The following is a 119594-nucleotide window of genomic DNA, read 5'->3' as shown; positions in this document are numbered from 1 at the left end:
TCATGATCATGAATATGAAATACACATAGATATGAATATAAAGAGAATGGGCCAAAGGTTGTTAGAACATAAGCGTAATGGGCTAAAAGACGTTTGAATGAAAAGGGATCATGATCGAATGAAAAGGGATCATGATCATGAACATGAAATACGCATAGATATGAATATGAAGAGAATGGGCCAAAGGTTGTTAGAACATGAGCGTAATGGGCCAAAGGCAGTTTGAATGAAAAGGGATCATGATCATGAACATGAAATACGCGTAGATATGAATATAAAGAGAATGGGCCCGAGGCCGTTTGATACGCCTGATATGTTTGAATTGGGCCCAAGGCCGTATGATATGTTTGAATTGTACCAAAGGTCATTTTGAATAATGAGTTGAATTGGACCAAAGGTCGTTTTGTATAGACGAACCCAAGGTCGTTTTGTTTTATATAAGAATTGGACCTGAGGTCGTTTTGCTTTGTTAAGATTTGTAAATCTGATGTGAATGAGAATAGTGGTTCAAATGTTTACATTATAAGTATGACTCATTTATGAATGAATCTCATTCATTAACCTCTTTATTTTGATATTATACACTGGGCATTAGCTCACTCTTATTTATATGTATGTAGGTGAGCAAAGGGATGTTCAACCCCAGCCTTAGTGGAATTTAAGAAAGGAACCCGAGTTTTGTGAAGTCAGCCCAGGTGCCTCACGCAAGAGGCTTTGTTTATAATCTTTTGCTATTTCTATTGGTCATGGTTGACCATTTATGTGTATAGGCTTTTGGTTTAGCTGACTATGTATTTGAATGATCCTGGGTATACAAGATGTTAACTACCGATATGTGGTGTGGGTTATTATTAGGTATATGTGAAATGTTTTGGTATGCCATGTAAGCATAGCTCATTAGACAAAATTTTTAAGTTTGCTTCCGCATTTGGCCCTATATTATTAATTTTTAATTGATATCAGGTTTGAGGCCGTAGGTAATCTCATAATTACTAGCCGGTTATGACCTTAATCTATAGGGGCAGGTTCGGGTCATGACACAAATAGTTTCTAAAAATTTGTCTAATGATTATGCTACTAATAAACTTATGTATTATTTTTATTTATGCTCAAAACTAATCAATACAAAATTTTTCAGAAGCCAAGCAGAACTCAAAGGCCAAAAAGCTGCTATTATCATCTTCAGAGACATTTCCTCATGAGACCTACAAAAGGTTCTATCAAATTAATAACCAAAATCAAGCATTGAAATCATCCCCTAATAATCAATTTAACAATCTATTTCACAAGAAAGCATTGAAATCATCCCCTGATAAGCAATACTGTGTATGAAAATATAACTGCTTTATTGAAGCTATTACACTATTTCAAAAGCAACAATGTAAGCAAAAGGTCAAAATTGCTAAGATGGTATACAATAGTGTATTTTTTTTTGTCACAAACAGTTACCAATAAACTTGACTATAAAAGTGTTTACAAATCAATCATGTCTTCCTAAAAATTAAGGTGCTATCTCGTTTCTACATGGTTTTGCTCCCCAAAAATTGGAAGGCCACATGACCCCATTATAACCCCTTGTACGCCCAACCCATATGACAAATCAATTGAGTGCAAGAAGGAAAGGGCAAATGAGCTTCCCCTGTACCAAACTGGCTATAAAAGAAGTCACATCTGGATTCTTAGGTAGGTAGCAGGGAGGGAAGCACAAAAAGAAGGTTGGTTTTTAAAAGGGAACAACCAGCTCCAAGCTCTGTTTAGATTTGGAGTGAACAACATCATATTCCAACCTTCTACTCAAGAAAATGATGTTTAATGAAACAATCAAATCACTCATTGCTCTATCAGTATAACAAGAGCACGTCTAGCACCATGTCACAAATAAAATTCATTTAAGCATATGCTAGCACCCTGAATCAATTGGACCAACCATGTAATGGTCTTATAGTTAATACATTCAAAACACATTCAAATGTTTTTATTTTGCACCTTTTCTGGGTAACAAAACAGAGCAGAAAGAGAAAGAAAAAGAGATTATTTCGGTGAGAATCATGTCAAGTAGTTCAGTTGCTGCTTTAGAGTCGGAAATTTCTACTTGTTTTCCCATTTTTTTCTTTAAATTCTCAGTAACCAAACAATGCACCAAAAGTAAATGATGTCCAGAATTAAACCAAAGGCATTAAAAGAACCATTTCATAAAAACCCAAATAAAGATAAACCATAGAAAATAAACCTATAGAAAACACCCATTCATAGAAACCAAAATAAGAGAGAGATGATACCATTAATTGGATTTGTGAAGGATCTGAGGTGTAGCTTGTAAACTTTATTATGGAAACACCCATTCTAGAATGATATCTATTTTATTCAACCGCATCATATACAAATTCAGACAAAAATATAAACTTTGTTATGAAAAAATCACCATAACACAGCAAATATAAAGATGCAAAGAAACACGAAAAGCCACACCTGGTAGATGATGATAGGACCACCTTGAGACTCAAACAACTTCTCATCCTTCATCATTTGGAAAAAATTTTGGGTGAACCTTTGCATCTCTGTAATAGCTTAATTTACAAAATCTTGAGAGAGAGAGAGAGAGAGAGAGAGAGAGAGAGACCTTGAAAGGTTCATTATCTGTTCTGAAGCTGATGCCCGGAACATACTTCGACCAAACAAGAAAACCCCTAAAAAAACAGAGTACATTACCAGAAGAAGGTATGGGCCTGTTGCAAAACAAAGCCCTAAAATGGTATGGGTTTGTTGCAAAACAAAGCCCTAAAGTAATGAAGGGAGATGACAGAGCAGGAGATGAAGGGATTGAGGTTGTGGCTGAGAGAAAGGGAAGAGGATAGGAATAGAGGGTTCGGGTTTGGGTCTCCGGCGAGGGAAAAGAGAGGTGGCCGGTGGTCGTCAGTGTTGCAATGGTGGTGGTCATCGCAAGAGAAGAGAGAGTAGCGTGTGAAAGAGATAGGAGGAAGAGAGAAAAGTTTTAAAAGAGAGAGAGAGAGAGATGTATCAGTGAAAGAGAGATGAGAACAGGGGTGTAAATCTGGCCCGGCCCAGCCCGGCTCATATCGGGCCTCGTGGGCTCCCACTAAAATTTGGGTTGGGCTGGGCCGGCCCAAGGGCCAAAAAATTAGGCCCAGGCCCAAGCCCAGACCCGGGGGTATTCGGGCCTTAGGTGGGCCCAACCATTTTTTTTTTTTTTTTTAATTTTTTCTATCAAAATTTTATTATTTTCCACTAAAAAAGACACTGGGCCTCGGGCGGGCAGGGCCTCGGGTGGGCCTTAAGCGGGCCAATGGGCTAGGCCATGGGCCGGGACAGGCGGGCTAAGCTTTTAAATGATGGCCCAGGGTCTCGAGCTGGGCTCGGGACCAGGCCCACCCACGCTGCAAGCCATTTTTACATTTCTAAATGAAAAGTACTCAAGAAGAACAAAGAATGAAAGAGAGATAGAGAAGGAAGGTTGGGGGGGGAGGCGGGGGAACGTAGGCAGACGTGGTTAGGGAGAGAAATGTTTGGGCGAGAACTAAATATATCTGAACCATTAATATATATATACTTAGGATTGATTTAGATTATTAAAATTAAATGTGTCTCTAATATATTTTGAAAAACAGTCCTGCTTCACTATATAAGTTTATTTATTATATATATAAATAAAATATAATTTTATTTTTGTAATTTGTTAATAAATAAAAAATTAAAATCCAAATAGCAATTACTAACAATTATTATTTTGCGAATTAAATTTCATGTTGGTTATGGGATAATGAGTAAATTTTTAAGAAATGGTGATTGGTATAGTAGAGCATCTCCAACCCTTCACTATTTTTTTATTTTTTTTATATCTAATTTAATTATAAATTTAAGTAAAAAAATTAATTTGATATGAATTACTATAATTCTTTCATTAAATTTTTATCAAAATCTTCTTAAAAATTCTCCTCTTATCTCAAATTTTACTTTTCATCAAATTTGATAGAAAACAATAATCATCTTCAATATTTCATTTCTAAGCTCTCAATTTGAGTTCACAATGATTATGATTGCACCCAATGGAATGGGTTGCCTACATATCCAAATTAAAGAACAAATTTGAAACAGAATCAAGTCGGTTGGAGTTCAGACATGAATATGACTTTGATTTTTGAGAGTTTGGAATTTTAGTGAACGTTTGAGTTCATAGAGTTTTGTGACTGCACCCAATGGAATAGGCTATTTAAGTATCCAAAGAATAAGTCGTTGTTAGGGAAAATATATGATTTCCCACAAGTAAATCAAGTAATGAGAATAAAAACTAATGCAGAAAAATTAAATCAACAACGACACAAGAATTTTTACGTGGTTCCTTCAATGTGAGGTACGTCCACGGGATTGAAATTCGATTTTACTATCAACCAAAAAGTTTCCAAACGATTACAAATGAGACACAAATGGTCTCACAAAATCACCCTTAGGTGAATTCCAAATAATCAAGAGGAAAGACCTCACCAAATAGATGAACAAAAATCTTTAAAACAGAGTTGTAGAAGATCCAAAATAACAATCCAAATCAGCCGAAATTGTCAACAAAAAACTAAAGCTAACCCAAACTTTTCTTCCACCGAATTAATGTATCAATATGTAGCAGCCACACTCTCTGGAAGAATAAACAATATATATACACATATACATATACGGGGTTAAGTCTTGGGCTTTGATATATAAAAACCCTAACTGCTACCAAACTGAATATTAAATACCTATTGGGCTTCCAAAAAATTAGATATAATATATAAAATATATTATACCCAAACCAAACCAAATTAAAATTCTTTTAACAAACCAATTTTGTCTCATACTCCACTAAGGAGATATACCCCAACAATTCTCCCCCTATTGACTTAGGTGGAGACATCAACCATACCCGCCAAAGTTCGACACTTCAAATGTTTGTCCCTCGACAAAGTCTTAGTCGACATATCCGAAATATTATCATTTGTGCGAACCTTTTCGAGTTGCAACAATTTTGAATCTAACACATCACAAATCCAATGGTATCTCATATCAATGTATTTTGATCTCGAATGAAAAGTAAAATTTTTACTCAAATGAATAGCACTTTGACTATCACAATAAAGCACATGTCTTTCTTGCTTTAAACCCAACTCTTGCAAACATTTCTTCAACTATAACTCTTCTTTGCAAGCTACCGTAATGGCAATAAATTCAGCTTCAGTAACACATTTTTATAATTTAGATTGCCATGCCACAACTCCCCCTGCAAATGTCATCAAATACCCTGAAGTAGATTTCCTAGAATCAACATCATCGGCCATGTCAGAATTCGTGCACCCATCAAGCATCGGCTTACCATCCACAAAACACAAACACACCTTCGAAGTCCCTCGAAGATACCTTAGAATCCATTTTACCGCTGCCCAATGTTCTTTACTCGGATTAGAGAGAAAACAACTCACCACACCAACGGCGTGAGCAATATCCGGCCTTGTACAAACCATGGCGTACATCAAAGAACCAATCGCTAATGCATAAGGAATTTTCTGCATCTCTTCCTTGTCTTTCTCACTTGTAGGATATTGATTTGAACTAAGCTTGAAGTGACCTGCAAGTGGACAACCAACCGGCTTCGCTTTATCTATGTTGAACCTCTCAAGAACTTTCTCAATGTAGCTTTCTAGAGCAACCAAATTAGCCCCTCTTTGTGATCACGAACAATTTTCATACCAAATATTTGATTTGCCGACCCCAAATCTTTCATAGCAAACGACTTGCTCAACTCCAATTTCAACCTGTTAATCAGAGTGTAATCTTGACTCACAATTAACATGTCATCAACATAAAGCAAAAAAATAATAAATTTGTCATCTGAAATTTTTTCACAAACACACAATGGTCTGAAGTGGTTTTAGAAAAACCATTATTCATCATGAAAGAGTCAAATTTTTTGTACCATTGCCGTGGGGCTTGCTTGAGGCCATACAAATGATTCTTCAATTTGCAAACAAATTTGTCTTTCTCTTTCTCCACAAAACCCTCCAGTTGCTCCATATAAATTTCTTCTCTAAGATCACTATGAAGAAATGCAGTCTTCACATCAAGTTACTCAACTTCAAGGTTCATACTTGCGGCCATGCCAAGTACAACCCGAATAGAAAACATTTTTACAACTGGCGAAAAAATCTCATCAAAGTCAATACCTTTCTTTTGCCTAAAGCCTTTCAAAACAAGACGTATCTTGTACCTCAGATTTCTGCCATCATTCTTCAATTTGAAGACTTACTTATTTTTCATAATTTTCCTCCCCTTAGGCAACTTCACTAAATCATAAGTGTGATTTTCAAGTAAGGAATTCATCTCATCTTCCATGGCCTTTTTCTAATCACCTTTCTTTGCATACTCAATTGCTTCTTGGTAACTCTCAGGCTCCCCTTGATCGAAAATCAATACAAATTCATTGAGAGGATACATTCTTGAAGGTTGTTGATCCCTTGTAGATTTCCTCAACTCAAGTTGTGGTGGCGGTTCTTGAGTTAGATGCTCTTCCTCAATTTCTGGCTCAACTTCATTAGGATTAGCATCATCTTGCACATCTTCAATAGATGGCTGTACATCTCCTCCATTTTCATCATCTGTGATGACTGGGTGTCCTATTCGTTTCATTTTCCCTTGTTTAACCTTGGAATTATCTTGTTGGGGTGTCGGTTTAACTTAGGACTTGTTAATCGTTGGGTTTATTGTGTTTGGGAGTTTTTCGCAAGGTTTTGCTCGTGTTTATTCCGGTACAGAATTTCTCTTGTTTTGGAGGGTGCACGATCCAGTCCGGAGTGTCGGGAGTCGAACTGGAAAAATTCTGGACTGGAGGACCAGGGCCGCACGTATAAGATAGGGCCACATGTGCGGAGAAGTGTGAGCTTTGGAAGATTGCACACTGCATTATATACAGGTGCAGAGCAGGAGGTGCGGAAGGTGCCGCACGTGCAAGGATCAGAGCCACATGTGAGGAAGGCACGCTCTGCACGGGCGGGGGCAAGTGTCGCACGTGCGGACGGGCTTGAGTCCGTGAAGCTTTGTTTTTCTTCTCTTTTTAGGCTGTGTGTATCACTTTTCTTATATCACTCTCTCACTAAAAATACACTACTCTCCCTTCTCTCTACATTTCATACACTAAAACCCTTCAAACTCTTGATCTTCTTGGATTCATTGCATCTTCAACCCAAGTTCCTTCATCAAGGTTGAAGAGCTCCTCTAGAGCTACATTGGGTATGGTGGAGATTGGGTTTTGGCACCGTCAATTTTGAGGGTTTCATCTCCTTTTCTCCTTCAAAGCTTGAGGTAGGGAATTACTTAGAGTTATATATATGTTTTTGCAAGTTTTTGGTTGATTTTGAGAGTTCTCCTTTGTTTATTCTGAAAATTGGTTTTTGGCTCAAGAAATTGATGGCCATGTAAGAAGAAATCCATCTTTAGTTCTTTTTAAAGATTTTCTTGAAGTGTTGAACCACATGGGATGAGATTGATGTATTTAGTGAGGTTTTGTAAAGAGATGAGGAAATGTTGGGGTTTTTATGAAAAACCTAGAAAATTGCGGGTTTTGAAAAAATGTGGGGATTGATGGATTTTTCTTGAATTAAATGAAAGAATGAGTGAGAATTTTATATTGTTGTTGCAAATATGATAACTTCTTGATGTATAGGGGGTTTTGGAGACCATACTTGAAATTGTTGTTAAATGCATATACATGTAGTAATTAATTGGCACATTGTTGAGTTCCATGAATTATGAGAATTGTGATTTGGAAAGGTTGCTACGCATTGTTAGACTTAATTAAACGTGTGGCATTTTGTGAATTAATGTTGAAAGGAGGAAAAGTGGGAATTTTGGTTAACTTTGTGTTGTTGTTGAGATACTTAAAGATGAGAATTGTTATGAAGCATTGTTAATTATTGCATTGCATCCTCTTTCAATTAAAAATTATACATTTTGAATTGAGTTTGGAACGTTTACATTGAGAAAATAATATTTTGAAATGGGAATTATCAAAATGTTTTGAGGTAAATACGTTGGTAAGTCTGGATAAGAGGTGTAGATGAAATGGATTAAGTTGGCCTGAATGTCCAGGGTGAAAGACCAAAAACACGCATGGAGGAAGTCCCACTTTCCTTCCGGCTAGCAACAGGTAAAGTGGGGTTTTTGGTAGTGCTAGTTAAGCCTACTTGCAGACACCAACTTAGGGATTACCTGAGTTGTATTTACCGCCCCGTTAAATAAAATTAAAAATTTCGGAAATTGTTGAGATTTAAAACTATTGTAGAACATGGTGATTTTTTTTAAGGCATGTAAATGAAATCCTCTTTTAATTGGCATTGCATGGCATTTTCATTTAATATCGGAAATCTTGCATAAATGTATATACTTTGTTAAGGATTCTCTACTGGGCTTTATGCTCACCCCTATGGGATTTTGGTACAGAAAAAGATGTGTTGATCCCGTCAAGTTAAGGGTGTGGACACATTTTGTGAAGAGTAAATGACTTTCTTTTTGTTGTGATTTATTTTGCTAGCCAATGGCTATAAATATATGGGTTCATGAAACCATTTTTGTATAACCGGGCTTAAGCCTCGGAAATTGTAAGCCCATGAGGGCATTTTATTATTTTTTGGGATTTGATGTTCTACATGCTATAAATTCATTTATTTTTATACCATTGAATGTATAATTTGCATGTGGGACTTTTTTACAAACCTTATTGATTGATGGTGTAAAGGTTGGAGTTTTACTATTATTCCTTAGTGGATGTTGGTTAATGTACCTAATTTATGTTGGGTTATTTCGGGGCATTTCATCATCAACTGAAGATGAAGGAGATGGATCCATGTCAATGAGATTACTGGTTTTTTACTCCGGTTGATCACCTTTGCCAAAGTCTTCAATTGTTTGGTCTTCAAGAAACACAACATCACGGCTTTGAATGACTTTCTTGTCGACCGGATCTCATAATTTATAACCAAATTCATCACGCCCATAACCAAGAAAAATACATTGTCTTGACTTGCTATCAAGCTTGGACTTCTCATGTTTTGGAATGTGAACAAAGGCTCGGCAACCAAACACTCTCAAATGCTCATAAGACACATCTTTACCGGTCCAAACTCTTTCTGGAACATCACTATTCAAAGGATAGGAAAGAGACAAATTAATCACGTCAACTGCTACCCCCATTACCTCACCCCAAAAGGATCTTGGCAATTTAGCATGTGAAAGCAGACACCTAGTCCTTCCCACAATGGTGCGGTTCATCCTCTCGGGAAATGTCATTTTGTTGATGAGTCTTCTTAACTGTCTTTTGGTGCTAAATACCTTAGCTGTGACAATACTCATCAAATGGCACAATGTATTCACCACTATTGTCGGTTCAGATGTTCTTTAATTTCTGCCATGTTTCTCTTTCAACCATGGCCTGAAAATGCTTAAATACATCTAGAACTTGATCTTTAATTTTTAGTATAAAAGCCCAAACTTTTCTTGAATAATCATCGATGAAAGTAACAAAATAAAGTGCACCACTATGTGTTTTAACTTTCAAATGACCACAAACATCCAAATGAATCAACTCCAAAACATTTTCTTTTCTAGAAGCAACATTTTTATGAAAAGAAACTCTACGTTGTTTACCCGCCAAACAATGAACACAAGTTTTAAAATGTGTACCTTTCAAACCGGGTGGAAGCTTTTTCTTAAACAAAACTTGTAGCCCCTTTTCACTCATATGGCCAAGCTGCTTGTGCCACAATTCAGTAGAAGTATCATCTTCAAGTGCATTGACAACACCTTTACAAATTTTTCCTTGCATCGAATAAAGTGTATGAGTCTTCTTGCACTTAGCCACCACTAAAGAACCCTTTGTGAGCTTCCATATTCTATCACAAAATTTGTTATTAAAGCCTTCATCATCTAGCTTCCCGGTAGAGATCAAATTGAGGCGAATGTAAGAACATGCCTCACATCTTTAAGCAACAACTTGCAGTCCAAATTTGTTTCTAAGCAAAGATCACTCATGCCAATAATCTTGGACAAACATGCATTACCCATTAGAACAGAACCATAATCTCCTTTGATGTAGTTAGTGAAGAAATCAACTCGAGAAGTCACATGAAAAGAAACACTTGAATCAATTACCCAATTGCTCTCTTGGCCTACAAAATTGATACAATCATCTTCACAAACGACCATGAGATCACCATTGGTAGTAACCATCGTTGTATCTTTTTACTTCTTATCCACACTTTTGACACGCCTTTTCTCCTTGTTCTTGAGTTTTCAACATTCCCGAGTCATGTGCCCTTTCTCATGACAATAATAGCACTCAATGTCTTTCTTTGAAAAAGAACCATTTCTTAATTTGTCATGGTTTTGATTACGACCATGAGGAGTCTTCCTCCTTCCCCTTGTTTTGCTTCGACCTCTCATAACAAATGCTTCTGAATGAGAGGAACCCGCTGATTTTCTTCTAGTTTCTTCATTCAATAAGTTACTAATGACTTGGCTCATTGTGACAACTCCATCGAGCGCCGAATTACTAACCGTCACAACCAAAGTCTCCCAACTTTCAGATAAAGAACTAAGTAACATCAAAGCCTGCAACTCATGATCAAAAATAATTTTTACGGAAGCAAGCTGGTTAACAATACTCTTTATTTCATTCAAATGTTCCGGAATAGGGCTGCCCTTTTTATATTTTAAATTAACCAACTTACGAAACAAAAAAAAACTTTATTTGTAGCCGATTTTCTGTCATAAAGGTCTTCTAATTTTTTCCATAAATCATGTGCTGAAATTTTTGTAGCAACATGATGAAACACACTGCCATCAATCCATTGACGGATAACACTAACGGCTTTTCGATCAAGCCTCTTCCATTCATCATCTTTCATATCATCAGATTTGCCACTATCACCCTCAATAGGCCCATATAAATCTTTACAAAATAATAGGTCTTCTATTTTAGTTTTCCAAGTTACCCAATTGCTTCCATTGAAGTTAGACATACGACCTGCATTCTCCTCCATTGATTTACACAAATAAATAAACATAAATAAACCGTAAGCTCTGATACCAGTTGTTAGGAAAAATATATGATTTTCCACAAGTAAATCAAGCAATGAGAATAAAAACTAATGCAGAAAAATTAAACCAACGACATAAGAATTTTTACGTGATTCCCTCAATGTGAGATATGTCCACAGGATTGAAATCCGATTCCACTATCAATTAAAAAGTTTCTAAACGATTACGAACAAGACACGAATGGTCTCATAAAACCACTCTTAGGTGAATTCTAAAAAATTACAAATAATCAAGAGGAAAGACCTCATCAAATAGATGAACAAAAGTTTTCGAAACAGAGTTGTAGAAGATCCAAAATAACAGCCCAAATCAGCCAAAATTGTCAACAAAAAAAACTGAAGCTAACCCAAACTTTTCTTCCACCGAATTGATGTATCAATATGTAGCAGCCACACTCTTTGGAAGAATATATATATATATATATATATATATGAGTGTCTTGAGAAGTTGGTAAAAAGTTAATTTTTTTGACTTTTTTAGTCTATTTTGTTTTTTTTTTTTTTTTGAGTAAAAAATGCCGAGAGGTAATATGACCTAAAATAGGTAAAAAACTAAAAGATGGGTAAAAAGCTACTTCCCAAAAGACCCCATATATATATATATATATATATGAGGTTAAGTCTTGGGCTTTGATATATAAAAACCCTAACTGCTACCAAAATGAATATTAAATACATATTGGGCTTCCAAAAAATTAGATATAATATATAAAATATATTATACTCAAATCAAACCAAACCAAGCCAAACCAAATTAAAATTCTTTTAACAAATCAATTGGGTCTCATACTTCACTAAAGAGATATACCCCAACACAAGTTTCATTCAAAATCAAGTCAACAAAGTTCATCAGAACTTGGAATTTAATTTGGATTTTGGAAATTTGATTTTGTGACTAGAATGGATTCCGAATCAGGAAACAAGTTTGAATCGAAATCAAATTTCATTCAAAATCAAGTCAACATAGTTCATCGGAACTTGGAATTTAGTTTGGATTTTGGAAATTTGATTTTGTGACTGCACCTAATAGAATGAATTCCGAATCAGGAAACAAGTTTGAATCGAAATCAAATTTCATTCAAAATCAAGTCAACATAGTTCATCGGAACTTGGAATTTAGTTTGGATTTTGGAAATTTAATTTTGTGACTGCACCTAATAGAATGAATTCCGAATCAGGAAACAAGTTTGAATCGAAATCAAATCTGCCTTAGTTTTAAAAGAGCTTGGGTTTAAATTTGAAAAGATGAATGATTCAAAATTTAATTTTATTTTGACAAAGCATAAATTGTCAAAGTTGATTTTAATCAATTTAATCCACATTGGATTTCTTTTACGACTACTATGGTGGCAATTAAACTTGCTGACCTTAAAAGGGCTAAATTTATAATGCCAAGATTAACTTGGTAATTAATTTTTTAGGCCTTAGTTGATTATTTATTTTTTACGGCCTTGAAAGGCTTTAACTTGAGCTTGAAACACTTTAATTTTAGACATGCAATTTTGAGTCGCTAAAAAAATAACTCACTATGTTTGATTAAAATTTTAAAATTTTAGTTCCTATTATATCATAATGTAAATTTACAAATAAAGAAAAATACATACTAAACCTTATAATAAAAAATATATATATATTTTATCATAATACACCCTAATCATGTATATGTATTTTTCATATTCAAGCATTTTCATATTTTTCCTAAGTTTCAATTATTTTTTCTTATTTTTTCTCTTCAGTTCAAAACTCCAATCCACCCCATCAAAACTCACTATTATCATCAATATCATTGTTTTCTTATTTTGTTATTACTTGTAAATAAAAGAAAATTTAAATAAAATCAAACAATGGATGAGAATACTAATTAAAACTATTTTTTGAAGCAATCCATCAAAGAAGAGATAAATATTCACATAAATATTAAAGTACGATTATTAATTTATGTGTTATTTTTTTTTAACATAAAAATAAATATTCAACTTGTTTTTATGTCAGTACTGTTTAGATTTAAAATTTCGAACAAAATAATCTTATTTGGTACTGAACGGCCGAACATGAAGATTTTACCTATTTAAGGATGATTCGGTGCACCTATTCCAAAACAAACCACCGACCTTCGTTTCATTTTTCTCTTTCTTCAATTTGGACCTAATGTGGTTTTTTAGCCAAGTTTATCTAATCTAAAAAAGTATATTTATTTTATCTTTTTATCTTTTTTAGATCACATTAATCAACATTTTCTCTCTATTTTTTCTACATATAATACAAAAAAAGTCAAAAAATATACTTATTTAGTCTTCCCAAACTTGACCTAAGTAATTGGCAATAAAAAGACTAAGAAAAAGATGACGTGGCTGAGACGTGAGAATTTAATTGTACAAAAAAAATGTTCAAAATTGTGTTTTTCCTGCACAAAAATTGTGCTTTTAAGGGAAAACTTGAAGGGAAATTTTACTTGGGCAACAATTTCAACTATTTACACCTCCTATTTGTTTTATTTTTATTACAATTTTCTCCTCTGATAAAATTACTTTTTAGACCCCAATTTTAGAAAATTGAAACCCTAATTTCTTTACACACCTAACCCTCTCTACCTCATGCCACCATAGCAGTTGGCACTACCCAACTCGCCGGCGACACGACCCTACCCAACTCAATGCCGGTACTCACCTCTCTTTCTTCCACTGTTGCCACCCTCCCTCTCCGTCACCTCCTTTTTTGATTTGGGTGGAATGGTGATCCATGTGTTTCCCAACAACATTCATGGAGTGGACCAATAAATGGGTCATTGATAACCATCTGCGAAGGAGAATAATAACAAGAGGGTCGGTACCCACCCCTGAAAGCATCTTCTTCGCCACCTCCCTCAATCACCGTCAACACCTCCCATAGTGCCTCTGCTATTTCCATCTCCCTCATCCTTTTCCTTTTTCTCCCAAAACCATCCCTTCCGGTACTTTCTCGCTCTTCCTCATATTTGTGGTTATATTATACCTAATATATATGTATCTCTAAACTTGTGGTTTGTGATTTGTTGATTAAGAACCTCTCCATCCCGTTCTTCCGGTTACAATTCCCCCACCACCGTAAAACCCAAATCCACCACCTCTGAAACCCTTAATTCTCTCTGTCTCTTTGTCTATCTCTCTCTCTCTCTCGCATACGCGCGATGGTTGGGTTGCGGTGCAGAATTCACATGGTGGATAGATCGGGGCAAAGAGTTCGCACAATGGTTGGGTCGGGAAGAGTGTTCGCGCGGTGGAGATCGCGGGGCTGGGGTCCGGACGGTGGTGGTCATGATAGGGCTGTGAAGGTGGTGGCAGTGGTGGTCGGCGGTGGTGACAGTGGCGACCGGCGGCGACCAAGGAAAAAAGAAGAAAAGGAAAGTGGAGGGGAGAGAGGAGATGAAAGTGGGTACGAGGAGAGGTAAGGTTGAAAATGGGGTAAAATTGATATATTGAAAAGTGTAAGTGAGAGAGTAAAAATTTAATTGATTATAATGAAAAAACAAGTGTAAGTAAGAAGATAGAATAGTGGTGTGTGAGTTGAATAATTCAAAATTGAATTGGCTTCTAGAAGCCCTTGAAGGCAAAATGACATCTTTGCCATCACTTTTGTAGCATTCTCTATTCTAGTCAATTCTTATTCTTTTTGTAGTCTTTACTTTCTTTTTTTGCTCAGTCCCCACATTCAAGTAAGGGGTGATTTTTGTATGTGAATAGTGTATATGTCATGTGGTATCTTTTATTATTAGGATTGATTTTGACAGTAAGATTTAATATATTTATGCTTTGTAGGCTTATTTTTTAAACTCAATGATACGTAAATGATGTGATTGATTAATAATTAAAAATATATGAAAGAGAATATTACTTTTAATATCTTAATTAATTACTACATCATTAAATTTAAAATTAAGTTTAACTTTTTATCTTGAGCAGCAATTCTCATATAATAATTCTATACAATTTTGTTGACTACCCATTCAACTATAAATATAGAAGAGTTGCTCCTTTGGTTTTGTGGCAAATAAGAGGAAGTATAGAACGATGGAAGCAATCAGCATTCCAACCTATCGTTGTCTCACTTGTGGGTGCACTGGTAATGGATGCCGCGATAATCCATACTTGCATGGTAAGATTTTAGTTTTAGTTTTAGTTTTAGTTTTAGTTTTTTTTAATCTTTTTTTAATATATTTTTAATCTTTAGAATTTTTATTATAATATATTTGCCTGACCAAGTTAATTTTAAATTTTTTGTTATCACCAATGGATGAATTTCAAAAAAAAAAAAAGAAAAAAAAATTGCTAATAGCACCCTATCTAAGAAGAAGATAAAAGGTAATGTTCTTTGTCAAAAGTAATTTCTTTTAGGGTAAATTACGCTTTGCCTCCTTTATATTTAATTATTTTCTCACTTTGGCATTTAATTATGTTTCGAGTTTTTTTCAGTTCACCAATAAAGCTAATTTTTGTTCAATATCAAACAAAAAATGCCACATTGATAACCACACATAAAAATATTTTATTATATATAACTCACACATTTGACATAAACTCAAATCTCAATATAATAGTATATTTTTTATGTTATGTGATAGTTAAAGTAACATTTTTTGTTCAATTTTGAACATAAATTAGCTTGAGGAATAAATTTGAAAAAACTTAAACATAAAGGATCAAAATGGAAAGAAAAAAAAAATTAAGTTTCAAAATGAAAAAATAATCAAACATAAAAGGGACAAAATGTAATTTACCTTTATTTTATTAGTGAACAAGCTACAATTTGAATACAAAAACTCGTACAAAAGCTACTTGACTAATGAAATTATGTTTACTTCCAATATATATATGCATGTAGTCAATGATGGATCTAGAGGGAGACAAAAAGGGCTATCGAATTTCACAAATTCTCTTCGTATATTAATATTAGTTGTTGATTATTTTTAAATTATACATATTTACACCTTTTAAGTTGTAAAAGAATTAAGTGGCTGGACAGTCCCAACACCTATATTTATGAAAGCATGGGGGTTGAACTACAAAATTTGACAATTTAGACAAAATATAACCTCAAAATAAAATGATTTTTCACAACTAAGGTTCATGATTGTCTTACAATTTCTATTTTTTTTGTAACTCAACATGAAACTATTTTATTTATACATGCTTCTTATAATAATTTTTTAAATTTATATCGTTAAAAATTAATATTGTAATTTATACTTTTATTTTAATTTTTTTGTTAATATATATGTCGTCTTTCTTATATTAGAATTCTTGGTCTGCCCTTATAGTGTGGTGTAACATATTAAAAACTAACCTGTATGTTTGAATGTGAAATGAAGGGCTCAAACTGGAATGGCCTGAATTGGTTGGTGTCAGTGAAAGTAAAGCTATAGCTGTAATTAAGAGAGAAAATCACAAGGTGATTGTTATCTCAGTTTATGATGGATCAAATCCAGTTGGTGACGTCTGCTGCAACCGTGTTTACTTATATGTTACCAAGCCAGGTGGGGTTGTCGATGAAGTGCCTAAGGTCGGATGAGAAAGAAAAATACTTGGTGATCTGAATTTGTGTGATTCAAATAGTTTGAATATGTTAAAACGACGTCGTTTTATACTCAAAACGACGTCGTTTTAGGTGTTTCGAGCCATTTGAGTCATAAATTTTCGGGTTACCTAGCATTGTTGGATGAGAAAAATTATACTAGCATCCAACAATTATGTCCAACAATTATGTAAGGTGGTATCCAAATAAATTATTAAACAAGAAGATTATGCTTTTTATGGTCTCCCTTTTGCTTGTGAGAGTGTGTTCCAGAGAGCACGTGAATAGATTCGAGAATTTTACATTATACATTTGATATCATATATATTTTTAATTATAATATTATTTTGAAATATTTGGTTATGCTTCATATAGTTTTTTTTTTTTTTTAAAGTTATAATTCAGAAAGTATGAAATTATATCATTTTCTTCTTTAGTTATAAGGTATATATGGTGCACACCCTTTTACAAGTATATACCATAGTCTTTTCCAAATAGATTTATATAATCTTCCTTTGAATTGTTTGGCTTGTGGGATTATCTTCTTTGTCCCTTTGTCTCCAAATTAATTTTATCGATAATAATATTGAGTTTAAGCCTTGATTTGTCCAATATATGCATATTCAATCCGAATTATGCTTATTACTCGTTAACTTGTACATGATTTGTTTAAGGGTATTTGGGACTATTTGACTTCTTTGTTGTTTTCAAATCGTTGTATATATGTGTTATTTGGGTTCAATGGTATGATGGTATTTGAGAACTTCTACAAATGATGTTTCTATTGAGAGAATCAATAATCTCTACATTTACAATAGGATTGAGTAAGGAATTTGTAAAACTCACAAATCGAATTGGTCCAGTTCAATCTAATAGGTTTGGTTTGATTTTTTTTAATCCTTGATCCTAAATTGAAAATTTGAGGAACTGTTCCCTACGGATCAGTTCCGAATTTCACTTCATGATTTTGAATTAAAACTGATTTGGACTATATATAACTTAGACAACATACAAACCAAACATCCCTAATGCATACTATCCTATTCTCTTATATATAAAACCAAAATCCTAATTCATAACATTTCATTCTCTTCTCTTCTTTGTGCTACAGTTGCTAGAATAGAAGAAGAAAGAGAACAATGTTTGTTGCCACAGATAATGTTTGTTTGTGGGAGTTCAAAATTAAACATACTTATATTAAGGAAAACCTCTTTTTTTGTTTTGTTATCTACCATACTAAATTATTTCTAAAAGTTTCATGAAACTTTTTCTGATATTTCTTTCATAAAATCTAATATTTTTGTTAAAATCTGAATTGGTCATAATTAGCATCATCGGTCTAGTTTTACTAAACTACACTAATGGAAGAAAGAGAAATGTTACATCTCCAAATCCCTCCCCCTCCAATAATGTGGCAAATAATACCAACTAATCAATTATCTTCTCTCTCTCCTTTCAAATTTGTTTACCACATCATTAAGAGAGATTGGAGGGGGAAAATTAGAGAGATGTAGCATTACTTCCCTTCCCCTATCCTAGCAGCCCTCCCCATACATCCCTAGCTTAGTAAATCCCCATCTCTTGCCTCAGCTAGTAGCCGCTCAAAGAATTTGGAGGAATTAAATATCAAAATGAGGCTTCATCAAGTCTACAAAAAGTTGAGGTCTTTGATATTAAGATTATTATTTTTAATTTTTTTTTTTAAAAAAAAAATTAGTGAGCTTTAGACCACAACCTAAATGGCCTAATGGTTGAGCCACCTTTGACGTCAACAGCCCTCCAACCTAGTCCCAACCTACCCTCCTACCACAACAATCCTCCATCCTAGCCCCAACCCTACGCACACCCGCATCGCCTTTCAATGCCCCCTTTATTCACACTCGTCATCGTTCCCTTCCCTTCCCTTCCCTTCCCTTCCCTTCGGCCATAACCCTCTCTCTAGTGCCCCCTTTTCCTACATTCCCCCCTCTCTAGCGTGGTCACACCCCAATTTTTTAAAGATTAATTAAGTAAAGATTAATTAACCTAAACATGTATGCTATACATTATAGCAAATTAACTTTTCATGAGGAGCCTTGTAGAAATTCCAAAACTCTTAACTACTTTTTTGAATTTTTGAATTAAAATATAATTTTAAAAAACACTATTGGTTAATCCATTAAATCAATAATTAGAAAAATATTAATTTTCCCATGATATAAAACAATCTTCTTTCTGATCTGTCAAAATCTATTCTCTCTCATAAAAGTTCAAAAGGAAAAATTAAGATAGCTCCAAAAACTAATATAAAATTGTCAATTTTACGATTTTGAAAATCAACAAATACACATAATAAAACTATTAATTCATCCATCCCATATAATTTAAAAATTTTGAAAATATTTATATGAAAATTCCAAAATAAAATTGTAATCATATCTACATCATATGAAATTTAAAAAAAATTAAAACATCAGTTTAGCATGAAATTTTATTCATATTTAATTTATTATATCTATATAATAATAACACATTTCAAAATTTATTAATTTAAATTTATCCATATGTTGGGTAATCTATATCATATCTAATTTAGAATGTTAAAATATTTAGATGAATGTTCAAAATATTTAAGCCAAATCTAATTTGAAAATTTTTAAATAAAATTTTAATAATGTTATGAAATTTTTTTGCACACTCCTACACTTGAGATTAAACTATTTGAATTTTAATTTTTATAACATATAACATAATTTCATTAAAAGAACTATTTGATTATGTGTAAATTTTGAAATAAAAATATTTATATCAAAAGGTTATACCATACAAATTGAGAATGCATCATGTCAACTTTTTAAATTTATTTATAAGTTACTATCAAAGATTTATAAATCTATTAACAAATAAAAAACAAATTTATATTCACATAGTATACAGATAATTTTTATTTAAAGTATAGATTATGCTTATTATAGGTTATGCAGTCATTTTGGCTCAAATTATCAAGAACTATAAATATTGGGACTTAAGTCTTGGCCATTAGAATGGTCTAACACATTTTTGATAAATCACAAGGTAAAAAAATTTAGGCTTGTGACCTATCCCAATTAAATTGTTTTATATATTATTTATTTAATGTAGTAGCGTATTAGTATTTAAGTTTTTAATATTTGGAACATTAAAAATATTAAATTCTAAAAATTAAAAATAATCTATAGTATCATGGTCAAATTAAGAGAATGACTTTGATATGGAACATTTTAAGAAAATTATACGGCCATAAAAAAACATCTCCAGCTGTAGTCGGGGGTCCTCCGACGCCCAAGTCATTCTTCTAATATTATCAAAATATTTAATGGACTAATTCATAAAGAGAAATTGTGTACCTCACCCCATGAGAGTGTTATTTATAATACCCAGTGACTTACTTAACAAGTAGTTTAAATGTTCTAGAAATCATATCATAAACAATCTCTAATTGTTTAGGACTTCTATATCAATAAGATTTTATATCCTGATGAGTTTTGCATAACATAAAATATTAATGCAGCGTTTGATAAGAATTTGGTAATTGTCATAATCCATTACCAAGCCACGTGACAATGCCTAGACTCACATAATTCTTATATTATTTTTCATTTCTTCTCAAATATTAAAAATTAAAAATTGAAAATAATATAGTGTCAAGATCAAATTAAAAAAAAAAAATTTACTTTAATGTTAGCCAGGGGCGGAGGGATATGGGGGCTAGCGTCACGTGCCCCCTTACTTTTGAAATTTTTTTTTTTTTTTTCCTCTTTGACCGAAAACAGCCCACTTTGACCGAAACACTTTTTTTGTGCGTAACACTAATACACACCCAAACACACCGACACAAATCCAACCTAATTACTTTTCTTTACTTATTTTTTTGTTTTTGTTTTATTTTGTTTTTTTTTTTTTTTTTTGGGTGATTCATGAGAACGGCAGCAAGGTTTTTTTTTTTTAATTTATTTTTTATTTATCCCTCTTTGTTACTTTATAATTTATCAACTCATGATTGATCAGATTAAAATCACACAAGATAGATTGGGGATCACACTACAACTTTGGTACTTTCTCTTCATTATTTACAAGTAACTTTATTTATGATTTTTTATTTTTAAATAAAAATTATGAGTATCAATTTATAGTTTGTTAAGTTTTGATTCGCAAAATTTTTTTATTTGTTATTATTTATGTTAAAATAAGAGATTTTGATATGTTAAAATTATGATTTATATTAAAAGTAGAGATTTTGATTTGTTATTGTTTGTGCTGAAATTAGGGATTTGATTTGTGTTACAATTAAAAATATTAATTTGTAGTATTTGTTATTTAAATTAGGGACTTTCATTTGTTATAATATTGGCATATTAGAAATTTTATTTGTTGTGATTTGTGCTAAATTAAAATTTTTTGATTTGTATTAAAATTTGAGATTTTGATTTGTGGGAGTTTGTGATTTTGATTATGATTTTTTATTTTGATTCTTTTTTTTTTAAACAGTCATGGAGAAATATTACAAAAGAAAATCAAAGTTGGAATCATCTCTTCCTCAAGAAAAAGATTATAATTATTCTTCTGCAAAACAAAGTCGCATAGAAATCAACGTAGTAGACTTTCCTGCAGATCCAGGACTACGGCCCCAGATTATGGATTATAATGCTAATGATCGAGACCAAATTCGTAGGGCATATCTACAAAAAGGTCCTTGTCAACCTCGTGATCATAATTTTTCACAAAAATCATTTGGACAAAAATTTTGGCGATTTAATCAGGCTTGATTTAGTGAATTTCCTAATTGGTTGAAGTATAGCGTAACAAAAGATGCAGCATTTTGTTTATGTTGTTATCTTTTCAAACCCGATATTGGAGATCAAGCTGGTAGTGATTCTTTTGTTGGTGAGGGTTTCTCAAATTGGAAGAAAAAAGAAAAAAGAAAAAATTCAAACTCATGTTGGAGGTCTCAATAGTACTCATAATTAAGCTTCGAGTAAATGTCAAGACTTGTTAAACCAAAATCAACATATTCAAACGATTTTTTTCAAACAATCTGACCAAGTTCGAATTAAGTATCGATCCCGTTTGAATGCATCAGTTGATTGTGTCAAATTTCTTCTAAGACAAGGACTTACGTTTCGGGGGCATGATGAATCTGAAAATTCAAGTAACCAAGGAAATTTTTTTGAACTTCTCAATTTTCTTGCTGATCATAATAAAGATGTCAAAGTGGTTGCATTGAGCAATGCTCTACAAAATCTCAAGTTGACATCTCCTGATATTCAAAAAGATTTTGTAAATGTGGCCGCATTTGAAACTATCAATGTGATTATTAGAGATCTTGGTTATGCACTTTTTTCTATTTTGATTGATGAAGCCCCGTGACATATCAATCAAGGAGCAAATGGCAGTTGTAATACGATATGTGGATAAAAAAGGCCAAGTGATTGAGCGCTTTTTGGATATTGAGTATGTTGCTAATACGAATGCTCTCTCACTCAAACAAGCTATTGAAAATTTATTCTCCAGACTTGGATTGAGTATTTCTAGATTGCGGGGTCAAGGATATGATGGGGCTAGTAATATGCAAGGTGAGTTCAATAGTCTTAAAACACTTATACTGAAAGAGAATCCTTGTGCATATTATATTCATTGTTTTGCTCATCAATTGTAATTGGCACTTGTAGCTGTGACAAAGAATCATGATCAAATTGCTTTACTTTTCACTTTGGTTTCTAATATGGTGAATGTTGTTAGAGCATTATGCAAACGTCGAGATATTATTAGGGAAAAGCAAGCTGCAAAAGTTGCCGAGGCACTTAATACTGGAGAGCTATCTAGTGGGCAAGGCCTAAATCAAGAAACTAATCTTAAACGTGCTGATGATACACGTTGGGGTTCACACTATGGTACTTTAGTCAGCTTGGTTGGTATGTTTTCAACAGTGATTGATGTGCTTGAAATGATTTCGGAGGATGGTTCAAATTCAAAACAACGAGCAGAAACAAATGTGTTGTTGGACTCAATTCAATCATTTTAGTTTGTATTCGACCTTCATTTGATAAAAACGATATTGGCTATTACAAGTGAGTTATCGCAAGCACGACAAAGGAAAGATCAAGATATTGTTAATGCCATGAATTTTGTTCAAATTTCTAAAGTACGGCTCCAAAAGATGAGGGAGAGTGGGTGGACATCTTTACTTGATGATATTTTGTCTTTTTGTGAAAAACATGAAATTGATGTTCCCCAAATGGATGATATGTTTGTAACTCGAGGGAGTAAAAGGCACAATGCTCAAGAAATTACAAACTTACATCACTATCGCGCTGAGTTATTCTATACTGTTTTGGATATGCAAATTCAAGAACTAAATGCTTGTTTCACTAAGTTGAACACTGAGTTGTTACTTTGTGTGGAATGTTTGAATCCATATAACTCTTTCTCTAATTTTGACAAGAAAAAGTTAATTCATCTTGCTAAATTTTATACCAAAGAATTTTTTTCAGTGGAGCTCATTGTACTTAATACATATATTATCGACATGCTATCTAGTAGTGAGTTATCAAGGTTGAATGGAATTGCCGATCTTGCTAAGAAAATGGTGGAGACTAGAAGAGACAAAATATATCCATTGGTGTATTTACTCTTGACTTTAGCATTAATCTTGCATGTTGCAACTGCTACTGTTGAAAGAGTATTTTCAGCTATGAATATTGTGAAGAATCGGTTGCAGAACCGAATGGGTGATGAATGGATGAATGATAGCTTGGTTGTCTACATTGAGAGAGAGACTTTTGATGGCATTGACAATGATACTATCATGGAAAGATTTCAAAAGATGAAAACTCGTCGGGGTCAATTGTAAAAGTTTAAAATTAAAAACTTTTTATAATGAATATTAATTTTTATTAATATTAGCTCGAAAAATTATTATATTATTGTTATTAATTGGGAAAGAAAAATTTTGAGATAATAGGTGCCCCTACATTAAATTCCTGACTCCGCCACTGGTGTTAGCCAAATCTTGAATTGGTCAATATGGAGAAAAAAAAGATATGAATGTGATCAACCAAAATTAAAGAGCTTGTGGAAAGATTCAGAAGTTGTCTGGAGGTATCAAGTCTTATTTAAGGGGTGGTTCGAAGATTAGGATCATTGGTACTCGATTTTCTTTTATGTCAATCTCCAATTTTATTTTATTTTTAAAAATAATTTTCATCGATTGAATTTTACAAAATAAATAATGGAATAATTGGTAAATTGACAAATGTGCTTAATATTATCAGACGAATTTTGTCATAAGCTAACCAAAATTATGAAACGCATAGGATTGAATATTTTTATAATTTATCATTAATGTAGTTTTCTAATTTATTCTATTTTATTTAATAATTACTAATTAAGTTATGACATATGTATTTATCATTGAAAACATAGAATAAACTGTTACTAACATAACAATAAAAAATTTAAAATAAAAGAACTCATTGTAGTTGTGAATATAGTGAAAATTTATTTAATTTTAAATTACTTTTCTTTTATTATTATTTAATTTTTAAAATAATTTTTAATTATTTATTTAGACCTGTGCAAAACACGAATATTATGCTAGTGATTATTATTTAATAAAAATCTGACTTTTATTTCGTTATGTTCTCTTGGTTATTCATTTTCCACTCTCATTAGTTTGTAAGAAAAATTAATGTATTTAGTAGGATCATTGTTATTCAAAGACCAAAATTTAGATTTATTTTTCAAATTAAATAATGTGACAATCAATTAAGATATTGAAGGTAACACTCTCTCTTATATCTTCTCTCATTATCAACTAATCATATTACCTACACATCAATAAATTTAAAAAATAGGTTTCAAAAGTGAATTTATATATCATTTTTCAAGTAATGTGCCCATTTCCATTTATTTAAAGTAAAATGTCATTTGTTTTGCGGAAGACCAAGTTTGATTATTATTGACCAATTCTTTCTCTACTATCATACATAATTCCCACTTGCAATGTCCCATCCTCAACCACAACCTCAACTTCAACCTCATTAGGTCATAAATCGTCTCCCAACCATGAATGACATACAATTTTTTTATGCAAAAAGGAAATACATAGATAATACATCAATGTTTAAATTACAAATCGGTGGCTAACAAATATATAACAATTCACAAACTATGGCTCCAATTATCCTATGGTCTATGAATCTTGTAAACAAAAAACATGGCACGCATGTATATAAATCACGATGTAAAATTAGCCCATGAACCCGCGGTCCACTCGAAGCCAACCCACAGTCCAGGTGGCGGGCCTGATTAGGCTCGGCCAGGTGCGAGCCCAATCCAAGACCCTGGGCCTGAACCATGTGTTCTGGAGTCCGACCCGACCTGCCTAACCCAACCCTAGCCCATGACCTGTCCGACCTGACTTGAGAATTTTTTCTCACCCATCAGCCCAACCCAACCTGGCCCCCCAACAGAAACATCCCCCAACGATCAAAATTTTGAAATTTCAAACCAAACGGTCATATGACCGTTAATCTCAAACAGCCTATTTATTTATTTATTTATTATTTTTTAAATTTGACCCTTCCTCTTATAAATAACACCCTATCTTCCAATTTATTTTTCACAAACAAATCTCTCTTAAACTCTCATTCTCTCTCAATTCTTAACTCTCACAATTAATTTTCAAATCTCATTTGTAAGTGGCAATTGCAATTGTGCAAAAAGAATCTTTTACCAGAAAAAATTAATTTTTGTATCGTATTCGCCAGTCAGTAACATTAATTATTTAAATTGACATTTATTAGCTACTCATTTTTTAACGTTAAATTATTTCTTAACATATATTATTTATTATTGTTTACTCTTTATTTTAATTAATTGTTAGTTAATATATATTATTTACTTATATTACTATGGATCTTAATTTTCTTAATGTTTATGTTGATGTTAATCAATATACACAATATGAATCTATTGATTTTCCTTCTACTGTACCTAATATCCCTCTTCCAACAATAGCATCATAATATCCCTCTTCCAACAATAGCATCATCAATATCCCTCTTCCAACCATAGCATCATCATCTAGGGCACACCTAGTACTGTTTTGGAGCATTTTGAAAGAGTGTCTGTAACTACTCCTGATGGTACAACTGTATTTAAAGCAAAATGTAAATATTATGCACATTTACTTAGTGCTACATCAATGGGGGTACTAGTTATCTAAAAAGGCATGCTCAAAGACATTTACAAAGTCAACAATTTGATATTAGAACTCAAATGCAATTAGGGCTTTATCAACTAGTAACTTACAAACATTTTCATACGATCTTGTGCATGGACAAGATTCTGTAGTTAATTATATTATTAAAAAGAATAACCTTTTACTATTAGCGAATATCCCGTTTTGAAATGATTCACTGAGGTTTTGCACCTCAGTGAATGAAAGAGTTTCTTTAACATCTGATTTGTAGTCAAATAATAGTTTAGAACATCAATGCATCACTGCACATTATATTGATAATGATTGGAAATTAAATAAAAGAATCATTTCATTTAGATTAATTGAACTTACATACAATGATCATTCACTTGGAGTAGCAAAAAAGAATGTATTATATGAGTGGGTTTTGCACAATAAAATATGAGTGTTGCACTTAGCTCCTCATCAATTATTTCGGGACCTCTATTTTTAAATTTTTTTTATTTATTACAATACTCAAATGAAATTACTAAAAATGACATTGATAATTTTGGAACACCTCATTTCACAATTAAGCCACACACCCACTACATCATAAGTTAGGGTTTATGAGAGCACCTGTCATGACCCGAACCCGCCCCCATGGGTTAAGGACATAACCGGCCAGTAATCACGAGATTACCTACGGCCTCAAACCAAATAAGACATAACCCATCAGAGTAAAAGGGCCAAACGGAAGCAATTTCAAACTTTTGTCCATAGAGCTGTAATTATATGGCACATCATAGCAAACCATACATAATACATGTTAATAACTCACATCAAAATATGTACTAACGCAAAGTTCTGTACATACAGGATTATTCAAGTCTAAGTCAGCCAATCAAAACTATATACAAACATATCCAAAGTCCTCACCGACATGACAAAATAAAACAAGATAGCAAAAGGGCGAAGAAGGGTCTCGTGCGTGAGACGTAAGGGCTGACTCTTCAAAACTTTGGTTGTTCCACACAAACTTCACTGAGGCTGGGTTTGGACCTCCCTTGGCTCACCTACAGACACATGAATGAGCGTGAGCAAAAGCCCAGTGAATAATATCAAATAAAGAAGTTGTACAAGTGGTATATAGAACAACATGCTTCAAACGGCCTTGGGCCCAATTCGTATTTCTATTTAGCATATATATATAAATTTAGGTCAAGTGACTGTGGTTCCAAACACATCATACGGCCTCGGGCCCAATTCGTTCGTGTCATACTGGCCTTTGGCCCATTTATCTTTCACTCATGTCAAACCGGCCTTTAGCTCAACCATTCTTTCATTCAGATCAAACTGGCTTTTGGCCCATCCATTCTTTCATTCATGTCAAACTGGCCTTTGGCCCATTCATTCTACCTTTCATGTCAAATTGGCCTTCGGCCCATTCATTCTATCTTTCATGTCAAACTGGCCTTCGGCCCATTCATTCTATCTTTCATGTCAGGCTGGCCTTTAACCCATTCATTTTTTCATTCATGTCAAACTGGTCTGTGGCCCATTCATTTTGCGTAGCAAACATTTGTCCACCATTCAAATTAACAAACCTATAAGACTTACATAGGAGTAAGCAATTGGACAAATAACATACTTCAGATATCTTTATGAAGATATTACTCACAGTGATCGGCTGGATGATTTGCCCTAGAGCTTGACCCTACATTTTACATAACACACATGGGTCACAAACGATTCAATCCATTCATTTATTCACATATTCCTCTTTAGGCTTCTTTTTAATCCTTTTAACTCATTTACAATGCTTAATGCATGCCTAAGAGTACTTAGAAGTGAAAGAGAACGGGAAACGAAGCATAGAACATATTTACAAAATTTCAAAAACAGGGGTCTCCGCTCGAGCGTGGACTTCCCCGCTCGAGCGGACCCATTAGGTCTACAAAAGTACTAGTTACTTCACTTTTACGCTCGAGTGTGAAGTCGGACGCTCGAGCTGAAGGTCATTCTACATAGCTCCCCGCTCGAGCGTGAAGTTCCCCGCTCGAGCAGACATCATGTCTGCAAAAAGTCTTGGGAGCTCGTATTTCTCGCTCAAGCGGCGCCTTCCCCGCTCAAGCGGACATCCCAAATTCTGGAAAATCCAGAATTGTTCTTGAGCTCAAATTCAATATTCAAATCAACATATCTTGCATATTATGGCTCAAACTTCACATATACATGTACTAACATGCTCCAACACCAAATTCATTACATTATGAAGATCAATTTCATGAATCAATTACATTCATGACTCGAATTGTCCCAAACTCATCACCAACATACTAAATTCAAACATTCAAGACTTATACCTCCATGATTTGTTCTTGCATGTGGGATATACTCAACACTCTCAATTTAGTTGGTAAAGAGATGATCAAATACATGGACTTTAATCAAAATTCAACAAGGATCACACACATTATGCTCAAACATGGAAATCCATAGCAATTTCTTTCATGCATGCATCTATTGACTTCAAATTTATCAAATACAACACAATCCTTGTTCTTGATCATCATTTAACTTTGAATTCACAAAATTACAATTTTAAACTCGTGAACTCATAATCAATTACTCACCTAGAAGCTCAATCTCCCCAATTTATGGTCAAATCTTGAGTTGGCCTTCAAATTATTCAAGCTTCAATGATCAAACTTCAATTGTTTCCCTCTCTCTTTCTCTCTAGCCGACCCTCTCTCTTTTCTTAGAGTTATCATCAGCCAAATCGAATAAAAGAGAAGGATTGAACATATAATGGCCCTTATATAGCCCCTCTTAATCACATTATTTTAATATTAAATAATTGAGCACTTAATTAATCGTTCTGAATCTAATTATTTTGATCCGAATAAATTTTCAATTAAATTTCACCGTAGGCTCTAAAAATTATGCTAATCACAATGGCATAGTCAATTTCGGGTTTGGTGGCCGATAAAGCCTTCAATTTAATTTCCGAAGCAGAAAGTCAAACAGATTTTCCTACGGTGAATAGATAGAAATTCAAAACCACATCTATTCACATAAATGGCACACAAAATCATATTAGACACATAGCTACATTCATAATAAAGACCAATTAGCATAATACGGAACAGGGTTATCACATCACCCACATCTATCACCACCCATCTATCTTTCCCAAATCCCACCTTTAAAACATATCTACTCTCAAAACCTTGAAAACCCTTTGACGGCAATATTTCAACAACAATGGTGGCAATTATTTGATTATATACACTTCTCTGGCAATGATAATGAGTGAAATTTTTTCCGACAACCACAACTCCATTAAATGAGAATAGTACAACAGTAAAAGCTCAAAAAATGTTCATAACTTTGATGGTATTTTTAACTCAGAGGAGATTAGCCTTGTAAAGGTAAGTTTATTGGAAAAAAATGGCAAAACTAATAAAAGTTGTTCGTCATTTTTTCCGAACTGAACAACCAAACGTATGATCGAAATTTGAAAACACAAGCCCGAACGTTATTTATTTGTTCAGAAACAGGTAACCGAACATTTCTTATTTGTTTGGGAACAAATAACTGCAGTAGCAGCAAAAGTAGGCAAATAAAGAAGGTCGGACCACCGTTGGGTGGTTGGTCGGCCAGTTGACCGAGGAGTCGACTGGTGGATGAAATCCTGCCCAGTTTTGCTCACATAGAAAGTATACATGTACAATGAGGCCATGAATGAATAACAGAAAACCAACTAGATAAACATGAAAGTGGATTGTATTGTATGTATGAAAAAATGTAATAGGAAAAAAAATTAAATACATTGACAAACCTCGTAATAAAATAGAGAAAAAAAACTCCTTAATCCCCACAAATTTTTTCCACTGGTTTTGAGAGGTTCCACCATCGTGATTTTTCTTAGGGTTTTAGGAGAGCGGCTTTTTGGGGTGTGAGTGGTGTGGAGGTGTGCATTTTAATTGGTGGAATATTTTTACAATAATAATTTTGGCATTATTTGTGGGAAAAAAATAAATTTTAAGAGTTTTACAATTTATAAGTAGGGGTTCAAAGAAATAGGGAGTCCAAAATAATTGAAGGGGTGCTAATAGTATCACTCTAAAATATTTATCATTAGTTTAGATAATGCATCATATTACAATCAGACTGTAGTGCATTTGAAATCAACTTTACAATCACTTATTGATAGTGATTTATTTCATATTCGTTATTGTGCTCATATTTTAAACAAGTTATGCATGTATATGACATTTCTGTACAGGTAATAAAATATGTGGTTCTTACTATTATATATTCTCCTAATCGAATTTCAGAATATAGAAAAATTTGTCAACGAGAAGGTATGTAATTTAAAAAATTAATTTTAGATGTAGGCACCTGGTGGAATTCAACGTATAATATGTTAAAGAGAGCTTGTAAACAAAGAAAAGTAATAGATTTATTTTTTTGCAACAAGAGCAATAGAAGGAGTATTAACTCTCACAGAAGCTACTTGGCGCTATGTAAACTTATATAAAGATTTTCTACAAACTTTTCATACTACAACAAAATTATTTTATTATATATATATATATACCTCACCATTTGTTTTATATATATTAGCATAAATAATAAAAAAATTCACAAAATATATGGGTAGTGAATATTATGTTATCATTATTACTGCAACGAAAAAGAAAATATTTTGATCCATTGCCTCATCTTTTATGTTTAGTCATCGTAGTTGATCCTAATTGCAAAGACACTGGTATATACAAGAATTTTTATAACTTATTTTCGCTGATGAAAACTAATTTGATCCTATTATGCAAACATGTAAAAAGTATTTGAAGAGTATAACGAAGTTGTACCTGCAAATAAACCTATACACGACCTCATCTTGAGGTAAAAGGTTAAGTATTTTTTTCAATAATAAAAATTAGAAGAATATCTCAAAATGCAACCGTAAGTAGTTATATTATTTGGATAACCCACATGTGGATAATGAAGATGACTTTGATATTTTAGATTAGTGGAAACAAAATGAAACTATGTGGCATGTGCTTTCACATATGGTCCGTGATATACTAACCGTTTCTATTTCTAGTGGCTTCTGAAACAGTTTTTAGTGCAGGTGGATGGGTGTTGTGTGATTACTGCAGCAGACTTTCACCCGACATGGTTGATGCACTTATGATATTGAGAGATCATATGTATGCGCTTATAAGAAGACAAGATTGTAGTGAAAATTATAGAATTCAAGGCAATTTAGATGATATATTGGGCTCCTTGAGGTGGAGTATAATGCAAATTATTGATAAGTTATTAGGTGCTAACCCAGTTAGAATATACTTGACCTATAGTAATACAATTGTTCTACCATCATCAATAATCTAAATTTATTTTATGTAATAATATAAATTTTAGTAATATTTTATTTCATTTTGATATAAAAATTATCCATTAAATGTTATCTATTTAATTTGATATTGTAATATTTCATTTTATTTTGATATATATAAAATTATTCATTTCATTTTCTTTCGAGAAGACTATGTACACAACTTATAAATAAGCAAATGACATAACTTATAAAATTATTCGGTCTTCTCCTCCAACTCTTTACTTCGGCTGCCCTGTTCGACCTTGATGCGCTTAGATCAAACTTCCAAGTAACAAGTTCGGACCGACCTAACCAATATAAGTCACGACCGGACTAATTCCGACACCGGCCTTCTTAGAACATACTGCGACTGGACTAACTCTGAGACCGGCCTAACTGTGAATTGCCTCCAGACCGGAGTAATTTTACTCTTCCTCGGGCTGAAGTAACGGTCTCTTCTTGAGCCGGAGTAATTTCGTCTTCTTGGGCCGAAGTAGCTTTGTCTTCCCAAGGCCGGAGTAATTTTGCCCTTCTGGGCCGGAGTATTCTGTATGGCCTTTTTACCTAGTCCACTGCGTTTTGGGCCTCAAAACCAAACCCGAAGTTCGGCCCAATTTTCCCAAAAATTACCCTCTCAATTGCCCCTTAATTCCATCTGTGCAACATGATTGGGATTACCAGCCTTCTGGCCGAACTAGAGTTTGTCATGCTTTTTCAGTCGAGCTAAAAAAAAACTTTTAGCCTTTCCAGCCGAGCTAAAAACCCTTCAGCCTTTCCAGCCGAGCTAAGTTTACCTCGGGTATCACTATGTCCGGTCAAAACGTCTCTTCAATCACAGCGACTGTAACGCTTCCAATTCCAGTGACACGTGGCTAGCTCTGATAAGCTGTGGCCAACTGTCACGCCGTCCTTCAGAATTTTTGTACTGTTCCCGCTCCTTTTTGCCGCCTTTTTCTCTCTAAAGCATTTCTCCTACCGGGCGATGTGGTCGGCAGCGACCACGTCCCTGACACCCGGCTGGTGAAATCCTCAGTCAAGTCCATGGCCAGGGTAAGTCGGCGTTCTTCTGAAAATTTCACGAAGTGTTTGCCCGGTACTTTTTCTGCTCGGTCTCCTTTCTAATCTACTTTGCTTTTGTGCAGGCCATTCAAAAACAACATCTTGTCTTGGAGCGCATCCACCGGCTTAGGCAGAAAGCCAACGACACTGCCAGCCAGGTTGAAAGCCTTCAAGCCGAGCTCGGCCGGGCTAAAGCTTCTCTCGAGATAGCCAACAATGATAACAACAGACTGCTCGGCCAGCTGGATGCAGCCGAGAAAAAACGAGATGAGCTCCAAGCCGAGGTGGACGCTCTGAAGAAGTCGAAGAAGAAAGCTTGCCGGGCTGCAAACACCGCTGGCTTCAACGAGGCCGAGGAGAGCTACAAAAAGCAGGTCTTTGCAACCCAAGACATCTACTTTAAGGCCGGTTGGAAGTCCGCCTGCGAACACCTCGGCCAAAGTTCTGACACCGACGTATTTGCCAACCCTCCTCCAGCTTCTCTACCGGTCTACCTTGTGCCATATGCAAACGATGTTTTCAGCGCTTTACAGGCTGAGGCCGAGGAGGGACTTGAAGACGGGGACGGGGAGACAGATTCTGAGGAAGAAGAGGCCGAGGTGCCTGAGCAGCCCGGCAACGATGAGCCCGGCGCCCAAGAAGCAAGCCAAGCTATTGACCTTGATGCTGATGCTGCCGAGGATGCGTTCACCAATCTTTCCCCCTTAGTTTAGGTTTCTTTTTCCTTGTTTTTGTATTTTTGCTTCCAACTCTTTTGATGTAACCGGGCTCTGTCCCCTCCGTTTGTAATGAATTTCTTATCAATGAAAATTCAAATTTTTGCAAGTGTATGCACGGTTGTAATCAGTTCTGTCTTCAGCAAAACATCTCAGTATAACTCATCGAACCGGAATACATAACACGGTCTAAGCACTTCAGCAGAACAAGACAAATTCATGAACCGAAGTAGCCACTTCGGCTGTAAGTAAGTCGAACAAATCAACACTTCCAACCGGAGTACATCATCTCGGTTGGGAATCCAAAGTTGGACAAGACACCAACTCTTCCAACCGGAGTACATCACCTCGGTTGGGAATCCAAAGTTGGACAAAACGCCAACTCTTCCAACCGGAGTACATCATCTCGGTTGGGAATCCTAAGTTGGACAAAACACCAACTCTTCCAACCGGAGTACATCCTCTCGGTTGGGAATTCTAAGTTGGACAAAACACCAACTCTTCCAACCGGAGTACACCATCTCGGTTGGGAATCCTAAGTTGGACAAAACACCAACTCTTCCAACCGGAGTACACCATCTCGGTTGGGAATCCTAAGTTGGACAAAACACCAACTCTTCCAACCGGAGTACACCATCTCGGTTGGGAATCCTAAGTTGGACAAAACACCAACTCTTCCAACCGGAGTACATCCTCTCAATTGGGAATTCTAAGTTGGACAAAACACCAACTCTTCCAACCGGAGTACACCATCTCGGTTGGGAATCCTAAGTTGGACAAAACACCAACTCTTCCAACCGAAGTACATCCTCTCGGTTGGGAATTCTAAGTTGGACAAAACACCAACTCTTCCAACCGAAGTACATCCTCTCGCTTCGGCCAACTGATGCCACCGTTGTATGCTCCCTTCCGGCAACCTCTCAAACCACTTTAAGCCCAGCTCACCTAAACTGGACGGGAAGATTAGGCACATAAGTCCGTCATTTCGCCTATGTCCGGCCATGACCTGTCGGAAGTGGCTCACATGCATATAAGGATCGGTTTTGCCGTCGTAGAGCGTGAACTTAGGCTGGTGGAAGCCTGCCGGAAGCGGTGTTGTTTCTATTTCCAGGGAAAATGGGGTGGCACTCAGCCTGGCCAGGTCTGTATCTTCAAATATTGGCACTGCTTGGCGGGGTGGAGGCATTCCGACCTCCTCGCTAGCGTGAGCCCCATAGGAGAGCCGCTGGAAAGCTGGTATTCTCTGAGCTTCGCGCCGGCGAGCCCGCTCCCTTAACACTGCCCGTAGGTCCTCTGACTGAGCAGAATAAGAGTACCTCGACGTCGTCGCCGGACGTGAGGGTTTGTAGGTACTGTCTTGCGCGCTAGACTTTTCTGCATGCACGTCGGAATCACCAACCTGGTAACTCCTGGTGATGGAAATGGACTGAGTACGTCGCTGACTCTGATCGCCTGACCGGCGGGACGGGGTACGCTCACTGTGGTCTCCCACTCCAGCTACACCTTTCCCTTTGACATGCCGCTTAAGATCCTCCATCTCCGCCGCCATCCGCCTGATAACAGCGTCTTGGTCCTTTAACTTGCTTTCCAGTCGCCTGGCGTGTGAGTCTCTCCGCCGGTGACCGTCTGGACTCCGTGAACGCCCATGACTCCTTCCGCGCTTATCCCGCGCGTCTCCTAACTATCCTCCAGTGGGCGTCCCCAAGTCAGCCATTGGATGGACGGCAGGAGGTCCCTCTCTCCTTCGGGTATACTCCGGGGTGGCTCCGTCGATGGCGGACAACGGAACTCGTCGTTGTTCGCCATGGATGGCGATCAGATGAACCTGGAAGACAAGGTTTTGTCTGTCAAGTTCCCACAGACGGCGCCAATTGTACGGGGAAGAAATAATTCTCCTCGTATAATCCTGTTGACCAAGTCCACGCTCCTCCGTACGACGTCGCTTTGTCACCTGAAAACACAAACGTGAGCTAGCCGGCGGGTGTGTGCCGGAAACCTCTCCGATGCCTAAGTCAGAAAACTTGACAAATAGACAAAGCTCTAAGTTCTCAGAAAGATTGTGTTCAACTACCTCCTCCAAGGTGATGCTTGTAGGCTTTTATAAGTTTCATATGGCACAATCCTAGTAGGACTTGTATTTCTCCATACAGAGTCCTCCTAGGATTCATTCTCCTAAGGATAATGCTTATCCTTTTACACCCTCCCCCACTGCTCAAACCAAGTGGGATGGTTTTCTTTACGGCCGAACTTCCTTTTGACCGAAGTAAACTTGGCTATACCGAGCCACAGAAGGCCGAACTATCCTTAGCTCGGTCTTCTCCTCCAACTCTTTACTTCGGCTGCCCTGTTCGACCTTGATGCGCTTAGATCAAACTTCCAAGTAACAAGTTCGGACCGACCTAACCAATATAAGTCACGACCGGACTAATTCCGACACCGGCCTTCTTAGAACATACTGCGACTGGACTAACTCTGAGACCGGCCTAACTGTGAATTGCCTCCAGACCGGAGTAATTTTACTCTTCCTCGGGCTGAAGTAACGGTCTCTTCTTGAGCCGGAGTAATTTCGTCTTCTTGGGCCGAAGTAGCTTTGTCTTCCCAAGGCCGGAGTAATTTTGCCCTTCTGGGCCGGAGTATTCTGTATGGCCTTTTTACCTAGTCCACTGCGTTTTGGGCCTCAAAACCAAACCCGAAGTTCGGCCCAATTTTCCCAAAAATTACCCTCTCACATAATATAATAACCAAATATCTCACTAATCATAACTAAAATAATGTCATAACTTTAAAAGAAAACTAGTTATAACTAAAGTACAAAATGACATAATTTAATACTTAGTCATAACTAAAAAAAAACAAGTCATAATTAAACATCACACAAGCCATACCAAATAACTTTCATAAATCAAAAATAACTAAAATAATATCATAACAAAATAATAAAGTTACATAATTTCATATTTTGTTAGTCATAACTAAAAAAAATAATTCATACATAACTATTGCTAAATACCACTGCATGAAATACAACCAAATATCTCATTAATCTTAACTAAAATATTATAATACAAAATTTGTTTTGTTTTTTAATCCCTCATAAATAATCTATATATATAATATATATCAATTAATTTTTTCAAAAAAAAAATAAAAAAAAAAAAGAAAGGCTCGCCAGGCCCGGCCTGTGGCCCTAATTTGAGTTGGCCTGGGCTTAATTTTCTAGTCTGTGGACTGGGCTAGCCCGAATTATGGCTGGAGTTCACAAGGCCCGACGATGGGCTAGCCCAAGCCCAGACCCAGACGAATTGGGCCAGATCGGGCCAACTTTACATCCCTACTTATAATGTAAGGAGTGAGCAAATTAACAAGCTCAGCATAATCTGTATAAATATACGTATATGATGCGAGATATGTCAAACGGTTCAATTATAACTAAAAGAATAAAAAAAAACAAATCTAGAATCGGCCCTGAGTTAAGGCCAGTAAGGTCGGCAGTGCCTTTGCTCCCAAAATATGACTTTCAAATTTGTTAATTCTATATTATATAAAAATCTCAAATAGGTTCAATCTTTTTTTATTGCTTGAGACCTAGTTTAAGAGGTCCCAACAAAAATCTCTTCAGCCCAATTAATATATAAATATTATTAGGCTTAATTAAAAGTTTATATATTCAATCCAAATAAATTGAAATATATATATATATCGTATATAATGAGTCCATATAGAATCTCATTACGGGACTAATTTTTTGTATATATGACCTTCGTTATGGGGCTTATAAGGTAAACGATTTGGATTATTAGTGCAAGCCCGAATTGAAACCCACAAAAGGAGTACGGAAAAGTATAGAAAGATAAGGCATGGAGAATAGCTTATCCCTTCAAGATAGAATCTACCACCTTACCAAAATAAAAATAAAAACTCTCTCTCTCTCTCTCTCTCTCTCTATATATATATATATATATACACATATATATGTCAAATTTGAATAAAATAAATATCTTTATCTTAAATTTTTTTTACTTGCTTTATCATAATTTAATTGAATAATTTTTCTTTAATTTTTTTCCTAATTTTGTTTCAATAATTTATGTTTTGCTATCAAATAGTTAATGAATTGTGATTTGGGCAGATTATGACTATGTTATCAGATATTAGATTACAACAATATAATCATTTCAATATCATATATTAATCTATAATGTTATTTGTGTTGAGTATTATGACATAATAAAACAAGGCCATTTTTTTTTTTGGTTAAGTTTTTGTAATGATTTCTTCCTATCTTAATATATGAAAGTAAATTTTAATGATTATATAAGTGTAGGGAAACTTTTGTACCTACTAACCATAACATATATGTGTGTGTGTGTGTGTGTGTGTGTGTGAAAGGGTCCCATTTAAATCTTAGGGCCGGCCCTGGATAAATCTATAATAAAAATGAGGAGGTAAATTACACTTTACACTCCTGCACTTTACATCAAATCGCACTTTAACCCATACACATGAAATCATAACAGTCAACCCTATGCACTTCTCGTCAAATTTCAGTTTGGTTCATGCACATGAAATTGTGACAATCAACTATCTATATATTTGGTCAAATCTCACTTTGATCTCTATATAAGTGTTAATGACTCCTTTCTGTTACTCAATTGTTTAAATCTTTAACAAAATTTAGTCATGTGACAAGAATGTAACTACGTACAACATATGGGTAAAAAATGAAAATCATCTATATTTTCTACCAATACACACTTCATTCCAAAATTTATATCAAAATATGACTCTATTAAGCTAAAACAAAACGCTGGAAGATGAATTAGGGTTTTGCATAAATTGGAATCTTTCACAGTAACACAGTCTTCAATCTATTCATCTTTCTTTCTCTTTGATTTCTTTGTCACATTTTTTTTATTTCAAAAGTTCTACTTTCTTACATTTTCGTCCCAATTTTTACCATATATATATATATATATATTGTATTATATAACTCTCACGTACTATCACATAGGACAAAGTATATTGGTGGAAAACATGAATGATTTTCTTCTCTTACCCTCATTTCGTAGTCACGTTTTTGTCACATGAATGGATTTTATTAAAGATTTTAAAACGAAATAACAGAAGAGGGACATTTACACTTGTATAGGGACCAAAGTGGGATTTGAATAAAAATATAGGAGATTGACTGTCACGATTTCATGTGTAGGGACCAAAGTAAGATTTGACTAGAAGCACAAAGAGTTAACTATCATGATTTCATAGATAGAGGTCAAAGTAAGATTTAGTGTAAAGTGCAAGAGTACAAAGGCAACAATAACAATATTGAAGACCGACTCACAACCGAAAGAAAATCAGTATATATATATCCACATAGAACTCAACGACGAGAAGAGTTCGGATCCTCTGCCGCCATTTCTTGCGAGGCTTCCTGCGGTGCCCCAAAGCGACGTCATTTTGGTGCAAAATTTCAAAAAAAAAAAAAAAAAAGAACTGAACTGAACCAAAAAGGAAGAAGAAGAAAGAAGGTAGCAGCGGCCCACACTAGTTGACGACCTTCGGCCTCATTTCACCTACAGCACCACCACCTCCCTACCATCGCCGTCGCAACCCACATTCCCTTCCTCTTCTTCTTTTTCTTCTTCCTCTTTTCTCTCTCTAAAACTACCAACTCACCGATAACCATCACCATAGCCGAAAGCCCCCTTCTCTCTCTCTCTCTCTCTCTCTCTCTCTCTCTCGCCACCAACGACAAGCCACCATTTCGATCTAGATCTAGGGTTTGTATATATATGTATTGTAGATTTGTATAGATATAAAGATATATATATATATATATAGGAATGGGAGTGAATTATTATAAGAATGTGGCGGCAATGGCAGGGAGGTGGTGGTGTCGTAGGTGAAGTGAGGCCGGAGGTCGCCAGCTATGAGGGTCACGATGGTGCGGGCCACCGCTACCGCTACCATTCTTCATCTCCCTTCATTCGTCATCTCCCTCTCTGGTTCGGTTCGGTTCTGTTTTTTTTTTTTTTGAATTTTTGAATTTTTGCACCAAAACAACGTCATTTTGGGGCACCACAGGAAGCCCTACAAGAAAGGGCGACAGAGGATCCGGACTCACGATTAGAAGTAGTAGTTTCACTATCTCGGGCATATCAAAGCCCAATAAGAACACAAGGTTAGTAATAGTGAGCCACCATGATGCCTTCTCCAGGGCCCAATTGATCTAGTTTCCCAAATTGTTAGGTCCTCTTGAAGAAGTTTAAATTATTAGGGAATTTACCAGTAAGTCTCAGACATAAAGTTTACAACTCATTTTGTTGCAAAATAAAATATTTGTTCCAATTAGTTCTACATATTTCTAATTGTTACTAAAAAATTCTATACATATATATATATATATATATATTAATTTATAGACACTGTTATATTCCACCATCGTTAGGCGATCACCATAGATTCACCAAAATGTTCACCATCACCAGGAAGTCACCGTAGTATTGCCAGAAGTTCACCAGAATATTGCTAGAGTGTTCTGAACATCACTTGAAGTCGTCAGAATGTCCAGAACGTTTGTCCAACGTTAAGAATAACGTCGGAGACTCATTAGAATATCCAAAATATTGTCAAAAAAAATAAATGCAGAAATTAGAGCAAAAAAAATAACAAAATATGCTAATTATTAATAAATTGAAAGGAAAAAAAAATGACGATAACAAACAGCAACAAAGGGGGGAGGGAAAAACATATGTTATTTTTCAATTTTTGTAGGATTTAAGCAAATAATCTCCAATATTGATCAAACTGGAAAACAAGCTTTGAAATTATACAGTTTCAAAACAAAAATCTATTAAGAATTTATCATTATTAATCAAACTGAAAAACATGTTATAAAACTATAAAATTTCACAGTTCTAAAGTATGTCATGAAACTGCAAAATTTTACAGTTCTAAAGAATGATATGCAACTATCAAATTTTGCAATTTTAAAGAGAGCACCAAAACAATTTCAACGCTTGTAACTAAAACTCGCAAAGCAATTTGTTCAAAATTTGAAAATTTTCTCCATTAAAACAGAAAAAGATAAGTGTGTAGTAGAGAAAAAATAAAAAAATTGAAAGATCGAAGGAGAGAGATATAGAGAGGATTGTACTCCAGCAACTATCTTTTGTTTAAATCTAGCCGGATCTGATATAGATATACTCAAATCTGACATCAGATCTGAGTAGATCTATTCATCTTCATTGCTGAAAACTCATCTCCTTCGTCATCGGTAAAAGTAAAGCAAAGAGTCAATAGTCGATAATTGCTAGTGAATCACAATATATAATGGTCGTTCGTCGCCAATGACTATATATCAAAAAGAGAAATAGAAGAAACAAGACGTGGTCGCCGGTTGCCAATCACCAGAAATTGAAAAGAGAGAGAGAGAGAATAACGAAGGCTGAGAAGAAAAAAAACACCACACGACTTTTGGATATAAATAAAAGGTTGTGGGACTAATATTATTATGGATTACCAATTGTAATTTTTGCCTAAAAAATTAGACATGCCACAAGATTATTTGTGCTAGTTATGTATAGCATAAATTTAACTACATGTTCATAAACAAGCATAAATTTTACATGTTCATAATTTATTGAAATGGTAGGTAAAATTCAAAATGGCGTCGCCACATCAATCTTCATGTCACTCGGTATTACAAATTTGTTAAAACTTGCAAGTATTAATGTTATGTTTTTCTTTAGGATTTGTTGAATATAATGAAATGAGATTTTCTGTGCTTAACTCTTTAAGGCTTACCAAGCAAAAATAAATAAATAAATTTTTGAAACATACCTATTCATCTCTCCTCATTTTCTTGACCTAACCAACAAAAGCAAAGAATTTAGCTTCTGTCTCCTGTGTTTTTCTTCTCCTTTTGGTTTCTCTCTTCAGCCAACAAATCCTAAAATCAAAGCAAGCTAAGAAAAACTGTCACATCCATGCATGTAAGATGGTAACCTATCACCATCAAAGTGTGCTTAAGTTCAACCTAAAGATGTAATCAAGCCAATACCAACCATGAGTTGAGAGTTTTAACTAATTTTCAATGAGAAATGTAGACAAAGTAGATCATATACACTGTCAAATGTTACATTTTACACCAATCAGAAGAAAAAAATTACAGGTTTCCTCAGTTCATGGGAGTTAAATCACCACCAGATTTATATAATATTGTGTATATATAATATCTCACCAAGAATGGCGGTTCACTCTCCTGATCTTCCTACGGAAAGGCCTGCACGCTTCAATGCTTAGATTAACAGCAGCGGCAAGAGCCATGAAGATGGCAGCGTCCTCCACGCACGTCACATGCCGCATTGCCAATTGCACCAATGGCTTGCTGCTCTTCCCTTCCCCTTGCACTCTACAGCTCATCACAAACCCCCCAACAACCGGACTAAGTGCTGCAAAGTCTCCGCTGCTTTGTGGGCTTGGTACAGGCGTTGCTGTCGCTGCTACTGCTCGAACTTGTCTATCAGTATCTATGAAAAACTCGCCACCCTTTTCGGCGTTGAGGAAAATCTCGGACATAAGAAGCCCACCCCCCTCCTGGACTTCAGAGAGAAGGTGAAATCGGCAGCAAATTGAGTCTCTGATGCCACGCTCACGCCACGCTTCTAGCTTCCCCCATGGCTGCCAGCTCTCCGGCCTGCAAGCATCAGGGCGAACAATCAACCAAGCTCCGGGGTTGGACCTGGCAACCCAATCGCAACCCGTTGATGGCACGAAGGGAGTTGTTATGAAAGCTGCAGCAACGGCTGAGCCAGAGAGGTCATGTATCTTCACCTTCCATCCCTTCCTCTCCCTTCTCCCGGTCTCTTGGTCAGAACTATCAACAGAACTTGACCAAGTGTTCAATGGGTCTACCTGGGATACCCTGTAAAATTTATTATAACAAACAAAAATTACATGGACAAGCCAATGACTAAGAAATTAGCAGTGTAATGTGCTTAAAATCCCCTAGTAACAGAAGAACATTTGCATGGATTATTCGACATGACACAGAAAAGGGTTTTTCATTGCTCTATTAGATTGCCCAGAAGAGATAAAAGGTTGTTATATCTTTTGGTCTACTCTGAGCCACATTTATGTGTATTCTGCCAGAGTCAAATCAATTGGCACTATCACTATGCAACCAGAATACCACATCTTACAATCTGTGTTACCAAAAACTAAAAAAGCACCAGCAAATTAGCCATGGAACAAAATCTAGCACAAGCAGGAAAAGACTAGAGTGGATGAGAAACGTTAAAAATTCTGTGACTTCAGTTTTCAATTTCAATTTCACTGGTAATAAAAAATTAATAGTGGGTTGCAGCATGAAACGAAATTGTAAGAGATGAAGAATAAAAATAAGATTATGTAATTCATATCACCTGTCTCGACTAAACTTGCAACTGAAGATAGGCTGCTTAATAGTGCCTTGAAGCTGAACTATCTGAGGACTCAATTTAGTCTCATCTTCAAATTGGAAAACATATCTCGGATCCGGGTCAAGTTTAACTCGCAAATGAAGCTCTGCTCCAGGCTTCCCACTCTCCTGCTTGCTTTTTCCAATGCCTATCCACCCATTGAATAGAATCACTGGCTTCCCTTCCCCCCATTCGGGACCCACTTCTAACTTAAATGTTCCAATCTGCTGCCTTTTTACACCAACACCACAATGAGACCCCTTCCGCCCTGCAAAAACGACTATCTCCAGACAAGCATGAGAAGCATAAAAACATCCAGGTGCCAACAATGCCTTTAAATCAGATTCTTCAAGATAAAAGCTCGAGACAATGCTCTGATGATCTGGTACAGATTCAGGAGAAGATACTACAGGAACCGATGATGTCTGCACAGGAAAACCTCGGAGACGGATTTCACATGAACATGGAGAAGTTAATGCATGTAATCCAGATTTTGCAGCAGCCAATGCTGTTCCAGGAACTCTCAACCCCAGTGAACCAATCGACAATCTGATAAAAGCCTGAGGATCCATTTGGGTCACAAGTCCTCTCCCATTGATCACAAACTTTTATCCTGAACAGCCCAATAAGCCTATCAAATCAATAGCAACCAACCATCAGGGTTGTTCAAAGCCAAAAGGTTAATGGCAAGAAAATCTGCATCAAAAGAGGATTTCACATCAACAAGCGAAAGTACACTTTTTACCGATATATTCTGATCCTAAAATTGAGTTGTCATCAGTTCATTGAGAAACATTTAGTACCATAACTGTAGAATGTAATACTGCTCCTATGATATACTTTTACACGCATATAACAGCTATATATCTTTACTTCATCAATGGTCCACATCAACATTATTATTTTCATAATTTTGATATTGTTGATTGTTGGTATCAAAAAAGCAAAATGCCAATTGCTATCTTGTTTAGTTTCCATCAAAGGTCAATGTTACAAAAAGTATTGGTATTGTATCCTATCAACATAAAAAGAATATTTTAAAAGCATGAACATTTTCTATACTCCCTATGCCCCAGCAATTTCTTATTGTGAAACTCTGCAATAGTAAAAGCATAGGATGCCAAACATGAGACATGGATTCAAGAAAAGGATCCACTTTACAAATTTGATGCAAAGATTAAGTTTGTATTCAACTCTCATCTCTCCCAACTTTCTTATTTAAATTCTTAATTACATACTATTTATTGTAATATTACATTGATGACAGGATGTCAATATTGAATGTTACACAAGTATAAAATTAATTGCAATACATTTACATATTTTAACGATTATACTATGTATTTGCTAAAATCTGTAATACACAATAAAAGATCAGCAACAAAGTAAGAATTGATGTGGAAGAAAAATTACCTTCAATTATATTAAGAAAACATACACAAGCACACACATAAAGAAGAAGAAGAACAACAACAAGAAGAAGAAGAAACCAATCAAGATTTCGAATGGATAACGCTATTTTATCATTTGCACGAACAGTAGTAAAATAGAAATCAATTCCCTTTAGGGAAGAGGCCTTGGGACTTGTTGAATCCCAAATAATTCAACCAATAACTCCAATCTCAACACATGTACAGATCATTTTCTCAACTGCAACCTAACCTATAAACAAATTAGATCACTTTAGGGTCGTGCATATATCTACACTTGTGCAGGGACAGTGAAGTCCAAGAATGAAGCCAAGGATCTGCCTATCTCATGACCCTCGTAGATGTAACAAAGAGGAGAGAAAAAAACTGACATCTAGGGGGAAATATTAATATTTCTTTACATATGATAAACTATTAACCTCGATTCCCAATCAACAAATGTCAAAGGAAACAACAGATGCCAACCCCTAAGATTAGGAAGGAGTATCACAAAGCTTACCAACCATTTAATAGTACTATGTCTACATACCCTGTGAAGCTCTGCAATTGTTACTTTTACACAGGTCTGATTGTTTGCTTTGGATGAATATCGGCTACACAGCAACAATCTTCATTTGTATCAACATAGGTCATGTGCAAAGGCTAAATACCATGATCAGATAAAGCTAACAGTTCAACATATTAGACCAAATATTGAGGAATAAAATGGGAGAACCTTATGTCAAGCAAGGTTACTCAACATCAACTTCGGTTCTGATTTATAAGTTCGCAAACATCTCAATGACTGACTTGGATCTATGTTTTCCACCTTTTTCCCCTCAGAGAAGATAAGAAAGAAATACTCCTTTATTTCTAGCTCTGCTTTTGGCTCCTAAAAAATTGCAAGAAAATAAAAGAAAATGCTAGAAAATGAGTAAGAAAGACAGTTAAGCATATTCTTTCCCTCCCCTTCTCTCATTCATTGCAAGCATCAAATGGAGACAAAACTATTTGTATTGGACAAAAGAGTAGGTAATTAGGTATTTTGTCTCAACAAACAAAAACAGGGTCAGTAACAAGAAGTGTAACTTTGCTCATGTGTTTTACATTCCAAAATGAGATTGTTTCCAGTTTGGGTAAAATATCTCTCATGGGTGTCACAATTGAACTTAAGGAACAATATGCAACTTGAACTTTTTTCACTGTAAATTACTTTTTGATAGATGTTTGGCACACTATGATTGGGAAGAGAGGTTTGTAACCAAAAAAAACCATTGTCATATCATTCCTTTTCGTAAAAAGTCAAAAAAAAAAAAAAAAAAAAACCAACTAAAATAAAAAATTCTCATACGGGGAATAAATTCCTCAATCACAGTCTTCCCAAAGTAGGTATCTTTGCAACATGAAAAAATAAAATATATATATATATATATTCACATTTTAATTTATCAATTCTGCAACAAACTGAAGTCAATGATCCAAAATTAGGCTTCTCTGTCGATTGGTAACACTTTCTACTTTATGATTTAAATTTCAATTGATCTTAAAACTACAATTTGAAGTCATTAATGGACTTAAAACAGAGAACCCGTGTAAAATGTGAACATCAGTTTTGCCAACTATAAAACCTGTAGTTAAACCACCAACTAACTATGTTATTTATGCACAAACATGGCCAAAAATAAACAGATAAAGCAAACAAAGCCACTAATACACTCAAAAACAACATGAAAAGCACATAAATTAGACATTAAAAGGAAAAAATAAAAATAAAAATAAATAAAAAACCCTACCTTGACTATGAAGCTTTCTCTATCTTCAAATCACCAAAAAAGGCACTTTTGAAGCTGAAACAAACACCAGCCCTTGCAAAAACCCGTGAAATTCTTCATTTTCCAATTCTAAACAACATTTGACATTAAACTCACACACACATACCAACTCCCCATCCAAACACCAATGACAATTCTCTATTACCCTTTCTCTCTAAAACCCTCTCTCTTTCTGTCTCTAGATCTAATAATGATGGCAATGATCGAAGATGGGTCCTAGACTGTAACACAGATCACGAGAAACCCATATCTAAAACTGATGTGTATTCATATAGGGAGAGAAAGAGAGAGAGAGATGAAGTTTGAAGCTGAGAGGACAATGCTTCGCATTATTTGAGAAGAGAAACGAAATAGACGGAGAAAGTGAAGGAATATAAATAAACAAACAGCAACCCAAAAAAGAGAGATATATGTGTGTACGTATATAGAGAGAGAAAACGACGAGGATGGGGGACCCCAAAAATGAGATACTAATTAATTTTGTGAATTAAAAAAAAAGACAACAATAATAAATTAGGGGTCTTGGTAGTGTGTATATATATATTTGTCTGTATGTCTGTATGTATATAGAAAGAGAGAGAGGGGGTTGTGGGAAATTGGATACAGCTGTAAACAACGCTTGTTGACACTGGGGAGGTGAGATGAGGAGAAGAGGAGAGAGTCGTTTTCAAAAACACGCAAATGGGTGAGGGTGACACCATCAATTTCCATAACTGTCAATATATATTGTTACTGTTTGGGTGTATGCCCTTCTGCAAGTGTATATGATATAGGACTGGTTTTCCTCCGTCCCTGATCAGATTGAAGAATATTGTTGAATTTGTGAGGACACATCAAAGGTTTTGTTTTAATAAATTGAATCGTGTAATATATAAAATTTATTTAGTATTATATGTTTGTAAAAGTTTATGTTGATCGGATATCGATAGTTATTTTTTCAGATCAGATTTCTGTTAACCGTTTATTCTTTTACCGTCTATTTTTTTATTCAAAACTGATTTGATCATATAACTATCGATATCCGATCAATGTGATTTTTTACAAACTTATAGTACTCAACGAGTTCTACACATTATACAATTCAAATTATCAAAAAGAAATGAGTCTATATGAACTTAACAGTACCTTCTATTTCAATCCAACTTAACAGTTCCTTCTAATTCAATCACGGATTGAAAGGAAGCTACAGCCTATGATATACATCTGGTATAGTATATAGGTGTCCACAGTGTGATTGAGGTGATTTACGAGCAAAATTATGGGTAATTTTATAAAATTGATTGAAGGTTGATTTTTTTATTTTATTTTATTTTTTGTAAAATGTGTAAAAAATATAAAGAAGTTATGTGACTTAAACTAGGTTAAAAGTCAAATTCGCTTTTAACTGAGTTTCTAAAATCGAATAGCGAATGGATAAATTACGATTTGAGTAATTTTAGATGTTTTGAAAAATATTCTAATCAGTTATCAAACTTTTACATAATATATAATACTTATTTACATAATATTTTTTATATGTATAACTACTAATTCGTAATAAACTTCACATACTACACTCATTTTTATTTTGATATTTTATTATAAATTAATATATATATATATATATATATTAACTATATCGGAACGGAAAGATTTCGAAAGCGAATTATAAATTTTAAAGTTTAAATCACGATTAGTGAATAGAGAGTGTAAATTGATGCGGATCAGTGCGATTTTAACAGATTGGATAATATTTTGCACAATCCTAATTATATGTAGCCTTCATTTGGGAAGTAAGTTGACTTTTTGATTTTTTTAGTCTCGCCTAAAAAGTCTCGTTTAGAATAAACTTTTTAGCCTTTTTTGATTTTTGTAAGAGAAAAAATAAAATGATTATAATTTAGATGTGACATTTTATCTGATTAATTTTTTAATATATTTTATCTTTTAATAACTAAAATAGCCCAAACCTCATATGCCAACCATAATCGCAGTAGAGTAATACTATCATGCATATCTTTTTTTCATTTTTTTTTTTTTTTTTTTGTATGTGAGGCCTCGTTTGGGAACAGGCTAATTAGTAACTTTTTGACTATTTGGTTAAAATATGAGTTAAAAAAAATTAATATGTTTGAGATGACTTTTTGACTTTTTATGAAAAGATATGCAAAAAGTAAAGAGAAAAAAGAATTTTTGACTTTTTGCTATGAGTTGTTGGCTTCTTGATTTTTTTAGTAACTTTTTTGACTAAACCGACCTGTTGCTAAACGAGGCCTGAGTTTCTTAATAAGTTATATTCAAGGTTTTAAAAAGCGGCGGCAACCGTTATGTAACGCCGTTACGCAACAGTTTTGGCGGTTACCACCACCTGTTACGGTCGCTTTTGTAGTGTGATTGAGATTCACAAGTGTGTCGACTGTAACGGCTGCCATAGCGGTCATAACGGTGCCATAACGGCCTGTTACGCACCGTTACGTAACGGTTTCAAACTGTTTCTTTCGAAAAAAACACACACAAAAAAAAGCTAAAAATAGGGGAAAAGAGATAGAGAGAAGAGGGAAGATAAAGAGAGAAAGTGAAGGAACAAGAGATAGAGAGAGAGAAGGGGGAATATGAAGAACATGTTATTGATTTGTTGAATCTGTAAGACCTATGCTATTCTATTCAGCTGTTATCACTAAGCCATTTTGTTTGTGTATGTCTATGTATATATTGTTTGATAATAATAATAATAATAATAAGTGTGGTCATTATCTATTTAGCTTGGTTAAAATATGTATATATATATATATATTTAGGCTCTTATTTATTCTCTTACTTTTGTTATTATTTATCTTATATATAATAGTTAGTGATTGATTTTTTGTATAATATAAAGTTATTAATTATTAAAATAAAATGTAAAAAACTCAGTTTATAATGATTTAAAAATATGAAATATATTGGATCATACTTAAAAATTTATAAAAATTGATCAATATTTATTTTTAACCCAATAAATATGATCATGGAAAAAAAATATGCGTATCGGTAAATTTTTTTCAAATTATGCGAAAAATAAAAAAATTCACGGTTCCGGTTACCGTAACCCTTACACTACGGCCTTTACACCCCGTAACCGTAATTGCGTCACCGTCATTATTACAGCGACCACAACTACTTTTCAAAACCTTTGTTATATTACAATTAAATGAATCACTGTTCACTACTACAAAAACTTTGACAAAAAAAAAGATCTCACTTTTATTGGAAGTGTGATAAAAAAAATTATATTGATATTTTAATCACACTTAATTTGATTGAGTGTGATAATATTTATTTTTTATGTCACTTTTCAATTAAGTGTGATTATATATATATATTTTTAATCACACCTTCTAATTAAAGTGTGATTATATATACACTACTACTTTTTAATCACACTTTTTAAACAAGTGTGATTATATATATATTTTTTTAATCACACATTCTAATTAAAGTGTGATTATTTATATATTTTTTAATCACACCTTCTAATTAAAGTGTGATTATATATGCACTACTACTTTTTAATCACACTTTTTAAACAAGTGTGATTATATATATATTTTTTAATCACACATTCTAATTAAAGTGTGATTATTTACATATTTTTTAATCACACTTTCTAATTCAAGTGTAATTATATATACACTACTACTTTTTAATCACACTTTTTAAATAAGTGTAATTATAAATATATTTTTTAATCACACATTCTAATTAAAGTGTGATTATTTATATATTTTTTAATCACACTTTCTAATTAAAGTGTGATTATATATGCACTACTACTTTTTAATCACACTTTTTAAATAAGTGTGATTATATATATATTTTTTAATTCTAATTAAAGATACACTATTACTTTTTAATCACACTTTTGAAATAAGTGTGATTATTTATATATTTTTTAAGGTAATTAAAATGTGATTATATATACATTACTACTTTTTAATCACACTTCCTAAATAGGTGTGATTGTATAAAATATTTCAAATTGATTTTTATATAAAATATACAATTCCCAAATTTTTAATCACACTTAATCTGATTGAGTGTGATAATATTTATTTTTTATGTCACTTTTTAATTAAGTGCGATTATATATATATATATATATATATAGGGTAAATTACACTGACACCCCCTAAAGTTTATGTTTATTACAGTTCCCCTTCACGTTTTAGAAATTACATCTCTCTCCCTGAGGTTTAAAGTTTCATTACAGATTCCCCCCTTAGCAATTAAGGGTATGTTTGGTATAAGTTTGGGATATGAGTTTTAGAGATAAAAAGTACGAAAAATTGTTTGGTTTGGTTTTTTCAAAAGATGTTTTGGAAAATTATTTTGAGAGAGAGTTTTGAAAAAAGTGATTGATTTGATGTGTATGAGAGAGAGATTTGTTTGGAAAACTTGTAAACCAAACAAGTTTTGGGAAATTTTTTTGGAAAAATTTGTTTGGTTTGATTACTTTTAAAAACTATTTGTAGAGAATTTTTTCAAAATTTTTTGAGAAACACAAACCAAACAAGGCCTTAATTTTTTTTAAATACTAATTTTGCCCTTACTGGGTAAATTACATTGACACCCCTTACATTTTAAAAATTACAATCCCCTCCCTAAGGTTTAAAGTAGCATTACCAATTGCCCCCTCGGTTAGTATTAGTTGGAAAAAAAATTCATTGAAAAAAAATTATTTGAAAAAAAATTATTTGAAAAAAAATTAATTGAAAAAAAATTTGTTAGTAAAATTTTTAAATTTCTGTTGAAAAACCAACATAAACTTATTTTTTGAATTTACGTTTTTTCCTCAAATTTACAAACTGAGACAACTATTTATAAATCAAAAAAATTATCAAATAAATTTTTATGACAATTTTTAAAATTTTTGTAAATATAAATTGAAAACTGAAAACGAAATGGTTACCAAACAGGCTTCAGATGGTAAAAATGTCGTAAAATTAACAAATAATTAAATAAGTTACCAACATAAGAAATGACTTATCAAAAGATTTTTAGGCTATGTATGGTTTGATTTTTAGAAAAAAAAATTAAAAATTAATTTGGTTAAGAAATAAAAAATAAAAATAATTATCATTTTTATATAATTTTTATCTTTCGAGTGGTTAGAATTAATTTTTTACAAATTAAATTGAAACAACCATACGTATATATATAACCTACTCAAAAGTTAAAATTATAATTATTTTTTACCCTTAAATGATAATTATTTTTTAGTTTTTATTTCTTAGCCAAATTAATTTTTAATTTTTCAATTTTTTTTTTCTAAAAATCAAACCATATATGGCCTAAAAATTTTTTGATAAGTCATTTCTTACGTTGGTAACTTATTTAATTATTTGTTAATTTTACAACATTTTTACCATCTAAAGCCTGTTTGCTAAGGTGCCATTTGGTAACACTTACGTTTTCAATTTTCTGTTTATATTTATAAAAATTTAAAAAATTCAAATAAAAACTTGTTTGGTAAATTTTTTATTTATAAATCAGTAGTCTCAGTTTATAAATTTAGCAAAAAAAGTAAACTCAAAAAATGTGTTTCCGTTTTGAGTTTTGAGTTTTTTTTTTTTTTACCACCCACCACTAGCCACCACCTGCTACCATTTTCCACCACCGTCTTCTGCCACCACCACCCACCACCTGCCACCACCACCACTTACCACCCACCTGCCACCACCACCCACCACCCGCCACCAACACTCACCTGCCAGCCACCATCACCCACCACTCACCTGCCACCCACTCGCCACCACTACCCACTTGCCATCTACCCACCACTACCATCCATCGCCTGCCACCTACCCGCTACCACCACTCAGCACCCATCTACCACTACCATCCACCACTCACCACCACCACCAGCCATCCACCACCACCACCTACCAACCACCTACTACCCACCCGCCACTACCACCCACCGCCACCACCACCACCACCACCACCCACTCGCTACCACCTACTACCTTCACCCACCCACAACCGCCACCACCCAGCACCACCCGCCATCCACCACCCACCTGCCACAACCACCCCCCACCCGTCACCACCATCCACTACTCGTTACGACCATCACCACCACACACTCGCTACCATCCACCCACCCACCATCACCATCCGCCACCTACCTGCCACCACCACCCACCCGCCATACACCTGTCACCACTACCCACCACCCGCCACCACCACCACCCGCCACCGTCATCCACCCACCCACTACCATCACCATCGTCGCCCACCCACGCACCACCACCACTTACCACCACCCGCCATCCGCCACCCACCTGCCATCATCGCCCACCACCCGCCACCACCACCCACTCTCTATCACCCACCTACCCACCCACCACTACCACCACCCACTCGCCACCACCCACCACCACCCGTTACCCACCACCCATCGTCACCACTTTCCACCACCATCTTCTGCCGCCACTTGCCACCACTTGCCATTTGTCACTCTTTTTTATATTTTTAATTTTTTTTAAACATTTTGTCAATTACCAAACGCGTTTGTAGTTTATGTTTTTCTAAAAATAAACAAAAACCATTTTATAAAATTTTTGTAAATATAAACTGAAAACGTAAACGTTACCAAAAATGAAAACGTAAACGTTACCAAAAATATTTACAAAAATTTTAAAAACTGTCATAAAAACTTGTTTGATAATTTTTTTTAGTTTATAAATGGTTGTCTCAGTTTGTAAATTTGAGGAAAAAATGTAAATTTAAAAAATAAGTTTACGTTGGTTTTTAAATAGAAATTTTAAAATTTTACTAGTAAATTTTTTTTTCAATTAATTTTTTTCCAATTAAATTTTTTTGGGTAAATTACACTAACACCCCTGAGGTTTATATTTATTACAGTTCCCCTCTCACCTTTTGGAAATTACATTTCCCCCTTAAGGTTTAAAGTTTCATTACAGATTTTCCCCTTTAGCAATTTAATTTTTTTAAATACTAATTTTTCCCTCAGTGGGTAAATTACATTGACACCCCTCACATTTTAGAAATTACAATCCCCTCCCTAAGGTTTAAAGTAGCATACCAATTGATCTCTTGGTTAGTATTAGTTAGAAAAAAAATTCATTGAAAAAAAATTAACTAAAAAAAATTAATTGAAAAAAAAATTATTAGTAAAATTTTTAAATTTCTGTTTAAAAACCAACATAAACTCATTTTTTTAATTTACGCTTTTTTTTTAAATTTACAAACTGAGACAATCATTTATAAATCAAAAAAAGTATCGAACAAGTTTTTATGACAGTTTTTAAAATTTTTGTAAATATAAATTGAAAATTGAAAACTGAAAATGATGGTAAAAATAACAAATAATTAAATAAGTTACCAACATAAGAAATGATTTATTAAAAGATTCTTAGATTATGTATGGTTTGATTTTTAAAAAAAAATTAAAAATTAAAAATTAATTTAGTTAAGAAATAAAAAATAAAAAATAATTATCACTTTTATATAATTTTTATCTTTCCAATGATTAAAAATAACTTTTTATAAATTTAATTGAAACAGTCACACACGTATGTATATAATCCAAAAAAGAAATAGGCGCCAAAATAAAATGTTGTAGCGCCAATCACCAAAAATAAAAAAAGAAAAAGAGAAAGGGGTTCTGCTGCTATTCAGCAAATAAGAGCATCTCCAGCAGCTTGGCTATTCTTTCCTTTTAGCCATAGAAGCGACCTTGGAAGGGTAAAACATTGCTCCACCAGACTCGCTCAAGGATCGCTAAGCGAGGTTCATGAGCCTTTCAATTTTTTATTTATTTTTGCCTCCTCAATTCGGTTTTTGGCGGTAAAATTTTACAACGCTTCAATGTCTCTTCCGATCGTCGACAATGGCAGAGAGCTCTTTGTTGTCAAATTAATCGAGAGAGGCGAAAAGGTTTTTTTTTTCTTCTTCTTAATTTCATGCTTTTGTTCCATCTGGGTTATCATTTTTCCCATCTGGATCTTTTTTCTTTTTTTCTTTTTGGGTTTATTCTGAGGTTCTTTTTTTGCTGCAGATTGATGAGCATGTACAGAGGGAGATCATGAATCACAGATCATTGAAACATCCCAATATTGTGAGATTTAACGAGGTTTGTCATTAACTTTTGTCACATACTATAAGAATTTGTTATGTTTGTTATTAATTTTGTCTGCTTGTATAATTTTGGAGTTAGACTCTTCTGTTTTGGTCCATTTTGGGTATTGGGAGTGTTTGATAGTGATATATTTTTCATATTTGGAAATAATCTGTTTCACTTTTTTTTACCTCTCCCTGTTTAATGAGCTTATTTTTATAGAACTAATTCTCAAACTTTTTGCTCAAGGGAGGTAATAAATTTTGTCATTTCTGTTTATTTGTCTATGTATTTGTATTGCACACCATATGTTTGTTGTAATTTCTGTTAGAATATAGATTGTAATTATTTGGGTTCCATGAATGGAGAATTGAAGTTGGAGTGTTGCAAGAATTCTAATATGTAGAAGACCAGATTAAGGGCTGTGAAATGTGAAATATCAATTATCTCTCATGGTTCTCATTCCTCAGAAGACCAAAAAAAATAAATAATTTCAGTAGTTATTAGATGTACTCTTCAAGTTCAAAGTTCCTTCGATTTTTTTACTTGTGTCCAACACATTCCATGCACTTAACTTTTTCTGTTTCTGTTTTTGTGGGTAAATGGGCAAACCTCTTTTTTCTAGATTCAATATTTAGTAAATTTTCTACATGTTTTGTTTAATATTGCGGCTTCAATTTTTTATTATTTGTCTTTTTCTTCTTCTTCTCTCTCTCTCTCTTTTTTTTTAAAAAAAAGGTGTGCAGAGTACACTTGGCTTCCACGAATGTTAATTTTTCAATTAATTGATAAATTATTAAACTGTTACTGTAGATAATGTTTTAGAGCAGTGATTTAATTTGTACTGTTTAATCATTTTCTTTGTTTATGTATGCATTCAGTGTTCTGCTCATATCTTTGGATAATCAAGTACTTTGATTTTTGGATCTGCATAGCTTTTAAAGTGTGTCAATGCTGATATGTTTTTAACTGTGCTTATGCAGCTCCGTAATCTGGAAAGGGGTGTGGACATATTAGTTGCCACACCGGGCCGCTTAGTAGATATGATAGAGAGGGCAAGAGTTTCTCTTCGGATGATCAAGTATTTGGCTTTGGATGAGGCTGATCGAATGTTGGATATGGGCTTTGAGCCCCAGATTCGAAGGTTTGTTGAGCAAATGGAGATGCCTCCACCAGGTGCAAGACAGACGATGCTTTTCAGTGCCACATTTCCAACTGAGATACAAGTTGGTTTACTCAACTCCTTGATAAATAACATAACTCTATGGAAGTCTGTTTCGGTTGCCTTTATGCATGATGTTGGATTATGCAACCAATATGAAGTTAATTTTAGCTCCAGATGAAGCATAATTCAATCTAAGTTTTTCATATTTACTTATATATATGAGGACATTATTTCTAGTACATACCAACCGCAAGTAGAACTAGATCACAAGTTTTAATTAAGAAGTCTTGAGTGAAATCAAATTGCATTTTGGTTTTATTAGTATAAGTTAATTTGTTGAATGGTTGGTATTTATGCTTTTCTTTAGTATAAGTTATCATGTGGATGGATCCTAACCACTAATTTATCTCTTGCAGAGGCTTGCTTCGGACTTTATGTCAAACTACATATTTCTTGCTGTTGGAAGGGTTGGTTCCAGCACTGATCTAATTGTTCAAAAAGTTGAATTTGTCCAGGACATGGACAAAAGAAATTATTTGATGGATCTTCTTCATACCCAATGTGATAATGGAGCCCATGGAAAGGTAAATTGTATAGTGGCAGTAGTTTCACCATTGTTAGACAATTGACGATTAATCTTGTTAATCTATCTGACTAATGCAACTCTGTTATTTGTAATGCAGTGTGCCTTGACACTGGTTTTTGTAGAGACAAAGAGAGGGGCTGATGCTTTAGAGCGCTGGTTGTCCATGAATGGTTTTCCTGCCACAGCAATACATGGTGACAAAGTGCAAATGGTGAGCTAATTCTGTCTTATTTTCATTTGGATCTTTTGTGCTTTTGCTGTTTTGCCATGCCCTGAACACTTGTCCTATGGTTCTGATTTTAGTCTACTGAGGGTTCATAATTCTATTTATCTGTTTGTTTTGCGTCTACACTGATAAATTGCTTAATCTGAGCGAGAGGACAACTATATTATCCGATGTTGTATATGAACGTTGTAAAAATTTGAAAAAATATGACCGTTGTAAAAATATGACCGTTGAAAAAATATGACCATTTGAAAAATACGATAGTAGAAAAATGTAACTTTCACAAAAATATAATTATATTTAGAAGAATGAAAAAAATAATAATTTGAAAGAAGTTAGTTTTTTTTTTTTTTTAGATTGGAAAGAAGATAGTTAAAGTATAAGAATATTTTAATAGAAGATAGCTAAAGTAGATAGCCTTGTTGGAATTTATATTAAAAAAATGACTAGCTAAAATAGTAAAGTGAAATTTTGAATAGCTAATTTAACTAGCCTTGCTGGAGATGCTCTAAGAGAGGGAGAAGATAAAGGGTTAGAAAGGGGGACTAATTGGGCAGCGGTGAGACTTCGACCTAGAACGGTGCTATCTCTTCGGCAGCAAGACTGGTTCGGCGCCGGCAGCGATCAACGATTCGAAAGGGAAGGTTCTTATTCTCTTCTCTTTGCTTTGATCTAGGTATGTTCGGATTCCCCCCTCCCCCCTCTATATCAATGAATGAAATGGAGGGTATTCATTTCTTTCCGCATAAGTCATATAGCCATTAACCAACCCATTGAACCCACATTTTTCGCTGCCTCTCATCGCCCTCTCCTCTCTCTCTTTGTTCGCATAACGATCTTCTGCCATCTAGTCCCGCAATTTCCACAGACCTCTGTCCTATTTGATTTTAGAGGGAAACAAATTTCTATTCCATCTCTCACTGTTCATCGATCATTCGTAAACCAATTCTTCAAATTTCTACCCAAGCCACACCACAATGAACAACTTGTTGTTCCTCTTTTTGTACCAATCAATCCAGTGATTTACTTCTTCGATCATTTCAAAGATTTCATATGTTGATTCAAAAGTTTCCGTCTCTGAAGTTAATGGCTGCGTGTAAGCACCTGGTTCAATTAGGTCCAAGTTTTGGAATCTCATTCACTAAATTTCGAAGGTTTTCTTCTTCAGAGAAGCAATTCGATGGCTCTTCGATGATTTTTGGCAGTTCTTCGTCTTCGAATTCGAGTTTTAATCGATTTGACTTTAGGCAGATCTCTCAACTTGTCAAACCTAATGGAAAGCGTGTTTTCCTCGTAGACACGCTAGCTCTAGTAATTTCCTCTTTTTCTTCTCTAATTCGAAACATTATTTCTAATTTTTTGTATTTTTTGGATTAAAATATGGCTTTGGATTTTTGATTTTTAATTAGATAACATAATGTAGTTGTTAAGAAGTGATTTAGATATGATTTAGTTGTTGGATTGGAATGACATTTTGCTTAGGGTTGTTGTTGCTATGGCAGGTGAGGAGGTTAGAAGCACAAGGTGTGCCTTCAAAGCAGGCAGAGGCAATAACTGCTGCTATTACTGAAGTTTTAAATGATAGCTTGGAAAATGTGGCTCACTCTTTGTTTCAAAAGCAGAAATGCAGAAAGTAAGGGTTTGAATACTAGGTCTGCATTACTTTTGGCCTAATCAAGGGTTGGTATGAGAATATATATAGCTATAATGTTTGTGCTTTTGTTGTTGTAGACTGACATGCTTCATGAGTCAAACCTCTCCAAGTTTAAAACTGAAGTACAAAGTTCCCAGGTACTAATCTGTTTCTGCATTTTCGTTTCCCAAATCTGACTAGAATCCTTTTGATTTGTAATAATTGCTGAATATATGAAATTTTGTTCATTTTCCCATTTATAGTAAGTTAATTACTAAGAACGGGATAAGAGTATTTATGAACTTGATAAGTTGCGAGAGCGGAAAACTATAGTTATTCAGGTTGAGTATATAAAAAATGAGGATTCATTGGTTTTAATGCTAGACAAGGAATGCAAACGGAGTGATTATTGAATGAAAATCACATAGTTGATTTAGTATTAGAAGAAACTGGTAATTGTTGAATGAAAATCACTGTTATTTTGAGAAATTAGTGTCATAATCTTGGCCCACATCATGCACAAAATCAGAATGCATAACCAGCCAGTAGCATAGCTACCAAAGGCCTAACCAAACTGAAGGGTAGTGCACCTGTTTTATTTTGAACAATTACAATAAAATATGATAGAAGCATAAAGTACACATGTACATTTGGTAATATGTTTCATTCATTTCTATTCCTTAGGGCAAGTTCCTAAGTCCCAAATGCGCATTCCATGATGCAGATACTTGATATTACATGTCATCATCATCCTTGGCCAAACACAAGGCCACATAGTACACACATCTCATATTTTCACAAATTAGTACATAAGGTCTCAATATACAAAACTTAAGGTTTCTTCATTTCATAGCATGCACAAACTCCAATCACCATCTTCATATACAAAGACTAGATCCTCAATTTAAGCTTCATCTCCATAAACGTGGTGGAAATAATGTGATGAGCTATCCAACTTAGTGAATAATATGAACACGAGAGCTAGCATTTTACCATGGATACAATGTAGTCGAAAGCATAGGATGCTTAAATAGATAATCAATGGATAGCATAATTCATTTGAAATGAAACATGGCTTATCAGTATGCAATAGATAGCTTTGAAATCAAAAGCATAATTTTCTCAAATTTGATAATCGTTCAAATCTTACAAGACATAGCTGAGGTATATTGCATTTCAAGTCCAAAGCTTCAATTTCACATTATTATTAGCAAATTCATGATTATATATGACAACAAAAATAAAAATTATAACAATAAATCAAACCTATCTTCATCCCAACTTCTCAAGAGTTTTCTCTACCCACTATGCCATATCTAGGGCCACAGGTTGTACAAATCATCAGCAAATCATCTAGACAATGAGAGAACACATGAAGTAAATTATATGCTTATTTGAAACATCTGAGCGTAAACAACACATGGAGTAAACCATGTGGGGTAAAGTAAATTTTGCCCTTTTTTCATTAACTTTTTTTTTAGTACTCTTTTAAGACTAAATGAAGGGCTTGGGTGTTTGTTTGAGCAGGGAGGAAATGACTTTGAGATATATGACTCAGAGAGAACAGTGGGTCACACAGGTCAGCTTTATATTTCAACTTCTTATTACATTATTAAATACCATGGATTTTTCTATTTCCATGGCATCTAGAGAACCAAATGTATCATTAGTATAGTGTCATTACAAAGAAAGCTCCAATCAGACTTGGATGATTGCAAAACTGAATGGATCCATTTTCGAAAATAAATATAATTGGTGATATTCTCATACAATGCTGTAAATGATTTTTTACATAAAACAGAGTACTTGTTTTAAATGCTATGGAAAACAAAATGGAAAAAATGTTGCAACTTCAAAAGAAACAATTTTATTTGGATAATGCTGTAAAACAACATATATATATACACATAATCCTCGTTTTAATGATGCAATTGAGAGTTTCTAAACCCACCACACTCCCGCCATGTTCATCTCTACACCACTAAAGTAGTGAAAGTATTTTAATAGAAGATAGCTAAAGTAGATAGCCTTGTTGGAGTGTATATTAAAAAAATGACTAGCTAAAATAGTAAAGTGAAGTTTTAAATAGGTATTTTAACTAGCTTTGCTGGAGATGCTCTAAGAAGCTATATGTGAGCTGAATTATCACTACCAAGAAAAGGAAAAAGAAAAAAGAACTGAATTATCACGAAACTATTTAATCATTGATGGAAACTTTCAGTGAAACAATCGGACATTTTAGTTCTGTTTGTGAATCATAGGTCACTATTGTTACTTTCAGTGTTGCAGTGATGACAAGAACTTACCCTGAGGACTCTGGGGAACGGAAGGAGCTCATTCTTCTTCAAAACATAGCAAGCTACATGCTTCTTGCTTGTGGTGCCGTTTATTTTATCTCGGTAGGTCAATTATTTCAATATGAATCTATGATATAGAAACTTGCCCTGCCATTAACATGGTTCAGTTGTCACTCATTTGCTGAACTGAAGTTGGCTTTTTCATGGAATAAAACAGAGTTTAAATAAAGTGTTGGTTTGAAAAATTGAATAACAACTTTTCTATTCTTTCAAAAGTCCTATTCCAACGCTGTACTTAAGAAAGAAGTTCCCAACATTTTTCCTTTTCACTCAATTCTCGTGATCTTTGTGATTTCCTGTTTTGCTCGTATCATGAATGATATTGAAGAACTAATGAAGAATTTTTCGTTTGGGTTGGCTAAGCACACTGTCAGAATTTTTTGTAATTGTATAAATTTACAGTCAATTTCCAACAACGAAAAAATAATTGAAAAATGAAATAAAAAATTGCCATTTTTAGACATGGGTATTTTGTAGTAAGTGATGCTGCTGCTTGGATTTTGTACAAGGTACCTGAAAAGGTTGTGTCAAAGCCTTGCTCACATGGTGTTTGATTTTTGTTCTGTCTAAGATTTTTGACAAGCTTTATGTGATTTGAGCTGCTAGTAATTTGGAATTTATTTTCTGAATTTCATATGCTAGGCAATCAACATATTTATTTACATGGTATTTTCTTAATTATGTCTATTAGATTGAAGAAGATAGTCACTGAATTCCTTTAGCAAGTGGGTTTTTAAGGATTTTGCTTGTAGTGTTGTAAATGGGAAAACACTTGTGGACAGAAGATGCTGATGAGCAAATTGCGAATAATCAGCCGGGCTGCGTGCGGGGTGTCCTTCATGCTCTTGACTATCATCACTGGCATTACAATGTTAGAAGCTGCTACCCCACAAGAAGCATAATGGACCAAGACATGTGAAAGGTAAGCAATATGAATTTGCACCGTGCTTTCTTCTTCTTGGTGATTATGGATGACATACAGGGTTAGAAGTCCAGACTTGGTGCTCTATTTATTATTTTGGTCTTTGTAGAACCTTTGAGTGTACACACAATGCTTGTGCAAAGATACATTGTTTATGAACGAAGATGATGAATAGAGTTTTAAATTTCTGAATCAGTTTCACATGACAATTTTTAAACTTACCAATTGTTGTAGGCATTTTTGAAAAATCAAATAGGCGTGACAGAGAAAGTGTTCACATCAACTGACTTATACACTTTATATAATAATATAGTATAGATAGTGTATATATATATACATATGCCCATCAAAAGACATAGAAGTACTTACATGAACGTATATGCGTGGAGATGTGTATATAAATCTTTTATGTTATTGTAACCATCGTGTCGTCATTTTGTTCTGGGTCAGGGGGGTACTCATATTTGTTGGAACCTTGGTGGTGGGCTGGGATGATAACTAGTAAGTACCATTAATTTGTTCTGCTTGGCTTCAAAGCTCCTCGTTGTTGTTGTTTTGTAATTTTTTTTTTCCCTGTATTTTTTTGCTTTGTGCTATTTTGAATCTTTCAGTTAAAAGATTGCAGTGTTAGGACATAAATTTAATCTTTTGCTTTAAAAGATACATCAGAATGTTCTCTCTTACAGCATGAAAAATATTGTTCATGCTTTATATTTGGCCTACCTACCAACCTAAATCTTTGAATTTGGGTGTTTATAATATGGGTGGTCCTTTATTGACAACTTGTGCATCAATATTTTTTAATCTTAGATTTTTCTGGGCTGTCCACTAAATTGTGTATTTATTTGTTTATTTGTGTTTAGAAAAAATTGATTGGTGTGGAAGTTGAAAATTTTCTCTCAATTATTGCTTTTTCACAACTGTGGTAACAAGTTTTGTTGATTAGGTGTGCTCTCATTTTCATTTTATTTTTGAACAGGGTGTTAGGAATATTAATTAGTGTCAACAACATATATATACACATAATCCTCGTTTTAATGATGCAATTGGAAGTTTCTAAACCCACCACACACTTACCATGTTTATCTCTACATCTATATTCACAAATTTTTCTTTGTAACATACAAGAAATACAATGCATATAGGGAGTGTAGAGAGAAAATAAGCGAGTGTATTTAGAAGCTCCGATGAATTCTTTTCATAAATACAGCCTCTGCTTCTTCAAAACGTGCTGCTGCTGGTGATAGTAACTGCAATGTATGTACTCTCCCCCCTCCCCCCCAAAAAAAAAATATGGAGTAAATTCTTGAGTTTTTATTTATTTATTTATTTATGGGTACCTAGAATTATGATCCAACAGTAATAATAATATACCTTCACAAAAAGATCGTACACAAGCTGTATTGAGATCTATCATTTTTAAATACTGTGCTCATTAGTGACCTTCTAATTACAATGTCATTGACACTGAGCTGCTATGGCATCTAATTGTTAACAGGGAAGTTACTTCCAAAAGGATTAAGATCAAGTAGAAATAATTAATGTTCCTATTTTAGTTTGCTGAATTAACTTTTTAGTTTATTCATATGCATCAACGGTTTCTGGATTAATTTGTGTTTTTATTTTTCAGGTCAGAAATTTTTTGGAGAGATGCAAAATATGGTCCAAGAATTAAAGAACTTAGTTTTTTTAAGTTTTTTCATTTTTTAATATATGTAAGCACAGTTAATTTTTTTTATTTAATTCCTTTGTATATACTTTTGAATATTTAATTTTCATTTATGAAATATATTGACGTTATTCTATTCAATATGTGGTTATGATTCAAAATATAGTATATAGTGTGTATTACATTCTTCAAATGTGCATAGAAAAATAATATTGATTATTTTTCAAATATGTCGAATCCTTTTTTTATTACAGATTTTATTAGTTATTAATCACACTTAAAAGGTGTGATCTAAATGTTATTAATCACACTTAAAAAGTGTGATTAAAAATGACCATTTTTATTCACACTTTCAAAGATCACACTTAAAAGGTGTGATCTAAATGTTATTAATCACACTTAAAAAGTGTGATTAAAAATGACTATTTTTAATCACACTTCCAAAGATCACACTTAAAAGGTGTGATCTAAATGTTTTTAATCACACTTAAAAGGTGTGATCTAAATGTTTTTAATTACACTTAAAAAGTGTGATTAAAAATGACCATTTTTAATCACACTCCCAAAGATCACACTTTAATAAAATTTAAAAGGTGTGATTAAATATCATACATCACACCAAAAAAGTGTGATCTTTATCTGTTTTTGTAGTAGTGGTTCCTTCATCTGTTCAAACTTGTGACGTTCTTTCATCATACCTTAAAGTGCGGTCATAGGACCATTACAAACCAAGTGCGGTCATAAGACCATTAAACCAAATCCAAAGTCTATGATACACATTTTTATATAAGTAAGAGATCGTTTGCATTTGCTTTTTTAATTAATTTTTTGTGTTAAGATTTTTTTAACTTGTCTTTTTTAGTCTTGTTTAGTTTTATTTTTTTTATTTTTTTAGCTTTTGTGAGAAAAAAAATATAATAACTATGAATAAAAAGTAATATTTTATCTTATTAGCTTATATAACCTATTCATATAAGTCTATTTTGTCTTTTCATACTTTTTCAATCCCAAAATTTTAGTCAAACGAGGCCTAAGTTAACATAGTTAGTGTTTTGGAAGTAACTTTTTTTTGTAGGTTTTTTTAATTGTAAGATTTTATTGGAGAAAAAATTTGTATGTTTGGTTTGAATTTCAAGAGTGATTTTGGAAAAAAAAAATTTAGAAAATTTGTTTGATTTGTAAATTTATCAAAACAATTTTCAAAATCACTTTCTCTCTCTTACCTATCAATCAATCACTTTTTCTTTCTCTCCTCTCTCCTTTTCAATCACTTTTTCTCTCACACACATCTACTTAATTATAACAAAACATCAAATCATTACAAACTCCCAAACTTCAAAATTACTTTCAAAATACACAACCAAACAAACCAAAAAAATTTCTAAACTCTCTCTCCCAAAACAATTTTCAAAAACTACTCTCCCAAAAACAAACCAAACAAGCCCTTTGTATTTAGGAAGATAGTTTAATTTTTTTGTAGTTGGATGTGATGTTTGTGAGAGAAAAAATGAAATGATTATGGGGTTTGATGTGATATTTTGTTTGGATTTATTTTTTTTGGTTTTATAACCAATTTATCTTTTAGTGAAAAAAATTTAAAAAAAATCAAAAAATCGAGTTCCCAAACAGCGCCTTAGGTGAGTCATAATAAAAATAATAATTTATAATCAAATATTACATAAAATTTAATTAAAAATTCTTAAATTATAATTAAAATAATAGTATAATTAATTAATATCATAATAAATTATAATTAATATTATAATAAGTTATAATAAAAAAATTATAAAAGTGGCAATTAAAGATGCGTTTACCATAACATTTCTCATGTATCTATCCGACTTGGGTTGAGTGGACGAAGTGCGGGAAATTTCTTGCTCTTGAGGGAAGGACTTTTGGGACATTACTGTCCTTTTGACCCACTGCAGTGATGTAAAATAGTAATATTTATGGAAAAGGTTTGGACTCTCAAAAGGACTCATAATTTTACCCATGACAATGGAAAAATTCTATTTTCACACGTTAGTTAATTTAGGACACACATTTAAGGTTCGTTTGGAATGTTTAAAAAAAGTTAAAAAATAAAAAAAATTATTACAAAAGTCAAAAAGTGATACTATTCAATATATATATATATATATATAAAATTCCAAAAAAAAATACAAGCCAACATCATGGCTGAACGAGACACAGTGGTCTGAAGTGATGGTGAGTTTGAAAAGCGAGTGCACACAAAAATTACACAGCACGGTGCTGTTTGGCTCGTGAGGGCCTATTACAGGCCCTTTTTTGATAATATGAACCGTTCAATATGTAGAACTGGTCGAGTACTATTTGCCTGTAAAAAATCACGTTGATCGGATATTGATAACTATATGATGAAATCAGTTTTATATTAAAAAAAAGACGGTGCACAAAGTGACGGTTGAAAAAAAAAACTAATCCGATCAGATAGCTATTGATATCTGATTAACGTGATTTTTTACAAATATATAATACTCGATGAGTTCTACACATTGAACATTTTGATTATCAAAACGAAACCCGTGGTGAACCCCCACGGGCTGAACAACACCGTCCTATATAAACAGCATCGTAAGCAAGTTTTTCTTATATCTCATGGTGCCACCGTACTGTCTTCATGTACCATCAGTGTCAATACATATTTATATATGTAGGGGTTAAAACGTAATTTTGTTATTTTATACAATATTTTAATGCACATTTTTTTCACAAAAGACAAAAAGTTGTCTCAAACAACCATCTTTTTTTTCTCTATTTTTTAGTTCAAAAAGTCAAAAAATGCACTTATTTAGGATATCCCAAAAAACTCCTTAATGAAATATTAATTTAATGATAATTTTATCCTAACAAAAATGACCATAATAGACCTCCAGCAACATTCATAATATTATATAAAAAAGCCTCTGTTTGGGAAGTGAGTTGCCTTTTTAATTTTTTGACTTTTTTTGCTAAAAAGTTTGGTTTGGGAAAGACTTTTTGGCTTTTTTGACTTTTTTTTGTAAGAGAATAGTGTAATGATTATGAGTTGATTGTAATATTTTGTTTGTTGTGACTAAAATAGCCTCAAACCTCCTTACCAAACGGAGCTAGAATAAAAAAAATCTTAATGTACATCTTTTGAGTTTTAAAAAAAAAAAAAAAAATTAATTTTTCCATTGTTGTCGCATTACTAAGAGATATTAGCATTTTTTTTTTTTTTTGGATTCAACTGAAATTAACTAAAAAAAGTGAAGAAGTAGATTTAAGATTGTTAATTAGTGAAACACAGCTCTTAAAAAAATAATGAACGTGCTTTGCTCTTTTAGGATTGATTATCATATTCATATGATTGATTAAAAAAAGTAATTTGTAATTTATGTTTCCGCCGCTCATTCCATCAGACAGTAATTTGTAATTATCATATTAAAATATTAATATTTCTTCTGCTGCTTCCGCCGCTCATTTGTCTTTTATAGTTATTATGCTTATCATAATTGTCTTTAGGGTTGTTTGGGGTGTACAAAATAAGTGTACTTTTTATATTTTTAGATTAAAAAATTGAGAAAAAAAATATAGATGTTTGGGTTAATTTTTTGACTTTTTATGAAAAAATGTGTATTAAAAAATTGTATAAATTAATGTGTAATGGAAAATTAGGATTGGGAGTTGTGCAGCCGTAATTTATGACTTTTGGTGAATAGTGATAACTTTTTAACTTTTTGAGTAACTTTTTGGTTTTTTAACTTTTTGACAACTTATCAAACTTAGCCTTAATTTATGATTGATTATTTTTTATTTACAATTGATTATTTTTTATTTATTTTCTTATCAACATAAAATATTCTTTAGTTTATGATTGAAGGATTGGGTTAAAGAACTAAAATTAACTAAGAAGATTAAAGAATTGGGTTAAGAAATTTTTTTTTTTTTTTTGGTTGTTCTCTGAGAAGGAAGGTCTTCAATAGAGCAAAGTTTTTTACTATGGATCTTTACTTTGACTGTTGTAGCACTGTAACTCTATAAATTTTTTCAAACCATAGTAGCCGCAGTGCGTGTGGAAGAAGAAACAAGTGTGTGGAAGGAGAGTTGACAGAGTGTGTGTATAATGGTATGAAGGATATAATTGATATATTTAAGTGTGTGAATTGAGAAAATAAATTAATAATTAAATTATAAAGTGTGTATACTGAGACATGACGTGGATTGAGATAATTAAATGTGTGAAAATTCAATTTCCCATAATAATGTGATAGGATATTTGTTAATTTTTAATTTATTACATATTTAATAATGATAGGTCTAACTTTCACACCACATCATTGTCAGTAAATTTATGAATATAAATGTATGAGTTTCCAATATTACTCAATATTTATTGAGTTGAAAAGTGTTAATTATAAAAATTAAATTTTAAAATCGGTTATTGATGATGCTGTTCATTCCAGGTGGAACGGGTCGGACTGATCCATGCTCCTCAATCCTACGTCCAAATGACCAAGCCCACTGGAAGACCTACACACGAGTTTAACGGGAAACGGGGAGTCCCCCAGCGAACCCTTCGACGAGCAAGTTAGAGAGAGAAGTAGAATATAGAGATGAATTAGAGATAGAAAGCTTACCCTTCTTTCTATCTTCGGCCTTTGCTTATATCCTTTGGTAAGCATTTCGTTGTCCCTTCCGACTTGTCACCTTGGCCGAAAGTCTATGCTCTAGCTGACCTTGTTCATGGTGAAGGCGTTATGTTCCGACGGAGAGGGGTTATCGCAATAAATGTTGTAAGGGGCCTCATTAATGGCGATGTGCCATGGCAATAACTTTGTAGATCTTTGTCTGCTGATGTGGCTTGCCCTTCTCTCGCCATGTGTCTTGATGTCATTGGTTCTTATTGCTACATGGGGATTTCGCAGTGTTGGGATTTAGCATTTGAGTTATGTATTGGGCCCTAAATGGTGGACTATAATCTCTATGAGCTTACCCATGTCAGCAATCTCCCATTCCCAAGTGCAGCTTTAGTCCAACGAAAGGAATAATGAGGAAAATGAAGGTTGTGAGAGGATTGACCGACCATGAGGAGGGCCAACCGCAAATGGTGACCGACCATGAGGAGGGTCAACCGCGAAGGCGATCGAGTGTGGGGCCGACCCTAAGGAGGGGCAAGCATGAAGGGTGGCCGAGTGAAGAGACCGACCATGGGGAGGGCCGACCGCGAGAGGTGGCCGAGTGGAGAGACCGACCATGGGGAGAGCCGACCGCGATGGGTTGGTGTTGAGGTGCGGGGCTCGAGAGGCGGCGAGGCACGTGGTGAAGTGAAGTGGAATAGACAGAGAAGGGGAAAGGGGGCAGTAGATCGTGATCATACACGTGGCAGAATCTCGTAATGGGGAAGGTTAGGTGTTAGGCAATAAGTGAAACGATAGGTCATTATAGGGTGTTGAAAAGGCAGTTTTGGCGGATTTTTGAAAATTTTCAAACTGGCGAAATTTAATTGTGGCCCTTGGAATACAGGCAAGCCTTGGGCCTTTGGTATTATTCGCTTTACCTACCTTTATGCAAAAAATCAAAACATTCCAAGTGTAGACTCCTTCGTTGCTAGTGATACACCCCTGCAACACTTTGTGAATTTTCTTGCGCCTGAATCCGAAGCTATTTGCAAACACACGAGAGAGATGGCCCAAGATGAAGCAATAGTTGATCCATTGGGTGACGATGATGCGGTAGAGTTGGCGGAACAATACCGTACGGAGCGTAGGGAGGGGGAAGAAGCAAGTCAGGCTGTGTGGGCTTGCCCCAAGATAATGATTTCCGCCGCGAGACCTATTAGCCAGGTGGAGCTGGACCATTGGCACACCAAACCGGACAGATCCGTGCTGACAATGGAGGAGTTGGAGGGAATAAGGAAGAAGTATCAAATTCCCTCGGAGATAAGGCTAAGATTGCCCGAATCCAAGGAGAGGGCATCGGATGTGCGGCCGGGCGAGTTCAGTTTGTACGAGGAAGCACTGCGAGGGAGTTTGAGGCTACCTCTCTTCCAAGTAGTGGTTGAGGTGTTAAATAAGTTAGGGGCAGTGCCAGGGCAACTAATGCCGAACGCCTGGAAGATAGTAATGGCGTGCACGAGTGCCTGGCTGGAGGCGACCGGGGGGGCGGCAATGTCAGTGGATGAGTTCTTCTCCTGCTACAAGGCCTCCGGTCAGCAGGAGACCTGGGTGACTCTGCAAGTAGTGGCAGGGTGAGGGCTGGTGGCGGTCTTCCATCTTCGGTGAAGGGGTGGAGGCCGAGATGGTTCTTCGTGACGGCGAATGGTGGAGTTGGGGTTCACACGACGTGGAAGGTGCCCACCAAATGGGTCGAGCCCAAGTTGGACAAGGCGACAGAGGACCGTGTGAAGAGGGTAAGGGAATGGAGGGAAGAGAAGGGGGTGAGATGGGACAAGATGGTCCTGCCTTCAAAGTTGTTTGCCTTGAACTTAGGGTCGCAGCCGTTGGAAGAGGATCCGGCAAGGAAGGAATTAGAGAGGCAACGGAAGGCGGAGGAGAAGGAGGAAAGAATGTTGCTCGCCCGAGCGAACAAATACAAGAAGACCCAAATGGGGCCTGCTCTGAAACCGATCACGAGGGAACGAATCCGATCGCATCCCAAACCGTTGGGGGAAAGGGACTTAGGCAGTTTTGAGCCACGACCGCCCCCAGTTGATCCAGTAAAGGAAAGGGCAAACAAGAAGGGAGAGGCTTTGAAGAAGATAAAGAAGAAGAAGAGGGGTGCCCCGGAGGGGGCTACAGATACGTTTGGATCGAAGAAGGCAAGGGTCAGCGGGGAGGACACTCCTATGGCGGAGAAGGTAGGGGAGAAGGGAGTGAGGGCTACCCCAGAAAGGGTGGTTGTCCCAGAGGTGGAGGGGGACAAAGGTTAGGGGGGCCAAGAGGAAGAAGCGCACATGAGTGCCATGCCCAAGATGCCAATGGAGAGTGGGTTAGCTGGTCTTGAAGAGAGGGTGAAGCAACAGCCCAAGGGGGGTCCTACGCCCTAAGGAGAGGGGGTTAGGCTGACGGTTGCCATCTATCATGCTTGCGCAGTGTCTGGACGACTGGAGGGAGAAGAAGGCCCAGCCAGGGCAGCTGCCGATCATTTTTTGGGGGTAGTGGACGAAGCAACCGTGCGCTCGGTGGCCAGGTTCAATGAGGCTGAGCTACTAAGGGAGCTGTGCTCTGCCCAAATGGAGGCGACCACCTTAGCAGGGGCTCTACTGAGAAAGGTGGTGGCTGCAAAAGGTGAAGTGAAACCTCTGAAGGCAAAGTTGGAGGAGGCAAAGGCCTAACTTGCAAGTTTGAAGAGGGAGACCGCGTGAAGTGTGTGCGCAAGGGGGTTGAAAGAGGCCCAGAAGGCCAAGAAGATGCAAGTGTTGGCGATAGTGCAGGGGTACTCAGCCGAGCGAGCCAATGCTGAACTGCTCGTGACCAAGTTGGAGCTAGAAGCGAAACGTCGCAAGATGGTGTTGCTCGAGTTCCAATTGGGGAACGAGCAGAAAAAGCTAGAAGAGGCCCAAGCAACCTACACCGTCGCCAACTATCGGTGGGAGGAGGCCATGTCTAGCAACGAAGATCTTCTAGCTCAGTCAATCAAAGAGAAAAAAGAGTTGGATCTGAAGATTGCTGAGCTGGAGAGAACGTTGGCGAACGAGCGGGCCAAGTCAATGGAGGAGAAGGCGAGGTTGGAGAAGGAGTTAGGAGAAGAGAAGACCAACGCAGCCTCCGAGAGGGCAGCATACCCTAACTTGTGCGTCGCTGCAGTAGAGCAGTTCAAGGGTCTGCTGATTTCCAGACGGCGATCGATGCTGCGATCGCCAGTAACTTGGCAAGGGAGGCGTCTGGGGGGGCTGGTCCGTCGGGAGCGACTGTTGGGAGTAGGAGTAAAGAAGAAGTAATCCAGAGCTTCCAGCGGTCGGACTTCTACAAACACGAGATGGCTGAGTACTGGGACAGCGGCTGGAAGATGTTTAAACGCAAAGCAGAAGAGCTGTTCCCAGACTTTGACCTCAGCAGTGTAAAGATTGATGAAGACGACGTGGCCCAGACCCCCCTAAACGAGGGTGTTGAAGAAGAAGACCCCGTCTCAAGTGAAGAGGAATAAATGGTTTGGACAAAATTTGCGCTTGGAGGTTGGGTTGTTGTTTTTGTTTTTTTTTTTTTTTTGAATTTCTGTAATAGACTTATGTATAAACTTGTAAATAAATAAAATTGTGAATTGTGTTTGGCACACTGTTGTTTTCATGTTTGTAATTTTGTAAATCATTGTAAATAAATGAGAATGGTGACTTGTACAGAGTTTGTGTATAAATCATTGTGAACTATAAGATGTAAGAAAATCTCAATGCACAGTGAAGTTTAAAATGTAAGAAAACCTCAATGCAGAGTGAAGTTTAAAATGTAAAAAAACCTCAATGCAGTGTGAAGTTTAAAATGTAAGAACACCTGAATGCAGAATGAAGTTTAAAATGTAAGAAAACCTCAATGCAGAATGACGTTTAAAATGTAAGAAAACCTCCATGCAGAGTGAAGTTGTGAATCATGACCCAGCAAGGAGCCAGTCTGACTTGGAAAACGTTGAACTGGGATTTGACTTGAACCGGGGTTTGACTAAGTATGGCAACTATGCCACGATCATAAAGTTGTAATGGGGGCTCAGACTGGCTGAGGCTTTAAGTAACTTAGTCTGGCTGAGCTCTTCATGCTCAGCCTGGCTGAGGTTTTAAGTGGCTCAGTCTGGCCGAACTCTTCATGCTCAGTCTGGCTGAGGCTTTAAGTAACTCGATCTGGCCGAGCTCTTCATGCTCAGTCTGGCTGAGGCTTTAGGTAACTCGATCTGGCCGAGCTCTTCATGCTCAGTCTGGCTGAGGCTTTAAGTAACTCAGTCTGGTCGAGCTCTTCATGCTCAGTCTGGCTGAGGCTTTAGGTAACTCGGTCTGGCCGAGCTCTTCATGCTCAGTTTGGTTGAGGCTGCAATCAAGGTGATGTTGAAATACCACACAAATAACTGAGATAAAAGCTTGTTGTCATACAAAGTGCAGCCCATTTGATCATAAATTTACACCATATGAGGAGAGAATGAGAGCATGCAAGTGCGTAGATTGTCAAAAAGAAAATACATCGATTGATCAATACAAAAATACAACTTTTATTGAAAATAACGCTTCAAATGCTCAGCGTTCCAAGGATGGTGGAGGTCTCGACCTTCCATACCCTGAAGTCGGTAAGTACACGGACGAGGTCTGGCTTTCACAGCGTAAGGTCCTTCCTACTTGGCTGCCAGTTTACCCTCAGTCGGATTTTTGGTGGCAAGAGTTACTTCTCGCAAAACAAGATCTCCCACTACGAATTCCCTCGGTCGGACTTTGCGGTTGTAGTGTGTTCTCATTTTCTATTGGTATGAGGCCTGTTTGACTGCAGTGGTTTCTCGGAGCTCTTCAATTAGGTCCAGGTCTGCCCGACGCAGCTCTTCAGTTATTTCTGGATTCGGATGTAGAACCCTTGGGGTAGGAAGACCGATTTCCACTGGGATGACCGCCTCAGCGCCGTATGTTAAGTGAAATGGGCTCTCCCCAGTAGGAGTTCGAGCGGTAGTGTAGTAGGCCCAGAGTACATTCGGTAGTTCCTCAGCCCAGAGTCCCTTAGCAGCTTCCAACTTGGTTTTGATGATCTTCAGAAGAGAATGGTTGGTAAATTCAACTTGGCCATTGGCTTGGGGATGGCCTTGGGAAGAGAAACATGGCTGGATTTGAAGTTCTACACAGAATTTTTGAAACTTGGCATTGTCGAATTGTTTGCCGTTGTCGGAGACGATGGATCGAGGGATGCCAAATCTGTAGACGATCAACTGCCAGATGAATCTGGTCGTGTTCTGCTCGGTAATTGTGGCAAGGGGTTTTGCCTCTACCTATTTAGTGAAGTAATCGATGGCGTCGATGGCGAATTTGGTTTGGCATCGGCTAGTGGGCAATGGGCCAACTAGGTCGATCTCCCATTTGGCGAATGGGTAGGGACTGCAAAGTGTGATCAATTCTGTAGGAGGAGCATGGGGGATGTTGGCAAAGTGTTGGCAAAGCATTGGCACTTATCACATTTGAGCACAAAGTCAGTCGCATCCTGATTAAGAGTAGGCTAAAAATAACCGGTGCGAAGTATTTTGTGGGCTTGGGACCGGCGCCCGAATGATTACCACAAATACGCTCATGGACTTCCCTCATCATGTAGGTTGCTTGAGCTGGATTAAGGCATCGCAGATACGGGGGTGAAAAACCACGTTTGTACAAGAGGCCGTTGATAAGAATGTAGTTGGACAACCGGGCCCTCACTTTGGCGGCCTGTTGTTTGTCGGCTGGTAGTTCCCCGTTGTCAGAAATAAAAAGATGTCGGCCGCCCAAGGAATGGGTTCATTTTGGAGGAAGTAGACTTGCTGTTGGTTTGGGAAAATGGCTGGGTGGGCTAGGTACTCGAGGCGAACATCGTGGCTAAGGTCTGACTGGTCTGCCGAAGCTAATTGGGCCATTTCATCTGCCTTGGAGTTTTCCGTCCGAGGGATGTGCCTGATGTAGAAGGTGTTGAAGAGTCGACCAAGGGGGAGTGCAATATCCCTATAAACCCGCATTGTGTCTTCCTTGGCATTGCATTTCCCCGTATTTTGTCCGACAATTAGTTGGGAATCGTTGAACACCTGGATGTGGTTGACACCAATGTCTCAGGCTAGGCGGAGACCTGCTATCAATGCCTCATATTCAGTCTCATTATTGCTTGCATCGAACAAGAACCGGAGAGCACACTTGAAATAACCACCCTCGGAGGCGGTGAGGATGAGACCAGCCCTGCTGCCTTCTTTGCGGGATGATCCGTCGACGTTGAGAGTCCAAGAGTGGGGGTCTTCTGACTCGGTGGGGGTGGCAGGGGCAGAGGAGTTGTGGTCGGAGTGGGATTAGTAAATTTCAGGATGAAATCGGCAATAGCTTGCCCTTTAATCTTCGTTCGAGGCCGATAGGAGATGTCAAATTGGCTGAGCTCGACCGACCATTACATAAGTCTGCCGGAAAGTTCTGGTTGTTGCATTATCTTCTTCAATGGTTGGTCAGTAAGGACCACTATAGAATGGGCTTGGAAGTAAGGGCGGAGTCGTCTGGAGGCGGTGACCAAGGCCAAGGACATTTTTTCTAACAATGGGTAGTTCTGTTCCGCCCCCCTAAGAGCCCGACTGATGTAGTAGACCGGTCGTTGGACAAAGCTGTCTTTCCTGATGAGTGCTACGCTGACTGCAGTGTTTGACACGGCTAGATAGAGAAAGAGGGGTTCGCCCGTGATTGCTTGAGAAAGTAAGAGGGGTTAGCCATGCACTGTTTCAACTACTGGAAGGCCTCTTCGGATTCTGCCATCCATTCAAAAGTTTGGCGAAGAACTTTGAAGAAGGGGAGGCACTTATCGGTTGCTCGGGAAATGAAGCGGTTGAAGGCGGCCACTCGGCCAGTAAGCCTCTGAACCTCCTTAACCGTTCTGGGTGACTGCATTTCGATTAAGGCCTTGATCTTTTCAGGGTTAGCTTCAATGCCCCGCTGACTGACCATAAAACCCAAAAACTTCTCAGATCCTACGCTGAAGGCGTATTTCTTCGGATTGAGCTTCATTTGGTACTTTCGCAGGGTGGCGAAGGTTTCTCGCAGGTCGGCCAAATGATCAGTGGAGAGCTTGCTCTTGACCAGCATGTCATCGACATATACTTGCATGTTACGGCCTATCTGATGATGGAAGACAACATTGATCAATCGCTGGTAAGTGGCCCCGGCATTCTTTAACCTAAATGGTATCACACGGTAATGGTAGGTGCCTCGGTCGGTGATGAAGGAGGTGTGTTCCTGGTCAGACGGGTGCATCAGGATTTGGTTGTATCCAGAGAAGGCATCTATAAAACTGAGCATTTGATGACCGGCCGTGGCGTCAACAAGTAGATCTATGCGAGGGAGAAGATAGCTGTCTTTGGGGCAAGCTCGGTTGAGGTCGGAGTAGTCGACACAGAGTCGCCATTTACCATTGTTTTTACGAACCAGAACCACATTCGACAGCCATCTGGGGTAGTCCACATTTGTGATAAACTGTGCCTCAAAGAGCTTATCTACTTCAGAAGCAATGAGGTTATTACGCTCCGGGTGAAAGATGCGCTGCTTCTGGCGGATAGGTTGGAAATGAAGCTCAATGCTGAGACGGTGGCTGATGAAGGAGGGGTCAATACCTGGCATATCAGAGTGAGTCCAGGCAAACACATCGTTGTGTTTAATCAGGAGGGCGGTGAGGTCGGCCTTGGCCTGGGGGGATAGTTGGCTGCCAATCTTGGCGGTTTTGGCCGGGTTATTGGGATCGATGAGGACCTCGACAAGTTCTTCCACTGGTTCCCCCCTAACCAGCTCGCCCTCGTCTCTGACGTCGAGTCCTTCAACGATCATAGCCTCCTTCAGCTTGACTTCTTTAAGTGAGACGACATAACATTCTGTGGCCACGGTCTGCTCTCCCCTCACTGTCTCGACCCCAAGATCGGTGGGGAACTTGATGGCAAGGTGATAAGTGGATGTGATAGCATGGAAAGCATTTAGGGCGGTGCGGCCAAGGATGATGTTTTAGACGGAGGGGTAGTCAACAACAAGGTAGGAGAGCAACTTTGTGGTCTGCCACAGGTACTCGCCGATTGTGATGGGAAGATCAATGGAGCCGATAGAAGTCACCCGGTCGCTAGTGAAACCGACTAAAGGGGTTTGGAGAGGAGACAGACTTTCTTCCTCGATCTTGAGCTGGTGGAAGCAATTGAGGAAAATGATGTCTGAAGAACTGCCGTTGTCGACGAGAACCCGTCTGATCTTGTAATTGAAGAGGAGAGTAGAAATGACGAGAGGGTCATCATGGGGGTAACGGATGCCTATGCAGTTGGCATCCGTAAAGGTGATAGGCTCGGTCCACTGCCTGGGCTGCTTGGGGGGTTGGTCCAATGTGGTAACTTCTTTGTCTGAGCCCTATCTTATTTTTCTGAGTTCTATTCACTGAGCCGAACGGGATGGTCCTGCACAAGCAAGCTCTCTGGAAATAACTCTGATTTCTCCAACAGGTGGGGCGGGGTTACCTTGTGCCCGAGGTTGCTGTGGAGGGCGATCATGACCTTGGTTAGGTTGTGCTGGTTGTCGGAGAGGGGTGCGCCGGCGGTTGTTTCTGATGGGTTCAGTCCGTTGCCTCTACTGAGGGCGAGTATCCGTGAATCGACTGAGACGTCCTTGACGAATCAAGCCCTCGACTTGATCTTTGAGGTTGACACACTCCTCGGTGTTATGGCCATGGTCCTGGTGAAAACGACAATATTTGGACTGGTCTCTCCGATTAGAAGGGGTCCGTGATGGTTGGGGCCATTTTAGGGGGTAGTCCCGCTGGATCTGATTGAGGACTTGTTCCATGGGCTAGTGCCGCCCGGTCGGCTCAGGGGGGTTGGTCAGTATACTGACTTGTTGGGTTATTATACTGGGTACTTCTGGTTTCTATATCATTTCTCTTCTCTCTGGGGGTCAGGTTCTTGGCTATAGGATCTTGCCAAGCGGCTAGGGAATCTTCGGCGTTCATGTATTTTTGAGCTTTGGAGAGTAGGGTTTCCATGGAGGTCGGGAGGATTTTAGAGAGGGAGAAAAGGAAGTCAGACGACCGTAGACTGGCCATGAAAGCCGTAAGGATGACCTTGTCATCGTTTTCTGCTACCTACAAGGCTTTGGTGTTGAAGTGGGTAACGAAACTGTGCAGCGACTTCCCCTCGGTCTGACGGATGTTGAGGAGTTGGGTTGCCGGATGCCGCTGGCGCTGGGCTCCAATGAAATGGCTGAGGAAGGAGTCACTGAGGTGTTGGAAAGTAGAGACAGAGTCTGCTGGCAATTGGCTAAACCAAAGTCGAGCTGACCCCTTTAGTGTCACGAGGAAAGCCCGATACATGATTTCGTCGGGGAATGCATGGAGGATCATGAGGGTTCTGTAGGTCTCCAAGTAGTCGACTGGATCTGTCGTACCGTCAAAAGAGTCGATGGTGGGCATTTTGAACTTGGAGGATAGAGGTTTGTCCCGGATGAAGGCGACGAATGGTGAGTTGGCTGTGGTGGAGGGTTTATGCTGTATGTTCTGCATGACTCATTGGAGTTGGAGCTTCATGGCTCGGAGTTCTGCATCCCAGAGATGAATGTTGTCACCACCAGAGGGCAGCGGGGGCTGGACGCTGCTGGCCTCTCCTTCAGGGGTTGGTGCCAGGATCGATGGATGTGGGGCTCGGGCGGTGGATTTATATCTGGGGGAGGGGGTTGCAAGCCTTCCAAGTTGGGTGGATTAGGCTGTTGGATAGTATGGCTCGGGGCTTGCTCTTGGTTGGGTGGGATATCTGGAGGTGGTGGAGGAGGCATAAGAAGGTTTCTTTGGAGTAGAGTATTAATCAGGGCTTGGTTTTGCTCGGCCAGGCAGTTAATGCTGTTGGTGAGCTCGGTGAAATACTGTGGTAGGTTGTTTGGATTGGGAGGGTCGGCTTGATGGTCAGCAGCATTGGGGTGAGAAGCCATGGATCTAGTTGTGGCCATCCATCTTCACAGGTGGTAGGAGGGGGTTGCGGGGAGGGGGTCTCCGACAACAATGAACACAACTGGTGCACGGAAGAAAAACTTTCCCACAGACGGTGCCAACTGATGATGCTGTTCGTTCCAGGTGGAACGGGTCGAACTGATCCACGCTCCTCAATCCTACGTTCGAATGACCAATCCCACAGGAAGACCTACACACGAGTTCAACAGGGAACGGGGAATCCCCCAGCGAACCCTCCGACGAGCAAGTTAGATAGAGAAGTAGAATATAAGGATGAATTAGAGATAGAAAGCTTACCCTTCTTTCTGTCTTCGACCTTTGCTTATATCCTCTAGTAATCATTTCGTTGTCCCTTCCGACCTGTCATCTTGGCCGAAAGTCTATGCTCTAGCTTACCTTGTTTATGGTGAAGGCGTTCTGCTCCGACGGAGAGGGGTTATCGCAATAAATGCTGTAAGGGGCCTCATTAATGGCGATTTGCCGTGGCAATAACTTTGCAGATCTTTGTCTGCTGATGTGGCTTGCCCTTCTCTCGCCATGTGTCTTGATGTCATTGGTTCTTATTGTTACATGGGGCTTCGGTAGTGCTGGGTTTTAGCATTTGAGTTATGTATTGGGCCATAAATGGTGGGCTATAATCTTTATGAGCTTACCCATGCCAATTATCAAAACGTAGGATGCATTATAAAGGCCATGTCTTGTTTGCTGTCTCGATTTAAATTGTTTAATTTTTAAAAAGGTAAATTATATTTTGCCCCTCTAAAGTTTTACATATTTCTTACTTTGGCCATTTAAGTTTAATTTTTTTACTTTGGCCCTTTGTGTTTGCAATACATCCCATTTTAGCCCTTCATATTTGCAATCCTTCCCCACTTTATTCCTAGATTAACTTCTATCCAAAAAATTAACAGAATCTGTCACATCACTAACACTTCAGCTCCATATGTAATAAAAAAATTCCACTAAAAAAGATGCAAAAAATAAAAAATACGAAAAAAAATTGGTATTTTTTTTAGTCTTTAGTGAACTTGTTTTTCAAATTTATTCATAAATATTATTACATTATAGATGCATCTAGATTAGATGCAGCTAAAAAAAATAAAAACAAAGTTAACTCAAAAAAAGTTTACTGAATACGAAAAAAATAAAAATATATTGACTCAAACACCAGTATTGTCAATTCTGAAATGAAAAATTTACTATCGTTTTTTTTCGTCTTTAGTGAGTTTTTTTTTAGTTTTTTAGTTAAATTTGTTTTTATTTTTTTAGTTGCATCTAATCTAGATGCATCTATAATATAATAATATTTATGAATTAATTTGAAAAAAAGTTCAGTAAAGACTAAAAAAAAATTCCAATTTTTTTATTTTTTATTTTTTATTTTTTGCATCTTTAGTGAATTTTTTACATCACATATAGAGTTGATGTGTTAGTAATGTGACAAATTTTGTTACTTTTTTAGATGAAAGTTAGTATAGGAGTAAAGTAGAAAGGATTGCAAACATGAAGGGCCAAAGTGGGAAAAATCAAGCTTAAAGGGCCAAAGTAGAAAAGATTGCAAATATAAAAAACCAAAGTGGGAAGGATTGTAAACATAAAGGACCAAAGTGGGAAAAATCAAACTTAAAGGACTAAAGTGAGAAATGGGTGAAACTTTAGGTGGGGCAAAGTGTAATTTACCCTTTTTAAAATATATTGTGTAGGTTATTCATAAAAAAATCAGGTCGATCTGATAACCGTAATCACGTTAGTTCATGATATTTATTTACAAAAAATAAACGATAAATATTATTTGAAAAGTAGATTATCTATTATTTTTTTATTTTTTTAAGACAAATGTAATAAATTAGCGTGGTTATGATTATCAAATCAATATGATTTTATTCATGAATAATCTAAACATTGTAGTTTAAAAAATAAACGATTCAAATTATTGAGATAGGACCCGTGGTGGGCCCCAAAGCCTCGAACAAGTTATGCCCAATTATAAATATATTCTCTAAGATCTACTTAAAATACTAATTGTCTTATATAATTCTGAAAATTACAACTCACTCTTGAAAATTTATTATCGCATAACAAATAAACCTTTACTTACTCGATCATTAAGTCAATTAACTGTTTTTAATGATGTTACCAAAGGTGTATTTGTAATTTTTCTAGGAGGATAATTAGGAATTTCAATTTTTCCATGAACTTTGTTAAATGACAAATCATAACAACAATATATTTGTAATTTTTAAAATTACATAAACAATTTGCATTTTAAACAAATCTAAGACAATATATTTATAATTACCCTAAAAAATGATGTTAAAGGTAATTTTCATTTTGTTATCTAACAATAAAAAATAAAAAAATAAAATCAATTTATTTAAGTTATACCAATCTCTTAAGTAGTAAGTAAAAATTGAACCAATACCCTAACATATATTTTGAGAAAATATGAAAAGTGTTATATATCACTAATTACTTATTACTATTTTGTATCATTGCCCACATGAATATTTATGATTATTTTAAAATAAACAAGTGATATATATAGCCGTCCACAAAAACAGCTCCATAAATTGCACTAAATAATTCTTTTAAGGGCAAGTTATAAATACCTCCCTTTAGGTTTGGTAAAAATACAGATTCTCTCTTGAGATTTGAGAAATTACATCTCATCTCCTGAGGTTTATATTTCCATAACAAATTACCCCCTGAAATTTTTATTTTCATACAGATTCTCCCCATTTGTTATGTAAATTTGACCTTCAGGAGATAATTTGTAATTTCTCAAATCTCAGGGAGGAATCTATATTTTTACCAAATCTCAAGGGCTGTTTATAATTTACCCTTCTTTTCATTGAAATCCCATTCAAAAATTTCAAAATCTGAGGAGTGAGGATATGTGGTGGTGGAGCTCTACGACGATGGGGGACTGAAGGAGAATGAACAGGAAAGGGTGGTTGAACCTACTGGTAGTGGGTGGAAGTAGGGTTAGAGTTTGAAATATTAAAATTAGTGCATAAATGAAATTTTGCAAATATGTAAATAGTAATATATTTGTTAAAATAGGTGAAGTGTCCAAAAAAACAAATTGGGATAGTGTATTTGATTTCAGTTTTTTAAATTTAATTTTTTGAAAATTGAGTTTTTTATTTTTAGTATTTTTTTATCTTTAGTGAATATTTTTTAAATTTTAAGCAATTTTTTTTACTTTTTTAGATCCACCTTATTTAGATATATCTAAATAATAAAATATTTGTGAAAAATATTTTAAAAAATTAATAAATACAAAAAAATATGAAAAATGTACTAAATTTTCGTATTTTTTTCATAATTTTGGTATTTAGTGTATTTTTAAAAAAAAATTCAAAAATATTATACTTTTAAGTGTATTTATGTTAGGTGTGTCTAAAAATTAAAAACAATTGTTTAAAATATTTAAAAAAATCATTGAAAATATTAAAATACGGAAAATAAAGAAGTAGAATTTTCTGAAAACTGTTTTCTAAAAACCAAAACCAAACAAACTGTTTGGTTTTTAGTTTTCAAAAATAATTTGCTAAGTTTTCAATTTGTAATTTTATATTTTTAATATTTTTTAAAATATTTTGATCAATTTTTTTTTTTAATTTTTAGATTCACTTAATCTTAATATACTTAAAAAGTAAAAAAATTGTACAAAATCTTTAAAACAAACAATAAGTACAACAAAATGTATTAATTTTTTGTATTTTTGTTCTATTTTTTATATTTGGTGAATATTTTTAAGTTTTTTTTTTTCCCACAAATACTATACTTTTTAAGCATATTTAGATTAGGTGTATTTAAAAAATAAAAAAATTACGTAAAATATTAAAAAAATCATTAAAAATAAAAAAATACAAATATTAAAAAATTCAATTTTCTAGAACCAAACGTGGTGATTAACATTATTCTAAATAAAAAGCTTGATACATGAAAAAAATATAAAAAATATTAATATTAGCTACACAAATATATATATATATATATGCATAAAAAATTAAAGAAAAATTACAAAAAAAAAAAAAAACAATGTTTGACCCTTATAACAAAATAAATCCTAAACTTTTAATTTTGTCAATTTAAATCCTAAACTTTTAATTTATTTTCAATCTAAACCATTTGCCTATTTCGTTAATTAAAAACAATGAAAAAAAATGATATTTTAGTCATTAAATTTAATGAAAAATAATATTTTAGACATTTTATGTATTCCTACATTGAGTTTAATGATTAAAATATTATTTTTTCATCAATTTTACTTACGTGAAAATAGGCAAATAATTTAGATTGAAAACAAATTAAAAGATTGAGATTTAAATTGATAAAATTAAAAATTCAGTATTTATTTTCTCAAAAAGCTCAAACCCTAGGTCCTTTTTTTTTTAATTGTCCCAAAATTTAATATTTATTCAAATCCTTTATACATTAACTGGTCATTTAGTTAAAAAATTAAAAAGTCATAAAAAAAAAGTTTTTAAAAATTCACATTCTCTTCACTTTATACATGTTTTTCTGTAAATAATAATAATAATAATAATAATAATAATAATAATAATAATAATAATAATCAAAAAGTCATTTTCAAACATTTCAATTTTTTTCGTCTCATATTTTAACCAAAAAGTCACTTTTCAGACAAACCTAATTTTCCTGAGTGCACAATTAATGAAAAAAAGTTTATAGGATAAATTATGCAAATGGTCCCTATAGTTTACACAATGTGTGTGATGTCTCGGGTGTTGGACTTGACTGATATTGAGTAGTAAAATAGTGTGCATTACTTTTAGCATTTTGTTTATTATTTTGGATCGTTGGGATTTTTTTCTACTATTACTTAACATTTCTTAAGTTTTCCAGGTTAAAATTTTTGTAGCTTTGGGCATTGGAACTTGTTCGAAGTACAAAAATCAAACACTGGGCTTTCTGGGGAAAAGCGTTCATGCGGATTTGGCAACCGCTCGTGCAGATTTGGCAACCACTCGAGCGGAATCGCACAAGGATTTTCTGAGTTTTCTAAGCAGAAAACCGCTCGAGCGGATTTTGGGTCCCATTCAAGTGGATTTTATGAATTTTTCTAGGCTCTTCTCTGGAGCAAACCGCCCATGGAGCACCAGAATTCGCTGGAATTCCGCTCGTGCGGAATTTGAATAGCTCGTGCGAATTTCAACACATCTGTCTCAAATTTTGTGCACTTTTCCTCAAAACTGATGCCAAAAACATGTTTTGGGCATTTTTTCACTTCTCCCTCTCTCTATACTCATCTTTTCTCCTCCTTCTCTCTACAAACACACCCCAAATCCAAACTTCTCTATAAGATTTAGCAAAAACCTTCAAGAATTTGAGAGGACTTTTTACACAAAATCCAAAAGGGCAACGAGGGTTACGTTTACATCGATTGAATTGAGTTTTTGTCGACATTGTATTTTAGGGTTTTCATCTCCTTCTTTTTTCAAGCTTGAGGTAGGGACAATCTTAGAGTTATATATATATATTTTAGCAAGATTATGCTTGTTTTGAGGTATTTCTTACATGTTTGAGCTATGATTTTGGGTTGAGGAACCCTAGATGATGTTAGAAGAAGAATTTCTCTATTTTTCCTAAACATTTCAGAATATAAACTATGCTCTAAAGTGTGGGTGTTGATTTGGAAAAATCTTTTCAAAAATGGAACAAAAATATAATTTGGTGGAAAACCTAGAATTTGGAGATTTTGAAAAAAGTTGAGATATTGTGAAATTTATGCTTGATAAATTGTTATATGAAGAGATGATGGAGAAATTTCTATAGTTGTATCTAATGAGGAAATTTCACGGAGGAATGAACATTGTTGATTTTGAAGTTTATTGTTGGTTTGTCTTGGGAAAACTAAGTTTAGAAAATGATGATTAACATGTGGAGAATACATGTGTGTTGATATTATTATATTATCTCTTGGATATATATTATGATGTTATATTGATAAGAGATGTGGAATTTGATTACAATGGATGATTATGTGGTGGAATTAAAAAATGAAACTATATTAATGCATTGTTTCATTTTTGCATTGCCATTCTATTTAATCATTGTTGCAAATTGATTTTGAATCTTGAATTGGAACATTAGTGCTTTGAGAAAGGAATTGTTTTATGAAACAAGATCATCTTGATTTGTTTTGGGATAAGTACGTTGGTAAGTCCATATAGGGGGTGTAATTGGTATTGGTTAAGTTGGCATGAGTGTCTATGGTGAAAGACTGAAAAAACGCATGGAGGAGGTACCACGTGCCTTCCGGTTAGCAACCAATAAAGTGGGGATTGGTAGTACTTGTTATGCCTACTTGCAGACACCAACCCAAGAATTACTTGAGTCGTACCTCTTGAACTACATTGAAGTTATTGAATTGTTATGTTTTCAAATTACATTGAGCAAAAAGTTTCAAAAGATGGAAATATATGTGTTTGAGCCTGATATGACATATGCATTCATCGTAAAATATTGTATAACATGTATTAAGGTTTTCCTACTGAGTTTTGTGCTCACTTTATAGGATTTTGTGAAGGAAAGGATGTGGTGATTTCGCCTAATTAAAAGCTTGGAATGTGTTTTGAGAGCACAAGGCTCTTTTCTTTGGTTGTAATTATTTTGACATACCAAATGCATTATATGTATGGGTTCAAAAATTACTTTTGTGTAACCACTACAACATTTTCTTAGTTTTGTGACATTTAAAAGTGCCACAAAACTATTCTTCTAATGACATTTTTTGATCTTGTGACATTTTCAACAAGTGTCACTTCTATCGGTGCCACGGTAGATACGAGTGCCACGGTAGATGCTTACAAGTGCCACTGCACCATCATGGCTGAAAACTTTGAATGACATTTTAATGTCATGATAGATATTATTTGTGGCACTATCAAGCGCCATTAAAAAAGAGTAGTGACACTTGTAAGTGTCATTACACCATCAAGATTAAAACCTTTCAGTGACACTTTAATGTCATGGTAGGCACTATTCGTGACGCTATCAAGTGCCATTCATGACGATAATTCGTTGTAGAACAATTTGATCCGCTCTTGCGGAGACTCGAACCGCCAACCTTCCGCACCATAAACCTTATACACCACACTCTTCCCACTACACCTCTATACCACCACATGATTATATATGCAACATATATTATTTATATAGTACATACATCCATATTAATGTAAAAGTATATGTATAAACATAATTATTTTATTGAACATAATTTATGTAAAATAAACTATTTACTACCAAAATAAAAAAAAATACCACTTTTGGCGACTAAAAATATTTTTTAGTCGCCAATTCTATACTTTTGGCTACTAATTGTTTTTTAGTTGCTAAAAAACTTAACTTTTGTCGACCAAAATCGGATTTGGTCGCCGAAGATGCACTTTCAGCTACCAAAATTTTGGTCACCAAAAAATTTTATTCCCGCCTTAGGATTTTAGTTCTCCCGCGCTAAAAATGACCACTTTTGGCGACTAAACTTATATTTTAGTCGCCAATTGTAGACTTTTGGCTACTAAAATTTTTTTTGACACCAAAAAGTTTTACTTTTGGCTACTAAAATTTTTTTAGTCCGTAAAACCCATATAATCAGCGACCAAACTTATTTTTAGTCGCCAATTGTAGACTTTTGGCTACTAAATTTTTTTAGTCACCAAAAAGCTTTACTTTGGGCTACTAAAAATTTTTTTAGTCACTAAAACCCATATAATTAGCGACCAAACTTAGTTTTAGTCGCCAATTGTAGACTTTTGGCTACTAAAATTGTTTAGTCGCCAAAAAGCTTTACTTTTGGCAACTAATGTTGTTTTGGTCGCTGAAAGTAGCTTTCAGCGACCAAATTTTTTTGGTCAAGAAATTTAGTCGCCGAATATGTTTTTCCTGTAGTGTATATTGAGTTTAATTCATTTATTTTTATCATTTACTGCATTTTAAAAATTTAGAAAATATATTGGCATTTTTTGTTTTTTCAAAAAGTCATTATAAGCTTGGAAAGTTTTTGGCTTAGTGGCATTTCTCAAAATGCTATAAAATATTTGTTTATGACACTTTTCACCTAAGTGCCATAAAAAGTAATTTTCACCTACCTAGTGTCCTGACATTTTTTAAAAAATGCCATTGCAACTAAAGTTTAGTGGCATCTGTTGGTAAATGTCGCGAACATAATTTTGTGTCATTATTTTATAAAATGTCATAAAATTGATGTGACATTTCTTTATTGAAATGCCACTAGAGCCTTATATGTTTTGTGGTTCTATGGCATTTTTCTAAAACATTTAATGCCAATTTTTATTTTTGTGGCATTTTCTAAAAACATGCTACTAGTGTAGTGTCACTAAAGCGTAAATTTGTTGTAGTGACATTTTTGTTGTAGTGAAGTGACACTTTTTTTAATTGAAATGCCACTAAAGCCTTGTATGTTTGTGGCTCTATGACATTTTTCTAAAAAATGCCACCAAATATTCTTTTTGTGACATTTTTTAAGAACATGCCACTAGTATGGTGTCACTAAAATATGTTTTTGTTGTAGTGTTGTGACACTTGTTCATTAAAATGTCACTAGAGCCTTTTATGTTTGTCGTTTTGTGGCATTTTTCAAAAACGTGCCACTAAATATCATTTTTGTGACATTTTCTAAAAATATGCCACTAGTGTAGTGCCACTAAAGTATGTTTTTGTTGTAGTTTTGTGACACTTGTTCATTGAAATATTACTAGAGCCTTTTATGTTTGTCGTTTTGTGACATTTTTCAAAAACGTGCCACTAAATATCATTTTTTGTGGAATTTTCTAAAAATATGCCACTAGTGTAGTGCCACTAAAGTATGTTTTTGTTGTAGTGAACCGGGCTTAAGCATTGGAATTTGTAGCCCTTGAGGGTATTTGATTGTACTTGACTTTTATTGTGTCACATGTTATAAATTCATATTCTAAGGATGTTAAATGTATAATTGCATGTGGAATATCTTTTGTAAATCTCTAGAGTCTAATGAATATAAATGTTGGAGATTAGATGATGATGTCAAAATAAAAGTTTTATTTTCCATATACATTAAGCAATGGGAATTATTGGTTTGGAAACAAGATAATGTAATTGGAAGTTATTGAGTCTAGATTGTGTTATTTCTTCGGGGTGTTACAATGTGTCAATTTGGTCCCTATTATTTTAATTTGCTCGATTGTGCTTCTTAATTTAATGGATTGTGTCAAATGGTCCAATAAATAGCGGCCGTTAGATTTGGTAGATGAAAACTCAAATGACGTGGCAATTTGATCCTTGTAGTTTACACGATGTGTCAATTCGGCCCCTGTCAAAATTGAGCAACTTAAAACAATAGGGACCACATTGACACATCATGAAAACTAGAAGGACCAAATTAACATGTCATTTAAGTACGTGATGACTTTTCGTCTACCAAACCTAATGACCGTTATTTATTAGAATAATATGACATAATCCGTTAAATTAATGAATAAAATTGAACAATTTAAAATAACATAGATCAAATTGACACATTTTATAACTATAGGGACCATTTCTATAATTTACCCAGTTTATATTTGCTGAGAATACTATATAAGAGCAAAAACTATAATTTTTGTTTTACAATTTAACAAACTTATTATTAATTAAAAAAATAATATTAATGTTTCAAGAACTAATAAAAAATTAAAATTTACAACGTTTATAATTTTTATTTGCAAATCATATGGATGGATTTCTCTCCCATCTAAAGGTATTGTTGGACTTTGTGAAGCTCACCATTGGGCCACATTTCAATGATTTAATTTATTTATTTGTTTAATTATGTGTGTAGATCATTTTTTAAAAAATCAAATTAATTCAATAATCATGGCTCATGATTTCATCACATTTGTTTGTAAAAAAAGTTGAAGGTTGGTTTTAAATTTATCTCTGTCATCTATTTTTTCTTCTTATTTTTTTTTTAAAAAATAACATCAAAATATGTAGATATTTTTATTTGATTAATATAATTTTTTATAAATAATTTTCCCACATAGTCGAATAAAACAAATGAATTAAATAATCGAGTAGGTCAAAAACCAAACCCTACAACACTAAGCATAGCGGTTACCAAATTCATTAAAGCATGACCTACTTTTTAGATAAAGACCTCCAAAGGTTTAACAAATTGTTTTTGACAGATTTGGTGATATATTCTTATCGTCTAATTTGTCTTTTAAAATAATAATAAGTATAGTGATTCTTTTAAAATTTTTTAATATTTTAAAATTTATTTCTTTTACTATACAACTCTTATATATGTATATCTTATATATATATATATATATAAGATTTGCAGATGCTCTCTCTCATCTCAATCTCTCTTCTTTCTGTCTCACTTTCTTTACCAATGTTACTCTCTATTGGTGCCACCATCGCTCTCCATGAAACTCTTTCTTCACTGTCTTCATCGCCACTATTGCTTGTCGCGTCTACGACCTTAAATCTGAAATCATCCACCGTCGTCGTCACCAAAAAATGACGGTTTGCGGTTCGCAAATCCCAGATCTGAGATCTTTTACTCTCTTTCCCTCTGGTTCGAACAGTTTGTGTTCTCTGTGTGTGCATGTACGTGTGCCACTCATCATATATGCGCTCTCTCTCTCTCTCTCTCTCTCCTTCTTGTTCTTCTTCTCATGATGCTCTGTCTTCGAACTCTATCTCCCTGTCTCTCTCTTTATTCTTCTCATGATGCTCTGTTCTTTGAATATTGAAATTGTACTTTGGTTCATGACGCAACTCTCTCTTGTAAAACCATCTTCGTAGTGTGTTTCAAAGAAAGAGTACGTGTGTGCATGCACGCATTGTAAAAGAAAGAGATGGAAAAAGATGGTATAATAGTTAGATAAAATATTCAAATAGCAAATTTTAGGAAAATTCTATTTTTACACACCAAGTTTCCTTACTCTATACACTTAATGAATTTTTTCAAAATCACAATTTTATCCTTTAACAAAATTACCATCTCACCCACACATCTCACAATTTTTCCATACACATCTCACTCACCACCATCTCACCAGCCACTTCACCGCCGGCCATCACCTCCCATGCCCAAACCTTAACCATACAAACAGTGAGTGAGAAGCCAAGGATTGTGAAGAAGAAGAACAAGAACAAGACCTAATCATTCGGTCAATTACACCACTAGAAGCTCCATAACAGTGAGAGTTACAGAGATTAACGACTAGAATCGACATGGAATCTAAATCTTTGATTGAACCCAGTTTGTGTTCATACCAATGGAAGAAATTAAGGAGGCATGTGGAATCAAGACCCACCTGGTTTTGGTGAAGAACAGTTCGAACCACATTTGGGTTTAGCTTCTTGGGTATTTATGATAAATCCAAGAGGTGGATCCATTTGTTGCGCTTGAGTATGGTGGTGATTTCATCGACCAAGTCTTGGTTTTGTTGTTGATGGAAAGCGAGTGAGGATAGTCTGGTCTTTGGAGTGAGAATATGGGACTTTCTTTGTGAGAATCTCCATATGTTTGGATCACTCTGTGGTGTGAGGTGGTGTGGTGGGTTTCTCTCTCTACAACAGAGGAGAAGAGAGAGAGGAGAGAAATGATTGAAGGAGAGGATGTGCATAGAGAATGCGAGGACATATTTGGAATGTAAAGTGTGTGGACTGAAATAAAGAAGTAAAAATCAAATTATTAAATGTGTGGATTGAGAAAAGATATACACAGAGATAATTTGGTGTGTGGAAATAGAATTTTTTCAAATTTTGTCCTTCAGACCTCATAATTACGAGGGGAGATTTTGAAAGTATTAAATTTTTTATTTTATTTTATCCTTTTAACAAGAAAAGGAAGCTAAGAGGAGTTTATAGTCCAAATTTGCCTTCTTCTTTTTTTAATTAAAAGAAAAGATAATTGAAAGATTAAAGTATGGGGGAATAAAAAATTAGTGCAGATTTTCAAAATAAATTTCAAATTAATAATAAAACTTATTAACTTTAATAATTGAATTTATAAAAAATTTTAAAGAATTTATATATATATATATTGTCTTACCCCTGATTTCCCTTAAAAGTATTGATACGTGCACGATTGTTCAACTTTTGGATGGTAAGATGAAGACAAAATAGAGTTCATTTTTTCAAGAAATTGGAAAAGCAAAGCCCACACTTTCTTGTCTTTGGAAAAAGTTATGGAAAATGAATGTGGGTTTTGGAGTTATCACTGTGCCTTGATTCATTGATCCAATGCAAGCTCTTAAAAAAAATCTTACTTTGGCTTTCTAATATATAAACATATCATTCGTGCTATGTACGTGTTGTATTTATAATTATTTATATATATAAATTATAATTTTTAAATATATTTTTTTTAAATGTCTTTTTTTTTGTATTATATCAAAGTTTAATATTTTGATAATAATCATATGTGTTGAATTTTTTAAGAAATTAAATGTCTTCTTTTTTTTTATAGTATATTAAAGTTTAATATTTTGATAATAATCATATGTGTTTGACTTTTTAAGGAATTTTTTTATACTTGTTCTTAATGTATTAAAGTGTTGCTATGAGGAATAATAATCATATGTGTTGGGACTTTTCAAGAAATTCATGTGTTGGACTTTTCAAGAAATTTTTTTATGCTTGTTCTTTTTATACTTATTCTTAATGCATTAAAGTGCTCTTATGACTTTTTCAAGAAATTTTTTTATGCTTGTTCTTTTTATACTTATTCTTAATGCATTAAAGTGCTCTTATGACGGCAAGGCTTGGGGTTTGGGAGAAATTAATAAATGCTAAGGTTTTTTTTTAAAAAATAAAATAAAAAAATCACGAAATTTAGATTGAAATATTGGAGCACCCATAAGGCTTGAGGGTTAGAAATCCTTTTTTTCCCATAATATAGATACTAGCATATCACCCGTGCTATGCACGGATTGTGTTTACAATTATCTATATATGTGAATTGTGATTTTTAAATGTATTTTTTTTTAAATGTCTTATTTTTTCCCTTTTTTATATTATATTAAAGTTTAATATTTTGATTATAATCATATGTGTTAAAATTTTCAAGGAATTAAATGTCTTTTTTATTATTATTATTATATTATATTAAAGTTTAATATTTTGATAATAATCGTATGTGTTGGACTTCTCAAGAAATTTTTTTTATGCTTATTCTTAATGTATTAAAATATTATTATGAGGGATAATAATCATATGTGTTGGGACTTTTCAAGAAATTCATATGTGTTGGATTTCAAAGAATTTTTTTTATACTTGTTCTTAATACATTAAAGTGTTATTATGAGGGTAAGACTTGGGGGTTGGGAGAAGTTAATAAATGTTAAGGTTTTTTTTTTAAATCAAAAAATCAAGAAATTTAGATTGGCTTGGGATTAAAAACCCCCTTTTGCTAAATATATCACTAGCATATCATCCGTGCTATGCACGGATTGTGTTTATAATTATCTATATATGTGAATTGTGATTTTTAAATATATTTTTTTTAAATGTCTTCTTTTTTTTTTTCCTTTTTTATATTATATTAAAGTTTAATATTTTGATAATAATCATATGTGTTGGACTTTTTAAGAAATTAAATGTCTTTTTTTATTATATTATATTAAAATTTAATATTTTGATAATAATCATATGTTTTGGACTTTTCAATAATTTATTTTTATGCTTGATCTTAATGTATTAAAGTGTTATTATGATGGTAAGGCTTGGGAGTTGAGAGAAGTTACTAAATGCTAAGATTTTTTTTTTTAAAATCAAAAAATCAGGATATTTAGATTGGGAGATTGGAGCTCCCACAAGGCTTGGGGTTAAAAATCTCATTTTGCTTAATATATAGTAAGTATAGAAGTATAGATAGATAGATCACAAATTAAGTCACTTGATAATTAAAAAACACAATAATTTATTTTTTAAAAAACATTGTGAGTTAAAAAGATCAATTACAATTTTTTTGGGAGTCAAAATACGACCTAATCATCATCAATAATTGGCACATTATGTGACCCTAATGAGTACAATCCATTTTGTTTTTCAAAAAATACAGTGAATTAAAAATCAAATCACAAATTAAGTGAATTGATAGTTAAAAAAACACAATAAATTTTTTTTTCAAAAAATACAGTAAGTTAAAAAAATCAATTACAATTTTTTTTTTCAGAATACAATCTAATCATTATCAATAATTGGTACTTTAAAAATCAAATCAGAAAAAATCAAATCAAATCACAAATATTTTTATGCTATCTAATTACAATCATATTTTTTCATAAATAATTGTAAAGAAAAATCATTAAAACAGTAAATAAAAGATTAAATCACATTAAAACAAAGAAGCATTGAATAAACTACAATCATATCACATTTTTTCCATAATAAAAAAAATAAATAAATGAAAAAAAGAACCATTGACTAACTACAATCATATTAAAAAAAAAAAAGAACCATTGAACTAATTACAATCATATTTTTTTCTTTGTGAGTGTTTATGTTTATCTAACTTCAATCATATTAAAAATAAAATTAAAATAATAAATAAAAAGATTAAATAACATTAAAAAAAATCATTGAACTAACTGCAATAATCATATTAAAAAAAAGAGCCATTAAACAAACTATAATCACATCACATTTTTCACATAATAAAATAAATAAATGAAAAAAAAGAACTATTAAACTAACTACAATCATATTTTTAAAAAAAAAGAGAATCATTCAACTAATTATAATCACATTTTTCTCTTTGTGAGGGTTTCTATTTATCTAACTTCAATTATATTAAAAAATAAAATTATAATTTTTTATTCGCCAAACAAATCACAAATATTTTTATGCGCTATCTAACTACAATATTAAAACAGTAAACAAAAAGAAAAGTTAAGAACAAACTACAATCACATCACATTACAATCACATTTTTTTCTTTGTGAGTGTTTATATTTATCTAACTTCAATCATATTAAAAATAAAATTAAAATAGTAAATAAAAAAATTAAATAACAATAAAAAAAACATTGAACTAACTACAACAATCATATTAAAAAAAAAGAGTCACTGAACAAACTATAATCACATCACATTTTTCCCATAATAAAATAAATAAATAAAAAAAAAACTATTAAACTAACTACAATCATATTAAAAAAAAAAGAATCATTCAACTAATTATAATCACATTTTTCTCTTTGTGAGGGTTTATATTTATCTAATTTCAATCATATTAAAAAATCAAATTATAATTTTTTATTCGCTAGACAAATCACAAATATTTTTATGCGCTATCTAACTACAATATTAAAACAGTAAACAAAAGGAAAAGTCAAGAAGGAGAAAACAAAAAGAAGACTTATTGTTTGCATATGTGGTTACTGAAGTTGAAAGTGTAGAAGTGAGAAGTCAAGAAGAAAAAAACAAAAAGGAGACTCACTGTTTGCAATAGGTATGTAAAAAGTTAAAAAGAGTGTGTGTATTGGAGAAATTAAAAAGACTTGGAAGAATTTATAAGTATTAAGTTTTTTTTTTCAAAAAAAATCAAAAAAATTAAGAAATTAAGGTTTAGATATTGAAACTCCCACAAAACTTGTGGGTTAGAGATAGATATAAATAAATAGATACATATAGATATAGATATTTAATTTGTTTTAAATTTTTTTTAATATACAAATTATTTGTTTTGGAAAATGTACTGCAGTAATTATGAGAGAAGTCAAAAAGTCTTGTGGGTTGAGAAAAATTAATAAATGCCGAGGTTAATTTTTTCTTTAAAAAAAAAATTAAAAAATTAGGATTGACATATTGCAGCTCTCACAAAGCTTGTGGGCTAGAAAACCCTTTTTACTTAATATATAGTATAGATATGTATATGCAAGTTTTAATATTTTTTTTTTGAAAATTTTTGAGAGAGATTAGGAGGGAGAGATTATGAAATATTTTTGTTATTAAATAAATAAATCAGTCAATAGTTTTTTTAATCTATTTTGTAAATTAAAAATCAATAATTTTAGAAAATTGATTAATTTGTCCCATTAAGTGATTTAAAATTTTGATAGATATACATAAAAAAAATATATAATTATATTATTAAATCATAATTCAAATTTAGATGTTATATCTTTTTGAGATCTATAGCTAAATTCTTATTTTTTTTATTTTTTATTTTTGTGTGTAACCATAGTATATGGGAAAAATTGAAAAGGGTATTGCAGTAATTATGAGAGAAGTCAAAAGGGATTATGGGTTGGGAGAAGTCAATAAATGCTGAGGTCTTTTTTTTTTTAAATCAAAAAAATTAAAAAATTAGGATTAAGAGATTGGAGCTTCCACAGGCCTTGGGGTTAAAAACTCTCTTTTAGTTAATATATAGTATAGATGGTGATGCTAACTGAGGATTGTAATAATGTTACTTTAACAAATTATACTAATCATTTTTTAGGCTTATAAAGAAAAAATAATAATAAATCACATAAATTTCACATAATTACATCATTTTTTTTAATAAGATTAAATTAATTAAAATTAATATTGATAATAGGACAACACGAGGTAAAATATATATTTTAATGAAAAAGAGGTAATTATAATTTTTTTTTATCTATATAACTAATAAATTATCAAATAAAAAGAGTTAACCGTCATGTAAATTAAATATAAAGAAACTCAATGAAATTATGTTAAACTTGTAGAGCGTTATATAATGTATTTTTCTTAAAAAAGGCAATAGTGTAATTTACCCATTAAGTAGTTATCCATTCTTTTACTACTTAGGATGAACGAATAAATATTTTAAATTTGTTAATAAGTACCTTAAAACACTTGTTAACAATATATATATATATATATAACATATTTATATTTATGTATTTATAACACTAGCACAGGAATGAAATTAGAAATTTTACTTTTATGGATCAGAGATTTTGATAAGAATTTAGAAAGCTAAAGAGAAAAGATAAGTGAAATATAATTATATTTTATTCACATTTCACATTTTATAAACTCTTTTTCCTTTATTTTTTAAAATTTATACCCGAACTCATGATTAGTTGACTAAGACAAGTGTAACAAAAAAAAAAAAAAATTATCTTCTGAAAAATGATAATTACTTACATAAAAATTTGTTAATAAAGTATTATAAAAAGTTAGTAAGAAAAATTAATAAATTTATGTCAATCATTTTAAATAGTTATTCCACTTATTTCATATAATTAGGTTATTAGCATATAATTGATTAGATTGTCATTTTAAGACTTTTTATTGGTAAATATAATTGGAAAATTTAATCAAAAGTCTATTGACATAATTGTGTTAAAAGGACACATAAATATTTTATAATGTATAAAAAAACAAGCCTTTTTATTTTACACAACTTTACCCTTAGCTTTCATCGTATTTTGATTGTAAAGCATAAAAAACAAGTCTTAGATTGTCATTACCCTTATCTTTCATTGTATTTTGATAATTTTTAAAAATAAGAATATTATTTTATGAAATAAAATAAAATAAATCATTAGATATATGATAGAATTATATAAATTGTATTATAAATAAGAACAATTAGAAAAAAAACATAATAAGTCCTATCATTTTAACATAATTATATTCTTTTCTTTTTCAGTAAGATTAAGTGTGAAGACATAAAGATAAGCAAAATAAAGTATACGTTTTAGTATAAAAGAGATAAGATAATTTCATATCTAAAAAAAAATTAAACTAATAAAGAAACAGAAGAGAATACATATATATACAAATGATTCATTTTATTAATAAATAAATCATATTTGCATAACAAATTATAATTTTTAATGTTATGAAAAATATCTTTCAGTTAGCCATTTTGTTAATAAATAAAGCATTAAGTCAATTAACAGTTTTTAATGATATGAAAAATATTTTTCAATGAACAATTTTGATAATTTCTTATTGCGTAGGAAGTAAATTAAAATTTATAACAAACGATAGTTATAATTTGTATTATTATAGGACTAATTCATATTTTAAACAAACATTGTGGCTGTATTTGTTATTTGTTAAAAAATAAAAGATTTATGTTTTACAATTGATCAGAATGTTTGCATATTTATGAGAAAACCTTCATTCAAATTGTTATACCATTAGGAAATTATACAAAATAAAAGAGTAAAATAAGAAATTCCCAAACAAGCTAAGGGCAAAATAGGCAACCCAAAACAAACATTCCCAACCAAGCAACCCAAATGTCTTACACAATTTCTAAAATGCCACCACTCAAATTGTTTCACCAACCAACTAAACGGCAAAATAGCAATTTCAAAATAAGCTAAGGACAAAATAGGAAAAGAAATGAGAAGCTATAGGGAAAAAGAGCTTCTTATATATATATAGATATACATAATCTCTGTTGGAACAATCTTCTGTGTAAAATAAAATAACTTGAAAATAAATTCAAACAAAATAAATAAATAACATACCAGATTTATCTATCAAATCCAAATAAAATTAAGACAAAGTCGAGTGTGTGATACTCTGTCCTTAAGACAGATTTGCCCCGCTATGGTGCTTACGGTTGAATGGCGTCTATCTCCCAGGATACAATGATCTTCACAAATTTATAGAAGCACTTCAAATAAATTTGTTCGGCGAACCAAACCTGGTGTTCTAACTCTCTGAAATTTATACTAAAACTAATATGAAGAATAAAAAAAAAATGCAGAATTAAGGACAACCAAAGACCAAAACCAGACTGTTTTTTTTTTTTCGATATCAAGACTGCTACCAAATGGCTCTATATATAGGCAACATATATACATCTCGAACAGGTAAGAAACATGGTCAAAAGGTGCTTAAGGAATCCCAACAGGTACAGTTCGAAATAGATCTGACCGTTTGCTTGGAACACACTTTTCAAACCAATTTAAAAAGGTATCCCTTGCAAACAAATATTTCAAACTAACAAATCTTCAAACTATTGGAATATTCATATTTAAACTATATGAATAGTTTAATCAAATAAAGCCAATAGTGGAATAGATTTATTAAAACCTATTTGGAATATAAATATTAATCTAATTGACAAATTTTAGGAAACCACTAAGGAACCCAAAATTTGAATTTAGAATTAAATTAAATTCCCACAATAATTTTTATTGAAAAAATTCAAGTGAATTTTATCTAAATAAAAATTAATGTTAAACCCGAAAACGACGTCAACTTCCCATTCACTCATAAATGGTTTTGACGTACCGTCTACACTGTGTGACTTGCCACGCGGCAAGGAACACGTCACCTCTTCGGACCCACCCCAAAAGATGTTTGGAGCCCACCCAAAATGGGCTCAAAATTATGCCTATATAAAACCATTTTCCAACAATCCCCCACATGAATGGAATTTGACGGAGAGAAAATGCAACAACATGATCTAAATACAGAGAGTACAGAAATTGGAAATATCCTGCAAAGGATAGGTAGCTTTTGGCTTTGAACCTTCCCTTGTGAGACACTATCGGATTTACTAGCTAACCAGTGAACATGATGTCTTGAACTGTTCAGCCGTTTGTGTAAACCAAGACAATAGAACTCACACAGTATATTCCCAGACACAGTTTAGTTCTCACTATTGTGTTCATTTTGGCCCTGAACAACCTGGTCTATCATGAGTGCTCTAAAGACTTGTAGCCCTTCACAAATCTTATAGAACCGGCCCAGTTCACACTCACATAGGTGATTCTTATGAAAAGTATCCTGCCATACTCCACTAGGTTTACCTAGATATAAGAATCATTAAAAGTATTACTTAACCTAAATCGCTGCAGACATCACTTATTTCATCATAGAAATGGGTAGGAGTTGGACTCCACAGTGATCCTTCTGAGTCAATCACAACTCGGTTGTCCCTTTGAACCTAGATCTTGGGATCTCCAGTCAACTAGGTTGGGTTGCCGTTGTGGTAACTCTTATTTAATAGGCTTAAGTCCCATTCCTCTCGATGAATTTTCAACTAACTCTCTTGCTAACCCTTTGGTTAGTTGATCCGCTATGTTGTCTTTAGACTTAACATATTCTATGGAAATAATTCCATTAGAGAGTAGTTGTCTTACGGTATTATGTCGACGACGAATGTGTCGAGACTTACCGTTATACATATGACTCTGTGCTCTGCCTATTGCTGATTGACTATCACAATGTATGCATATAGCAGGCACCGGTTTTGGCCAAATTGGAATATCTTCAAGGAAGTGGCGAAGCCATTCTGCCTCTTCCCCTGCTTTGTCTAAAGCTATGAATTCAGATTCCATAGTAGACCTAGCAATACAAGTTTGTTTGGAAGATTTCCAAGATACAGCCGCCCCACCAAGAGTAAAGACATACCCACTGGTGGACTTCGAGTCTCTAGTATCCGATATCCAATTTGCATCACAGTATCCTTCAAGTACTGCTGGATATCTAGTATAATTCAGCCCAATGTTACGTGTAAATCGGAGATATCTTAGAACCCTTATAATTGCTTTCCAGTGTTCTACTCCCGGATTACTCGTATATCTACTTAATTTACTTACTGCATAAGCTATATCTGGGCGAGTGCAGTTCATCAAGTACATTAAGCTTCCAATAATTTGGGCATACTCTAATTGAGAAATACTTTCCTGTACATTTTTAGAAAGATACAAATTAATATCTACAGGAGTTCTAGCAAGATGATCATCATCTTTGCTGAATTTGTCAAGTATTTTCTCAATGTAATGAGATTGTGACAAAGCATATCCTTCTGATGTTTTGGTAATTTTCATACCAAGTATTACATCAGCAATGCCCATGTCCTTCATGTCAAAATGTTTATTCAACATTTTCTTGGTAGTTTTAATCATGTCATTATTACTACCAATGATGAGCATATCATCTACATAAAGACATACAATGACATAACCTTTATCTGTGTTTTTAATGTAAACACATTTGTCACACTCATTAATTTTAAATCCATTTGACATCATTGCCTTGTCAAATTTCTCATGCCATTGCTTTGGCGCTTGTTTTAAACCATATAATGATTTAACCAATTTACACACTTTCTTTTCTTTCCCTGGAACAGAAAACCCTTCTGGTTGTTCCATGTAAATTTCTTCATTTAACTCACCATTTAAGAAAGCGGTTTTAACATCCATTTGATGAATTTCTAGATTGTATAGAGATGCAATGGCAATTAGCATTCTAATGGATGTGATTCTAGTAACCGGTGAGTATGTGTCAAAGTAATCTAGACCTTCTTTCTGTCTAAAACCTTTGACTACAAGTCTTGCCTTGTATTTATCTATTGATCCATCCGTTTTCAATTTTCTTTTGAAAATCCACTTGTACCCAAGAGGTTTACAACCTGGTGGCAAGTCCACTAATTCCCAAGTGTGATTTTGCAAGATGGATTCAACTTCACTGTTGACAGCTTCTTTCCATAAAGGAGCTTCAGGACTGGACATAGCCTCTTTAAAAGTTAAAGGCTCATTTTCTACCATATATGTTAGAAAATCTGGACCAAAAGATTTTGAGGTTTTAGCACGTTTACTACGCCTAGGTTCCTCTTCTTCATTTTGATCTAACTCTTGTTCTTGATCATGTTCTTGATCATTACTAGTAATAGCATCAAAAGATCTTTTCTTATTACTAGTCTCTTGTCCAATCTTATTCGGAAATACATGTTCAAAGAACGATGCATTCCGAGATTCAATAATAGTATTTACATGCATTTCGGAATGTTCTGATTTATGAATCAAAAACCGATATGCACTACTATTCTTAGCATAACCAATGAAAATGCAATCAATGGTCTTAGGACCTATCTTAGTCTTTTTAGGACTAGGAATAGCCACTTTAGCCAAACACCCCCACACTTTTAAGTATTTGTAGGATGGTACTCTTCCATGCCACAATTCGTAAGGTGTTTGATTCACTTTCTTTCGGGGTACTTTATTAAGTATATAATTAGCAGAAAGTATTGCTTCCCCCCACAAGTTCTGAGGTAATCCAGAACTTATTAACATGGCATTCATCATTTCTTTTAAAGTCCTATTTTTCCTTTCAGCAATTCCATTTTGCTGAGGTGAGTAAGGAGCGGTGGTTTGATGAATTATTCCATGTTCTTTACAAAACTCACTAAAAGGTGATTCATATTCACCACCTCTATCACTTCTAAGTTTCTTGATTTTCTTACCAAGTTGATTTTCAACTTCATTCTTATATTGAATGAAAGTTTCCAAAGCTTCATCCTTGGTTCGAATTAAATAAATATAACTATATCTAGTATAGTCATCTATAAAAGTGATTACATACTTTTTTCCACCTCTGGTTTAAATTGATTTAAAATCACAAATGTCACTATGAATTAATTCAAGTGGTTCCGTACTTCTTTCAATTGAATGAAAAGGAGTTTTAGATAATTTTGCCTCAACACAAATTTCACATTTATGATTTGAATCAATGTCAAATTTAGGTAAACATTCCATATTAATTAATCTACGCAAAGATCCATAATTAACATGTCCTAGTCTACCATGCCATAAATTTGAAGACTCAAGCAAGTAAGAAGAAGATGTAGTATTATTAATAACTGATGGTACAACGGTCATTACATTTAACTTGAAAAGGCCATCAGACATGTAACCTTTTCCTACATACATCCCATTCTTAGTAAGTACAAATTTATCACTCTCAAATACTAGCCTAAACCCATTCTTACTCAACAAAGATCCGGAAACAAGATTCTTGCGAATGTCCGGTACATGCAGCACATTGTTGAGAGTGAGTTCCTTTCCTGATGTCATCTTGAGTACAATCTTTCCTTGTCCTTCAACTTTGGAAGTTGAGGAGTTGCCCATAAAAAGTTGTTCACCATTATCCATTGTAGAATAAGATGTGAACATCTTTTTGTCGGCACAGATATGGCGAGTAGCACCAGTGTCCACCCACCATTCTTTAGGATTTCCGACAAGATTTGCCTCGGAAACAACTGCAGAAAGATTGATGTCATCGACACCATTGGAAATATTATCCACTTCGGTTATGTGGGCTTGAGCAGGCTTCTTGCTTGTTCTTTTCTTACTTTTGCCTTTGCTACGGCAATCTTTGGCCCGATATCCCTCTTTGTCACAGATGTAACATTTGCCATTAAACTTGTACTTTTTATTATCCACCCCTTTAGAGCCTTGTGATGAACTTTCTCCAGAAGACTTTCGTTTCTTGGTTTTTGAAGTATGTTCCACCATATTTGCCTTAGACTCCATAGGATGCTTACCAGCCCGCTTTTCAGAATTGCGGTTGTCCTCCTCAATCCTCAAACGCACAATTAACTCGTCCATAGAAATTTCTTTGCGCTTATGTTTGAGGTAGTTCTTGAATTCCTTCCAGCCTTTTGGTAATTTTTCAATTAAGGCTGCAACTTGAAAGGATTCACTGAGAAACATACCTTCTGCGTGAATGTCATGCAGAATGAGTTGGAAATCTTGAGCTTGGCTGATCACAGTTTTGGAATCAACCATTACAAAATCTAAGAATCTGCCAACCACAAATTTCTTTGAGCCGGCATCTTCCGTTTTGTACTTTTTCTCCAACGATTCCCAAAGTTCCTTTGCAGTCTTGATTGGACTGTAGACGTTGTATAATGTGTTGTCAAGTCCGTTCAAGACGTAATTCCGGCAAAGGAAATCGACATGTTTCCAAGCATCAACCGCAGCAACCACTTGCCGGTCGGTTTCATCCTCTTTCAGGATAGGAGCATCTTCACGGAGGAAACGAGCCAGGTTCAGAGTTGTAAGATAGAACAACATTTTTTGTTGCCATCTTTTAAAGTCAGTTCCTAAGAACTTCTCTGGCTTTTCACCGTGATTTACCGGTACTGTTACAACAGGAGAGGGGGTTGGCGTCATTGCAGCCACCACAGTAGTACTTGTTTGGGCATTCGTTTCAGTAGCCATCAATTCTAATATATAAGACAAAATTATAATTAGAATTTACACTACACAGAAAATTAAACCAAATCCACAGAATTAAATTCCGTAAAAATAAAAGAAACAAGAATGTAACTTTTATTTTCCAATTAATTTGAAAATAAAATAAAATTTTATTTAAACAAATTAATTCCACACAGAAAATTAAATTCTGTAAAATAAAAGAAATAAAAACTATAACTTTTATTTATCAATTAATTTGGAAATAAAATAAAATTTTATTTAACCAAAATAATTCCACACAAGAAATTAAATTCTATAAAAATAAAAGAAATAATAACTATAACTTTTATTTTTCAATTAATTTGGAAATAAAATAAAACTTTATTTAACCAAATTAATTCCACACAAGAAAATTAATTTCAGTAACACTTCAATAATTAAAATACTGAAACAGAATTTTAATTAATGAAAACTCAGAAAATAATTTCTAAAACCCAAAATTAATTTCTGAAAAAATTTCACAAAAATATATTCTGAATTGTTAATGACACCAGTATCGTACTACTAGTTGTTGTCAAAGAAAAGAGACAGTATATTACTACTATCTGTCAAATAGCATATAACCACTATTTGTTTTTCCAACCAGAATATTATTTTGTAAATTCACAGAAAATAAATTTTTTTTTTCCGAAATTATTTACGAAGAATGGAAAAAGGAAAACAAACGAAAAATTCTATAAACAGAATAATTCGAATCTGTCTTAAGATTGTTGGAACAATCTTCTGTGTAAAATAAAATAACTTGAAAATAAATTCAAACAAAATAAATAAATAACATACCAGATTTATCTATCGAATCCAAATAAAATTAAGACCAAGTCGAGTGTGTGACACTCTGTCCTTAAGACAGATTCGCCCCGCTATGGTGCTTACGGTTGAATGGCGTCTATCTCCCAGGATACAATGATCTTCACAAATTTATAGAAGCACTTCAAATAAATTTGTTCGGCGAACCAAACCTGGTGTTCTAACTCTCTGAAATTTATACTAAAACTAATATGAAGAATAAAAAAAAAATGCAGAATTAAGGACAACCAAAGACCAAAACCAGACTGTTTTTTTTTTTTCGATATCAAGACTGCTACCAAATGGCTCTATATATAGGCAACATATATACATCCCGAACAGGTAAGAAACATGGTCAAAAGGTGCTTAAGGAATCCCAACAGGTACAGTTCGAAATAGATCTGACCGTTTGCTTGGAACACACTTTTCAAACCAATTTAAAAAGGTATCCCTTGCAAACAAATATTTCAAACTAACAAATCTTCAAACTATTGGAATATTCATATTTAAGCTATATGAATAGTTTAATCAAATAAAGCCAATAGTGGAATAGATTTATTAAAACCTATTTGGAATATAAATATTAATCTAATTGACAAATTTTAGGAAACCACTAAGGAACCCAAAATTTGAATTTAGAATTAAATTAAATTCCCACAATAATTTTTATTGAAAAAATTCAAGTGAATTTTATCTAAATAAAAATTAATGTTAAACCCGAAAACGACGTCAACTTCCCATTCACTCATAAATGGTTTTGACGTACCGTCTACACTGTGTGACTTGCCACGCGGCAAGGAACACGTCACCTCTTCGGACCCACCCCAAAAGATGTTTGGGGCCCACCCAAAATGGGCTCAAAATTATGCCTATATAAAACCATTTTCCAACAATCTCTTTCTCTCTCCCTACATATATACATAAATACTTTATTCTTCTAGCAGTTGGCACACGCGATGTGTGTGCAAGTTAAATAAATAAAAATTAAATTAAATATTTAACATATATTGGTTGTAACCTTAAGTGATAAGAGTCTTTTCTATCAAATTTGTGATTTTGACTTCAAGTCTCGGCCCATTCTCTTTTCTTTCTTTTTTTTGGCAAATTGCCCACAAGTCTTTTTTGAAAAGTGTGTATTTTATTTAATCCCAAAACCTTTTAAAGAGTCTCAAAAGTCTTATACCCATTTATCTTATCCTCTCTTCCTACACCTTGCTTCTTCTTTTCATCTCTCTTTCTCTGATATCGACGACGACAACTACGACCACGACCATAATGACCATGTTTTCCTTATTTTCTTTCTCTTTCTCTTTCTATTTCTAATCTACAGTCACCAGTGATTGGCAGCCATCATTGATTGAGGTTCACGGACAACCACCAAGTACCAACTCCTTTCTTCGTGCTCACCGACAGCGAAAGATATGAGTTTTTGACGAAAAAGATGAGTAGATCTACTCAAATCTGATGTAGACCTACTCAAATGGCTAGATCTAAACCAAAAAATAGTTGTTGCGGTACAAACATCTCTTTATATCTATCTCTTTCCTTCAATCTCTCAATTTTAATCTTTTTCTGTACTATACATTTTTTTTCCTGTTATAATGGGGAAAATTTTCAAATTCTAAATAAGTTGTTTTTGAGTTTTAATTACAGACGGTGAAAAAGTAAAATTTTACAGTTTCAATTTTTTTTTTTTTTTTGGTGCTGAAATGAATCATTTTTTAGAATTGTAAATTTTGCAGTTTCATAACTTTCTTTAAAACCGTAAAATTTTACAGTTTCATAATATGTTTTTCAGTTTGATTAATAAGGATAAATACTTAATAGAATCATAATTTGAAACTGTAACATTTTACAGTTTCAAAACTTGCTTTTCAGTTTGATCAATATTAGAAATTATTTGCTTAAACCCTACAAAAATTAAAAATAACACATGTTTTTTTTCCACTGTTGTTGTTTGTTGTTCTTAGGTTTTTTTTCTTCTTTCAATTTATCAATATTTAGCACATTTTGCTATATTTTTTCACTTTAATTTCTCAGTTTATTATTCTTCTTCTTTTCAACAATATTCTAGACATTCCGATGAGTCTCCGGTGATATTTTTGACGTCTAGCGAACATTCTAGACATTCCAACGACTTTCGGTAACGTTTAGAACATTCTGGCAATACTTCGGTGAATTTTCGGTGATATTTTAGCAACTTCCCAGTGATGTTAAACATTCCAGCGAGTCTCCGATGACCGTCTGACGGAAGTCCGGCGATAGTGGAATGTAGCAGTGTTTTTAAAAAAAAAAAAATTAAAAATAAGATTTTTTGGTAACAATTAAAAATATATAGGACTAATTGGTACAAATGATTTGTTTTTGGATTAAATGGATTTTAAACTTCATGTATGTGACTTATCAGTAAGTTTCCCTTTTTCTTTTAGATAACTGCACCCTTGACATAAAGAGAGACAAAGCTTCAAGAAACCAATCTAAGTACTCACATATATAGTAGTATAGATATATATTGTTTTCAATATTTCAAGTTAAAAATTCCAACAAGATTGCAAGAGATGGTTCTACAATTGAGTCATAAAACTTCCATAATTGCTATATTCTAAACATTATTTGCTATATTTCCAAGCAAGCGATTGAGCTATACAAGAAATGTGTATTTTTGTTTCTTTAGATAAAAGAGTGAATAAAGTTTTTATTGGTGAGATTGAAGATTGAACAATATGTATTTCGTTTGTTATGATTATTTTTATTGAGTCTGATTGAATAACGATATTTTTGTTTATTGTTATATTGACTTTACTTTATTTGCTCTGGAAATACATGACTTGTGTTTTATTGGTTGATATGCTCTGTTTTAAAGTGAAGTAAAATTTTACAAGTAAAATTTACTCTGTTAACATTATCATTTCAATGTTTTAACAAATTTATTATTCAATATTTCTACTTATGATGGTAACAATTACAGTAACTATGGTATTTGGTGATGATGATGGTATTCACTATTTAAATACTAACATTTCACAATAAAATTTATAGTTAACCAGAGTAAAAATTTATTATGAAATAGAATATAATTTCATTATTGGCGTTAATTTTGACGTCAAATTTTTGATTATTTTTGTTTAACGAATTTCATTACGAACATAGATATTGTTTAATAGATCTTGAGGATTCTAAAAATACCAATTTTATTAAAAATTAACACATAGATAAAAAGTTATATCATTTTAAAGTTTGAAATATGAAATTAGTCTTTATGATATTTTGGTAATAGTGGTATCTGTTGATCTATGTGAGACATTTGATAAAAATTTTGGTAAAACTTTTGGGATCTAACATTTTCCAATTTCTTTTTTCTTTTTCTTTTTTTTTTGGTTCAACAGTAAGGGGTTATTTTATTTGCACTCAAAAAATCATTAAGTATACCTAATTAAAATTTTAGTTCCTATTATACCATAATGTAAATTTATTAATAAGGATTACACATATTAAACCCTTCTTTTTTTCCCCTCATGATACGTATTCTTCATCATTTTCCCCAAATTTCAATTATTTTTTCTTCTTCTTCCTCACTTTAAAACTCCAAATCATCCACCAAAACTCACCATTATCATCAATATCATTGTTTTTTTTCTTGCGAATAGAAAAAAGTTTGAACAAAATCAAACAATGGATGAAAATAATAATGAAAACTATTTTTTAAAACAACCCATCAAAGAAGAGGTAAGTATTCACATAAATATCAAAGTACAATTATTTTTTCTTTTTTTTTTATGTAAAAAATGAATATTCAACCTGTGTAATGTCACTGTTGTTCGGGTTTTCAGATTTGAACAAATTCACTTTGTTCGGCAGTAAGTCAACATGTTCGGATTTGCAAGTTTGAATCCTAATTTTTTTAATTTAAGGTTTAACTTCTCAATCTATTTTCATTCAATTTCAAATATGCAGAAAGAACCTGATTCACTCTATGGCGTGAGCAAGCTCCGGTGGACGACTGTAGTTGGTGGTGCGAAGTTCAAGCTTCAATGTCAAAGTTGTAACAACCCTCGTTACTGTTTACCGATAAACACTGATTACCGTTAAACTGAATTGATTATGACTGATAATTGGACTGGTAAAAGTACTGAACTGACTGACTGAAATTGGAAACCGAATTGATTGAATATATGTTAGTTAAATTGCATTCTATCTGTTTGACTGTATGATTATCTGTTTATGCTTATATGTTTAAACTGCTGATTGAAGGCCTTATCGGCGGCCGAACCGGGAATCGATTAATGTTTTATAATCCTCATAATTAATGTGAGTTTATGGTGTATTTACCTGAAAACTGATTAGGTATGACTAAATTGGATTAAAACAAGCTAATTAAAGAGTTAGGCTTAATTACCAAATTGCCATTGTTAGTGGGCCTCTTATTATAACATATTAGAGCCTTGTGCACACTTGAAACAAACATTTCCTCAGCCTTGTTTGATGCTCTAGCCGACCTTAGAGAGAGAGAGGAGCTAGAAGAGTTGAGTTCAACTTGTTTCATGGTGAATTGGCTAGAATTGCTTAAAGAATCGAAGGTTGATTACTAATTTGAGCTCCCTCACTTCTAATTCTACACCTAAGGTAGATCATTCATCATCTTAATGGTGTCTTTGAGTTGTTCTTGCATGATTCATGCTTCATTGTAGAACTAAGTCATGAATTGGTTCATTGTTGTTGAATTAAAGCTTAATGGTTGCATGCATGTACATATATTGAAGTTTTGAGGTTGTAGTTCATAATACCTCACATGCATGTCCATCTTTTGGTCATACTCCATGAGTTCATCTTGTTTTTGAAGGTTTGAGCTCTTTTGAAACAGCACTAAAGCTTTGAAGATGATTTAAGATCATGCATGTCACATTTGAGTTGTTGTTCTTGAAACTTGGTTTGAAATCATGTTTAATTGAACTACCTTTGGGCTTTGATTTCTCAAATTGATCTTTGAAACATGCTATACTATGAGTTTTGAAGTGTTTTCCAGAAAATTAGCCCAAAAGGATCGAATTTGATGCATTGGAACTTGATTTGAGCATTGGAGTTCAAATCTGGATTTTCCAGATTTCGCACTTCCGCTCGAGCGGGGGAAGTGCCGCTCGAGCGTGGAAATCGAGCTCCCAGCATCTTGCACTGTTTTACAGTCCGCTCGAGCGGAGTAATGTACGCTCGAGCGGAGACCTTTGTCAGCATGTCCGCTCGAGCGGGGAAACACACGCTCGAGCGGGACCTCTAATTTTCTGAAAATGTTTTTTTTAAGCGCATCTTTGTATCCTCATCCCATTCTAGGCATTCTTAGGCCTAGTTTAAGACATCTTAATGAGGATATAGATGTAGAACACACCGAGGCATTAGGGGTTAAATTATTATCTTTCCCAACTGTGTAGCTTAGTGTGTGTTCGATCTGTTGACTGTGTAGGGTTGACTTCCGAGGAGACGCTCTAGCTTACTATAGCCCAGAACTCTGTGAGTAACATTTGTGTAAAGATATGTTCAAACTGATTATCTTCTGAACAATTTAACTGAACTGTTTCTGAACGGTATTGTTAACTGAATGAATGAATGTATGACCTATATTCTGAACTGTATTGTGGCATCCTTAGCAACTACTGTTATTGACAACTACTGTTACAGAGATCTCTGTCGGTTTCCATGTTGGAACCACTACTGTTTACTGATATGATGGCCATCATTCACTGTTTGGTCTATTAAGACCCGGTCTATTAAGACCCGGTCTATTAAGACCTACTATACTGTTTAGCTACTGGATGTACCACATATAACTGTTATAATCTGTGAAACTTGGAGCAAAGTGCTGCACGGAACTAAGTGCTACAAAGTGAGCCACCTCTAGAATCTGTGCGAGACACCTCTTGAATCCATAAGAACTGTACTGTTACTGTTACTGTTACTGCTACTGCTACTGTACTGCTACTGTACTGTTACTGTTACTGCTACTGTACTGCTACTGTACTGTTACTGCTACTGTTACTGCTACTGTACTGTTACTGTTACTGCTACTTTATTGTTACCGTTACTGCTACTGTACTGACACTGCTACTAGTACTGCTAACGGATGTGCCACGTACGATTACTAAGATTTCTAAATGACTGTTACGGCATCAATATGAGCCACAAACTGACTGACCGATGTACTGAATCAATGAACTGTTTAAATATTGAAAAGACATTCATCCTAAACCTCTTTACGTATTATGTTATTCACTGGGCTTTAGCTCACTGCTCCTATATATATGTAGGTGTTCAGGCACTGGACCGCTGCTAGGAGCGTCAGGCAAGTTTTTGTTTTGTCAGCCAACCACTGTGCCTCACTGTGAGGTTCTAAGCCGTTCAAGCTTCGGCTTTGGGGTGTTTTAATATTCCCTGTCCGTCCCTGTAACTGTTTTGTTTACTGTATAGACTGTATAGACTGTTACTGTACCGTTTAATAGGGATTAGATCCCTATTCTGAATGATTGTGCATGTATGTGTAGACTGTCACAGCTCATTGGATATTGTTCATTTACTATATTGGCTTTCGCCAGGCCCTGTACTCTGTTTTACTGGTTTACTGTTAGGTAGGCCTTCGGTAATCTCGGATTACTGGCCGGTTACGGTGCTAAACCCATAGGGCCGGGTTTGGGTCGTGACAAAAGTTCTCAAGCTTCAAGCTTCAAGCTTGGTGAATGCGAATGTAAATGCAAATGAAGTTCACCCTCTTGTTCTCCTTTGTTGTCCTCATTCATTGTTCTCCTTCGTCGGTGCCGTGTTCCATGTTGTGTTCTTTTTCTTGATCAGCAAAGAAAGAAATTTATTGAATAAGAAAAACTATAATATGATCCCAACTAGGTTGGCACCATAAAACAAGCCTAATCATTTGCAGCATCGCATCAGGTTGGTGAGTAACCTACCAAAACCAAAACTAAAACCACACAAATAACAAACAAAAAAACTCCCTTGCCATCAAAAGCAGTAGTAACAACCATACTAAAAAAACCAACCCTTGCAGCCACTAACAGCACTAACATCTGCAGCAGCAATTCCTGCTACCATACTCAAAAAACCACCTCCCCTTCCATCAGAAGTAGCAACAACCAGGATAGCCTCCAATTCAATCCAACAACATGTTTATATCAGCACCTAAACAAATCATAACAGCCACCACAGATGTCCAGTCACTTAATACATAACTTAATCTGTTGTAGGTTTGATACAAACTGAATAATTGAGTAGTCTCTTCCCACCAGATTTGACTTCATCCACATGGCTACTCTTACCTTAATGAGATCACATAGTTCTTCCAAATTAGGCTGACCCTTATTAAAAATAACTTCATTTATGTTCTTCTACACAGACCAAAACAGTGCTACTGGTATTACATTCCATATCCGCAATTCCCTTTGTTTAAACTTCTATCCACTCCACTACTGAAGCAAACATTCCACTGTTCTTGGAACAACCCATTACATTCCCTACCATTTGATGATGCTACACCAGATTTTCCAAACGAAAGGGCAATGTAGCATTATATGGTTTAATGATTTCTCCCATGTTCTACAAAGAACACAGCTTGGTACCATATTAGAGTCAATAACCCCAATCTTCTGCAAAAAAATCTAGTGACTTTATTCTCCCTTTCCACACCAACCACGCGAAAAACTAGGATTTCGAAGAAGCAGCATTATTCCAGATTAAGCTAGATAAACTTTTCATAGGACCATAATGCAGTTCACACCAATTATATACTAATTTTACATTGAAACACCCAGAGTTTCCATATTTCCAACTGATGCTGTCCATTGTTTCCAAACATAATGCTAGGCCTGATCCTAAATCCTCCTTCATTTTTCTCAAGTCCTCCTCTTCCCACACTCGTAAAATCTTTTTAAAGCTGAAAGACCAATCATCATTGCTGGCTTTTTTGTCCACCATCTCTTTCAATGTGATCCCTTTATCAGTAGAAACATAAATAATCTCGGGTATTTGTCTTTGAAACAAGAGCTACCCTGCCAGACATCCTCCCAAAACTTAATCCTTCTCCCATTCCCAACTTTGATTGCAACATTATCCATAAAAAAAATTAAAAAGTCTAGGATTGGATTGTGCTACTGATAGAATATCACTCCAGATCTTTGAGCAAGGATTAGCAGCCATGGAGAAAGGAAACCATCTTCCACCATCAGCTCCATACCTACAGCAGATCAAGTTCTTCCACAAAGCATTATCTTCAGACCCAAACCTCCACCACCATTTGGCAATTAGGCTTTCATTCACTGCTTTAATGTTCCTTATCCCCAATCCTCCAAGTTTCTTACTCACTGTAGCTTCTTCCCACTTCACAAGAGGAATTCTTCTCTTCTGATTAGTGCCTCCCCATAAAAATGCAGATTGTTTCTTGTTTAGCTCCTTTACAATTCCTTGAGGCATTTTAAATAAGGACATATAATAAACAGGGAGATTGGATAGCATAGATTTAATTAATGTCACCCTACCAGCAAAAGAAAGAACTCTTCTTTTCTATTCGGCTAATTTAGCTTTGAACTTATCCACCACAGGTTTCCAAGTTTGCTTCCTTCTAGGATTAGCTCCTAAAGGCAAACCTAAGTATTTGAAGAAGAGCTTTTTACTTGTGCAATTTAATCTCAAAGCAAATTCACCAACTGTAGTCTCAACAATTCTTACTCCACCGACAGCACTTTTATGATAGTTGATCTTCAGGCCAGACACTACTTCAAAACATCTTAGAATCCGTTTCACATTTGTAACCTCTACCCAATCAACTTCGCAAAATAAAATCGTGTCATCAGCTAACTGTAGATGAGATAAATTCACACCTTCGATCCCAATACTGACCCCTCTTATCAGTCCAAGTTCTTTGGCTCTTGTTAGTAGCATGTTTAGGCCTTCAACTGCAATATTGAACAAGAATGGTGAGATTGGATCCCTTTGCCTCAATCCTTTTTGAAGACACTTCCTCAGATGAGGAACCATTAACAAGAATTGAAACTCTAGCTGAAACTAGACATGTCCTCATCCATTCCACCCATTTTTTTCCAAAACCAAACTTTTCCAACATATCAAACAAGAAACTCCAATTTACTATATCATAAGCCTTTTCAAAGTCGAGTTTAATTATTAACCCACTTCTCTTGGATCTTTTCCACCAATCTACTACCTCATTAGCAACTAATAGCCCACCCAAAATGTTCCTTCCACTCAAAAATGCAGATTGGGTCGGGCTAATGGTACTTAGAAGCACCATTTTTAATCTGCAAGCTAGGACCTTTGAGAGAATCTTGCAAGCGGAATTTATGAGACTTGTTGGTCTAAAGTCTTGGATAATGGTTGGATTTTCCTTCTTTGGAATTAATGTTACAAAAGAACAATTCAATCCCTTCACCAATCTCCCATTCTCATGAAAATCAGCCATAAACTTAATTATATCAGCTTTCATTATCCTCCATCCCTTTTGAATGCAAATCAAATTAAACCCATCTGGCACAGGGGCTTTATTCCCATCGCACTCCTTAATTGCAGCCATATTTCTGCTTCAGTAAATTCCTTCAGCAGTAACTCAGCTTGAGAGGGATCAATAGTCTTAAAAAAACCCCAATCTTAGGTCTAATCATCCACTTTTCAGCAAATGCCTCACCAAAATATTTTGCAATCTCTTGTTTCATCTCTACATGTTTGTTAAAGGTGTTACCCTTGATTGTGATTATAACGCCCCCCAAAAAATGACAAGAACTACCCACAAGTGATCAACATTCACTCAACAATAACAACAATTTGCCCGTCTTTACATAATTAAATTAGAGTCCTTACAAAGGTTTTACATACAGGTATAAATTCATCAATACAAAACATATGAATCTATAGCATGTAAAGCATCCATTCTCAAAACAATACAATGCCCTTAAGGGCTTACATCTTCCAAGGCATAAGCCTGGTTACACAAAAGTGGTCACTCGGACCCAAACCATAATAGCCCTTGGCTTTACAATTAATCACAACAAAATAAGAGTGCACTACTCTTCTCAAAATACTGCCACGCTCTCAATTCGGTCGAATCACCACATCTTTACCTGCACCAAAACCCATAGGGGTGAGCATATAGCCCAATAGAGAAACCTTAACAAAGTATGTACATTTATGCAAGATTCACAATATTTTATGTAAATGGGTATGTTATGCCATGCCATTTGAAGGAAAACTCATACTATGTTTTTCTTGAAAACCACCATGCTTTCAGTCAACATTTATACAACCTCATTAATTTCCCCACACTTCCAATTTTAAATAAAAAGGGGACGGTAAACATATCACTGGTAATCCCTAGGCTGGTGTCTACAAGTAGGCTCCACAAGCACTACCAAACTGTCATTTTTACCGGTGCTAACCGGAAGGCTCGACACCTATCCGCGCGATTTTCTGGTCTTCCACCAAGGACACTCAGGCCATCTTATCAAATACAACTACACCCCCTATCCGGGCTTACCACGTATTTACCCCTTTAACATTCTCATAATTCTTATTACAATATAACCTTTCTCAATGTAGATGTTTTCCAAAACTCATGCCATGATGTATAGAAATGACAAAATTTACATGAAGACACGATGCAACAATGACACTCCATAGCCTTTCTTCCTTTACCTTCCTCCAATACCATGACACAATTAATCACATGTTCCATCGGTGTCAATTAACACGTAGCAATAGCTCATTATTATACATATTTCATAACATTCTAGTCATTCCATGATTATGCGAGACTTTCGATATCAACCTCCAAGTTTTTAATTCTCAAAGTCAATAGTGTTCAATAACTATCTTCTCACAATAAATTATTTTTTCATGCCACTAGCAACAATCTTAAAAGTAAATTCCTCATTCTCATATATCAAGGAAATTATCATTTTTCTTACCAAAACATAAACTCCATACCCACACGCCCATTTAAACACAAGAAAGGATAATTTACTCCATGGAATTCCATGTTTTCACAAAAAGCCCCAATTTCTAGATTTACACAAAATGTAAACATTTTTTCATCTTCTTTATGAACTCTCTCCATACATGTCAATCTCAATCTACAAGGTTCCACACTTCTCAAATATTCTTTAAAAGAAGATGAGATGAGTTTTTCTTTAAACAAAAATCAACAATTTCTTGAGCCCTAGGCTCCATTTTCGAAATACATAGAGGGTTTCACAAAATCAACAAGAAACTTGCATAAATACGCATATAACTCAAAGGAACCCTACCTCAAGGGCTTGAGAAGAAGCAAGATGAAACCCTAAAGTTTGAAGATGAGAGAGAGCCTTGGATTTGCTTCCACCAAATGGGACCCTAGCTTAGATTTTTCAAGATCTTGAAGGAGATGATGACACTTATAACCCAAGACGGGCAAAATCAAAGAGGTGTAGATGTTTGAGAGGTTTTTCTAGAGAGAAGGAGGAGAAATATATGTTTTAGAGTGAGAGGGAGATGAGTATAATGAGAGATATATTTGGATCAAAATGATACAAAAAACAGAGTTTCGGACTGCCCAGTTGGCCGCTCGTGCGACCATTTTCTCCGCTCGAGAGCTCTTAGACAGTAGCCAAATTCTGGGTGTCAAGCTTGGCCGCTCGTGCGGCCACTCCCACCGCTCGTGCGGTACAATACAGCACGTGCGGCCTAGGGCTCCGCTCGTGTGGCCCTGGCCCAGCAGCTCAAAGTTTCAACTTCTTCCCCGGCACCCCGAACTCACCCGTGCACCCTCTGGGACAAACAAAATTTCAACACTGGAAGAAAAGTATTTGGAAACCCTTTCTGGACACTTCAATTCAACAAGAATAAAAAGAGAACGAAGCGAAGGAAATAAAGAATAAAGAGAAAAAGGAGGCCAGTCGTCACAGTGATGGAATCTATCAGATTTCTATTCCATCTCTTTGTAGCCATGATGTGGAAATACCTAGTATTTCTATCACCTTTTAGAGCCCAATTTACCTTGGATTTCTGCAACCAAACTCATTCCTTCATTTTTCGCAGTTTCCATATCTCCCATTTGAGCTCTCTCCTATTTATTACTTCAAAATCCTGCAATGTTCTCACCTCAGCAGCCAAGTCCAGTGCATGCATTGCTTCTTCTGCTTCTTTGAACTTGAACTCAGCATTCCCCAAAACTTCCTTATTCCATACTTTCAAAGCTTCTTTCAAAGACTTCATTTTGACCTTTAACCTATACCCTGCCCATCCATCTACATGAGTGCTCTCCCATACTGATTTTACCTTGTTCAAGAAAGTGGGATGAAGTACCCAAGCATTTAAGAATCTAAATGGCTTAGGCCCCCAATCCCTATCATCTTCCATAAAGATTATAGGGCTATGGTCTGATAACAACCTTGGCAGACCCCCAAGTTTAAATCTAAACCAAACCAACCGCTTTTCAAATAATTTGGGTTTTTTAATTTGTTTATTATTTGGATGTATCTTGAAAGATAATTTGAAAATATATATATATATATATATATATATGGTGTATTTAGAGTAAATTATAACTCTAAATAATTAAACAAAATATACTGAGAAATTAGGCGTACTTAATGATTTTTTTTGGTGCAAATAGAATCTCTCAACAGTAAAGGGTGTCCAGGCGAGAATTCACAAGAAATCCTGGTTGAGGAATTGAACCTTGTACAATTGTGTATGGAGCATATTGGGAGCATACCCACTAACCATTCAGAACAATCCTCAAGGTTTCTACGCTTGTCCTTAATGTATGAAATTTTTGTTATAGGGGGTTTTGACCAAATTACCCAATATAATTTAAAAATAAAAAAATATAAATTTATAATTTTTCTAATTGAAAAAGTAATATATGAAATATATGGTGGTTATGCTATATATTATAAGAATACTTAGTAATAAAAAGAAAATTAAAACTAACTTGAACACTTAAAAAATTATTTATAAAAAAATATTCATAAATTAAATAATAATAAAACAGTTTTAAATTAGGTGCACCTTGGCCTTATTGATTATTCTCTAACTTGTTTCATGCATGACGCGTTAGCATAATATATTTTTTATTTTATTTTATTTTTTAAAAATTGATAAGAGAAAAATAAAGACAAAAAACTATATTCGTAGCTATAAAATTTAAACTTTACATATCAGACCTTATAAAGAAGGGACTTCATTCACTAAACCAACTTAATAATTTTTTTATGATCATTATATAAACCATGAGAATTCAAAAGTCATGAAATATAAAGAGGAGTTAGATAAACAGGTGCCTAAGTTGTACCTGTTGTGCCCCAGTCCAAACGTGAGTTGGTAGGAACGTAGCTGTCTCACCTTTTAATTTAATTAAATTAAGCTTGACTTCTTGCAGAGAAGGTGAAGATGGAACATATGTCATGTTTTCATACCAAGGCTTCCTCCAGTCTATGATCTGAATTAGGGTGTTATATAAATTCATAAAATTTATTATAAATTTTATTTTGATAATTGAAATAATTCATTTTATAAGATTCTTTATATATATCATTCACTAAAAAAATTAGATCGATCTGACAATCATAACATTTTTAATTTATAGTATTTGTGACCAAAAAATAGGTACAAGTGTGTTTTTTAAAATAGAACATTCATTTTTTATTTTTTAATAACATGATAAATTGAACAAATTATGATTATTGGCCAATATAATTTTTGTGTATATATGATATACACAAAGAAGCTTACAAAATGAATGTTTCAATTCAAAACAAAATCCGTAATGAACCCTATACATTAGGGCAATATCGGAGTAATTATCTTATTTTTTAAAATTTTTATATTAACTGTGTGTCCAATTAATAATAGAGGACCTAAATGAATAAATGATCTAAATAACAAAAAGATAATAGACAAATTATAATATATCATTGGCCGAATATATCGGCATGTTCTTCAACAATAAAATAATTAATACAAATCTATGGGCCCAACATCTTAAAGGATAGTCTTTCTTTTGTACTGTTTCTTTTTTTTTTTTTTTTTGGTTTGACAGAACCTAAAAGTTAGCTTTAATTCACGGACAGAACAGTCGATACTGTGTTTGGCCAATCACAACACAAGGCTTTCTAGAATTTCCCTCTATAAAATATAATCGCCACTTGAAATTGCATTTGCTATAAAATAATTAAATAAATAAAAGTTAGTGTGTTGGCAAACCAACCACAAAAAGAAAAGAAGAAAAAAAAGTATTGACTAGAGAAAGTTGTTTTGTTAATTAAACTATGTAAAACTGTCCTCGTCTCTGATTTCTTTTTCATCGGTTTGGGTAAATGTGTTTAGGGAGAAATTTTGTTGTTATTTTAGTTGGAATTTTATTATTTAAGGAAATGTTAAACTCTGTATTTTATGGGTTTTAAGGCTCTATTTGGTCTAGATTATGAAGAAGATAAGCAAATAAATGATTTAGAGATTAATTATATTAAACTAAACAACTAGAGTTTAAGAAGGTATGTAATAACCACCAATACTAACAATCACTATAAGAAATAGTTCAAACATGTTTGATTCCACAAGACTAATAGTGAGGTATTAATAATCCAATTAAATTAGTGTGGTATTCACAATCCCACCCCTACCCCAGTACTAATAATCCTACAAATTTGTTGGATTAATTATCCATTGAGTTGATAATCCTAAAACAAAATGTCAAAACAAACATAGGATAATTGAGCCCGTGGATTAATAATCCTAATCCCATACTTTAATCCTTCAAATCAAACATGCCAAAATAACTGCATACAATTTCATAATTGCTAAAAAATAACCAATCTTTGTCGTTAGCATCGAATAAGAATCATTCTTAAACTTGATTAATTCTTAATCTCGAAATAATCAACCTCATTCTTAAACTTGAATAATAATCATTCTCAAACTTGTAATGAGCAACCTCAATCTTCTTCAACTCGATCAATTCTATGTAGGTAGAATAATTGTTAGGTAAGTGTTTGGGTGTGCAAGATATATACCATATGTATTTATATAATTAGTTCTCACAAATATATGTAAGTTATCTCACACAATCGCATAAGTTTTTACAAATATACGTGAGTTGTGATTTTTTAAATTTTTATGAGTTAACTCAAGTATGTTTGTGAAAGTTTACTCGATTTTGTGGGGTAACTTACATATATTTGTGAAAGCTTACGCAAATATATATGATATACACTTGCATACTTAAAAATTGTCCTAATTGGAAAGTTAAGATAAATTCGGACTTGAGATTCTACCAACCTTCTTGAGAATATGAAAATATAGAATATCATGACTCACTTTATTCGATGGGATCAACTAAAAATGATTAGAACAAAAAATTAGTGTGACGGTCCAAATATTTTAATAAGAATAGAGTTATTCAAACTTAAAAATTAAATTTACTTTTTAAGTCCAATGATCAATCAACTAATTACTCTCATGTGAAAAAATGGATTTATATATTATTTTTCATTTAATAATTAATCCTTCAAGTATTAAACCTCCCAATATCACCCTCCATCCATCAAAGCAGTAACATATGAGTAATATTATACAAATTAATAAATTATATAAAAAAAAATATTGAATTTTTTTTATGATGGGATCTCAATATGAGAGAACTTGAGAAGCCCGTAAGGCTAACCACGAGTCTCGTTTCGATAATCTAAACCGTTTATTTTGTAGGATCCTCCTCAATATATATTATCCATTAAAAATTTAGAACGATCCGATAATCGTAACATTTTCATTTTATCACATTTATCTCTAAAAAAATAAATGGTCTATTTCAAAAATATACTTGTCGTCTATTTCAAAAACAAATGCGATGAAATGAAAAAGTCACGATTATTAGATCAAATTAATTTTTTTATAAATAATATACATTAAGAGTTCTACAAAATGAATAGTTCGAATTATTAAAATGAGTCTTGTGGTGAGCCTTATAAGTCTCTTAAATTCTTTTATATTGAGATCTCAACATGAGAGAAACCCAATTTAAAAAAACGGTGCTTATTGGTATGACACATGAGCCATGTTTCATATTTTCCCAAACCCATATTCTTTGCATTTCTATTTGGTTTTGAAAACTTGAATAAAAGCATAGAAAATGACCCAACAAATAGAGAGAAACCAAGGAGTTCAAAAAAATAAAGAGAAACCAAAGTTCAAAGCACTTGGGAAGTTTGAAATGAAGATTAAAAAAAAAAAAGTACCAATTATAAATGAATCCAATGCCAAGAGGGAGGTGGTCAAAATGAAATGGTTGCAGCAACAAAGAAAGGAAAGAAAGAGATAGATAGAGAGAGAGAGAGAGAGAGAGAGAGAGAGACAACTGCATGTGCAAGGCGCGGCCCACCCGGCTCCCATTTTTATACAACTCTCTACTTTCAAACATCACATGCCACTTTTTTTTTTTTTTTTTTTTTTATTATTATTATTATTTTTATTTTTGAAAAATGACACATTACATACGAACAAATGATGCCAAAATAACTCACTAACCTTGAGGAAAATGTTGGATTGGATAATGTTATACTCACAGATTTGTCTCACATTTTCTTTTCAAATTTATATCAAATGTTTATATATATTAGAGATTTTTTTACTCAACCTTGTTTGGTTTAACTTACTTTTTAAAAGATGAAATTATTTTATTTTTCTGTATCTTTTTATTTCTAGTAATTTTCTTTTCTATTTTACATAAATTTTTTATTTTTTAAATTCACATAATTTAGATACACTTAAAAATATAATATTTATAAAAAAAAACTTTAAAAAATGTATGAAATACCAAAAATATATAAAATTAATACATTTTCGTATTTTTTGTATTCAATGAATTTTTAAAATATTTTTATACAAATTTTATACTTTTAAGTATGTCAATATTAGATCTAAAAAAAATTAATAAAAAATTTGATTAAAATATTTTTAAAAATATAAAAATACGAATTAAAAACTAAAAAAACTATTGTTAAAAATTCCAAACCAAACAGCGATTTATTTAAAATTTTAATGTGTTATTAGATTTAGGAGTTAGTATAATCTTTAATTTTTTACGAAAAGATATATAAAAAAATAAAGAAGTAATGTGACAAGATTTGTTTTGGGAGGAAGTAGATTAAAAACTCATTTTTTTGACCTATTTCAAAAAAAATATAATAAAAAAAAAGTAGAAAAGAAATTTAATTAAAAAAATTAAAAAAAATAAATTAGAAAGTTACTTTTAATCATGTTTTCAAAACAATGCATGTGCATTCTCAAACAACTCCTAAGACTTTAGTTGGCCTTACGAATAAGAATATGAAGTTATCACCTAATAATGAGGTGTCACATGCATCATTTTATTTAAAAAGGTAAATTATATTGACATCTCTTAAGATTTTAAATATAACATAAGAAATCTTATAGTTTTGACATAATTATATTATATTATATTCTATTATATTGTGTTTGGAGCATAGATTTAGATAGAAATTTAAAAATTAAAAAAAAAATATGTGTGAAATATAATTATATTTTTTTCACAGTTCATATAATACTTTTCATAAATAATTTTTTAGTTATATGAATGAAAAAAATAATAATATTATCATTTTTTTATATGAAAATATATATTTTATATTTTTTTATCTTTATGCTTTTATACCATTTGTATCAATTCCAATCTAAACTTTTATCCCAATGCCAAGTAAGAGTA

At 34.0% G+C, this 119594-nt stretch overlaps 5 protein-coding genes, 1 long non-coding RNA gene and 1 other non-coding gene across 15 annotated transcripts; 5 read left to right on the top strand and 2 right to left on the bottom strand.

Annotated features, from left to right (window-relative positions):
- The first annotated feature begins 14504 nt into the window (after positions 1–14504).
- LOC114265443 (uncharacterized) lies at positions 14505–16926 on the top strand. The gene is made up of 2 exons (XR_014362056.1): positions 14505–15266; positions 16480–16926. It is a non-coding gene; the product is annotated as an uncharacterized LOC114265443 (transcript).
- Positions 16927–21190: 4264 nt separating this feature from the next.
- Positions 21191–22722, top strand: LOC114265424 (uncharacterized). The gene is made up of 4 exons (XM_082913216.1): positions 21191–21389; positions 21904–21977; positions 22060–22273; positions 22370–22722. Exons 1-4 carry the CDS (start codon positions 21191–21193, stop codon positions 22720–22722), a joined length of 840 nt encoding a protein of 279 aa, XP_082769342.1.
- A 96-nt stretch (positions 22723–22818) lies between these two features.
- On the top strand, positions 22819–23550 carry LOC145819251 (uncharacterized). The gene has a single exon (XM_082913215.1). The coding sequence runs from the start codon at positions 22819–22821 to the stop codon at positions 23548–23550; it is 732 nt and encodes a 243-aa protein (XP_082769341.1).
- A 3087-nt stretch (positions 23551–26637) lies between these two features.
- On the bottom strand, positions 26638–41086 carry LOC145820473 (uncharacterized). Its single transcript, XR_014362057.1, has 2 exons — positions 40891–41086; positions 26638–26957 (listed from the first exon to the last, which is right to left on the bottom strand). It is a non-coding gene; the product is annotated as an uncharacterized LOC145820473 (long non-coding RNA).
- A 34-nt stretch (positions 41087–41120) lies between these two features.
- ASG1 (nuclear factor 1 A-type protein (DUF1005)) lies at positions 41121–46574 on the bottom strand. Of its 9 annotated transcripts, none has more exons than XM_028206164.2 (5): positions 45712–46257; positions 44655–44810; positions 44469–44547; positions 42474–43205; positions 41121–41974 (listed from the first exon to the last, which is right to left on the bottom strand). In XM_028206164.2, the coding sequence occupies exons 4-5, from the start codon at positions 43079–43081 to the stop codon at positions 41287–41289; spliced, it is 1296 nt and encodes a 431-aa protein (XP_028061965.2). In that variant the 5' UTR covers positions 43082–43205; positions 44469–44547; positions 44655–44810; positions 45712–46257; the 3' UTR covers positions 41121–41286. The 9 variants fall into 9 exon arrangements, with proteins under 9 accessions (XP_028061965.2, XP_028061968.2, XP_082772319.1 ...); XM_028206167.2 differs by having other exon boundaries at positions 42474–43140; XM_082916193.1 differs by having other exon boundaries at positions 44469–44532.
- A 7027-nt stretch (positions 46575–53601) lies between these two features.
- LOC145788743 (DEAD-box ATP-dependent RNA helicase 52C-like) lies at positions 53602–55822 on the top strand. The gene is made up of 5 exons (XM_028259642.2): positions 53602–53670; positions 53792–53866; positions 54835–55077; positions 55433–55600; positions 55700–55822. The coding sequence occupies exons 1-5, from the start codon at positions 53602–53604 to the stop codon at positions 55820–55822; spliced, it is 678 nt and encodes a 225-aa protein (XP_028115443.2).
- A 730-nt stretch (positions 55823–56552) lies between these two features.
- Positions 56553–62580, top strand: LOC145788722 (uncharacterized). Its single transcript, XM_082913625.1, has 5 exons — positions 56553–57139; positions 57331–57461; positions 57560–57619; positions 58989–59040; positions 62371–62580. The coding sequence occupies exons 1-5, from the start codon at positions 56882–56884 to the stop codon at positions 62413–62415; spliced, it is 546 nt and encodes a 181-aa protein (XP_082769751.1). The 5' UTR covers positions 56553–56881; the 3' UTR covers positions 62416–62580.
- The last annotated feature ends 57014 nt before the right edge of the window (positions 62581–119594 follow it).

The sequence above is a fragment of the Camellia sinensis genome, chromosome 2, assembly GCF_055761805.1.
Source record: "Camellia sinensis isolate YWXY chromosome 2, ASM5576180v1, whole genome shotgun sequence".
Classification (NCBI taxonomy): domain Eukaryota; kingdom Viridiplantae; phylum Streptophyta; class Magnoliopsida; order Ericales; family Theaceae; genus Camellia; species Camellia sinensis.
This window is presented reverse-complemented; position numbering and strand designations above follow the sequence as displayed.

What these genes read in the sequence shown, in the direction of transcription:
- LOC114265424 (XM_082913216.1), top strand. Translation starts at nt 21,191, where the DNA reads ATGGAGAAATATTACAAAAGAAAATCAAAGTTGGAATCATCTCTTCCT. An exon ending in TAGGGCATATCTACAAAAAG is followed by an intron (nt 21,390 to 21,903) that starts GTCCTTGTCAAC and finishes ATCATAATAAAG; the next exon opens with ATGTCAAAGTGGTTGCATTG. An exon ending in TGGGGCTAGTAATATGCAAG is followed by an intron (nt 22,274 to 22,369) that starts GTGAGTTCAATA and finishes TGGCACTTGTAG; the next exon opens with CTGTGACAAAGAATCATGAT.
- LOC145819251 (XM_082913215.1), top strand. Translation starts at nt 22,819, where the DNA reads ATGAATTTTGTTCAAATTTCTAAAGTACGGCTCCAAAAGATGAGGGAG.
- LOC145788743 (XM_028259642.2), top strand. Translation starts at nt 53,602, where the DNA reads ATGTCTCTTCCGATCGTCGACAATGGCAGAGAGCTCTTTGTTGTCAAA. An exon ending in ATATTGTGAGATTTAACGAG is followed by an intron (nt 53,867 to 54,834) that starts GTTTGTCATTAA and finishes GTGCTTATGCAG; the next exon opens with CTCCGTAATCTGGAAAGGGG. An exon ending in ATAATGGAGCCCATGGAAAG is followed by an intron (nt 55,601 to 55,699) that starts GTAAATTGTATA and finishes TTTGTAATGCAG; the next exon opens with TGTGCCTTGACACTGGTTTT.
- LOC145788722 (XM_082913625.1), top strand. Translation starts at nt 56,882, where the DNA reads ATGTTGATTCAAAAGTTTCCGTCTCTGAAGTTAATGGCTGCGTGTAAG. An exon ending in CAAAAGCAGAAATGCAGAAA is followed by an intron (nt 57,462 to 57,559) that starts GTAAGGGTTTGA and finishes TTGTTGTTGTAG; the next exon opens with ACTGACATGCTTCATGAGTC. An exon ending in CTGAAGTACAAAGTTCCCAG is followed by an intron (nt 57,620 to 58,988) that starts GTACTAATCTGT and finishes TTGTTTGAGCAG; the next exon opens with GGAGGAAATGACTTTGAGAT.
- ASG1 (XM_028206166.2), bottom strand. Translation starts at nt 43,081, where the DNA reads ATGGATCCTCAGGCTTTTATCAGATTGTCGATTGGTTCACTGGGGTTG. An exon ending in TGCAAGTTTAGTCGAGACAG is followed by an intron (nt 41,975 to 42,473) that starts GTGATATGAATT and finishes TAAATTTTACAG; the next exon opens with GGTATCCCAGGTAGACCCAT.